This window comes from Cryptomeria japonica, chromosome 3 (assembly GCF_030272615.1).
Source record: "Cryptomeria japonica chromosome 3, Sugi_1.0, whole genome shotgun sequence".
NCBI classification, from domain to species: domain Eukaryota; kingdom Viridiplantae; phylum Streptophyta; class Pinopsida; order Cupressales; family Cupressaceae; genus Cryptomeria; species Cryptomeria japonica.
This window is the reverse complement of record NC_081407.1, coordinates 284,847,012-284,991,190: the sequence shown is the minus strand read 5'-3', so window position 1 is coordinate 284,991,190 and position 144,179 is coordinate 284,847,012. Positions and strand designations below refer to the sequence as shown.

Here is a 144,179-nt window from a genome sequence, read left to right as displayed (position 1 = left end):
TTTGTCTCTATCTTATAATCGTTATTCCCAGTGTCCCTTTTGATGTTGCGAAAAAGGTTTGTATAACAGTAATTCTGAAAAACAAAAAATTATCCATTTCTCCGAGCCACGTGTCAGAATGGACAGAAACCTTGGAAATACTTTGACAATACTTGATTTTTTCATGGATTCCATTTGTTGTTGCCTTTTCTTTTGGATTGTATATCCACAATTTTATTGTGTCAATCAATGATATTGCTTCCATATAAAGTGACATGTCTTGATATGCATCTATGAATGAGACTATGTGTTTTTTATTATTATTTTCATCATCTTCTACTACGTGCTTGAAAAATTTAGTTGAGACATTCAAATTGATAAATTTTCTGCTACTTTCTACCAACGGTAGTTCCAATAGCATGTGACATGTTTCTTATGCTCCAATGTCTCTCTCAATTATTGTTTCAGTTAATAGCTTCCTATAAGCTTTTGTAGCTGAATCATTTGGATTTTCAATATTTTCTAGTCATAATAACATTTGTTGGTATGTTTCAGAACTTTTCTTTGATTTGGCTACATACCGTGCGATGTATTTAATTACTGCATGTTTAGAGAGAACAGTTTGCCAATCAATGTTTGCTCTCCAAAGTTGTAATATGTACCTGTTGTGTGTGTTTACTCTATCATCATTTCATGTCGGTTCAAATTTTCTTTCTCCCGTCTCTGGATCATCGTACATTTTTTACCCATGCAAATTAATTGGCCATGGAGCATTATACCCATATATGAAAAATGTAAGATGATTTTATAATTTATAAAATTATTGGATTATCAAAATTGTTTTAAAATAGTTTTGATTTCTTTTGGAAATCATTACCTTCAAACCATTTTCCCTTTCTTCTTGCGTAGACATGCTCCTTCTTTGCACATTGTATGTCTTTCCACTATCTTTAATAATTCTTCATAGTCATTGTCAAAATCACTTTCTGCAATCCATCTTGTCCTTTTAAGACATGGATGTAAAGAGAAATTGTGAAATGGTTGTAAACGATATTTCAATCGATTAATTTACAATTTTATAGATATGTTGGTAATAAATATTTTTCCAATGTTCAATGGATAATTAAAAACATACCTGCACATTTCTTTGATGTCTATCTTCTCTAGGGTTCCATTCATGAAAAATGTTGTTGAAATATTTTTCTGCACTTTTTCGTTGTTCATCATTTGACCAATCAATGTTATCCATGTCCAACGATCCATGTATCCACAAAAATCCATATACATGTGTAGATCCTCTGTGTTGTCATTCATATCAACACCAATAATCAGTAACTTGCAATCCTTTCTTAAGTACCTCTTTTCTAAAATTTAAGTTTCGTAGATGCATGTATTGGGCAACAATATGTGGATAATCGATGAGATTTTGTTCTTACCACATTTCATCTTCACGTGGATTCAATGGTGGTGTACCTAACATCAGTGCATGCAAGTCTAGCCAAATACAAATCAGCTTCACTTAAAGTGAAAAATATAGTTGGTGTTCCAATCTGATGTAGCATGTCTGTTAGTTTGGCTCGACGTTTTGTCCAGTAAGTTCTTGTACCTCTTAGACTTGTTCCAAATCGCATCAATTTGTCAGCCAAATGTGAACTCGGAACATTCTCCATATATTCATGTAGTTCCATTATAGTGATAGGCATTTCCCCTAAGCTTCTTTTGATGAAAACCATAGTGACGTTTGTGCACGATGCCTCATAATCATATTTGTCATGTAATATCGGAACCTGAGATGCTTTTTGAAGTGGTTATCTCTGTATTGTAATAGATGCTTACCATATTCATGAAGATTTACTTGTTTGATCTGAGGTTCCAACCAGTCACATTACCGTCAGGAAACAATGTCGGAAATGCCATGTCAAGTAGTCCCACTGTAGTATATTCGTTGACTAGAGATCCACCAATTGTTGGCCAATCAATCAATGCTAATGGATTTGTGTTGTTGTTGTTTTTATCTATGCACGAATCAACTCCATCTCTCTTTGTGTGTTTGGTGGTCTTAATGCCATCAATGTGGTCTGATCAATGATATTATCTTCTTTAGTTTGTATGACTGGTCCCACGAACACTATTTCATTTCTATTAAATTCAAATTCCATGTTCACAGTTCTCAACTGTTCAAAGATATTTTGATCAGAATTTAGTGATAAATTGTCAAAGAGTAGATGTATCAATCGTAACATCTGCTTAAAACTTGTCATGTGTGATTTTGTACTGTAGTGCTTTGTACACACACTCCCTATTTACTGTAAAATCGTAACTCGTGCCATGCTGATCTTTCCTTCATACTATAATTATTGGCAAGTTTGTAATGGAATGTGGCATTTTTTTTGCAATTTGTTCGATTTGTTATGAAAAGTTGATTGTGTGTTCTTTATACTTATACTGTCCACCTGTCGCATGTGCAACTTGCAATATTGGATTTACACGTGCGATAAACATTTCTTCTACTTGTGTCAAACATGCTAGTTCTGTTGGTTGAATTCCTGGATCCATATTATTCATAAATCTGAAAATATGTTCATTCCTCTCTCTTGCTTCTATCTATTACAAACAAGTTCTTCTAGATTTCGAAAAACATTCATTCCACTATAAGATTCTTGGCAAATATGATACATTGATAGGGACTTGTACACATCTAAATGATTATGAAATGTCATTTGCACTTGTTTAATTTTTTTGGCAAGTAATCCATTTGGATTTACCATCTTATGTGTATTCAAATGTATTTGAGCTTCGTATTCCTGTTCTCATAAATTTGCAAAATTTTGTGTGTTATTTTCAATCTGCGTTGTTTGGAGAGGTTCCTCTTGAAAACCAATTTGTTGTGTATCTATATTTCTGTTTATGAAATGCGATTAAGGTTTTGTTGTGTTTTCAACTATATAGTGAACCTCATCTTCAAGTGCTTGTTGACATTTGTTCAATTCTGAATTTTTCAAATTCTCTGTGTTGTGGTTGTAACTGTTCTATTGAAAGTTGTAATCTTCTTCGTGCATATCTTGTTCAATCTGTTTCATTCCTTCGCTTCTTTTGCTCCTCCTTTTATGTGTTTGTCATATGTTCATTTCTTTGTTTCCTATATTGTCTCTGGTATTGTCTTTGATATTCTTTCCTATGTTTATCATAATCAAAAAAATTCTTCGATCGACCCATTCCTAATTTTTTTTTAAAAGGTAACAAATCAATTAGTTCTATGCATTGATATAATTAAAATAATAAAATAATTTAAATTTAATAAATTTATCGAATTATTAATAATATTGTTTACCTTTTTTAAATTTAGTATTTCATTAGTTTGTTAATCTTTGAAATATTCGTTTTAATTGTAATTTTTTAAATTATTAAATAAAATATTATAGTTCAGTGATTCCTTAATTAATTAATTATTTAAATATTAATGGCTTATTAAATTTAGTTTAATTTATTAATTTATTTGCGTTCAATATATATATATGTGTGTGTGTGTGTGTAGATTTATATACATATACATATACATATATATATATATATATATATATATACATATATATATATATATATATGTAGATACATATACATATATATATATATATATATGTATATACATATATATATGTAGATACATATACATATATGTAGATACATATACATATATGTAGATACATATACATATATCTATACATATATATAGATACATATACATATATATATATACATATACATATATATATATATATATATATACATATATATATATATATATATACATATATATATATATATATATATATATATATATATATGTAGACACACACACACACACGTCTATATGTATATGTATATGTATGTGTGTGTGTGTGTGTGCGCGCGTGTGTGTTTGTGTGTGTGCGCACGCATATACATACAGACACACACACATATATATACACATTTATATCTATATATCTATATACATGCATATACATATACATATATCTATATATGTATATGCATATGTACTGGGTTAGATTTACATTGCAAAGTGAGTTCCGTTAAAAAAGGTGAAATAGTAGATAGCCCAAAAGGTTGGGATTTGCTTAATTTGGGTGGATTCATTTGAGGTTGTGGAAGAAATTGACACATGTGTGTGTTGGATTTGCAACGACTCAATCTTCAGGCGAAAGAAACGAAAAATCAAAGATAACATACAATCTAAACATGTTTTGCATAATTTTAGCTTGATAATGATGGATAAGAGGCATAATTAGAAATAGGAAATAAGATAGGCTATCAACTACTACCATTCATATTTTAACTGTTAGACATCACATCAGAAAGCTAAATGTTCATATTTAGCTCTCTGATGTGATGTCTAATAGTTAAAATATGAATGGCAGTTGTTGATAGCTTATATATATATTCATATTATGTATAAAATACGTCGAGAGATATCCTTCTCGAGGCGCCTATTTTTAATCAATTTTATATCCTAAAGTCATATAGGATATAAAATTATACTTATTTTTTTTATTAATACTACTATTTTATTTAATTTTCTATTATATTATATAGTTTGTATTATAAAAAAAAAAATTGATATAAAATATTATATAAATAATACATAATATTGTGTAATTTTATATATAGCAAACTAAAAAATGATTTTATTATTAATAAGATAATATTATATTGAAATTATTTTTATATTATTTTTAATATGTTATTTAGCTTTTTATTATTTTATTGTAACATATTATATTATATAGTTTCGATTGTACAAATTTTGAAAATTCATTATATATGTTCATGTAAGCAAAATAATTATATTATTTTAAATTATTATTATATATAATGTTAACATTTATATTAATATTAAATTATCATTTTGTTTAATATAGTGAAGTTATTATGAATGTATTGACTACATTATGAATGAATTTAGACTTGTTAACATTAGTTAATTAAAATTAATTAATGTATTGAAATATTAATTTAATGGATAAATAATATATAATTTTAAAATTATAATTTGTTATATAAATTTGCTTACTTTAATATAAAATATTATATATAATATTATATTATCAAATTTAATAATATAATATTGCATACTTTTATATTTACTACAATAAATAATGTTTTATAAATAATATTTATATTAAAACAATTATTTATTTTGTTTATAAAAATTGATTTTATTATTAATAAAATAATTTTATAGTGTAGTTATTTTTCAATTATTTTTAATATTTTATTATAATATATTATATTATATAGTTTGTATTATACAAGTTTATTTAATTTAATACAAAATATTAAATTACAAAACATAATGTGAATAATAAGATAATATTATAGTGTACTTCTTTTTCAAAAAAAATTAATATGTTATTCAAATTATTATTATTTTACTGTAATATATTATATCATATAGTTTGTATTAAAATATTATATTATAAAATATTAAATGAATAATGCTTAACATTTTATAATTTCATATATAGCACAATGAATAATGTTTATATTATATCGACTATTTATTGGATTTATAATAATCAGTTTTATTATTATTATTATCATCATTATTGCTCGATAAAGGGCTTATAGCCGAAATTATATCAGTTTTATTATTATTATTATTATTATCATCATTATTGCTCGATAAAGGGCTTATAGCCGAAATTATATTAATATGAAATTGAATTTTTACATCTTGCAAAATGATCCATAGCCAGATCTCAAAAAGAGACTAAAGGAGGAGACTAAAACATATACCCTCCCAGATTTGAAGCATGAACTAAGAGAAACCCCATATATCAAAATAGGGTTGCAATACATTACATAATATTTCGACTATCTCCAATACTAACAAAACCAAAGAGAAGATACTACCCCAACCCAACCATACATCAAATACATTTACTAGGGGAAAGGACCCACTAGTTGAGCATGTACCAATTGTTGTGAGGGTGGTTGATACCTTTTGTTCCAAAAATTAAACAAATAAAACTTATTGTTTGAAACAAAAAATATCAATTTTTTTTAGGAAATGTACCAACATTTGTTAGGAAATGTACCAATAGTTAAAAAATGTACTAATATTGTAAAAAGTAACCAATCAGGTGATGCCATGTCAGCTATGTCAGCTGCACAACTATTGGGGTCTCTTTTGCATGCCTATCGGTATCACTTTTTTGGGGGGCTGTTTTGGACACCTTCGCAAAAAGCATGCTGATGTGACATCATATTTGATGATGTGGCCCTGAAACCTTAGTTATAAGCAGGGGACTTGCCAAGTACGCAGCTGTAAAAAAATCGGAGTGATTTGAAATTTCCAAGTAAGATTTTGAGAAGCGCGAAGTTAGGGTGCACAACTACTGAGTCCTTTCCCCTAATTGATAGATAAACCATTACAAAAACTATGAAAGTTGACCATGGAGCTTCACTGGAATTAACCTCGATTCTTCGGGAAGGAAACATCAATGCCTGCTGCCGAACCTACATCATTCAATTCGCTGTTGTTTGTACTATCGCTGAAGGAGAATGGATCATCGCCATCCCTCCTTCCCGTTAAATGATTGAACTCCCGAACCCATGGAAGATTAACATCGATTTCATCTACCATTGGGGAACAAGAACACCATCATCTGAAAAGCCCATAACCTTTTTCAGAAATTCCACACATTCTTCGGGAAGGAAACATCAATGCCTGCTGCCGAACCTACATCATTCAATTCGCTGTTGTTTGTACTATCGCTCAAGGAGAATGGATCATCGCCATCCCTCCTTCCCGTTAAATGATTGAACTCCCGAACCCATGGAAGATTAACATCGATTTCATCTACCATTGGGGAACAAGAACACCATCATCTGAAAAGCCCATAACCTTTTTCAGAAATTCCACACATTGTTGCTTAACTGGTTTGCCTAGCTCCCACCTCACATGATCCCATATAAATATTATTGGGAACCTCGACACAGGAATCCCATTCCTACTCACAATTCCAAAATGAGAAGATGGAGGAACGGTGAGATTTTGGTCTATCTCACGAAGGACTCTGTCGATATCTCCCAAAAAGTCTGGCTTGAAAACCCTCTCGTAGCATAATTCCTGCACAACCACCTTAGTTTCCCACAGATTCAGAAGCGTACCCAAAAAATATGTTGGGATATCAAAATTTACTCTGTATTTGTGGTCGGCAATAAGAAACTGGACCCCCAAGATATCGCATGTGATATCCAGTAGAAGAGGATGTGATATTTTGATCAATTGTTGTAACCACTTCTTTGAAATTGGGCCCAGGAAGGCCATTTGCCTCTTAGCCGCAACCAATCTAATATTTGAATCCATAAAAGCTCTCTGCTCTATTCCGCTAAACACAAGGAAGAAATGAAGAATAATAAAGCAGTTAGTTTAAGCCATTTGCCTCTTAGCCGCAACCAATCTAATATTTGATTCCATAAAAGCTCTCTGCTCTATTCCAGTAAACAGAAGGAAGAAATGAAGAATAATAAAGCAGTTTGTTTAAATTCCAATTTAATAGGGAAAAATGAAACTTCTCGAACAAGCTTTTTCTTCACAGTAAATGATTGTCTGGAAAAAACCAAAACATATCCTTAGCGATTTTCGCATGCTGGTCCGCTCGTGTGGCCAACGCAAAATACTCGGTGAGTGTGGTGGCAAGGAGGTACTTTTGTTGGCTTAACTACCAATCGACTCATTTCGCGTGAAGGATATCTGCCTCTTGATGATGCTAAAGCCGTAGATTGACCAGAACATAATTACCCTTCCTTACAAGGATGACTCGACCCCGCCACATCAAAAAGTTTTCAAGGAAATCGCCATGCTCTTGCTATTGCTAACATGTCCTGCCACCTCAACTAAACTTGGGCCCACCTCTTAGAGTTTAAAATTTCAAAGCCAAACTCCCACCAAGAAAAGACTCGGGCCCTGCAAAACCTTAAAGATAATGCAATTTCTACACAACAAACATGAAACACGTTATAATTTACAATTTTTTTGTTATTCTATATTCACAAAATCTATCTGAATTCCATTTGTCGCCTTATTAGCAAGTTCATCTGCAAGTAGATTACCTTGCCTGTAAATGTGGTTGAATAACACTGCTTCAAATGAACTAATGATACTCAATGCCCTTTATAATATTGCATTCAATCTCTGATAAGGAGTAGCCTCTTTCCTCAAGGCATTAATCACTATTGCGGAATCCCCCCGAATCTCTAGTTTTTGGATACCCAGATATTTACTTTTTTGAAGACCGATCACGAAGGCTTGAAATTTTGCTTGATTCTTAGTTCCCTGTTCCAATGGTTCAGCAATTCTTGGTATGATCCTGCCATCCCACTTGGAAATTCCACATATAGCTCATGAAATGCCTAAAATTTCCTCTAGTTACTCCGTCAAAATTTAATTTATGCCACCCCTCTCTTGGAAGTTCCCATTTGCAGTCCAATCTGGGTTGTTGCTTTCCTCCCCTTCCTTCCCGCAAAATTGGGGAAGTCTAAGACCACTCCATCTCCCCCAAGAATCTTCATCCCAATGAGTGAATGAAGAATGCTTGTGAGATCTCTTCTCCTTCTACTGTTAACTACTCTACAATGGCCATTTCAATTTTAGTGGTTAATATTTCTATCTTCATCTTTGATTCCTTAAAAATTCTCCTGGTCCTTTCCTTCCAAATTTCCCAAACCAAAATTGACGAGCTAGCAATCCACAGACCACTAAATAAACCAAATATGTTTAACTTTGGCCAACTTCTAAATAGAATTAAGATATCTTGTGGTAGAGCTAAGGACCACCCAAGTTTAGCACACAACCAATGCTAGCATTGGCGAGAGAAAGGACATTAGAGCAACCGATGGTTAATGGTTTCTTCCTCCTGTTCACATAGGACACATCTTGAGGGGCCACTAAATCCAAATCTTCAAAAGCACTTTGTTGTGAGAACTCTCCCTTTAAGCATTGCCCATGAAAAGATACCATCTTTGGGAAGACATCCTTTATTCTAGCATAAATGCAAGGGGAGCTCTGTTTTATTCTAGTTTTGTTGTTTGGTGAGATCCCTATAAATCTCCTTAACCGAATAGGATCTAGAATTAGTTCCATCCCATATCAATCTATCTCTTGCATCTCTAAAAACCATTCACCTACTTTGAAGTATCTCTTGAAGATGAAGAAGATCTTCCTCTTGAACATTTAGATTATCAAATAATTTCCACTCCCACTCTCCGACTTTATCCTTGTTTTTAAAGCTTATAAATTCCTGCAAGAGAGAGCCCCAAACCTCCCCTGTCCTAGTTTTTAATCTTTTTGTATTCATTAGTGAACTGATAGATGGGTATCCCCCCATGAGTCATCCCAAAATAATGGCTTTGAGCTATCCACTACATCCCAAGTCAATCTTTTCATAATCAAATCTCTGCAAGAAAGAATGAAGTTCCACACTCTGGGGCCTCTAGGGGGGTTGCTAGTTCTAAAAATTGACTCTACTTCTTCACAAACAAATATTTGCTCTGTAATATTTTAAACCATTTAAGATGTGGTTGTTCATAAATTTTCCACTCTAATTTGTCCCCTAGTGCTCGATTTTGCCACCCTTGTTTCCTCAGACCAACTCCTCCATATTCTTTAGGTTTGCAGATTGAATCCCAAGCTATTAAACCCATTTTTTCTTCTCTGCCAACCCTTGCCAAAAAAATTCTCATCTTCTTATTAATCTTCTTAGAAACTCCTACAGGGAGGGTCAGGCAAGACATGAGATAGATATGTAATGCATGTAGTACTGCTCTGAGCATCACAACCCTACCAGCCCATGTTAACCATGTGCCTTTCCAAGAGGTTAATTTATTTTCAATGTTCTCCTTTAATGGATCCCAAAGTTTCGAAGATACAATCTCACTTTCTAGAGGAAGCCCTAAATATTTACAAGGTAGGTTGCCCTTGTTGAACCCCAAGATTCTCAAGATTTCTCTTTCGGTCCATGGTCGAATATAAAAGAAAAATACTTCTGATTTTTCCATATTGATCTGTTGTCATGAAACCTTTCTATATTTCTTTAGAATGGTCTTATAATTTGTGGCCTCTTATATTGATCCCATACCAAAAATCATAGCATCATCCACAAAATGTTGGTGAGTCGCATTCGGGATCACACTAATGATACTTATACCTTCAATAATCCCCATGGATTGAGCCTTTTATAAATTTCTACCCAATGCCTCTTCCGTTATTATAAATAGGAAGGGAGAGATCGGGTCCCCTTGTCTTAGACCTCTGGAAGCTTCAAAGTAGCCATCTGGGGTCCCGTTGATTATCACTAAGTATTTTGGGGTGGCGATGCAGTAATAGATCAAATCTATCCACTATTTACAAAATCTGAAAGCTTCTAGACATTTGCATGTGAATCTCCAGTTTGCTTTATCATAGAATTTCTTGATATCAAGTTTGATTAACATGATGAGGAGTTTTTTTGACTGGATGGAATGTTTTGCTTCTTGGGCTATGATATTGCCATCTAAGATTGATCTTCTAAGCACAAAGCCTGATTTCTCTTCTGATATAATTTGAGGTAAAACTAACTTTAGTCTATTGGCCAAGGATTTTACCATTACCTTATACAAGGTATTGCATAACGATATTGGCCTATTAGCCTCAAAGCTTCTTACATTCTCCTTGCCAAGTATATGCCAACATTTCTAATAAAAACTTGTCGAAAATCCATCTAGGTCAAGAGCTTTGTCCAGATGAAGTTGAGACAAAGTTGTATGAATCTCTATTTTAGAGAATTTATCTGTCAAATTGATGTTATGTCTCTCTGTTATTTTATTTGGTATGCAAGATAATATTTCCTCTTGATCACTTAAGTTCGAGCCATCCCAGTTATTAAAAATTTCTATGAAGTAGTTAACACTGTTTTTTGCTACCTCTTCTGGTTTATTCACTATCGAACCATCCTCTTTGATAACCCTCAAGATCCTATTGGCTCCTCTTCTGATTTTGGTGCTAGCATAAAAGAATTTATGCTTTGTATCCCCTACATCCAACCAAGTTTCTCTAGATTATTGCCTCCAAAACACCCTTTCTTTGGCTAGCACTTCATGATATTCTACTAGCAACATTTTTTCTTGTTCATAAAGTTGGGTGTCCACCCCCATACTAATGACTTCTTCTGAGACTGATTTCATCTCATCTTCCAATTTCTTTTTCCTTGTAAAAATATTTTGAAATTTATCTCTGTTCCACTTTAATATTTTTTTCTTTATTGATTTCATTTTAGAGACAAAGCAAAACAATTTTGATCCCACAAAGATTTCCTCCTACCACCACCATTCAATGAGATCATAAAATTCCTCATGCTTCATCCATGTATTTTCAAATTTGAATGGGCTTTGTCTAGGTCTTTGTTCCTCCCAAATATCCAGTGTTACTAGATAGTGATATGATCCTACTTGAGCTACCATATTCGTAGACATCTCTCCTTTGAATGATATCATGTCCCCTTTGAAGAAAAATTTATCTATCTTTTCTGCTATATTGTTGAAGCCTTGGCGTCTGTTATTCCTGGTGAATATTCCATTTCCACACTTAATGTCTAAAAGATTATTCCAATAGACCCAATCACTAAAGTCTATTTATGCTTGTAACTCTCTTTGAATGCCCCTTTTATTTTTTGATAAGTGCAATATCACATTAAAGTCTCCCCCTATAATAGTGTGTGGGAAGTCATTATTGCTAAAGAATGCATCAATGTCCCTCCAAAGCTCTCTTTTTTTGTTGGTCTGTACTGGACCATAAACATTAATCATTCCAAATCTTATATCATTGTTTATTCTTTTCACAAGTCTTGCCATCCAATTTTCCCTCTCTACTACTGATTCCACTTCTACTATGTTAGGATTCCACAATATAGCTAGTCCACCAACAACCCCTACCACTTGAACTGCGCAGTATTCCTAGACCCCCAAAGACCTATCGAATTCTTCCATCTCCTCCTTGTTCAATTTTGTATCTTGAATAAAAACTACCTCTAGCTGAAGCTTTTTAATCCCACACTTAATTAAGCGCCTCTTGTTAGGGGCATTTAGACCCCTAACATTCCACGTTAGAAGCTTCATGTTTCCTTTGGAAGGATCTTCCCCTTCCTTGCATTTAACATAGTTGTTATCTTATTTTGATCTATAACATATCCATCTATCAACCTGAGTTCAACTAATGATTTTCTTCCTCTTCTTTTCCCTCCTTCTTTGCCACAATCTGGTTTGTCTTTTTGGGGGCAACACAAGCATAATGCCAGGCACTTCTCCTCTCCAAGATCATCTTCCATGTTATCTAGATTTACTTCCTCACACAAATCATCTTATTCATCTCTTCTATACCCTCGTTTTTCAAAACACTCTGAATCATTTTGAAATTGGCTTCTCTAAGAGCCTTTGAATTTGTGTTTGTTGACGAAGAAAGACCTATAAATTCACATACTGCCTCTAGCCTAGAAGGTACAAGTTCCTCCTCCATAAACCCATTATTGTTTCAAAAACCCTTTCCACATCTATAGTATGCAATAGCTTAGGGATTCCTTTCCCACTTAGAAGATTCATATGGTTAGAAATCTCTTTATTGAGGGTCTCACTATCCTTTTTTAGGCTCTTCAACTCTTTTAAAGACATTTCTGCAAACTCTAAGATTCTAACCCATGAGATTCTGTTGCATCATTTTTCACACTCCTATTTGTGTTTCCCTCTCCATTTACTGCAATCTTATCGGAGTTCTCTGTCGAAGCATTTCCAATTCTTGTATCTCCAGTTGCTTCTATTTGGGACTCTTTATTGAGATTTGAAGCTGAAACTGTCTGACCACCTAGGTTAAACTGTCTGACCACCTAGGTTTTCCTCCTTGAGCTTTTTCTTTGAATGTTCCCTATCTTGATTACTAGATACTAGGTTTGGGAGCATATCCCCTTCCACTAAACTTCCTTCCTTATTTGGCTCTGGGTTATCCTCTGAATTACTCACCTCTTCACTACTAATTTGTAAATTGTTAAGCCCTGTAGGAGGGAGATAGTTTCCTATTGTCATGTCCTCTCTCAATAAGCATTTCCCTGGGATTTTGTTCTTCAACATCTCTATTCTTTGTTTCCATCTACCAAATTCTGAGAGAATTTCTAATTCTTTGTAGATTCTAGAGTTAGAATCTACTTCTACAAGCAGGCTAGCAACATCTCCTACTTGCCCCTTCGGGAAATCCTTCTCTATGCCTAAACAGGTGCGTATAACATCTCCTATTCTAATCAACACTTCTATCGGCCTTTTTTTTTATGGCAACCCTACCAAACTAATCCACATTTATTTCCTAACTATGATATGTTTAAGAGGGTCAAACCCGAAGTTCTAGTTCTACCTATAGAAGTTAAATCTTTAGAAAAAAAAAATGGAAATACCATGCAATAAATCCATTTTCAAATTAGTATCAGTGCATTCTATTAAAAAAAAACATTTTTTAGGGGTATAATACTTAACTTGCATGAGAAATATTCTCTCCACCATGTCATAATCTCCTCCTGCAAACCCTCGAGTCCATTCCATTTGAAAAAAAGCGTTGCCTTCTCCTTCAGAATCTCTAATGATGCTTTAAGGAGATTTGGGGGAAGAACAATCATTTTTCTTCCATATCTCTTGATGAATGTTTGATCCATCCCTTGTTTGCCTGCCCCCAAATCCTTCATGAGCCATCAACTGCCTCTACCCCACTGTCTTGGATTCCAGGATGCATTTATGTTCTTATCCTTAAATTTGATTTTTTCCAGCGTTCATCCCTTACCCTTGGCCCGAATCTAAATGCTTCATGTAATCTTTGCTGACCAGAGCCGTTCCAACCTACCTCTTGGTTTTTAGGGTTTTCATTTTGGTTGAATATCAAGGTACTATCTTTCCTTACTCCAAGTGGAATGCAGTTTGAACCCATTGCCAATTTATTATATTTAGCTTTGGGCCAATCTATCACATTCCCCCTTTACCATTGATTGTACCACATGAACTGTGATGGTTCATGCCCGGTCCATGGGAGTCATTGTAGAGGTGCTCGAAACCTCATAGCGATTTTTACCTTAAATTAAATTGTGCGAACTTTCAATGTTGATGGCACTATAATCAATTTTATTATTAATAAGATATTATTATATTGTATTTATTTTTATTTTATTTTTAATATATATAATTTTTGGCAAAAGTGGTAAACCACTAGTATATATTAATATAATATTAGAGTTTACAACTTTTGGTTCAAAGAGCATACTAGAGGAAAGAACCAGAGAAAGAAAACCTCTGGTTATAGATCGATAGAAATTACAAACTTCTTCAAATTACAAATATCATCATATAAACCTAGAACAATACTATCACCAATCTTAACTACTATTGACGGTGACTTATCGGAAAGCCAAAATTGGCAGTTAATATCAATACAAATTTTGCATAGTTGCAAAAAAATAGTTTGACCACCTTTTAGAGATTGAGAACAAAATTGGGGATAGATCTTTCATTCCTCCATTACATCTAGGTTCGTACAGTTCTCATCTTGCAGATCATGTGTCGGATCCCAAGTACCAACATTTTAGTCTTGAGAAGTGGAGGCAACCTCTACATTGCCCTATGATGCTACATAGCCTACTAGAACATTGAGGTCTAGCACCATTGCCCGATTATCCTGAGAAAGTGGAGGTTGATGGAGAGGGTTCTTGATATCCTCACGGGGAACGTGAAGAAGAATAAGTAGTGCATTAACTTTCTTTTTCACCATTTCAGTCATCTCTTGCCCAATTGCTCTGTGGTGTCTGTCCAACGCCCTTTGAATATATATGTCACTAATACATTTAGCCTAAAATTTCGATGGAGGTTTCTGACGGAGAAGGTATATTGTGATAAAACTTGTTTTTTTATTTGAAAAAATGCCCGATTTCGTCGGAATTCCGACGATAATGCAATGACATTTAGGGTTTTTTAGAAAAAGTGTCTGCGTTCATCGAAATTCCGACGACAGTGTGCATTACTTTAAAAAAAAAAAAGACCAAGTCATTTCATAAATCCCGCCTCTTTACAAAATCCCGCCTCTCATTCGTCCCGCCTTTGTAGCGAACCTGTGGGTTTAATTGTGGCGGGGAAGATCAATATTGGTGTGACAAGCTTGCCGCCCGATGACAAATGCACCAACATTCCAAATCTATTGCAAGCATTAGATAACAGCATGGCACCTTCCGTAATTAAGAGTCTTATTGAGGAGATCAACGAGAGGGAAGAAGAGCACAAGATCACCAGTATAATAGTAGACGCAATGACATGTTTCGGGTTAAAGGCGGTAGTTGATTTCTATAAGATTCCTCTCTTTGCTTTCCACGCATCGCTCGTCGCCAACTGTGCCATCTGCTACTTCATTCCGAGGCTCGTCTCTCTTGGGACCCTTGCTCAGGATGGTAAGACAGAGTCACGCTTCTTCGTAATTTTTTTCTTTTCCTTCTTGCGTTTTGGTTAGACTGGTTGTTTTTGGTGTTATTGAAGGAGCTCCCAAAGAAGAGAAGAAAGTAAGGTATATTCCCTCCATGCCTCTGGAATCGAATAAGGATGGAATAATAGAGAAGGGGGAGATTATTAGAGTCGTTGACAGGTTGCTGGTGGGAGAAGATGGCGTAGAGATTAGGAAGCACGTCACCAAATTGATGAGAAGCAGTAGAGATGTGGTGAATGAAGGAGGATCCCCATTCAACAACTACAGTAAGTTTCTTCACCAGATGAAGAAATAGCTTCTTGACTGAAATATTAGGCCGTCACTTCTTTAGTTTATCAAATTTTTTGTGGTGCAGAGGAGAAACTGGGAGGATATGTGGTGATTCAGATTCATTTGGTTTATTGATTCTGTAATGGTGAAATTTCTATAAATGATTTCTTTTTCATTTGCTTTTTTCATCCTTTTAAGGGAATGTCTTAATGTGTATATATATAAATCACATAATTTTGTATGAGATTGGGCTCATCATATTTGTCTTGTTTTAACCTTTTATATTTATCTTTAATCATGGTTAGAAGGTGGCTTGGTTAAGACATAAAATTAACATTGAATATCCACCAAGAAACCCAACCTTTTGGCTTCTCATCGTGAACTACCTCTTTCATCTCCTTGATGAAGGCATTTGCCAGCTACACAATGCTTTTTTATGAGAACAAGAATGAAAGTTATAAGAAATTCTTCATACACTATACCTCCATGTAAATGTTTACCTTGGAAACATTAAAGATTAGTGACCTATCGTATGGCCTTTACAACACCATCCATTACAACAATCACTTGGTTTAAGTTTTTACATCATCGTCCATACTTTGAAACTTAGCAGGAGTAAAAGAAAGGCCATGGACACTTATGATAGCCACATGAATGTGAAAAGATAATTAACCGAAACCTACCTTGGGATCTCCTTGGCCAATCCAAGGGAATACAATATGAATGAAATCCAAACTATAGATTCTCCCAATGCTTTTTGTCATTCAAAATGACCTCCAAAATGTATTGTTCATAGGTATAGTTGGCAGTCGCTCGTACATCGTGTAAGCTATCTAGAAAATTTCAAATGGAGCATGTAATATTTTGAACTTTCTAATTTACAAATTTATGTGTGCTAATTGCATTTATTTAAATTCGAGAATCCACTTCACATCTATATTAGCAAGATTCTTCTCTTTGCAGAGATTCAAACTATTTAAGAAGGCTTAAAACTTAGCCTCATATTCTGGACCAATAGATAAAAAAAAATTGAAATAGCTCACAAAATCTCTTCATTATAAAAAATCTTAGGTTTATACCTAGCCACCCCATCAAAGTTCAATTTTAAAGCCAATAAAGGGAGGATTCCATTTTATCATTTCTTTTTTATATCTTTTGGATATTTAAGGGCCACTAACATAGGATGTCAAAGTGGATCTGAAAATGTATCATTTTTTTGTTAGTTTATCGTCCCACTAAGGGAAGTTTAAGAATCATATTATCTGATTTTTATTGACTAGTAGCATTTTGTAAATATCAATTATTATTATTTTTAGATTGAATAAAACAATTAAATATTACAAAATTGAAGCTACAGAAATAACTAATAAATATAACTGAATCACTAGCAGTCCAATAACTCGGAAAAAAAACAAATGATAATGATTATGTTCAATCAAAGATTCTTTTCTTTAATACCTGCTCAATCAAAGATTATTTTCCCTTGACTCAACCTAAATTCCACACACAATTATAGGAGGTCTCGTTATCCATGTCACTTCCCATAAGGAGTTTCCCACTCGAAGCATATCATATCATTTTAATGCACCTCCCCACTCGAAGCATATCATTTTAATGTCCCTCCCCATGATAATTATAATTTTTATCTATGGAATTGGCTTCTTCTTCGTTCATTCTCTAAACGTTCTAACCCTTTATCTCCTCCCTTCAAACTTCTCAAAAAATAGCAAGAATTAGAAAAATTATCCAATAATCTTTAATATAGATAACATGTTAAAAAAATTAACTGTCACCAGAGTTAAGATCCCGGAAATATTTTATTCTTTTTGCGTTGAGTGGAACATAACACGCGTCACCTTGGTATCATTAATTTTTTTGCTTCCAGACAAACTAAAAGTGATAAGATTGTTTCGGTGTAAGCCATTAAGAAAAGTGGTCACTGATTTGATGGCTGATCAACTTCCCTCCAGGTGTGGGAGACTCTACCGGTAGCTTACACATCAATATGGTAATCATATCTTCATATGCCACAGCCGCAGCAGGGAACGGGGGCCGACATTGATCAATCAGTCATTGGTAATGGGAGACATTATTTTAAATGGTATGAAAAATTTCCAACTATGGCTAGATAGATCATGCTTTGGTTTTCAGGAAGCCATTGGAGTGAAGTTGATTGCATCTTCTGGTGTTAGATAATTTGTATTTTCCTCATTGTAGGGAAGATAGGTTGTGTACTTCATATTTTAATGCTTATCTTGAAGGAGATTGGATGTGTGGTGGACATTTATTTCAAATTATTATTGTCCTACATGACCTATATAATCAAGGGGTTCTATTTATAATCTCATTCATTCATATTGTAAACTTGAATTCATTGATAGGAATATAGTTTATTCATGTCATATTGATCTTCTCATTTTGTTGTGCTTTCCATTAGACCTCTAGATCTTGGGTGGCCATCTCCATAGTCAAATCTTAAAATATTTACCTTTCTAGATTCTATAAAAGAAATGGTTTTATCAATAATATCATATGGAATAGCTTCTAAATATTTGCATTTGATAACAATATTGTTAGACCATTTTGCTTTATAGGAAAATAATCTAAACTAGACTTTTTTTTTCAAGCTAAGACAAAACAAAGTAAGGTAGTACAATAATCACTTTGTAAAAATAATTAGCTAACACATCTTCTTTTGGGAATTTTTGTATTTAGTTCTTCCTTTGCAAATCAACATACCCTATTTTGGTTTCCCAAATATTTACTAAATAACTTTGAAGATAAATTGGGAAGAGAATCCATCATATAGATATTTCTTTTCAACAGCCTTACAGGACATTGTTTTGTCTATCATTTATTATAATAGCTAATACCCAATTTTTTTATAAGATAACAAGCAAAACCTCCTCTTCACAAACTATGTTTTCCTTAATAATCCAATAATGAAAAAAGTAACCCACATAAAAATTACTTACTCCCTACCATGAAGGCAAAAGAACATCCAATTTAAAGATTGATGTACCAAAAGGAAAGAAATATCACCTCAATATCTATCTTGAACTTATACATTGAATCTATACACACGAGAATCCCCTTAATAACTCTCTCACAACTTTCAATGCTAGAAGAATGAGTGTTTTCACAAGACTTTCATACTATGATATTTATATCAAAATTCACTTGCATAGTTTTAGAGTCAAGCTGACCCATTCTCATGAGTAGTTTACATGAACCCCTCATAAGAATGGATCACTTAGTACTCATTTCATCAAAGTGATGCTCATAGCGGTGAAGCATTAGGGATTCCTAGGAGGTCACCCATACTAATACTACTCTAAATCAAGCACGTTTAACCATGTAGATTGTCCCAAGATCAAACCCATTCAACTTGCCACCCCATTTGCAAAACCTTCATCAAGTGGTGTGCCTTATAAACCATTCATTATAGAGCAACTTTAGCTTATCCATTAACAAGTGGGAGGTGTTGATGTGTTTTTTATGCACGTGCGAACGTAGAATAAAATACCCAAAAGTATCTTATCCTCTCTTGAACAAAGTTACTCAAATGTTGGAGTTTTGCTTAAGGATCACTTGAGACAACTCGAAGGTTCTGGTATGTCGGGTCACGACGTGTGGATAAACATAGTTGGTTGATGTGATTGCTGGTATCACAAGGGGACTTACGTTGAATTGTCGAATGCTTGAATAGGTGGAACTTGATCATCTGATATTTCAATCTCGCGATGCTTTTTGTCCTAAACTAACTTGAATTGAAAAAAGGGCAAAAGGTGAAGTGTTAATAAAATCTATTCTAAGGCCTAGACTGTAAGAAGATGGATCCTAGTTTATCCCTTTAACCCTAATTAATTTATTTAGAGTGTTTAGTTCCATTTTAATCCTTTCTTTTACAATTAAATATTATTGAAAAATTGTATTATTGTTCCAAATTTTGTGGATATTTAGGAGACACAAATAAAATATAAATGTAATCATTCCATATTTTTGTAGGAGATATTGGAATGAGACTAATAGGAAGAGTAGTAAACATGAGTCACAATGAACACTTTAGAATAAATCTAAACACTATGAGGAAGAGAAGCTTGGAAAAATAGAAGCATAATTTATTTTCCAATATGCAAGATTATTACTTGGGAAAGAATCTTGAGGAAGGATTCATTAATGAAATGGTCATTAACAAGATGGAGAGAATAATAATTAGGAAGAGATAGATTTCACATGCTACTAGGTGACTAGATTGGAGAGAAACTAGAGGCAAATAATTTAGCTTGGCCATGACACAAAGTCTTAGAATAGATGCCAACCTTGGTGAATGGAATGAAAATCCCAAACAATTAATGAGTGGTGAGACAAGTAGAGGCATGGATCTATAAATTCTGTTTTGAATATATATAAAATAAAGAAAAAATGGGACTAAAACCAAGGGAAATTCACATGGAAAGGATATGATGAAAATCAAAATAAATAGTTTGAAGATAATATTAGTTACCTAAAGGATATTCCACTTGATTATTTGGTATATCATAACTATTTTGACAAATTTTGAAACCATTAGAGGTACCTTTTACTTATGTAGATGAGGCATTCATTCATGTTGAAGTTGTGATAGCTTATTTGCCTCTTTATAGACAACAAATTATCCATACGAATTATCATATATACTTGTAACCTCCATCCCAAACCACCTATTTCACTCTTCTTCCTTTGTGTACCTCTTTTATTCTTCCATTACCTCTTCGCTTACCTAAATTCAATCCAAAACATAGTGTATATAGCATCAAAAAAATTCCATATTTGATTAATATTATCCACGACATATCGAAAAGACAAATACCACACTTACTGTGTCATCAACCAAAAATAATTTACTTACATATTCAAAGAGTTCAATAATGGAGAAACATCCATGCGGTGCTCTACACATGTCCTTGAAGGTTCAAGAAATACTTATCCTCTATTGGTCCAAACTTTAAATCACTTTCCATGCATGAAAATAATTGCAACCATACACAATTTCCCACCCAATGGATTCTCTCAAACTAGTTTACTATCTTAACACAGGGTCAAGGAAAAGCGAGCCAAAATAGGAATCCAAGTGTCTTAAAAGCCTTCAAGACCATAGTGGTGAGGATTGAATTTCTTTCTTTAGTGGTATCTTTCTGTAGATTAATTAGTTGGGGATTGTATTAGGACCTTTTCCTAATTAAAAAATATATATAAAGATTACATCCCTAAATATTGCATTCATAATAGAATAAATTTCTACAATATTGACACTATATTCATAATAGATTTATAGTGATGAATAAAGAAATATTTAAGATTATGAAAAAATTGATGTTTTCTTTCTCCCAACCATCATTGGATATTGGGTGATCTTTGAGGCATTATGTCAAATAGTTCATGTGCCTTATCTAAGCTTACATATTTTGCATGCATGTGTACCTGGGCAGTTGCACTACAACATCTATACTCACTAATCACATTTGGTTGGAAGTTTCTAAATCCATTTCAAACACATCTTGTGCATATCCTGCAATCTATGCTAACAGTGATTGTCTTTAATGGCTTCATTGTGTGCATAATTGATTGGCTCTTCACTCCTAAGACCTTCAAAAGTCTTTACTGGCTTCATTGAGTCCTTTTGTCTTTCAAATTCACCTGCACCAACTTGAATTCTCCTTCAATGCTTGATTGCCTATTCACTTGGAATTGAATTGATTTTATAACTAAGAGATCACTTGATTTTATATGTCTTGAAAGCATTTTATCCCGATGGCTTTAAATTAAAGTACTTTCTCTTCTATCTGGTATTGGTGGAGCAGATCCTTTTATGATATGTAAGTTGAGAATATTTTATGAAAGGTCCCCAAATGAATACACTTTAAACTGATTTTAATATACCTTGAAGTGTGCAATATGGAAGGTTTGTATTCTTAATCCCCTGCCCATTTCTTAATTTAAAAGATGATATCTTTATTAAATATCTTTATTAACTTGATTTCTCCTTCAATTCTTGATGAATGCTTGATTGCACGTTCACTTGGAATTGAATTGATTTTATAATTAAGAGATCACTTGAATTGTAGGTAAACCCCTTTAAATGACAGGGTAGGCTTCCTTTTATACCTAATATATGTCTTGAAAGCATTTTATTGTGATGGATTTAAATTAAAGTACTTTCTCTTCTATCTGGTATTGGTGGAGTAGAGGTTGCATTGCATCGTCCTAGGATACATATTTCCACAGATACAACACAAGTTAAATGTATCCCAGGTCAATGCAAAGCAACCTCTGCTCTAGAGATCACCAAAAAATAGAGAAAGAACTTTAATTTAATGTCATTAGGATAAAAGTCTTTAATCAAGACAAATAAAATTTGAGTTTGATTGTCATCATTTACTTTGTCAAATTCTTCACATGTAACTCCTGAATCAATTTCCTACTCACAAGAATTTTATTATGTCTCAAATATAGCGAAACAAAAGGCTTCAAATAGTAAACTTGAACATGCAACTAAATCCATTGACTAACTAGAAGAACAAAATTAAGAAATAGTTTGATCATCTGAGAGATGTTGTAGACTTGCAACTCACCAGCTAAGTTTTTGCGGGTAAGAATTTTTTTTGTTTTGGTTATGGTTGTGGTGTTTATAGGGAGACATTTACAAATTTATATCTATTTTCACTATTTAATAGTTTATGGGTTTGTAATGGTAATTTAATGTTCTTTCATATTTTTGTATATATTCTTTATAATAGCCTATTATATTGATTTGTTCTATTATGCATAATGGTGTGGGTCAGACGGCTTTGTCGTCAGTGCATGAAAGCATTGAACGAGTTCTACTTTTAAAAATTACATGAAACATTTTTAATTTATTTGATTCAGTGTTATTTGCAAAAAATGATTATCAATGATGTTTCCTTTCACCAAGAATTGTCTATGACCTTTCTGTCAGATAATATGTAACATCGAATGACTAAATCTTTTCATTACAAATGCTTATTTTATTTAATTATTATCTCAACGTGAATTAAAATTTATATCTGTACGGAAGCAGAACATACAAGTCCAAGAGTCATGTGCAAGCAAATTTCCTAAAAGAAAGCAAGAAGGCATTATCTTGAATGACATGGAAACAAGCTCATCAGCTGCCTAGAAGAGAGCAATTGGAGAATGGTAGAGGAAAGTGTTTAAGGGTGATAAATAGATAGATAGTATGCAATACAAACAAACAATGTCTGGAGTGTCTGATGTGACGTCTCTAATTTATGTCCGGAGGGTCTAACTGGTTTTGGAGTTCCTACGAAACCTATTGGGCCACGCTTGGAGGAAATCAATGTGTTCATGCAAGGAGCACCTTTTTTCTATTATGAGAATGATACTTTTGCACCTAGGGATATTTGGAAGTCAATATCCAAAAATTTCTATAGTGTGGAACAAGAGTTGGCGGACTCGAAGTATAATTGTCAACTTTCAGAAGACCAAGAGGTTATGTACACAATCTCCCAATAGAAGAGCGATTTCAAGAATTACCTCTCCCCCGAATGACTATTCAAGAAGCACTTCCTCAAACAGAGGACTATTGGCCTCCATGGGATCAAAGAAAAAAATTAAAGCATAGACTCTAGACGATGTGGTGGTGTCCTCCGTGAAGAAATCTACACTATAATTGAAAATTCACGAGGGAAACTGCAAGATAGTGAAGAGAAATACAATCTTGAAAAGTGGGAAGAATGGATCTTGGTTTGGGTGGGGCCAAGTCAGGTGGCTCCTCTAGAGGTTGACGAGATAGAAATCATATTAGGATTTGAAAAAGATCGCACTCGTGGAACTTCGTGTGCGAGTGATCGATTGCGGTGTTTGGGTAATGCATTCCAAATAGATACAGTTGCATTCCAAATAGATACAGTCTTGATGGCATGCAACTGTATCTATTTGGAATGCATTACCCAAACATCGCAATCGATCACTCGCACATGAAGTTCCACGAGTGTGATCTTTTTCAAATCCTAATATGATTTCTATCTCATCAACCTCTAGAGGAGCCACCTGACTTGGCCCCACCCAAACCAAGATCCATTCTTCCCACTTTTCAAGATTGTATTTCTCTTCACTATCTTGCAGTTTCCCTCGTGAATTTTCAATTATAGTGTAGAGTTCTTCACGGAGGACACCACCACATCGTCTAGAGTCTATGCTTTAATTTTTTTCTTTGATCCCATGGAGGCCAATAGTCCTCTGTTTGAGGAAGTGCTTCCTGAATAGTCATGGGGGGGAGAGGTAATTCTTGAAATCGCTCTTCTATTGGGAGATTGTGTACATAACCTCTTGGTCTTCTGAAAGCTGACAATTATACTTCGAGTCCGCCAACTCTTGTTCCACACTATAGAAATTTTTGGATATTGACTTCCAAATATCCCTAGGTGCAAAAGTATCATTCTCATAATAGAAAAAAGGTGCTCCTTGCACGAACACATTGATTTCCTCCAAGCGTGGCCCAATAGGTTTCGTAGGAACTCCAAAACCAGTTAGACCCTCCGGACATAAATTAGAGACATCACATCAGACGCTCCATACATTGTTTGTTTGTATTGCATACTATCTATCTTTTTATCACCCTTAAACACTTTCCTCTGCCATTCTCCAATTGCTCTCTTCTAGGCAGCAGATGAGCTTGTTTCCATGTCATTCAAGATAATGTCTGCTTGCTTTCTTTTAGGAAATTTGCATGCAAGAGACTCTTCAACTTGTATGTTCTGCTTCTGTACAGATATAAATTTTAATTCACGCTGAGATAATACTTAAATTAAATAAGCAATTGTAAAGAAAAATTTTAGTCATTCGATGTTACATATTATTTGATGGAAAGGTCATAGACAATTCTTGGAGAAAGGAAACATCATTGATAATCATTTTTTGCAAATAACACTGAATCAAATAAATTAAAAATGTTTCATGTAATTTTTAAAAGTAGAACTCGTTCAATGCTTTCATGCACCAACGGCAAAGCCATTCAACCCACATCATCTCTCGTCGTCGGAATTCCGACGGCCACTACTGAAACGCCCGACAAGGATGCTATGCATCCCACGACACTCCTTTGTCAAAATTTTATACTTTGGTGTCGAAATTCCGACGATAGCCCGAGATGGTGACGGTATTCATTCGCGGACTGAGCATGCATGGTGGCTGTCATAAAGGTTGTGGTAATGTTGAAATTGCGACGACCACGAGGATAGTCAGAACTTCCGATGCAAAGTTTTTGACGGCCATTTTTGTCGGCAGTGCGATGAAATGTGGTCAGAAATCCGACGATTGGTCGTTGAAATCTTGACCCAAATGTACTAGTGTGTAATTTTGCATTTCAAGAGTGTTTTTTATGTTGTCGTAGATTGAGAGGAACACGTCTATGAAGAAGAAACTATCATGGGAAGATGCCTCCAACATGTGCTTGCCCTTCCCAAAGGTCATAAATCTGAACTACTAGTAAGAGTTTGTTATCCAGCAAGTAAGCTTCTCTGACAACTTTTTGAGCAATAATTTCCGACATTGAAAGAGATTGAAGCAGGTCTAAAGCATTTGAGAGAAAAATCGAAACCAATTGTGATGGGAATATAAGCCTAGATTGGGGGAACAAGATTTCATCCCCAATTATCTGTTTGATGCTCTTTCTCACTTGGTAGTTTTGAGAGAAGAAAACTTGCCCAAGGTGATCATCTGTGATATGGTCTATAAAAGGACATTCTCATTCTGCCATGGAAATGAAGACCCCATTATTTCACGACAAATAATCCATTTGCTCTCCAAGACAAGTATAGCACCCGCTATTGCTCTGCATTTCCCCTGATATTGTTAATTCTGCTCACTGCTACAAAAAAAACCCTTCCTGAAATCTACACTAGATTGAGAAACTTACACAGAAGCTGAATCTTGAAGAATGCGTATGGAAAAATGATGAGAACTGAAGGTTTTAAAAAGCCAAGCAATTCACCTATGCTTTGAATTGCGGGTATAATAAATGTCTGCACAAAAAAATAATGTTAATAATAACCTATGCATGTCAGTGATTTGTGAGGGATGCAAAGGCTGAGTTCGTACTTTCGCTTGAACCAACAGAGAAGCTTGTGCTAGAATTTTCATTATTATAGTTGCTAGGTAATCCAATGTTACATATTCGTTCATGCCATCGTAAGATATGCACATGGATAGTAGGATTCACATGCTTTCCAATTTGTGAGGCTTAATTAAAACTGAGTGAGGTGCGATGATATGAATTGATTTTTAATGATTGTTATCTCTGTAACACATGGTTAGCTCAGCTTTGGTGATGTCATCTAAGAGGGGAAGAATATGATGTAAAGCATTATCGACCTTAGTTGAGTCAATTTCTATGCCATCACACCCCAGATTTGCTAGTTTGTCTACTAATCTGTTTCCTTCTCTATATGTATGTGACAAATGGGCTTCTTCAAAAGAATCCAGTAGATCCCGAGCTTGGGTTAATACATAGTGAATATACCAATTGAAGGATTGTCTAAGTTTGCAAGCATTGACAATAATAGAAGAATCCCCTTCAATATGGACTTTTGAGTAGCCCATCTTCTTAGAAAGTATCAAATCGAGCAATAATGCTAGGGCTTCTGCCATGTTATTGGTTCCTGCTGGCAGAACAGAGGAGGTTTCCAAGAGACACATGAAGATTTGCAAGTGGGAATGCAAATCCATTTCCATTTCTTAACAATATTTGCATCGTATGAAGTGAATAATGAACTACCATTGTTGCGCCTCTGCACATATGCATTTACTGATTCTGAAATAGATTTTTCTAAAACCTCAAGGAATATTAGGATAGGAGAAACAACTTTTCTTAAAAAAAATTCTTCCTCTCCCACCAAATTGACCACAAGACAGTTTCTAGGATAATCAACTAGATGCAAGAGAAAATAGAGGGTTTGTAGAGAGTTGGCCATGATTTGAACAAGTTCCAGAGTGAAATTGGTAAAGGCATTGAGTAGTCCAGTTTATTCATAATGAAAAGCCAACATTGGCAGGCAAATGGACATTGAAGGAACAAGTGGTCAACATTTTTAATTTCTTTATCTCGCAAAACACAAGAGAAAGGTTGAGCTATTTGCAAATTAACAAGTTATCACTTGTTAAGATCTTTTTTTGGAGAGATAACCATGAAAAACATCCTGCCTTTGGCATGACTATGTTATTCCAACAAAATAAAAATGCTCTTTGATTTTGTTTTAAAAATGTGTTGTAGAGCTTTATATCCATTTTTGACTGAGTAGTTGTCATCTTTGGATGGGGCCCAAATGGCTCTGTCCTCTTTGTTTGATAAGAAAACTACCCTCTAAGATAATACTTGTTGCACATTTGTGATAAGATTGCCATCCTTAATAACATCTGAGAAGTCTTTCCAAATCACTTTCCTTGAATATAATTCAACTCCATTCACATATTCAATTAGCTTATCCCCCCATTCAATAGTGAGAGTTCTAATAACTGTTTGCAGGTGTTGCAGCTGAACTAGAGGTGTATACCCATTCCAAGAGTCATTCTAGAAGTGTATTGACTCACCATTATGAACTTACCAAGAAGTATATGATGTTATCACTTCCCTATATGACATCATGAAGTTCCACATAACAAAACCTTCCCGAGGGTTAGAGATTGTTAGTATTCTAAGAAGGTTTGAAATGTCCAGATGTTTGGCTTGCATGATTTGGCACCATTTAGTATTGAGATTAGAGTATATTTTCTATACCAATTTTTTCCCCCAAAAGCTTTATTTCGCTTAGCCAAATCATGCAAACCTACCCCTCCTGACTTCTTGTCATTAGCCATGTTGGTAAGGGAGACAAAGAGGATCTTCTTGTCTTGTGAAAGATTTACTTTCCAAAGAAATTTCCTAATAATTTTCTCAATTTGTTGCATGACTGAATTAGGAGCTTTAAGCATAGATATCTAGTAATTGGGAATGGGATTTAAAACAATTTTTATGAGAAGAATGTGCCCTGAAAGGGATAGTTACCTAAATTTCCAAGCTGAAACTCTAGATTTTATCCTCTCAATAACATTTTTCCAATAGGATGCTTTGTTTGGGCCCATGAAGAAAGGAATGCCTAAGTATGTACAAGGTAATTTTTCCATTTTGAATCCCAGAACTTGTGCACGATCTTTATCCTAATTGCAGTTCTTGTATTGAAGATATATCTTTGATTTTGGGCATTTATCTTTTGCCCTGAAATTGATGTAAATGATTCTAATACCTTCTTGATTTGAATCGCCTCTGAGATACTTGTCTTACTATATAAGAGAGTGTCATCTACAAATAGTGTGTGAGTTATTGAAATATTTGTTGTTGGGATATGGATGCCTTGCCAAAAACCATTATCATTGTTAGCTTTGATTAGCCTGCCAAATGCTTCCACCATGATAATAAAGAGGAAGGGAGATAGAGGATCTCCTTGATGAACTCCTGGAGTAGCTGAAAAGAACCCTGTTGGTTGCCCATTGATAATGATGGAAAATGAAGCTCCCAAAACACATGATTTAATCCATTTACACCACTTCTCTGAGAATCCAAACTCCTGCAATACTTTCACAAGAAAACTCCAATCAATCTTATCATAAGCTTTCATCATGTCAAGCTTAACAATAAAAAAAGATAAATGAAAAACATGAATTGAATGAATAACTTCATGAGCTACTAGTACCCTTTCCCCCATCTCTCTTCCTGGAATGAACCCTCCTTGTTGCGGTGAGAGAATTTTTGGAATTAGATATTGAAGCCTCAGGTAAATAGCCTTGGTAAGGATTTTATAAATTGTGTTACATAATGAAATAGGTCTGAAATTTGCAAATATCTTGGGCTCCTTAATCTTAGGAATTATTGTTATGTTTGTAACATTAAATGCTTTTAGAACTGAGGTACTTCAAGTCTTGATTCTTCAAGTGCAGCCCATAAATCAAAACCTATCACATCCCAACACTTTTGAAAACTTTTGAAAAAAGAGGGCAGTGAAACCATTAGGCCTAGGTGCCTTATCTGGGGCTAAAGAGAAAAATACTTTGTGAACTTCATCTAAAGTGAATAGCTTCATGAGATTATTATTGTCGAGTAATAGTATTCGGGATGGCATCAAGAAGTTCAACTTCAATAGAATTTGTTGGAGGATTTGTAGGAGGAGGAGCCAAAATGTTATTGAAAATTTTGACACCTTCATCTTGGATATCCTTAGCCCATATATATTTATCAATATAAAGGACGAATTAAAACTCTGTATATTCATTAACTGCCAAATTTTTCCCTCAATAACTAATTATGCAAGTAGTTTCTTAGGATTCCATAGTCTTAGAAGGCCTCTAGAGGCTCCTGAAGTTGTTACATGTGATGCTTTCCATTTTGACCATTTAGAGACTATTGTTTGAAATGTGTCTAGAGACATTTTTGTTTCTTGGAGCATGATGATGTTAGCTCCTAATGAATCAATTTGTTGCTTGACTCGATTTCTCTTGTCAGAGGCATTGATGCCTCTGACATTCTATGAAATAATCTTCATTGCACTTGAGGAGAGCAACATGCCCTCCTCAACCTTTTAGTGACTGAGAATTTACCATCTAGCGTGGTTTGAATACCTGCCTCTATTTCTTCTTTAATCTTCACTCATTTGAGCTTCCTACCTCTTGGTTTTGGAGAATTTAAAACCTGCTCCTAACTAGCCAGAGATTGAGAGATGGAGAGGGACTGGAAAAAATCAGAAGTTTCATCATAGTGTTGTTGACCATTTAGAGCGTTGTTGTTAATATCAACTTCCTCAACAAAAAAAGAAGGAGAATTTTCATATTCTTGAATCATAGGAGGCAGAGTAGATAGGTGTTGCGACTCTAATTCATCATCTTCATTTAAGATTTCTTTTGCAATCCCACAAAAAACTTGAGTGCCTAATTATTTGAGTAGGTCATCAGCTACTTGTTCTAGATTATCTGGTGGAGTTTGTACCTATGATTGATCATGCCATTGGAGTCTAGATGGTTGTTTGGGGGTGTCCATCATTAATGTAGATGAAATGTCAATTGTTTGTAGTACCAAATTCTGACTTAGAGCTTCCAACTTTATATGATGCAGTGGAGAGAGAACAAATTTCCTCTGTGAAAAGCTCTCTAGTAATTTCCAGAAGGAATCACTACGCTCTTGTACCTGAGGGTTGATATAGAGTACCTCATTGTTGGTATTATCCTCAAGGATCTGAAATGAAGTTTGAGGGAGGATCAGTTTTTGCTGCTCCTGATGTAAAAATTAGAACGCAAATTTTAAAAAGTTCATATTGGATATTGGAATCCAGATCCTCAGATTTAGTGCAAAAATATAACAGAGTTGCTTTCCTAGATCAACCAACATAGCCTGTTTGCTAATAATTGTGTTTAAACTTTTATCCTCCTCTTGAATATCTAGAATTGGGTCATTTCTTTCATATAAAGGATTGATAAGAGCATATCTTGAGGGATCATAGGAGTGATCATCACAGACCTTAAGAGTTGAACAATGTGCACCTTGACATTGAGAATTGAAATGACCTAGAAACTTTGAGCAACAGTCAACTGAATCAAATTTTTCAACCATAATGGTTTGTTTCCAAATTCCAAATTTGGAAATGATTGACATACTATCTGGGAGTGGTTTTGAAAGGTATAATAGCAAACACACTCAAATTAGGAGATGAGTCAATTTGAAGGGAATGAGATCCTGTTTGACGAAAATACCTAACCGATTTGAAAAGAGCTCTATGATTTCCAGGTCTCTATATTCCAAGGGCAAAGAAGGAAATGTAATCCAAAATGAGGCAAATATATAAATCTCCTTATCTGGCTTAAAACTAGGGATCTAAGGGATTGTGAAGAGACCAAATCCCTTCCAAAACCACCCTTTATATCTATTGACCACATCTCTATAATCTTTAGTCTCAAAAATTGCAATAAAAAACTCAGAACCATTATCAATGTAAAAAATATCTTTGATCCCTTTCTAGTTAGTTTTAGCCCATGCGAGTAAATCAAAAGGAGAAGGTGAGGACTTCCAAAACTTACCAATGAGGTCTCTATCTCGTAGGTGCGTAATTTTTGGTTTGAGGAATTGATCAGGCAGGGTAACCGAACAACTTGATTCTCTTCAGCTAGGGCCATCATTAATGGAAGCACCCTTGTCTTGAGACCCTTCATTTGGTGTTTGATTCCTTCGCCAGACTTTATAAATTTGACCAGGGGGTTGATTGTATTCCCCATCTACTTTCCACTCTGTTTGCGAATAAGATATTGGGTTGAAGGATGCTCTGTTACTAGAAAAATGATAGCGCCCACTTTCATTGAGGGGTACATTGTTTTGGCATGACAAAAAAGAAGGTTTATGAAGGGGAATAGAGTTCGGCCAAGAGGGAAAGGGTTTATGCAGAGGAATCGTGTTAGGCCAAGATGAAAAGAATGGGAAGTGCCCCTTCAATGCAGCCCCATGTACATCATTATTGTCAATATTTGCCTCTGAATCCTTCTGCAAACCGTACACATCATTGCTTTTGAGATCTACCTCCGAGTCCTTCCGCAAGTTTTCTAGAAACCCTCTATCATCTTCTGATTTGTGGGAATGCGCCAACCAAGAGCCCTCACAAATATCAAACACTGGTTGTTTTTGTTTGGATATCTTTTTGGAAAGTTGATTTTGAGGCCACAATTTTTTTTTGCGGGCATCTTGATAAAACGTGTCCTATTGACCTCTGTAGCCGTCCCTATTGTCTTGTTAGCCTCTGTACCCATCACTAATACTCTTGTGAACACTATTCAACCTCTTGTCACTGCTTTGAGAACTGCCATGGGACCTACTGTGATACAAAGATTTGAATTTTCTTCGCGCTCACATCCATCCGCCATTCCCGCTCCTTCTCGCCATCTCGTCGTAGGAGATTGTCAATTTTTATTATTTTTAATATGTTATGAAACTTGTTATTATTATTTTTCTCTTGTTTTTATGATTTTATTTATTAAGTTAATTTAATTTAATTTATATATGTATTTTTAATTAATAACTATTACATGCAAATTTATGTTAATTTCATTATATTGAAATTTATTATGATTCAAATTCAATAGTTTAATTTTACTTTGAATTTAATCAAATTCAAAAATTTAATTAATCCAAATCAACTTTATAGGAAATTTTCAACTCTCATGTATATTAAAAAAACAACATGTGAATATTTCAATTAACAACACATTTCATGTATATTTACAATAACAAGACTAAAGAGTTTAGAATAACAACAATGTTTACATGGATGTTTTTAGATGGATATTTACAATACAAAAACAAAAACAAATTACATGTACATTTATACTAACACCACATTGAAGTTTACGTCAATATGTACTATAAATATTTACAACATGACAAGTATACTATTGTTTGGCCTATTAGCCTAGAAAATCAATAAATCCTTCACGGATTATGTGTGAATATTGGCCCTTGTTGAGGCGCTCATCGCCTTCTAGTTCACGGAGGAATTGTTGAAACACTTTCAATATTGTAAAGCCATACTGGTAGATGTCATTCATTTCACGTGCTTGTAAAATTTCAAGCTCTTCAACGTTTACTATTTTGAGTGCCACATTCTCAATATCATTAATGATTGACAGATCACACGATTTTTCAAAGCTTTGGTTGCTCTTTCCAAACGGGTTTCAACAAACCCATTCGAACCAGTTGACTCAGATGGGCTTGATGGCCCGTTTATAGAATTTGTGGTTTGTGTTTTGTGTTTGGCCTTGTTGATCGCAAAATTCTTCTTCATAACAGTACAAATCCATAATCTATAACAAAAAATCAGAATTACTATTAAACAAATAATAAATTTCAATATTAAAAGAATTCATATTTAAACATAATAAAAAATTATAAGAAATATTGACATGAAAATATTTAATTTAAACTAATAAAGTAGGCACACGTGATGTCCCCATCCAATCCGTAAAGACCAAACAAACAAATGGTATGTTCAGGAATATTGAGTAGATGTTAATACAACGATTGATCAATGCAAAAGATACGGTTCATTTATGAGGATAATGCAAAGTCCATACTAACAATGATATCAATGCAAGAGGAAGATCAATAAGGATGAAATACGGTGTTGACCAAAGAGGAATGAGATATCACAATTTTGTTCTTATATCGTATAAACAACAATTGTGATTTTAGACATGTTGAATGGAAGATGGTTTTGGTCGAGCATTCTAAGAGGACTCACGGAGTAGCCCATGGATTTGATCTTAACATTACTTTCTTGGACGGGTCAAAGAGTAAGAGAAGTGATTACATAAAAGGAGGCATCGATAAACATCTGACATGTAAGGATAAGATGATATACAAATTAGATATAAAGAACATAGACGATGATTGGTGACAACAGTTAAGAGTAATTTGTATCGATAATAACCCGTCATCAGTGTAAGAGAAGAATACCAATTTTGAATTGTTCGCATCTACTATGCGGTATGGTTGGCCATTGAGGAGATCTGTTAAGGTAGTACAGGTGGCAATACAAAGATATGAGCTCAGGCATTGGGAGATTATGGAGTATGATGTGGATGATTCGAGCAATATTCATACTCTAAAGAATACTATTAAAGACCAGCAATTATAACTAGAAAATATCGATATGTTTGATGGCCACAATTAGTAAAGTCTAACCAACCTTCATAATGATTGGGTGCTAACACCAATCTAGGTGCCAAGATGAAAGGATGTGATTAATGTACAGTCTAATTGGTAAATAGAAAATTAATGATATGATTAGGCAGTGTTATGAAGGAGGACAATTACCAAGAGGTATGAGACATGTCTCATCCCCGTAACCTCTCATCCCAAGCACGTGGTATAAAAGAATAGTCACAATCTCTCATTTTGGCATGGAGGGAGCTTATATCAGATATTTCTGATCCATATGGGAATCGTTCTGCAAGAGTGGTTGTCGTGTGGAATAGAGAATAGTGGCAGACTTCTACAGACATATTAGTAACAGTATCATTATTTATTGTTGTAGAATATAGTTTCAGATCAGGGGCAGCAACATATCACTGTCAATACTATATATCATATCATCATATACCTCTACATATCCATAAAGATTTATATGGAACAACAAACTCTCATATCATACTAAAACGATATTCAGAATCATAATTGCAAGTTCCTATCAACATATCAGGCAAAGATTTACACCAGTAAATTAAGTGACACAATAAAGATTTCTTTGCATATCTATCAATCTTTCATACTTGAGGTAGTGCGATAATCTTATCATTATGTATTAGGTAAACCGAAGTATCTTGCATCTGTTTTAGAACCATATCAGAGATAACAACTATTTAGCTCTCATATATCTTATAATAACAACATCCAAGTAATATCAATTGTATTTCGTAATAAGTATTAATTTTTGAAGTAGATCAACTTCTATTGTGTCATTTCAAGAACTATTTGAGATTATTAAGGAAATAAGTCTCTTGTAATTGATATTTACAAGTTAAATGTCCCTATTTCATCAGTTCTGAAATAAGGGGACATTACATGTTGGCAAGAGACATCGTTCTGGTGGAGATTGATGCATGAGAGATGTTTAGGAGTTGCCATTGATGGTAACCCAGTTTAGAAATCATATCCGGTGTACATAGATTTGATTTATCGGAAGTCATATTATTCATGAGACATAAGTCTGGAAGGCGGAATACAGTAAACAGTAGAGCATGAGATCATTGTGCACATCTTGATTTTGGTGATGTAATTTTGGTTGTGGTGATAAAGATAGATGATTCAAGGTTTGAGGTAGCTTATCTTGTGATCCTGATATCCGGTGATTGATTCATAAGCAAGATTGAAGGTCCACTATTTGATAATTCAATTAGAGCATAGCTATTTTGGTGTAATGTGTGATGTGGAATTCTTGGGATGATTTTTGTGATCGGTTTCGTGTTCGAGGTGATTGGGCCGACATGTATGAAGTTTTTTATCATTCTGTTTGGGTCCGCATATGGATTTGTGGACGAATTGAGCCCACCTAAGGCTACACATTTCATGTTACGCGTTATGCAATTTTTGGAAGCCGACATGGTAAATGATTCATTTTATTGGTGCAGATATATAAGACCGATTCATTTGAGCATTTTGGAGAGAGAGATTAGTGTGACAAGTCTATATGAGCGAATTTGCAAAGGTTTGTGAATGTGATTGAAGATTTGGTGCTTTGGTATATGACAGAGCAGAGCTAGATAAGCAAAATAGTTGCAAAAGTCAATCTGAGCCTAACCGAAACTTCTTTTTGGCATATGTAGATGTTATTCTTCACTTTACTCATTATTGTAATCAATTTTAATCGCCTGTAAGGCAGTGAGCCTTCCTCTAGGTTGTAGCCCTATTTTGTATTTGAGCAGTGAGCTCTAGGCAGTGTGCCTGAATGCAAGTGCATTCCCCTTATGTAATATTATCATACTCCTAGCCATAGTATAATAATATCGTGGGTTCAAATCCCATCGTGTTTTTTCCCTTTCTGGGTTTCAAAGTAAAAATTCTTGTGTTATGGTTGTGTGGTCGATTGCTTTATGTTTTTGCACTTTGCTTTCATTCTTATGCATCTGGTGGTTCAAGAATCAACTTAATAAGTTTGTAAATTGTAAAACACCGATTCAGCCCCCTCTCAGTGTTCATTGATTCCAAAAATTGGTATCAGAGCTTAGTTCCTCAGAATAAACCTAACAAATTGAGGAAGATCCATAATATTGAATCATTGGACTCTGGTTTGTCAAAGCAACTTAATGTGGCACTTGAAGATCTTGATGCAACTATGAAAGAGAAGAGTAGCCTGAGGAGAAGTCTGGAAGCAACTGAAAATTTCATTGAATCTTTGAAGGAACAAGTCAACACATCAAGAGAGAAGAGAAAGGAACTGATGGATAAACTCAAGGAGAAAGAAGAACAAAGCATTGACAATCAAGCCCTACAAGACAAGACAGATGAATGTGAAAAGCTTGCTAAAGAGAATGCAGTTTTGAAGAATGAGATGTAATCCATTGCGATGAAGCTGACAAAGAAGATTGAAGATCGGAAGAAGATTGAAGAAAATCTGACTCAGTCATTGAAGGATAGATCTAATGAATGTTGCAATTTGAACTATGAAAATGAACAGATGAAACTTGAATTGGTACAATGCAAGAATGATGGACAAGAACTTGAAAAGCAGATCATAATTATGAGAAATGAAATTTTTACTACTAATGAGTACAAAGAAAAATTCAAAGCTAGCTCAGCCAGGCTAGATGAGATGCTGGAAATTCTAAGACATGAGAAAGACATGTGAGGACTTGGATTTGAGAAAGGAGAATCCTCTGGTTCTGGACAAAGCAATCATCAAAAGAACAAGAAACCTCTGGTAAGATAGCCTAATGCCTATGAGTTAAATGGTAAATATTTTATCTATGAAAAATTCAGTCATATGGCAAGTCAAAGTAGTAATAAGATGAATAATAGGATGGTGAATAATGTGATGAATAATGGTCCTACCTTTATCAGTCAATGTTTCATATGCAACATCTTTGGTCATAAGTCAAAATGTTTAGAACAATGATGAATAATTTCCAAAATAAGAGATGATATGCTTGTGAAATGTTTGGACTCATTTCTAATCAATGCAGGATGAGACCAAATCAAATGAACTTCAGGCCCATGCAAGGAAATGTTATTTGCTATGAATGCAACAAATTTGATCATAGTGCAAAATATTACAGGAGCAAGAATGCTCTGGTAGACAAGAATAGATCAAGGATGGCTGCAGATGAAGGAGATTAGATGTGCAGTTGATATTCGAAAGATTTCATGCCTATCAGAGTATCTGATGATGAATTCTTGAAGATACAGGGTATCTAGAAAGCCTTTAGGGTTATGAATTTATTGCAACTTAAAGTTAGGTTTTCGGTGGATAAAAAGGCATTTCTATCAATCATTCTTCACATTCCAAATGAACAGAAAGAGCAAAAGAGTTAGGCAAATGAGATTAAGCAGTCATAACAGATCTTGAAGCGATCTGAAAGTGACTCCTAGAATCCGGTTGAATCTAAAAAGGTATTTATCTGTGTTCGAGTTGTTTTTCTTACCCTAATTTCAAAATAGCATCTACATCTAGTGTTGCAACCCCATTGGTAGTTGAGATTATTGAGAGGGCAAGACCAGTATTTAAGAGACATCCATTCAAATTTGTTGAAGATGATCTGAAAGGTGCTTTTTCCTCTGTCTCGTATGGTGTGCTGCATAATGAAGGTATTAGAACATACATTCACTGTAACATCGAGGAGCTTGGAAATGCGGACATGCTATCACTATACACCAAACATATGATGGATGAAATGGGAAATATGAATCCCGAGTTCAAATCATTGCAAGATAAGGGTTTTATCTAGTTTGTTCATTTTTTGGTGTTCGATGAACCCAAATGGGTCAGATATATCCTAAGTCAAATCCATGATGAGTTTATATGGTTGGACAAACCTCACAAGATCACAAAGCAATCCATTTAATGTGTAGCCTATTTGAATGCAACCGATGAGATCCCCGGTCTAAGGAAAGTTCAGAACACAATAGTGACAGTGGTTACCGAATCTTAGTATGGCAACCAGTCAATGACAATCAATGATATCATAGAGCATGATGTGAGATTTGTCTCATTGGTGACGAGATACAAGGTGTAGCAATCTAGTAAACAAAACTCAGTATCTGGTACTGCTATATTTGCAACCTATCAGATGCTTAAGGAAGACTAAAGATATGATCTATATGGAGTTCTTCTTAGTGAGCTAATGAGCAACCTGAAGAAAATGAAGCAAGATAAGAAACATGTTTTTAAATCCGATTCTTTGATTGTTTGTTTGGTACTTCACTTCTTGAATGAAATCCCCAGTATTGGAAAAATTCAATGGGCTTATGATAAATCGGTGGCAATCCAAATCAAAGAAGGTTTGCAGGGATTGGGTGATACTGTAGCACAAAAATCTGCTTTGTGGGGATACTTCAAATCATTTCAAGCAATGATGCAAAGCAAAGAGAGCATTCCAAAAGATATTATTGAAAAATATGAGAACACAATCTACTTTATGGTGGACAAAGATCAATGTCACATGGAGGCAATTGAACCTAGAACCATTTGGATCATGCCCATGGGGTACAAGGTAGATGGAAATATACTTGATACATATGCTCAACATCTATTGAGTAAACTAGTAGATGAGAAGGAGGAAAGGCTCGATACCTTCAAAGAGAAAGATCTTGATTTGCATAAGAAATTTATTGAGCCGACAAGGAAGAGGAAAGTCAGAAAAGAGGTTGAGGAGCTTGTAGAGCAAATGGGTATTACAAAAGAAGTTGTTCTAAGGGATAGGGAGAAAAATATACTTAAGGAGGAGGAAACGACAAAGCCTAAAAAGTCAAAACTAGTCTCCACTCCTCCCAAGCAGTCAAAGCCAAGGTAGTCCCAATCTGCACCTACCTTCGGTGCTCAAAAGCCTATCCCTCCACCCAAGTCACAAGCTAAGTCAACCAGTGGAGTTGAGAAGAGGAAGAAGAAGAAGCCACAAAGAGAGTATGTTGCAGTCACTGTCGAGGATACAGAGATAGAAACTGATGAAGCGGTGAAAGAGGTGAAGAAGACAGCTACTTATGCCAGAGTAGTAAGGAAGCCTCAATCCGGTGGAGCGCAGTCATCCAAGAAGCCAAGAGCTGAAGCTGAGCCATCTGGTAGAGCTAAAGCGAGCAAGAAACAGAAGTTTGAATTGGATGAAGCTCTGAAGTCCGACAAAGTTGAAGGTGCTTATAATGTTGTGCCCCTAATGACTTTGAAAGAAATAATTGATGAAATACTTAAGGATGGTAATTTGAAGAATGTGCCTGTATATTATGAGAATTTTGATAATAAAGATCAAAGAGCTATAGAGGAATCAATTGTACAATATATGGATGTTTATAGTAAAGCATTAATAGAATTGTCATGCATGATACCCAAGAAACTATATGGCATCTTGGATGCAAGGAGGCATACAACAAGTTTAGAGGATAAAAGAATAAAAGAGTATATATATTAGTAACTTTATCCTTTGTCATTTCTAAAGCTGAGGTTTTTAGATTGTTAAAGACTACTAAGGATAGATTCAGAAGCGAGAAGAGAGTAAATAAAATCATGCTTGGCAAAATAGATGAAGTGACTAAAGAGATTGAAATAATTTTGAGACATTTTTTGATAGATCAGAGGTATGATGTGAATCTGACACTCAATCGGGAGAGCAATCACGTGACACATTTATTTTGGAAGTTCATGAAACCATTCTTGATGCACAAAAATATTAATCTTCTGAGAAGGCCATTCTGACATAACAAACCAGTGTGCATACCACAATTGATGATGTTAATGCTAATGTTGATACCTCTAGTGAAGCTGAACAAGATCCTCCGGTAATAGAAGTTGTTTCAGAAAAAGGCAGTTGAGGAGACATTTGGTGGTGAAAAGGGAGAAGATGATGGCGAGAAGGGTGAAAAATATGCGAGTGCAGAGGTGGCAGGAGAGGAGAAGGGTGATCAGGCTCCGATGACTGTGACAAGAGACACTATTACTGACAAAGGAAAACATGTTGTTACTGATTCAGATGATTTTGCTCAAGGGCCTATTGATCTGATTCTTTATCTCCGATTCAAGAATTAAAGCTAGCAACTCTTGCAAAAGCTAAAGTCTGTGAGGACTTACTCAAGTCCCCTGCTGCAGATAAAGAGTTGATAACTTTGGCAACAAAGGTATTTGAGAAAAATTTATCGTCATTTAAACTAGACATAGCCAATAATCCCTCTAGTAAGATTAAAAATATGTTGAACATTGTAGAATCTCATTTTGAGTCTTTGAAGAAGGCATGGGATAATCACTTGTTGTTCCTAAGGATAATTTTTGCAGATATTTTCAAGTTTTTGTAAGCAACTGTACATATCCATGTATATAGATTTTGGTGGATTCCTATCTTTAATATTGTTGTCAAAGGGGGAAAGAACAGAGTGAAAAATGGCAAAAATTATCAGGGGGAGCTTATTGATCTGATTGAGTCTTGTAGAGTTTTGGGATAGTTTGAAGTTTTGCAGTCTTGAGTGTACAATTCATTTTTCACAATGTTGCCATCAATGCCAAAGGGGGGGATTGTTGGCAAGAGACACTATTCCAGTGAAGATTGATGCATGAGAGATGCTTAGGAGTTGTCATTGATTGTAACCCAGTTCATAAATCATATTGAGTGTACACATAGATTTGATTTACTAGAAGTCATATTGTTCATGAGACATAAGTCTAAAAGGTGGAATATAGTAACTGGTAGAGCATGAGATCATTGTGCACATCTTGATTTTAGTGATGTAATTTTGGTTGTGGTGATAAAGGTAGATTATTCGAGGTTCAAGGAAACTTATCTTGTGATCTTGATATCCGTTGATTGATTCATAAGCAAGATTGAAGGTCCGATATCCGGTAATTCAGTTAGAGGAGAGCTATTTCGATGTAACGTGTGATGTGAAATTCTTGGGATGATTTTGGTGATTGGTTTCGTGTTCGAGGTGATTGGGCCAACATGTATGAAGTTTTTTATCATTCTGTTTGGGTCTGCATATAGATTTGTGAATTAGGAAAGAGAAACCACATAAAGTGAATTGGAATCTTAATGCAAGTGGGTGAGGTTTAAACGTTTCATTCATTCCATTCCTTTAAGAAACATAATGGAATTCATTTCCAAAAAATTGAGAAATAGCTATAAAGCTTAAAATGTGCATTCAATGAAAATAAAATTGATTGAATGGTTCAATTATATGACCATTTATGTGGTACAACACATTACCTGAAGGATTGCATACAGTCTGCATGAATTACTGTAATGGTAAATGCGCTGAGTAGCATTGTTGTTTTTGAAAGCCAAAAGATGAAGCATCTGTAAACCACAATTAAAATGATATATATGTTAAGAAAAGAAAAACAAAGACTCAAAGTGATAAATGACAGAGTTATATCTCTGTTGTATTGTATTGAAGTTTTTTGCACCTTGTATAAGCATGACAATAGTCTTCGAATGCAAATTACAGAAAGCTTTGAAAGCAATATCATGCATGCAACTTCGAACCTTCTACGCTTATTATAACTGTTTGTCATGCTATCTTTTCCGTTTGCAAATAAACACATATACACTCATATAGAAATGGCATCATTGTTGGCAGACTAATAAGGTAATATTCCCATTGAGCAATTGTGATTAAAATCTTTGCCTACATTTAAGGAGAGGAAGAAAAAAACTTTACACGGAATGACTGCGATTGTAGGTGTTACGCCTCTCGGCGTAATTATTATTAACATTATCATTATTAAATAATGTTTTTTTATCACCTAGAGAGAAAAATATCTTCCCAAGAAATTTAAAGTTTGAGGCATGCACAATTCAAGGTGGTGTTAGACACATTTAAATAAATTTAGCATAAATAAAGTTACGAGTATTGATATCTGATCATATCATATGGCAAAGTTTTTTAACTTATGATAGAATTTGAAGGTTCTTAAACATTAATTTTTACAAATCAAATGACATCGAAATGTTCTTAAAATACTAAAATAAAACAAGATACCATCAAGAGTAGTTTTTTTTAGTTATTTATTCTATTCTTGAAATTGTCTTTACCTCAATTTACAATATCATTTGACTTGAAATGATTTTCTTAAATAAAAATAATATTCAAAATATCACCCTTAAAAATTAAATTTCTACTAATAAATATTATCATATGTGATAAGATTTCATACATTTTTTAATGACATGAGTCAACGGGCATGGAGTGGCACAACGAAATTTTAAAAAATGAGTTAAACTTCTCATCAATCAGATTGGCAATAATTTTTTTGATATTTTGATTAATTTTTTATATCTTAAATTTAAAAAAAGATAACTATTGCACTTACCTAAAAATTCTAACATTTTATTTGTTAACATATGTTTTTTTGTCGAAAGATACTATTTGCAATGCAATAGTATTTGCTGACGAGAGCTATGAATGAGCAGAATCCACACATAACAATACATTGAAATATGTAGAGAGCATGTAATAATTAAATACGTATTGTGGAAGATTTAATAGTATGTCAGAATCAATTTATAATCTTGGCTTGTTCAATGAGCGAATTATAATTCAGTTCCTAGTACCGATTAAGTCTATTGCTACTGTTTTGGCAGCAATGTTTTCGTTGGCTGTACAAAATCTGGTGATGTTGATATCAGTTGTGCACTTTAATAAATGAAAGAACATGTTTGTTTTTTTTTGTTTTTTTTGGAAAAATTGAATTACACACCCACGGAAACCAATGAAAATAAAGAAAATTAGTATTTTTTATAATTACGTAAAATTAAAATTAAATTAGATTATAGATTTTTTGTTGAATTTTTTTAATTCAATGCATTCATTGGTTAAACTAATTGAAAAATAAATTTCATTGAATGCCATAGTATCTTTCCTTTGGCAAGAACTAATAATATTATATTGGATCAAATAAAATTATACATTTCCTTTAAGAAATCGCTTAGGAATGTTGCCTCCATTTGTAGGCTAAGGGTTCACCAAATTTTTAATCTTATGGCATTTTTAACAAAATCCATTAAACGATCTCAACACGAATTATAAACTTAATTCATGTCTAATCACAAAAGTGATACAAATTCAAACATGTCACATTATTTACTTCTTTGGTTTTTAGTTATAAGATTTGGATTTTACTAATTATAAAGAAAATCCTTTGCTCAAGACATTCTCTTTTGTTTATCATTTTATTGTAATCTAGTGTTGTAAAATTTGACTAAAGAAGTTAATTATTAGGACACCATTAATATTAAAATTAAATTATCTTCATGCATTTATAATTTATAATGCAATGCACAAGGAAAGTCATCTATCTAAAATAAAATTTTCCTCGCATTTGGGTTTGTAAAATATAGAAATCAAAAGGACAAACATTAATTTTTATATCCAAGAAGATAAGATAATATGGAACATTGACTATGTTAGATTCTCAACCAATAGTGGTTGCGAGTTTTCTATAATTCCATACCAAAAGGATATAAAAGGTCTACTAGATTATCAATTTTCTTGATTTAGAAGGACTATGCAATTGCAATAGTGCTAATGTGACTTAACAAATTATGATCTAACTCTCCTAGGTCACATGTACACCTATATCTAATTGAACCAATATCATGCGTTGTTTTAAAGGTTCTTGCAGATTTGACTATATATAGTGTGGGACAATAATCTCCTAGATCATTTATGATTAGAAGGTGCTACAAAAGGTGGAAAGTAGGGAGGGAGTGGTAGCTACAAATCTAGGAGATAAATGATGGGGTTAGACATTAATGGCCCTTCTTTTTAGACGTGTGGATGTCATTTATTCAAAGTGAGTCGATAAACCTAATGGTTATATTACTCATGCCCATTACTCGACTAAGTGAAATGTTTGTGAGGATGCCACATGGCTAGGATATGCTAAGAAAACCTCAAAGTATCATGAAAAACATACCCCTTTCATGATTTACTCATTCCTTCCAACATGTCAAATATCATAAACACATCAAAGCATAAAATATAATGGCCTAAATTATCCTAAACCTACTTTTTTATAATCATTTGATAATTGTTATGGTGCCACATAGCATAATTAGTGGTGTGAGCGCTTTGTCCCTTACTAGTCACCAAAAGCAAGTAATAAACTATGTAGGCCAATGAACACCATCAAAATCCAAGAAATATTAAAATATAATGCAAAGGGATATCACCACAATAAAAAACTTTAGCCAAACTATGCCACCATGAAAACATGACAAAGAAATTAAAGTACATAGTTAAAATGGAAAACAATATATAAATTGACATAAGTACCTCTTGGTGCCATTATTAAAATTCTCAAATTGGTTATCAACAAGGGAAATCATAATATTTAGGTCAAGGGAAAATTCAAAAAGGGGTCCCTGGAATTTTCAAGCAAATTGGGGCATGTTGTGCAATCAACAAAGAATGTGAGAGGCAAAAAAAACAAAAACACTTAAGATAAAGGAGACCAATAAACAATAGAAAATTAGAGCATGCAAACTTTGATCATAAGGTCAAATAGTCACATATTCATCTAAGAGACAACATTTAATATTATCCAAACTAAAATGTGCGCTTGTGAGTTCCTTTTCCTTTTTAGAACCCAATATAATTCCTCATTATAATAGTAAGAGTCAAGCTATATGCTTGAAAATTTACTCCTAAAGAAAATAAAGGTCTACCGAGTATATGATTCATGTCAACATACATGTCAACTTAAAAGCAAGTCAGTAGCATAAGCACTTCCTACACTAAACAATGAGGAGATAAATATATGTGAAGTATGATCTAATAATTTTAAAACTAATTATTTACATAAAATATATCATAATGACATAATGCTTATGCTAGAAAAATATTTTGAGAAAAAAGCCTCTAAATCTCAGACCAATATACTCATAGTACCAATTTGGTTATAGGACAAGAACAAACTCAAGCCTTTACAGGAGAACAACCAACACAAGTTGGGAGAATTTTTGGCAACATAACATCTACAAAATTTACATCACATGACATCTCCATTCTTCGCACCAATATATAGGATATACAAGTAGGAAACCATAAGGCATTGGAGAATACTACCCCAAAATATGGTGCACAAATTCCCACAAGGAAATTCATTTCCAAACTCTTATGATGTTACAATATCCTCTTATGTTGTCATAATTTTTCATAAATAACTCACCAAGTTTTGTGTTCCATCTAACCAAATCATAGAACAATTAGCACAATATAAGATTTAATATATAGATGGGTATGATGCTACAATGATGTTTTTAGAAACACGGTTGTCATTGCACCAAAAGATCAGTTGTTAATGCCAAATACAACCATGAGACTTAATGAATCCACAAGAGGTGGTTAAGCCATGTCGCAAACCCAAGTGTCACATTGCACAATACAAGGAGACTAAGGGCACACACCATACAACAATCCCCCCTGACGCAAGCGAGGGGTTTGAACCTGTGACCTAGGCTCTAATACCATTTGTTGAAAACACGACATGATTGAGGGGGGGGTTAATCAATCTGAAACTTCAAAATATATTAATTATAAACAACATCAAATAACACAACAAATTGTTGTTGAAGGACTCATTGTCAATCAATAACAAAGGAAATAGTAGAATTGAAAATAAGAAGAATCTCCTAAACATTAAAATGTCCTCAAACAATTGGATCAAGCAACCAATATCATGGCAAACATCTTGGATAACCACCACTATCAAAACACCGCATTGAATATATTATGACTTTTGCCCTTCTACAATCTCAAATCTGCTTGCACATCATTCACATACTCTTCTCATCAATTCGCACACAATCCATAATTTAGCTTATCTAACCACACTCCTTAGATATGAAATAGATCATTGAAAACTTAATTTAGGGTCGACCAATAATAGAATAAACATTATTACATAAAATAAGCCACTAGACCAAAAATACTTAAAGTGGTCCACTCTAGGAGAAAGAGGGAACCCAAATACATCACAATACATCCTTCCAAGATGAATCCAATGATCCACACATGCTAACACATCCCCCATATAGTATACCAAACATAATGTGTATACATAGCAATCAATTGGCCAAAGAACATCTTTCAATGCAAAATATCTCACACAAATCTCCACATGCCATGGCGAGACCCATAATAACTTCTTAATACATCCTCTAATGCATATCTAGACCAAAGGAATATGATCCAATCAATATAATACAAATGGACACACCGAACCATAACACAATTGAATATTTCAAACAGAACTCCTTCGTGGAACAAGAACATCGCCAAAGAAACAAACTAATAACATTACACAACCCACATAATCACGTCCACTAAGTTGCAATGCATTGCTCAACATATCTAGAGGTCACCAAAGACTTTCCAGACCAGAAATTGCAAAACAAATAGAAACATATCTGAACCAGAATCCATTCGGACAACCAAGTTTGACATCAATGACAATCGTACAATCTCATATCAAACTCGTATTTCCAATAGATGCATATAGTCCCACATGCCTATTGATATACTTGTTGATTTGATTCCTTGACTATGGTGATTATTTTATTAATGAAACTGCACTTCTTTTATCACTAGTGATATAGGTATATCATGACACACCTTGCTCGCCTTCACATGAATTCATCACCCCATACATAGCTCGTTATATTCCTTATTTATCTCGAGGATCATGCTTTATTGATGATATTCTTAGTGTTATTCACAGTTTTATCTTCTCGTGATAAGGTTGATGATGCTTCATTTGCACATTCTTCTAAAACACTTGTAATAAAGTCATTTATTGGCAATGAAGATACAAACTTACATGTTGAATCCTTCCTGTCCTCATTTTTTATTATATACATGATAATTATACTTTGATGCATTATTTGGTTATATCATGGTTGATACCACTAAATAATGGTTTGATTCATGCTATACTTTTTCTTTTTTTTTAAAGGGGTAAAAATTTATTCAATCAAAGCAAAGGTGCAAAGACAAGGCCTCGGGCCTACCAAAAGAAGAGCACACTAGAGCAATCAAAAGAAAATACCAACAAAGTTGCTACGTATCTTTGTCCTCCAATACTAGCCTATCTAAAACCTCCAGATGATCAAGGTGTAGACCATCCCTTCCACCAATATCCTATCCCCCAACATTCTCAGAGGTTCGCTTCGCCAAACACTCAGCCACTCTATTCCACTATTTGGGAATGTGACAAAAGGAAACAAAATCCAAATAACCACACAAATGTAAAATATGTCTAACCATAGTAGCTAATTGCCTACTAACATCCTCCAAACTCTATTTGTTCAACATATCCACAACCATATGAGAATCCGACTCACAAATAATCCTTCTCCAACCTAAAGAGAAGCCTCTCTTGACAACAATCTTAATAGCAAGGGCCTCCATCAAATTGTTAGAGTGTTGACCTTTATAAATAGAGAAGAAAAAATAGTACATCCATCATCCCCTCTACCAATGCCTCTAATACCTGCATGTCCTGGATTCCCATGAGAAGAGCCATCAGTGTTAATTTTTAAGACCCCCATAGGAGGAGGTAACCACTTTCCTTCTTTGTTGATCTACCGCTTAGGCATATCGAGATCTTGTGCCAGCAACACCACCCGCTTTACTATTCCCCATTTGCATATTCCTTGCAATAGCATAATCACTAAAATCAACATTTTTAGACATATCACACTTTGCAAAGATAGTCTCCTGGAGCTTGCTGACTATCCTCTGCCACAATTGAGAGCTCCCAAGTTGTGAGTCACAAAAGATTCTACGATTCCTTTTTAGCCACAGGTTCCAGATAATAAGGACAGGTCCAATAGCCCAAGCCGCTTGAAGAAAATAAGTCTTTGTTGGAGATCTTCCCAAACTCTCAAAAAAAACAATTAAGGAGGTAGCATGAATACAAGCATGCTGCCAAGCCTCCCATCACTTGTGCCAAATCTCTCTAGAGAAAGGACAAAGAAAAAACAACTAGGAATAACACTCCTCACTGTGCATACAAAGAAAACAGATAGAGGGTCCCTATAAACCTTTGTTACGAAGATTCTCTCATGTGAGACATTTTTTTTGAGCAACCAACCATAAGAAAAAATTACATTTAGGCCAAGAAGAGTTGTTCCATACCTTCTTCCACCATGGTGCATTTGTCAGACCATGCACTTGCCTGTCTAACTTGGCATAACCTTCAACTACAATAAATTTTCCTTTTGGGTTGGGACCCCAAGCCAAAATATCTCTCTTTGGGAGAATTGCATAACCTGCCCTCCAAGATTTTAGCCAACATAGTACGGTCCTCATCAAAACCACCCGAGGGCCACTCCTGGGGATCCTTCCAACAAGTCACCTCCACCTGACCTGTACACCCAACCACTTAACAATTATCCACCTTAATCCATCCAACATCAGTGAAAATATTACAAAGAGACTAAAGCTGCATATAACTAGAAAGAATATAAGGATGACCATCCCAAGAGTCTTGCCAAAAAAGAGCTTCAAAACTTCTATTACAAATCCAGAAAAGGTCGTCTTTAATAAGCCGAGCCCCCTTTTTAAGATTGTCCAAGATACAAGATCCCCTACCCAGCAAGCCAAGGCGTGACACCTCCTAGCCAACAACACCCGAGAGATACTTGTGTGTTAAAATCTTGGCCCAGTCCTAATCTTGACTTTTACACCACCACCAATACAACTTAGCTGCCAAATCGCATCTAACTAGAGCCATAGATCAAAGACCAAGGACCCCAACATGCTTTAGTCTACAAACAACTCACATTTAACTAAACTCCACTTAGAAGAAAGAAAACTGCCAGACCAAAGAAATTGTCGAGAAAGAGCATCAAACTCCCTCACAAAGTTGGAGGGGCGAGTATGCACAAAACACCGATACATGGGAAGAGCCCGCACCACCGACTTCAAAAGAGTCACTCTCCCAACAGAGGATAACCACCTGTAAGTCTAATGACTAACCTTGCTACAAAATTTGTCCAAAATTCCTTGCTGAAAATCTCTTCTGAATCCCCAAGTCCAAAGGAATCCCAAGATACATCAAAGGAAGAGACCCAATTTGAAATCTGAGGATCCCAGCAATCCTCTTCTGAATAAGCTGAGGAGTATTAAAAAAATATATGGAAGATTTATCCTCGTTGATTTTTTGACCTGAGGCTTTCAAGTTGATGTCCAAGGCTCTCCTAGAATTCACTGCCTCGATGAATTTGGCTCTACCCCTCAAACTTGTGTCTTCCACAAACTGGAGATGAGAATAAGGAGATAGAGCATCGCTCCAACTCCATCCTTGAATAAGACCCTGTCTTAGCTGGGAAGTAATCAGTTTGCCAAGACCCTTTGCCATGATAATGAATATATAGGGGGATAAAGGGTCCCCTTGCCGAAGTCCCTGAGAAGTACAAAACAACTCCGAAGGCTCCGCATTAATAAGATCTGAGAAGGAGGTAGAAGTCACACAACTAAGAACCTAATTCACCCACTCTTCTCCAAAACCAAAGGCCAAAAGGATTTTCTTTAAGAAATCTCAGCTCACCCTATCATAGGTTTTGGCCATGTCCAGTTTAATGAACATCGCTTTCTCCTTTGAGTTTTCCATTGAATGAATAGCCTCCATTGTTATCACAACACCGTCCAGAATCTGTCTTCCATCAATGAAACCACCTCGTTCCTTAGAAATCAGAGTACCGAGGAAAGGTTTGAGTCTATCACCAATAAATTTAGTGATTATCTTATAGACCACATTACATAGTGCTATAGGTCTGAAATGATCCAAACTATTAGGCCCCTCCTTATGAATGAGAACCAAAAAGGTAGAATTCATAGACTTCAGCATTTGCTTATTCCTAAGAGATTCCTAAACAACATCTAGAAGATCATACTTTATAATCTCCCAAAATTCCTGGAAAAACTCAATAGGAAACCCATCAGAGCCAGGAGCCTTACCTTTTTTCATATGAAACACAACTTCCTCTAGTTCAGGTAACAAAATAGGGCACAAAAGGGCATCATTCATTTTAGCAGAGACTAGAGGGAGAATACAACTCAAGATGGCCCTCTCTTCTACCATAGCCTCAAAATCCTCTTTGGTGAACAATTTTGAAAAATACCTGACAACTTCCATCGATATTTCATCATAAGAGGAGAGGTGGGACCCTTCTAAATAAATGAGAGAAGAAATAGAATTACCAGACCTCCAAACCTTAATAGAGTTTTGAAAAAATGTTATGTTTCTATCACCTCCCTGGAGCCAATCAACCTGAGACTTATGCTTCTAGAAAATCTCCTCACGCAACTCCCACTCCTCCAAGTCCTTAAGAGCTAGAGACTCAGCTTTACTAATATTAGTGGTCAACCCTTGATCCCTAATATGACATGTGACATCATCCAGCTTGGACTAAGCTACCATCTTCTGCACGTGAAGATTCCCAAAACATTGTTTATTCTACCTCTTCAACCTGTATTTCACATTCTGTAATCTCTTTACAAAAGTATACATAGCCCGCCCATGGGCAGGCAACCCTTCATACCACCAGCCAACCATAAGCTCCTTTAAAGATTGATCACACAACCACATCAACTGGAATTTGAAGGAAGAATTTTTGGAAATTCTAAAAGAGGTGGCAGAAAACTTGATAGGCTAGTGATCAAAGCCCCTCCAATCAAGAACTTTTGAACTGGTGGACCACTCGTGATTCACCCAATAGCAGCATACCAAAAACTCATCAAGCCTTTATGAAATAGCCTCAACACCACTTCTCCTATTATTCCCCATAAAGACACCATTAGTTGGTTTCACATCAATGAGATTCAAGAAAGCAATATTATCCCTGAGCAAACTTGAAGAAGGATCAAGCCCAAGTAATCCCCCTCACTATTCATCCAAACTAGCCATCGCATTAAAATCTCCAGCCAAAATACAAGGGAGAAAAGGATCTAGGGACCGAACAAATTTGATATGGGCCAAAGATGTGTCTTACCCAAAAAATCAGTAGGAGCATAAATATTAGATTAAAGGTACCTTTCTCCTGACTCAAAGCTAAAAGTGACCAAAGAAATGGAAGACCTACTAGAAATCCACCACAGGGGGGAGACCTTCCTCAAGTTCCAGAAGCAAGCAACCCCCCTTGAGCTGCCATGAGCACCCACTCTCCGCCAATGGCCATGGGGCCAAACATACAAAGCACAATTGCCCAAACCATCGACTAAAAGCCTGGTATCACCATTGAGATTAACCTTTTCTTGGTCAGTTTTCCACCCACTCCGTAAAGGTTTGTCTAAAGAATCTTTTTTAAGGGTCTTTTTTTGTAGGCCTAAAGTAGGCGAGGCTTTGTTACTCTTCACAAAATCTGAGGTCACCTTAGTGGGAGTGGGGGTAGAAGTCATGTCAACTGCACCCTCTGGAACCTGTGACCCACTGAGATCCCTACTAACCTGAACCTGCAAAGGTAGGCCCAAAGCCATCTATCCATCTTGTTGGTTCCCCAATGATAAAGCTCGATCCACTTTCATAGAGTCTGCATCTTGTACCTCAAGCTGAACTGGGGAACCCAAAGTCATTTCAACTAGAATTCCTTCCTCTTGGACCAAATCATCTAGAATATCAAACTTGTTTAGAGTGACTTCATTCTGCCTGTCCATCCAGGTTCTCTTCTTTCCTTTACCTTTATTCTGAAGTTTAATAGGAATGGAACCTTCCTTATCTGTATGACCTTTGGACATGGGGGTCTTCCCCTTATCCTCCCCAAGAAGAGAGTGAGGAGGATTGGAGGCTACAAAGGAAGAAGATTTATTTATGGGGCATCTCTGTTGTAAATGACCATATTCATGATAGATTTTGCACCTAAATGACAGGGTCTCATAGTCCAACTGTTGGATCCGAGAAGATGTTCCCAAACAAAATTTGATAGAGTTTGGTAAAGGGTTATTCGAATCAACTTCTACACAAATGTGAGCATAAGAAAATACCTTATGATCCTGGGTTTGTGTAGCCGAACCCACAAGTTTTTCAAGAATCAACGAGATTGAGCGAAGAATGTCTTCACTCCAGAATTCCAGTGGAAGCTTCGACAGTCGAACCCACACAGGCACTCAAGAGGAGAGCTCCTCAACAGAGTTGAAGCAGATATGCTAGGGTTTGATAAAGAGTCCCACTTGATCAAAGAAACAAGGGCCACCCTCAAAAGCCCCATTCCTAACTGCCAAGTTGGAAAAAATTACCAGAAAATAATTATTGGCTGTCGGAAGCAACTCCAAATCTCCTTCGGGATTCCAGACTCGACGCACCCAAGATTCTAAAATAGGTAAAGAGATGCAATGACCCATGAATCTACATATGAGAGCATGATTAATTCAATATTCAACATCCTTTGAAACTTGCTCCGGTTGAATAACCAAAACTAGGCAACCTAGAGACCTCTGCAAACAACCATTCACCTTTTTCATTCGAAAAGGCTCTTTCGAAGAATAACCTCCTTCACCCGATTGGAGTTTATCTATGTGCTCCTTCACACATGCATGCAACGAATGAGACAGATCAGCCATTTCCAAATCATTGGAGGTCACCTGAGAAGAGGGTAATCCTCTATTCTTCATGGAGTCAGGGAAAAAGCACAAGACAAGAAAAAGTGAAGAGGGGCAAGATTCCCTCAAACCCCAAATCACCTCACACTGCCCACAACACGTCACGTGGCATGCAATACAGAAAGAGGCAGCGACAAAACCCCACGACAACCAAGATAGCTTGTCCACGGGCTAGAGAAAACACACACCCCTGCAAACCAAATAAATCCCCCGCCGAACGTAGCAATAGTTGCAGACAAAAAAGAGAACGAGCTAGGGCATGTCGACCCTAGCTTGAAGCAGCTGAGAACGCATCGCCATCATTCAATCTCCAATTCATGCTATACTTATTACATACATCCTTCCATGATTTGTCATGTGATTTCATATATGAATTTAGTATTAAAACTAGATAACATTTTATTCATGTTTCTCATTATTCTCCTTCTAGTGCCCCTTCCTCAGAAGATCCCATGGATTTTTCTATGAATCACAATGATCGCGTTTGGATCCTTTCAAATTTTCTTATGATGTACCTTGGAGTGACTACTGACTACCTTATTACACATCTTATATTCAACAAACACATAACTTAAATATGAACAAGGATGAAGAACATCATGGGAATCTCTTACAAGTTTTACTTGGTATATGTAAGGATAACATGCTATTAATCGATCATACATCTTTTGCATCCTCCACCACTACACATGAGATGATGCGTTCACAAACAAATATGGGGCATGTTGAGCATTCTATTTCACCTTTCTAAACTAGTTCATCGGTAGTATTGATTATATAAAGAAATGTGATGATATTTATGCCCAAATATTTGAACCATGTGATGATACTAGTTAATTTTTTCGTAACTATCTAGCATATGAAATTTTGAATTATCCTTAACCAAGTGGATTGGTGACCTATACTATTTTACATATGGTGATGGTAAAGGTGTTCTACTACTCCATTAAAGGAAGTTTCACTAGTGTATGATTTTCTTGTTTTTGTTACGATCAATTTCTCTCACATTAATTCCAATAAACATTTTTTTTTTGTGTAGTTTAATTGCATTATACTTAAGTGGTCATGCTTTTACATGGTTTTCTTCCCCACTTCATGCTTAAATATCACATATTTTGGAGAGTTGGCTACATCTATATCACAAGTCATAAAATACATACAACAAGAACATGAATTGATCCAAATTAAATCACAATATTTCAAAAACTAATTACTAATTTGATATCTGCATTATGAGATCATGTTAAGCTTTAATGTATGTATTGATGAATTATTTTCCATCATTAAGGGACAAGTTTTAATAAGGTTTATCATTTATTTCAAATTTATGTGTTAGAATATGTAAATGTGAGCATGTCTTATTAGATCCTCTTTTATATCAACATATTTCTAGCACTCCTCCCCTTTGGCCACGAGTTAACATCATTGTTGGATTCAAAATATGGGGCAAAGAGGATGTATGCTACTTTTATCAATACCACTATCATATGTATTTTTACGTCTCTTCCAATCTCTTACATAATTTGTATGCAACCACATGGAGGGGGCATATTATCACTCACACTTTTTATGGTCAATATTATAGATAGTGAAATATACCATAACTATAAACTGATCACCATGTCTAAATAGATCTTGACCACACTACATGTTTATATTATGTAGACATGTATCACATTACAAAATTACATGGAGTTGTATCACACTAATTAGATGTATCATATGGATCTTTATCACATGCAACATCACATGCATCACATTATGTATAGCCATATCAAATAAATTTTTGATCTAATTGCCACATTATGTGTAATGCCACATTGACATATTACAAAGATCCATATTGTATTGTTGTATCACATGAAGTTTTATGATATCACTTTTGTATAGGAATTTTTTCTAACCCTTTACTTTCTCCACTTCTTCTTTTTTTATAGACATCTGAAACTACTTGTAGTTTATGCTTATTTTAATTATGACACAAGAGCTACTCACTACATAGTTTTTTGTAATTTTGTAAGTTTTCTTGGAGCATTCATACCAAGAAGCATACAAAAAGAATTCAAGAATGACCAATTATTCTAAAAGGATTTTATATTATTTTAACTATTTACTTTTAATGTTGATTGAGGATATCCACAAAATTTGAAATGGATGCTCCTAATTGAATCACAAAGCAAGACAAAGTATAGTGGTGAAAATAACATACTTATACCATTCCTCATTTAGTTTAATGTTGATGTTGGTCAATGTCCTGATGTAATAATGCATTTACAAGTGACACACTTTTGTGCTTAGTTTGGCTCATTGATCAATCCTTATTTATCTTTGTTTGACCTGATTGGCACCAATTCCCATACATTGAAAATTTACTCACCATTATTGCACTGCCATTCATCCTTACTTTCGTGCATTCACTCCTTGTCCCAAAATTGCCATTTTAGCTCTTAGGTTCATTTTTGCACCACTTAGGATTGACTTGGTGCAATCTCAAGGTACATGGGAATGACACCAAAATTCAAATGTTCAAATTCAATTTCTAACTTTCTTGCCCCTCTCTATTAGCTATTATGAGTTGACTCGTTACATTTTGTGTATCATGTTAGTAAGTTTTGGTATTTAAAGATGTTGAATTATTTTTCACTAATTCATATGTTAGGTTTGGACAACAAAAATGAAAAATCTAGAGCACACTTTTTCCTAAAAAGATTAAAGAATTGCATTTATATATGTTGTTTGCATTATGGTGAATGTTGTCTCCCTTATCACCCATCACTATAAATTCGTCTCACTAAGGGGGTCGAAATAGAAGAATCCCAAACATCACTTGAACACACCTTATTATAATAATCAATCAATCAAATTTTATTATTTTAATTGATTTGTGTATGTTATATAATTCACATAGTCACATTATTTTTATCATTTTATTAGTTATAAAATAATTTTTATAATAAACTCTTATAATCATTTAGCTATTCTATATGAAAACACAAACCTTAAAAAATAAATCTCTTAGTAAAAAATCAAAAGATAACATTCTACTAAAAAAATAACCTCATACCTCATCCCTTGCTTAGACAACCTTACATTAAACAATACTTAATCCTCTACACTCATTTAGAACCATAATAAGAAAAACAAAAACTAAGTGGTTAAAAACGCTTGAGTTGGAGTAGCCGGGAAGATCCGATGCTTCATTCTTGTGAGCATCACCTAGATGCAATGAGTGCTAAGTGGACCATTCATTCTCATGAGAAATAGGTTCTTATGAACCACTACCTACTCATGAAACATGGATCAATGAGTTTGACTAAAAAACTACGCATTTGAACTCTCATAGCAATATCATTGTTTGACTTGTGGAAAATGCCTCCTACCTATGAGAAGCAAAAACTATTTTCCCATTTCAATTTCATAATTTCGCCAAAAAAAAAACAAAACAAAAACTATTTTCCCGGGAGAACAGTTCAACACTCCTTTGCGGTTATGAAAAACTCTCTATTGCAAACGTAAATTTCCCTCAGTGTAACGGCAAAGAGCAAACAGAAGAGAAGCCATGGGAGTGCAGGGTTTATGGGAATTATTATCTCCCGTTGGCAGGCGCGTATCCGTCGAAACCCTAGCCGGAAGAAAACTGGCAGTAGGTAAAAAACCTAAGAATTCCTTAAGAAACCACCTAATAAATTGCCTGCAACCTGAATTAATATGCATCGTTTCTGCCTTGTTTTTTCAAGATGCGAGCATTTGGATGGTGCAATTTATGAAGGCAATGCGAGACGACAAGGGAGAAATGATAAGAAATGCTCATCTTATCGGATTCTTTAGACGAATTTGCAAGCTTTTGTTTTTGCGCGTTAAGCCCGTGTTTGTGTTTGATGGCGGAACGCCCGCTTTGAAGCGGAGAACTGTCATTGCGCGCCGCCGGCAGCGCGAGAGAGCACAGGCGAAAATTCGAAAGACTGCCGAAAAATTGCTCTTAAATCACGTAAGAATTTGACTCTTATTTTTTTTTTGGGCCTTTTTAAGTTTAATAAATTGAAATAATCCTTGGGGTTTAGGGAACAATTGTTATTATTATTTTTTTTGGCAGGTAATAAGAGTTGATTTTTATTGCTCATAAAAGAAAGATAGATACATCATAATATCATAATAGTCTGTAAAACCATTAAACCACCCAGCAAACGACCCAGACTTTAAAAAACAGCCTTTTACTGCCATCCAAGGAAAGAATCCCTCTAAAAAACCGCTTAACCCGTCACCTTGAGCTCAAAAAACTGCTAAAAAAACAAAATGAACAGAGTAGTCTTAACAGAGTTCTATATTCCTACCCTGAATCGAACCAGTTAAAACCTAGACATTTACAGGGTTAAGCCCCACCGAGAACTTCTACAAGATACATTTGCATCCAAATTTTTTTCAACAAAAAACAACTACGGGGGACCAAACTCAAGCTTGTAAATCCACCACCTTCCTCTTTCTCAACCGAGAAGCTTTGCGTTCCACGAGTCCCGCCTCCAGCCTTGCCTGGTTCAGCTCTGCCTCCACCTCCATCAGTTGCACAAACACCTTCAGCGCTTCCCACCCTTGACGAGCTTCCTCTCTGTAGCGAGCTTTGAATCTCCCTTCCAGCCACCGTACAAAGGCAATACTCTTCTGAAAGACTTCATGATTAGTATTTTCAATGCCTACCTCACATCAAACCCGACTCCAGGGACTGCCCATTCCAGTATTGATTCCATCCCTTCCAGGGAATCTTGAGGCACAATTGCTTCCATAACTCCCTTAATAGTGTCCACCAAATCCTCCAAAACCAAGCCCCACGCCATTATTAAGGAGTAAACATCCATGTTTGTCCAGTATCTGTGCCTTAAATCACCAAAACCTCGCCTAAAATCAATTGAACACACTTCACCAATCTATCATCCTTGTAACGAAACATTCCTTTAAGCCTCCTTTCTGACATGGCCGAGAAACGGGCATAGTTGCTTTCTTGTCCTCAGCGTAAAGTTTGCTTCCATTTTCCCGTGTCTGCAATGAAACTGCCTTTCACTTCTCTGTTTCAAGATTTTTCCTCCACAAAAAACTCAACTGAAGTATCGAGGAGAAAAACAAATTAATTTCGCATTAGACCAACCTTCACGAACTCCTAAATTTGCCATTAATGTCAAGTACGAAAACTGCGCCGCCACCCTTCCAAAAAGCTGCATTTATTTCGGTTAAGTATTTTCTGCAGTTTCATTAATGTTAGGTACCTGCAAACATTCCTTTCTAAACTTACATTCCTAAAGTCTTCAATCTGCAATTCACCAACCTTATCAAAGATTAATGCCCATTTTGAGAGTTTGTCTACTTCCACATTCTCAGATCACCTTACGTGGCTAATACAAAAATCTTCAAAGGCTGTCAACTCCTCCACAATATTTACAGTGGTATTCTAAAGATGCCAGGCATCAATTCTCCCCTTCATAATCGCCTAAATAATAATAAGAGAGTCCCCTTCTAAATGAATTCTCGGAAACCCAACCTCTTACCAAGTCTGATAGCTGCTAAAACCGCTAATGCCTCAACCACATTGTTTGTCCCTTCCTCCAACTTTTTCGCCCCCAGGGCCATAATATTACCTTCCCAATCTCGAACAATGAAGCCAACTCCTGATGGCCCTGGGTTTCCTTTGGAAGTCCCATCAAAATTAATTTTCCACCACCCTTCTGTCAGTTTTTCCCAAACAACATCGGCAGGCTCCTTCAAAGCTGTATTAACCCAGCCAAGTCCCTTAACTGGCCGGGAACAATTGTTATTATTTGTAGTAAATTGCCCTACGTAAATTATTGTTATTTTCAGTAGTAAATTACAAACTAGTATGCATTTTAGTATATTTTTTCAACTATCTTTGGGGTCTAACAGTACAATTCACAGCATAATGTTTGGAATTTTTCCTGAAGTATGGTTGTAAGCTTATTTATAAGTTATTTTTAATTGCCCATCTGCCCTCTTAATCACTAAGATGCCGGAACCAAGAGGATCTATCTTGTCATTGCTGTGATTAAAAAACTTTAAATGGAATAATCATTAAGCTATAATAGTAAATTTATATATTTAGATTGGTAAATTGCCCCCATTTTTAATGTGTACGTTTATTTTGTGAAATTCACACTAGACGTGGATTTGGTTTCATGATTCATCCATTGAGGTACACCACACCTAGAATTGTACCTGATATGTTACTCAATATTGCACATTATTATTATGAATTGACACATCTTTTGTTTAGTTTTTCAGTTACCCTTGGAGTTTATGTTGTAACTCATTGCATTATAGAAAAAATGATCTTGAATAACATGTGAGCTATTTCTGTAATTTTGAAGTATAAAAGAAAATTACCCTCTTTTTAGTTAAGATGCCATGATCAACAACTTATTCTATCTAATGCACCCCAAGATTTGTAGGCCTGTCAATCTCACCTAGGTGGTGGTGTTTTTTTGAGTTACTTAACTCGAGATGTGCACCTAGTAATAGTACTTCCCTTTGAGGTATGCCACACCAAGAATTGGATGATATCACTGAATTTTACTTGTTGGTATTACAAACTAATAAGGATCTAGTATTATAAATTCAATCACCCTTGGTGTTTCAGGTGAAGCTTGCTATGTTTTTTTTATTTGATAGTTAAGTGGGTGGTTTTATTAAGGACCCTTTTTTGAGATGAAAAGAGGATACAAATGTGTCCTTATGCATTGTAGCTTTGATACATGGCTAGAGAAGCTGCAGAAAAAAATAGATATACATAGTTTATCGCCTGAGAATATCTTCAAATGGTCATGCAATAGGGGCATATTGTTGCCACACAACCATCAGCAAGAAACAAAGAGCATTTATATATTCAAATAAAAAAAGCCCATTTAGGTGCATGCTTGATAATTAGAACATTTGAAAATAACAAACGAATTAGAGGGGTAGCTTTTGTTAGGAGAGCAAAACCCAACACCATGCACTGACTTTGGAGCCACCTTAGGTTGCTTGTACTTACAATTTTCCCTATCGCCTAATAGACCTATTTGAACCACACAAATGACCTTGTTTGCAGCAGCCTCTATTTCCTTAGTGGCTTGATCTAACTGCTTCCATTATGCTTGTGTCCCCTACCACACCCACTTCGACCTCTTCCAAGATCACTAGCAACTGTGACAGCCATCTAGATCGGAGGGAGTGCCTTAATTGCAAAAGCCTCTAGGAAGCATATGTCCATTCCTTCCATTTGATGAGGTCACATCTCACCTCCAATACATGGAAAACCTAACCTGCTAGTGCTTTGATAATACCCATCTCCATGAGTTGCTTTATTGTGTTTGTTGGAACATTTAGAAGCTCTAACATGTTAGCAGGCCCCCCAAGTTTCTTTAGTAGTGGCATTAGGAAGAGACTAGGAAGCTAAAGTATTTTAAAATTGTCACATCTATTGTTAAGGAATTGCTTGAAGAAGTGGTGAGCTAATTAGGCGGTGGATGACCTTATTGTCCACAACTAACTTGTGTCCCAAATTAAATTGCATAAAATTGTTGTAGAGGGAATGGAAGGATACAAGGTTGTTGTAACACCCCGTCTGAAGGACCAAGGCTAAACCTGACAAACAATTTTTTTTCTTGTTGAAAAACTAACATCAACACACCCCCACAAAGTAGCTAAGAATGTAACATGTCTCACTTGCATTGCAACTTGCACAACCCCGTCGCATAAAATACAATGCCATGAAAATAAAGATAGGAGAGAAGTCCTCACCAATGCATAAGCATGGTGGCACTAGTCGAAGACTAATCATTGCTGGGCAAGCTCAATCACAAAGGAACATCAAGGTAGTGAATAATGATGCCTTTGAATATTTGGGATCATCCTATGAAAGGCTGCTCAATAGGGAGATGGAAATTGATGGTCTAACTTTTTAGGTACTTTTTGTCTCAAAAAATTGCATTTTCGATCACTGGGCTAGAAGTCCAACAAACTTGGGAACTTCAAAGTCCTCAAGGGTGCTAATCAGGGATTTGGTGTTGGGGTTATGACTTACCCTTTTCGCCAATTTGGTTGAAGCTGAAAGGGTGTAAGCCCAATGCTTGATGTTTGATAAGTATCAGTGAAGAAAGCCTTAAGGTTACACTTTGGGAGTCAGGGATCAGCAATAAACCTTTCCTCTTACCACAAGTAAAGCATAAGCATTAGGGTGAAAGCTCGACATTGGACAACTATAGAAAATTTGGAAATTTAGAAGAGACCTCAGTGATTGGGGTTTGGGGTTAAGCCTCAGCCTGTTACAACTTAACAAAAACCAAAAAAGAAAAGGCCTGATTAACGAAGCCTGCAAAACTTAGAACTTTTTGTTGTTGCAATTTTGACTATGATTACAAGGTTCATGTAACGTCCCCTCTTTGAAATAGGATTTATCAATAAATAATAATAATAAATTAAAATATAAAAGAATAAAAATAAAAATTAATATAATTAAAAGTTAAGTTTAATTAATGGTCAAAAGGCATGAAATGAAAAGTTGTGACTCCCTCAAACATGAGATATAAAAGGGAGAGAAGAGAACTTCATTTGAGGAGAAAAGGAAAAAAGAAAGAAAGAAGGGAGCAAAGGAATTAAGGAAGCATTAATGGGAAGAAGATAAGGAAGTGACTCTTTCAAAGGGGCAGCACTTATTAAAGGTTGTGACCCTTTCAAAGGGCGTAATTGTGAAAGGTTGTGACCTTTAAGAAGAGGTGTGACTCTCCCTCACATTGGAGGATATAAAGTGGAGAAGTTCTCATTTGAGAAGGAAGGATCCATGGAATAGATCAAAATATCTGAAGCATTAAAAGCAGATTAGGAGCAGACCTAAATCAGAATTATAAGAAAATCTGGAAGAATGATATGAACATTTATCAAAGAGATTAGAACACAATACAAATTTGCAAACATTAATAAAGCAGGTTTTGAAGGGAAAAAAGAGGAAACATTAAATAAATAACCAGAGAATCAGACCTGATGGAATAGAAAGGACTCTCATTCACACATATATACATCTGAGTATAGGCAACAGATCAGATTGATATGTAGCAGACGTGCATTTAAAGAGGGAAACAACATTGAATTGAATCTGTCCAAATTACCACAGCAGACTGGAAATACATAACTTGCAATAATTCTATAAGTATATTGGGCAAGATTTAGTGTCCTCCCAAAAGGGGACATTACAGTTCAGGGAAGATTTACTGCTGCAGCAAAGAGATTCATTTTAAACCCAAAATAGAGGTTCCTAAGTTCATTTTAACCATTTGCAACATTCAAGATTGAATGAAAATATGCAAGATCTTCATGTTTGGTGCCAACATTGAGACACGCAACTAAATTAATCCATTTTCATTTATATTCAAATTATAATTCCCTCTTCAGGAGAGGTCCACACAACTTTATTACAATTTACATTTGCATAGGACTCAAATGTCCTTGAATTACACATTTTCTTGAAATGAACTAACTAGAATGCATAAAGAAATGATTAGCAAAGAGGATCCAATGACGCCTTCGATCCATAGCCTTTGGTCCCCAACGGTGGTTACAATCCACCCGACCATGTGGAACCCATAGGTCCACCCCACCGTGCTAGGAGATAATCACATGACCCAAACACACACTCACATAATACACAAGGGAGGAAGGCTTCCACTCACATTATTTAGGGAGAACACACGACATCCAATAAAGTGAAGTAAACACTAACATAGGAAAAGTATGCTACATCTCTCAGGTGGTATTCAAGCTACACTAGGTCTAGATGCTAGAGGACCAATTAGGGAGTGTCATCACAGAGCTCAAAGGGATGGCTACACGTGGAACCAAATATCCTCTCATACAGATGAGGATGCTGGATCATACAAGTTCCACGCTCCTAGAGTAGGCATGTCTTCCTAAGTCATCATCCCTAGCCTTTACAAGCGCTCAAGGTATGCAAGGGGCATAAAAAATCTTGTTTAATTTTTTTACGCATGTTTTTATTAGTTTTCACTTGGTTACATGACTCCTCTAACCTGATTGCCTCTCTCTTACCACTTAGAGTTGGGGACACGTTGGGAACCACTCCATAACCCTCTCTAGTACCTAAGTCCTAAGCTCATCACATTCCCCAACATATGTGGAATAAAGCTCAAACAATGCGAATTCCAATTTTCACAAGTTTCCACATTACAATGCATTTTTCTTAATTCTTGACAATTGCTTACAACATTATCCAAGTGGATCCAATTTCATGTTTAAAAAACTATACTTTTACTTCCACATTATAATCCATCATAATATGCCACAATTTGACATTTTTCTCATTTTTACAAATTCACAAAACCAGCAAAATTCCAAGAACTCCATTAAAATATCTTCGAAATTCATCAAAATTCAAATTTTTCAAAATCAAAATTTTAAAGGATACCTTTTTGAAGTGAATGTGTTCAACATCTCTCTTATAACATAAAACACACATTTTGATCATTCTATGGAGAATTGGGCATTATAATGACATTTTTGAGAAACATAAAATTTCTCAAAACAAATAAATTAACTACCAAATTCAATTCCATAAACAATGGAAATGCTTTTCCTACTCCATATGAACTATTTTTGATTGTATCTTGGAGGACTTGAGAAATGACTTCAAGGATTGCTTTTGTCGTATGATGTAGAAAGAGGAAGGTTATACAATCAATAAGTTCCCATGCTACCACACTATACGAAGATGCTGTACAAAGAAAGGTTTTGTTTTTGGTGCATTCAACTGAATGGAATTAATTCGCCCAAGGAAGATATAAAGTGGCCTCCCTTTTGCAAAATTAATTAATTTTTTCAGCTTCACTTTATAATGAGGTTATGGCCAATTTATTTTATATTTGATTTTGGCCACACAATACTTATTTTGCCTTCACAATATTTTGGCAACATTTTAATATCGTCTACTTCAAATATTTCAATATTCCCTATTTTTATTTTTTTGGCCTTAAATGTTTTTATATTCATCAACTTAATAATTTTCTCTTTGAATATTTTAATATTTTCCAACTCCATCACTTGAATTTTTTTTTACTTTTCCCTCATCTCTTCTTGATTTTTCCCTTTTAAATTTATATTTTCGGCCATGGTATTTTAGTACCTTTCCTTTCTAAAATTTCAATCTTGGCCAGCTTCATATTCCCCAAATTAATTTTTTTATTATTTTCCCACTTCGCCACTTTGTGATTTTTCTTTTCATTTTCCATCCCACCTTCATATTTTCTCTTCTAAGCTTGTATATTTATATTCTTGATTTTCTTATCGTGCCTCCAATGTCAGGAATATGGTCGTTTATAACATTTGTTTTCATAGCATGTGCCCATATACTCTAAATTAAAATTTTTGTGAATTATTTTTTGTGATGTCATTACCTTTTTCTAGCTTTTGATGAACATTTAGAAATCTTCCTCCGTGTTGCTGGTACCGGGTAACATTGTCTATGTGTATTGTCAAGACTGGGTTACTGGCCGGGTTGTGCACTGCTTGCCAAAGTCTGCTTGTATAGGGTAATGTGGTGGTGCTATTCCCTTTTGTTTTGCATATTTGACTACATTCTCATTATATCTCGACCTCTCTACAACCATAAAACATTCCGCCATTAGTACAGGTCGTGACTTTGGGCCTTCTCCCTCCTCTTTTGCAGACTTGGGCCATACTGCTTAGTCCATTTCATAGCTTCCTCCTTTTGTAATGTCTTCATCCATCTCATAGCTTACATACCTGGTTCTCTTGCTGGAATAAGGAGCATGCATTATTCAAGAGTTTTCATAGAATCTTATTTTTGTAGCTGGTGGCCCAACCATGCAATTGATTAAATGTGGCTTTGTTTTTGGTATCGTAGTTCCTTCAATTTTTTGTGCAACAGGTTCTTCCATTACTCTAGTTTGGTCAATAGTGTTGATGTGTTTTTCATGAACATGCGAACACAAAATAAAATACCCAAAAGTATCTTATCCTCTCTTGAACAAAGCTATTCAAATGCTGAAGATTGGCTTAAGGATCACTTGAGATAACTCCAAGGTTTTGGTATGTCGGGTCGCGACGTGTGGATAAGCTCAATGGTTTGATGTGATTATGTTGGAATCACAAAGGGGACATACGTTGAATTGTTGAATGCTTGAATCGCTGGAACTTAATCATCTGATGTTGCAATCTTGTGATGCTTTTTATCCTAAACTAACTTGAATTGAAAAAAGGACAAAAGGAAAGGGTTTAGGAAGCCTATTCTAATCCTAAGAATGCAAGAGAACGAGTGAATGGCTCAATGGAACCCTATTGGGCAAGGTCTCACCATCAAATTGAACGATTTGACACAAGCTCAGTGCAATCTTCTAAGGGATAGTTCAAAGATATTCAAATCATTACCATCAAACATTGATTACCATTCAAGTCAATGCATAAAAAATGGATATATAACTATTTGAAGTTAAGCTCATATCATTCCAATTGACCATGCAAGGCACACTTACAATCAGCAAGAGGCTAGTGATATGGATTAAATGGATTTCACGCAAATGTATTTAACAATTTCCTCCATCCAATTTAATCAGCATGAAAGACAATGAGAAGAAGAAACCATGAGACTTGTTGAAATAATACATTTCACCATAACTTTAATGAAAAGAGTATCTCATTTACAAGTCTTAATAACAATTCCTCCTTCTCTTAATCTATTCTAGCTTCTAATTGCTATCTGTTATTGAACTATTTTCTATTCTATTCTTCTAAAACTATCTATTCACTATCTCTTTATTAACTTTTACAAATGAAGAGCTTGAGCCTTTTATAATGCTCTTAATACAATTCAATGGCTCAAATCAATTTGAGATCAATGGCCGAGATTTTACAATGAAAACCCTAGTTAGGGTTTGTTACAACAAACTCAATTTTGGCCAATGAAACGATTACAACACTTTGACACATGTCATCTCTGGAATATTTGATCAATGGATAACGGGGGTAGGTGCCTCGAAGTTTGCACCATCATGGATGAGTCAGGTATGTTGCATCTAGACATGCTGTTGTGGAACTCCTTTGATTGGTTAGTGGTGACTGGGACACCATCTTCAACTTGGTCTTGTACTTGGTAGATTATCATGAGGGAATGTTGAGAGATATCTCTTGATACTCAACATTAATCACTTGCTCAATATGATGATGATGGCAAGCATTGATGTAGTCAAGTCATTCCTCCATCCTCGTTTGCTTGCCTTGGGGTGATTGTATGTCTTCTCCTTCACACTCCTTTGATCTTTTCATGTCTCCATGGTGCGGTGAGGGTTGAGATTCCTCTTAGGCATTCTCGTGCTTGTAAATGAAGTTTCCCTTTTGTATGGTGGTGTAGATCTTGCTCTCCTTCTTTTGCTTTGCAATCACCATCCTTGATTTTTTTTTGTATGTGCTGATGAAGTTTTCCTCTTGACCTTGACATTGAAATTTTCTCCTTACCACACTTGTTTTGATCCTCCTCCAACGTGATCCCCTTGATTTTCTTTCTTCATCTCCTGCAAAACAAACAAATGAGCATCAAACACATGATATATAACCTCTATAATCTCTTAATTTGACATAATTTCTGATTTTATGTGATTTGCAGGTTTGATAAGAGGGGGTTGCTCCTAATAGTGGGCAGTAGAAGTTTTCTCAAACCTAGTCCAATTCTGCCCTTCATCACTTCAAGTTTGAATATTTTGTCATTCATGCAAGTGGAGGCATCAAATTTACTTGGAAGAGGGCTCTACAAGCAATTTCGCTCCTAAAGTGGAGCACTTGAAGTTCGCTCCAGGAATGATGCACATGAAGTTCTCTCCAACTTGGATCCACATGAAGTTCGCTCCAATCCTAATGCACTTCAAGTGATCTTCAAACTTGTCATTGAACTTGCTTTCACCCTTCATTCTATGGGTTCTAACATTGAGTCTTTCAACCATTTATTAATGAAAACATGACAAACTAACCTTAGGGAAGGCCTCTATAGGAATTTCGCTTTGAGAGTGGAGCACATGAAGTTCGCTCCAAGATGGGTGCACCCTCTAACTTCCCCTTCTTCATCTCAAATTCAAAATTGTTCTTTTCTAAGCATACGAAGACATCAAATCGGCTCAAGACAAATGATTTGTAAGCAATTTCTCATCTTATCTTGGGCAAATGAGGCAAATTCGCTCAAAGGTTCATGCACATGAAGTTCGCTCTTAAACCCATGCACTTGAAGTTCGCTCCTAATGCTATGCACTTGAAGTTCGCTCCTAATCAAAAAATAAACTTGCTCTCAATCACTTTACCTTGCTCCATTGACTCAAACCTTGGGTTTTTTAAACATTCATTCATGAAAATATGTCAAACTTACCTCATGGAAGGCCTAAAAGGAAAACTCGCTCCTATCAAAGGGCACATGAAGTGGAATTCGCTCCTCAAGAGGAGCACTTGAAGTTACTCTCAAATCAATACTTCAACTCTCCTTTGCTCACTTACACTTATTTTTTCAAATCCAAATACGTCATAGCATGCTCAACATGAGTTCTTAGGAGGAGTTTCGCTCTAAGTCTTGAGCACATGAAGTTCGCTCCACAAGGGGTGCACATGAAGTGAAGTTCGCTCCAAGGTGGATGCACATGAAGTGAAGTTCGCTCCAAAGTGGATGCACGTGAAGTGAAGTTCGCTCCAAAGTTCATGCACCTAAAGTGGAATGAAACTTGACACTTAGTGTTTTCTTGCTCATTCTCCTTCATTCCATTCATTCAAGCTTGTTGAAACTAGGCTCATGGTGCGTTCTAGGAACAACTTCGCTCTCAACTAAGGGCACTTGAAGTAGCTTGAAAATGCACTTTTGAGTTGAACCTTATCACTTTATGCTTTAGTTTATGCTCCTATGCACTAAAAGACCTCAAAACTCACCTTGATATGATCTCACCTTCAACCTGAGGCAATAAGAGTGAAATTTTCTTTGAGAGAGGGGCACTTGAAGTTGCCTATGTACTTGACCCAATTGATGTTTCCTTGCATTGCTTGATTGGGCTTGATCTTGAAGAGTTCCTCCATCAAACCTCTTTCTCTTTATGCTCATTTTGACCTCATTTCACCCCCAAAAGAAGAGCTATCCTCCTGACTCCCGGCCCCTTGACCAACTATGCCCCTTCAACGTAAAAGCTAATAGCAAAGGACTCTAACACTATCCTAGAAAGCATAAAAGAGTGGGGTCCCCATTTGCAATGGGGCGATGTGTGAATACCTCACAACAAATAGGGTCTTCCGCATAGTCTACCACATTGATTGCAAATAAAATCTCCATTCTCTCTTTATCCTGTTTTAGTTTTGAGCTGTTAACACTATTTCTCAACAAGGCGCAGCCCAAGTTCTCCAATTTGATTGCTCCATTCTCACAAACTTCTTGAATTTTAAAGGGACCAAGCCATCTTACCTTGAACCTCCTTGGTTTGATTTTGCTACGACTATTATACTTCAAATCTAATTAGTGGCCCACTGAGAAAGCACCCTTCGTTCGTTGAGCTTATTCAATGTAAAGAGTTGTTCCCTTAAACTCTTCGTAGTGCCAAGCTAGTTCTCCACAACAATTCTCAAACTCAGAACCATATACTTGGCGGGGACCATTGCCTCTTGGCCATACATTAGTTGGAATGGTGTGTGTTTGTTACATTGTATGTTTATGGTATGACCATAGTACGACTGGTAGCTTCTCCTCCCAATTTGCTTCTTCAATGTTGCATGACTTATGAATGGCCAAGAGAAGTATTTTGTTCGTTGACTCCCCTTGGGCATTTCTCTTGGATGGTATGGGCTTGAAAGATTGCAAAAATTCTGAAATCCATCATCATTAGGCGGATGATGTGGTTCACAAAATGCCCTCCCTGATCTCTAGTAATTTGGATGAGAATGTTGTACCAGGTGACAATTTGTTTGTAAATGAACCTTGCTGTACTGATCGCAATGTTATCTGGAAGTGCTGTGGCCTCTGCCCATTTTTTCAGAAATATATGGCTTTATTCTCATTCCACAGATATGCAATGTGTACAATAATAAAAATTAATTGCAAACATATTCAGAAAGATATAGCTTTATTCTCGTTTCACATATATGCAATGTGTACATGATATCATATGAGCAGTCTCCAACTACATGTACAATGTGAAAGATATAGGCAGGTCGACGATGGTTGACAACCCCAACCGTCAGTAACTGCTGATTAACCAACAACTGTCGGGAACAAAAACTTAATTACATTCATTTTATTATATTTTATTACGTGCCAACTTTCTCTTGCATTCAGAGGCTCTATATAGCCTATTGTAGCTAGAATAGAGATGATGGAGAGACTTTGAAGAGATTTAGATTAGTATTTCTAAGTTTTTCAAATTTCTAAGTAACTTCCTAAGTAACCATGTAAGAGCAAGTAGTAGGGCAAAGGGTTGTGTGAGATTTTACAGGTCACTAGGGATAACCAGGGTTGATTTATGCTGTTATTACAAGCCTAAGAGGCCTAGACCATTGTATTTGCCATTTTGGAAACAATTTAAATGAGAAATGCTCACAATTTGCTGGAGTTTTCATCCACAGTTGGGTTTCTTTAAGGTTTTTTTGTATTCAACATTTATGGTGATACTTTTTTCTCTCTTTTGTTGCTAATTCTTGCTTACTTGAAATCAATCTTTGTTGTTCTCTAATAGGTCTGTTTGTTGATGATTGGTCTGTTTTGTTGATGATTGGAAAATGCATCCTAGTTTATGGATCACTATCACATTTATTGTTTGTGGCCTTCCTTGCATAGGTGAATGGGGGAGAATTTTTCAAAAAGAATCATCAAATGCTTTGTAGATATTCTTTGTTGCTACTTAAAGAGCTCAACATTAGTTGATCACACACATATTTACCAACATGAAATTTGTATCGAGGAGGCAAAAAATATTGGTAAAAGAGGATCACTTCATGAAAAGGAAACTAATAGAAGCTATGGAATTGGTAATCAATAGACTGTTGTATTTTGATGCTGGATATTGATAGACCATAGTTTTTTGATGTTTGAGACTGCTGTTATAATGCTTTATCGAAATTTATCATGCTGTTGTACTACTTCCCTCAAGATTTATTTACAAATTATATTGTTGTTATCAGTTATATATATATATATATATATATATATATATATATATATATATATATATATATATATATATATGACCCTCTAGGGGATGTCCTAGAATCACGTCCCATGCCGTCCTCCCATCCCCATCCCCGAAACGCTGTGGAACATAGTAAAAAACTTGAAAATGATAAAGGACCTTAATTAACCTTGAAGACATTAAATTATGAAGTCACTTGAAAGGCTTGGACATGAAAACAACAATTCTGTAGGAATAGGGGTGTGTTGTGGAGGCCACAAGTACTTGTGAGATTTTTTCATAACTAAGAAATTTGCCCATTTACTAGTGGCTAAGTTTTGGCAAGTTTTACAAAGAAACTCACGAAAAATACCTGGCGAGTGTTGATGTGTTTTTTATGCACATGCGAACACAAAATAAAATACCAAAAAGTATCTTATCATCTCTTGAATAAAATCTCTCAAATGCTGAAGATTAGCTTAAGGATCACTTGAGAAGATTCCAAGGTTCATGAATGTAGGGTCACTACGTGTGGATAAGATCATTGGTTTGATGTGATTATGCTGGAATCACAAGGGGACTTATGTTTGAATGCCTGAATGCTTGATTTGCTGGAACTTAGATCATCTAATGTTGCAATATAGTGATGCTTTGTTTCCTAAACTAACTTGAATTGAAAAAAGGGCAAAAGGAAAGGGTTGAGAGAGTCTATTCTAATCCTAAGAATGTGAGAAGATGGATGAATGATTAGGTGGAATCCTACCGGGCAAGGTCTCACTATCAATTTGAACAATTTGACACAAGCTCAGTGCAATCTTCTAAGGACATTTCAAAGATGTTCAAATCATTACCATCAAGCATTGATCACCATTCAAGTTAATGCATAAACAATGGATGTATAATGATTTGAGGTTAAGCTCATATCATTCCAGTTGACCATGCAAGGCACACTTACAATCAGCAAGAGGCTAGTGGTATGGACTAAACGAATTCCACGCAAATGCATTCAACAAATTCTTCCATTCAATCTAATTATTTATCATCTAACATGAAGATCCAACAAGAAACCATGCACATTGTAAAGAAACAACACACTTCACCATAACTTCAATGAAAATGGATTTCATTTACAACTTGGGCAACAATTTCTGTCTCCTCCTCCTACTCTACTCTAATTGCTATTCTATTCTTCTATTCTATTCTGTTACCACCTATTGACCATTGACTATTCGCTATTTACCTTTACAAATGAAGAGTTTGAGCTTTATATAGAGAGCTCATTTACAATGAACGTCTAAGATTGATTTTCCATCAATGGCCAAGATCTTACAATGAAACCCTAATTAGGGTTTGTTACAACAAACTCTCCTTAGCCAATGAAAAAATTACATTCAATGAGCATGGACCAATAGATATCAAGGTTAGGTACATCGGAGTTTGTGCATCCATGGGTGAGCTTGGTTCATTGAATCAAGACGCGCTGATGTGGATCTCTCTGATTTGTGGAGTAGCGACTGGGATGCCACCTCAATCTTGCACTTTGTAGACTTGATTTGATTCATCACCATGAAGGGATGTTGAGAGATATCTCTTGATACTCAACATTATTCAGTTGCCCAATGTGATGATTTATGAGAAGCGGACTTTGATTAACGCTTCTGAAACTATCTGCTTCTTTGATCATGTTTGATATTGTGTGATGACCTTGGTTGACTTTCTCTTGCTCCTGATGTACTTTGAGTGGATGATGCACTTGGTTGAATGTAGCTCTTCAATGTACTGAATTTGATTCTTGGATTCTCGAGGGGAATTCAAGATTGTAAAACATTCCTCCATCATGTAGGTTATCTTTCCTTTATGTACCACAGCCTCGAGGTAGTTGAATGGATTCTTTCTTGCATTCCTTTTATCTCCTCATGCTTCCATGATGTGGTGAGAGCCTTCAAACACTTTGAGATCTTCTCTTCCTTGATGTTCTTGTGTTTGCTGATGAAGTCTCCTCTTGATCCTGCATAGTGGTGATAGGAAGTACTTATCATGGTCAAGTCATTCCTTCATCTTTTGATTGCTCATCTTACCTCGAAGTAGTATCATCTTCCTTACATATCTGCAAAACAAAACAAGTATAGTATCAAATACATAACATATGATCTTTCACACACATCTTGTTCTAAATTGACCTCTCACTCTGATTTTATGTGGTTTTCACTAAATCTGATCAAGAGGAGGCTAATAATAATCAATGAATTCACTGTGTGGAAGACAGATTTAATGTCTAAGGGTAAATCTGGGCTGTCTAATGATGAAGTCCACTAGTTGATATGTCTCCCAGCTGGGTACATTCACTCCCTCTCGCTGTATGATGAATTCACCTTCCTAAAACATCAGATCTATATCTTTAATGTCTTATTTCACCCTTGTGCTGCAGCAGCTCAGCTATGTTTGGATGAAATTCGCTGCCTTGCTGAAGAAATTTGCTAAGTCTGCTCTCAAATTCACACTTGGAGAGAAGAATATGCTTGAATTGGTGGCTAAAATGAATGTTTTGACCGTTCCTTTATAGGTGCTTTAGGGTAAAAGAGGTGTCTCGTCCCATAAGGCCGACTTGATTTAAAATAACAAATCACCTTTCCCATGCCGGCCGACTTCACCTCTTGCCAAAATGCTTGAATTTGAGGAATTCGCTCAAAACAGGGGGCAAGGTACATGATTTCAAAAATTCGCTCCATGTCCTTAGCAAGGTACATGCCTTCATGAAATAGTTCGCTCCATGTCCTTAGCAAGGTACAAGGTCAAGGTGAGAAATTCGCTCCATGTCCTCTCCAAGGTACATCAATTCATAATTCGCTCTAGGACCTTTGGGAGGTACACGACCTTGGTGAAAGAATTTCGCTCTATGTCCTTTGGAAGGACATGACCTTGTGAAGAAATTTTCGCTTTGTCCTTTGGAAGGACATGACCTTGTGAAGAAATTTCGCTCTGTCCTTTGGAAGGACATGACCTTGGTGAGATTTTCGCTCTAGGACCTTAGCAAGGACATGAATCTTGATAAAAATTTCGCTCTAGGACCTCTCCAAGGACATGAATCTTGATAAAAATTTCGTTCTAGGACCTCTCCAAGGACATAACTCAAAATTCGCTCTAGGACCTTAGCGAGGACATGACTTGGAAATTCGCTCTAGGACCTTAGCAAGGACATGACTCAAAATTCGCTCTAGGACCTTAGCAAGGACGTGACTCAAAATTTGCCCACTTGGTTGGTTTTGACCTTGAGTTTTCCAATCTTTCCACATGAAAGCATCATCAATTTGATCCTTAAGAACACCCATGGAGGAAATTCGTGTTAAAATAATATTAATATCTTCTATAATAGTCATCATTTATTTTTAGCAGTCATCTTAGTTGTCGACTTATTTAGCTATTTAGCTTTTTAGTCAACTTATTTAGCTTGTTAAGTTAGCTTTTTATTATTTAGCCTTTAAAGCTATATTTAGCTTTTTAAGCTTTTTGGCTTATTTGATTTCACTTTAATGACTAGTTCTATTTATAGAAAATCGTCTTGTAACCTCTATATATACGTGTGTATATCGTTCAATGTAATTATCCGATTATTGAATCATTCATTCAATTTATTTTTCAATTTGCTCTATGACCTTTGGAAGGTACATCACTTGGTGAAAAGAATTTTCGCCCTTGATCCTTTGGAAGGTACATGCCCTTGGTGGAATTTTCGCTCTAAGGTTTGGACAAGTTACATGCCTTCATGAAAAAGTTCGCTCTCAATCCTTAGCAAGGTACAGGGTCAAGGTGAGAAATTCGCTCCATGTCCTTAGCAAAGTACGCTGCCTTAAGGTATTTTGCTTCAAAGTTGGAGCAAGGTACATGGTTCTTAATGAATTTCGCTCCAAATCAAGAGTAATGTACATGCCTCTTGATGAAAATTTCGCTCCAAATGTGTGGTAAGGGACGGGCATTTACCAATTTTACTCAAATTAAGGAGCAGGGTACATTGTCTTGGTGGAAGAATTTACTCCAAACATGATGCAAGGGACAGATTCAAGACAGACTTGCTGTAATCTTGAGGCAAGGTACACGATCTAACCAAATTCGCTCTGATTGAAGCGCAAGGTACAGGATCTCGAAATTCGTGCAAGGTACAGGATCTCGAAATTCGCTCTAGGGCCTTTGGAAGGTACAGGGTCAAGGTGCTTAGGCAAATTTTGCTCCAGCAAGGGAGCAAGGTACTCATCCTTAGGAAAGACTCTTGACTTAGTCCTTTCACCTGACTTTGCTCAGTTTGTTCAATCCTCAAGTCTTTCACCCATGAATCATTCTTGCAACATGCTTTATGACTTACTTCACTCCACTCAAGAGACCAACCTGACATGATGACCCCCTAGCTAGTTGAGAAACTGCATCCCTTTAATGCAAAGATTAATAGCAAAGACCCTAACACAACCCAGAAAGCAAAAAGTGGGAGTCCCCATTTGCAATGGGGCAATATGTGAATACCTCACAACAATGAGTATGCAGGAGAAACTTGTGTATGCTGATTTTTGAATGTAAGCTTTTTTGTAATTTGCTAAGTTTTGCTGAGGTACTGGGTCTAAGTCAAAATTGGGTTTGCCAACTTTTGCCAACTCACAAGTTTTCAAATTGTGCTCATAAGTAATTAAATTTGTGAATCTTCATTGTCAATTGGAGAATGTAAGCGACCCAAACTTTAGTTTTTTAAGTTTAGGAAAAAAATCTTACTTTTCTGAGAATTTCCAAAATTTGCAGTTTTCTCAAGATTTTATTGTTTATAGAACTCTCTACAGAATGGCGGAAAGGATCCAAATAGTCCGACCCCGACCTATTCCCCCGTAGGGCCATCCCGATGAACCCCCCCACTATTCTAACCCTTTAGTTCCCACCCACCCCCCTACCATGGCCTTTAAAATAGTAGGGGGACATACAGAATCTGAAGGGGGTGGGGCATTCATGTTACGTATATAATCGCCATCCCCAGAACCAAGTAACCAACCAACCAACCAACTGACTGACTACAATGGGACTAAAATTTGAAACTTTTAGTAAAACTTGTTGAATTCTCAGAGGTATATTATTAGTGAATATTCTTTGTCAATATTGTTTTGGAATGTTAGGCTCTTGGTGAACTATAGCCTCTTAAGTTATCATTCTTATGGGTTTCTTTTGGAGACATTATAACGACATATTTTAGGTTTGTGTCTAATTCTTCTGGATTTGACAAATCATTATGGACTCTGGAAATTTCATGAATTTCATATTTTAGGTTTTCAGAAATTCATGTTAACTTAATATTCTATATAAAATTTTGCAGATCCTTGGAAGTAAATATAAGCAACTAATCATTTTCAAATGATAAATACTTTGGGGGTTTTCCATTACAGAATAAAAATTGATAAATATTTCTCTAACTGTTTTTGCAGTTGAGGACTCGCAAACTGGAAGAACTTGCACAGGAAATTCAGAATGCTAAGGAGGTTAGAAAACCATCAACTAATAAAAATGAAGTCCATGGTGATATTGACCTGAAACTGGAGGCAGCTTGCAGTTCACAGACTCTGAATGACAGTGGCAGTTATGAAGCTACAGATGCTTTGTATGTCATGGAATTGCTATGATTTAACAATATTTGAAATGATTCCAAGGTGGTTTTATCAAAAGGTTTATGAAGTTTACTTATGTACAGTTATATGCTGATAATTTAAAGTAATGTGGATGGACATTTTTTGATGCTGCATGGAATCAATCTAAATATCATAACTTACTGTAGACTGATAAGATAAAGTAAATGCGGATGAATATCTTTGATCTGGCTGAGTTAGGGTTTTTTAAATGATAAGATTAGAGCTAGAGAGTCTTTCAGGAAATATTGCAGAGTAGCAATTGCTTAAAGTTGCTTTTGCCAGATTCAAAAATTCTATTTTTTTCCTATATATATATAAATATAATTCAAGCTAGTGTTCTCTTTTGGGTTCACTCAACCTATTAAGCTGAAAAGACAAGCTTTACGTTACTGCAGGGATATCCAAAGTTTTCTTTACATGTTGATTTCGAAACTCTAAAACTGGAAAGGAGAACCTAAAACCATAAAACAGCTGTCTGTAAATTTGAACTTTCAAATATTGGTGACATTCAGGGCTGAATTTGATAAGAATTTGACAAATCCAGTGTCAGACTGAGTGCCTTAAAAACATCAGCTGACAATTGAAACAACTAAGAATGTGATAAATGTTTGGTTAAAATCATTAGTGTTTTTTTCATTTTCTGAGAGTATTCAGTGCATATTTGGGGCTCTAGTTCTGCCTCAAAAAGACTAATCAATAAAATTCAATGAGGATCAGGCATCCTGTTACTGACCAGACAGGAATAAGGAAAGCATGAATCTTACTACTGTTAAGACCAACAAATGTTAACATAACAGGACCAAGACATGAACATATAAATCATTAAGCCAAAAGAAAGAGCAGATGCTCAATATACCCCTAAGCAATGCACTGTGCATGAGCAGTATCACATCCTTGGTTTGCATCAATATTAGTAGGCATAATGGGAGCTTGAAGCTAATCTAGTAATGCAATTTCAGTTTTCTCCACAATTATCTGAACAATTTTGTCATAGACAGCTGGATTCTTTCAAGCCCTTCCTGGCAATCATTGATGGTTAATTAGTAAGTGGTATTGAATAGCCTGAAATTTTTGACAGTGACATGGATAAGTGAGGTAGAACCACTAACGAAAACTATTATTTTTTTCACTAGAGTCTTAATCAAAGTCTGCACAGTGTGCTTAGTGCCAGTTACCGAAGTCAAAAGAAGCTCATTAACTCTGCTGGCCTTCTAGGAGTCATAATGCTCAGCCAGATTTAAAGTTAAATGTTAACTGTCTCTATAACCCATCCCTCATTGCTAGGTACCAGATTCTTTTGGCTAATGTCTTCAGATAATCTTCCAAATCATTGGCAAACTAAATTGTGGGCATTCTTCTTATGGCCTTCTTAAGATGCCTAAACATCAGCTGAGTGTCATTCAAGTTCAGATCCAGTTGCCTTTGAAGAAAAACTAGCTTCAGGGCATCCCTTCCAGGATGTAATAGCTACTCATGGATCCTTACCTCTGCAACCCTGCTTACCTCCCTCCTGCTAGGATAATTACCTGTGGTTTTCCTTGGATTCACATTATGTCATTTCCTTCCTATGACATTAATAAATTTTGGTATATTTTACTTCCAGGGAATACTTGTGATTCCTTCTGGAGGCCATGGAAAATCAATGAACAATTCCGAAATTGAATCAGCATGAAATAAAATTGCCAATCTACACAGAGAAACAACCACAGTGCCCACTTCAAAACTCAAAGTCAAAACTGGATCCTGTTGGCACTAGGCTGACTGAATTCTCTCACAATTTAAAAGATAAACAGAGAAAACTGATAGTAGACCTCTAGCCACTCCATGTGCTATCTTTAGGATTCATCAGCAGCCTACCTTTGAAATGCTGCTGAAGTTTCCCACATTCCTTCATAATTTTACACCAAGAAGTCCTGAAATCTCTCGACTTCATGAGTCCCATTGTCACAGCTCTTATATATGTGAATTTGCACTCCATAGCATCCTAGATACAAAGTGTAAAACTATATGTACTATACCTTGTGACTCTAAGTTGCTTTAATTCCATAAAATCAAAATCATTTTACAACAAAGGTTCAAGTGGCTCTAATACCAATAATATTCTAATCAGTGTTCGGTATGGACTGGACAATACAATAGCAACAAATTGCAGAGTAATTTTATGGATTTGAGCTCTATATGTCCATGGCCATGCAGGTGTGCCATGGACAGTTCCCTTAAGGATTTGTGAGAGGGAACTGTCAGTGGATTTCTGCAGGTGTGATGTCCTTGCTTCAGTGATTGAAATTATCTGGACTTGTGGGAGGTTGTGGGATGATATGCCCTAAGTGCTTTAGTGATTGGAGTGTTGATCTGCACTTGTGTGATGTCCCCTTTCTGGACTGTCCTATCTTTTGCCCAAAATTCACAAACAAAATGAAATAAAGCATACCATATAATTAGGAATATAATTTTTACTCAAGAATAAGATGTGCTAAGTTGTGTCTTGTAAACCTGCAATGAAGTTAGGTAACATTATTGACATGATTTATATAACAGTTTTATTATTAGAACAAGGAAATCATATATTCATTAATAGACAGCAAGTATGATGGGTATGTGAGATCTCATCTATGAAAGATATGGAATGATGAGGTATGATAGGGTGCCCTAAGACAGCTGTTCTCCCTTCAAGCAATCCTCATCCATTATTCCCTGGCTGGAGATCTTGAGTTCAATAATTCATTTATGTAGGAGTCTTCAAGAGAGATTGCAGTAGGGTGCCCTTAGCGGTTCTCCCTCAAGCACAGTACCATAGGGTGTTTTAGTAGTGGTTCTCCCTCAATGCAACTGTGGTAGGGTGTCCTATAGCGGTTCTCCCTAATGCAGTCCTTCCTCCTCATAATCTGATTGATTATTGAAGGCAGATTTATACGTATATTACAGTGCATGGGTATATGATTACTACATGCAACAATTCATGCCTTAATTAATAAATTTTACTTTATCCATACAATTTATGTAACATAAGGATTTAATTAGTAACGGTTTCTGTATACAACATGAGCTGTATATATTAATTTGTAGTCAGTTTGGTGTGAATGTATCTCTGCTTGCTGTTGATCGATTTTTGATGCCTCTCTGTATAATGTCTTTCAGAATCACTGATTACTATTACTTCTTTGCTGATGACTGCTTCTGCTGATGGTTCGATCTGCAGATCTGCTCAGAATATATTCAAGTTGGTGGTAATGATTCATGTCTTCTGTAGTTATATATTTATAGCTTCTGTAATTGATATGTTTGTCTGCTTATTGAACCCATTTCCTTTCTTAATATTGAATGCTTATTCCATTCATATTCCAGTCAGGTCTGAGTATGATAATAGATTTAACGTTTATTCTTCTTCTTTTCTATTATCTTTCTGAATGCTTTCTTGGATGAATTGTCCTATTTTTATATCTTCCATTTGGAGGGAGTCACGCCTCTTCACAAGAGTCACAACTTTTCAACAAGACTCAGCCGGCCTTCTTAGAGACATCACCATAAACTAATTATTTATTTATAATTTTTCCCTGGTCGGCCGATGGTGGCTATACAAATATCCAAATCAGGTTTGCCCCCCTTCAATATTTACTTCTATTTAATTCTTTAAGTCTTGGTTGGTGTGTGTGTATATATATACTAAGTCACAAGATACGGCAATTTTCATGGATGAGGTTCGAATTTAATCGAATTTCAAACTTCTATAAAAAAAATCGAATTTAATTGAATTTCCTCTATAAAGCACTGCTATCCGCCTCTAAACACAACTCAGCAGTCGTGGGTATTCTTTGTATATGCTTTGTATCTATTGGGTCATGGGTGTCTGCAACTGCTGGGTCGCTATTCTGATAATTTATTAGAAGTATACATATATTTAAAAATAAACAAAATTATAGAAGGCGAATTTTATCCGAATTTTTTTTCTAATTTTTCCCTTGTCGAATTTCATCCGAATTTCATGGCTGTCGAATTCGAATTCTAATTCGAACCTTGTGACTTAGTATATATATATACATTTTTTCTTAATTTCATGATCCAGGGTTTGTGCCAGGTCAGCCCAACCCCTTGAGTTTTTTAGTAATTTATTTTCTGAATTTTATTTTTTAATGCTGTGAATTTACTTACAGGGCAGGGGCATGACAACTTGTCATAGGCTACCAATCTGAGTTATTTCCAGCTGTTCTGATTGTTTTAGTGTGTTCTAGGAGCTGTAGGTATGACTAGTCTTGGTCTTAGAAAGTGTGACTGTCTAGAGGGTGTTTCCAACTTTACACCTTGGAAGTGTAGATTGCAAATGCTCTAGGAAGAGTTTGATCTTTGGAGTATCATGGAGATAAAGGTTGTAGCCCTCATTGATCCTATTCAATTGATAAGGAGGTATTTTCCACAGCAAGTCAAACTATGATATTGCTATCAGGGTTCAACTATGTAGTTTTTGAGTCAAACTCATTGACCCATGTTTCATGAGTAGTGGTTCACAAGAATCCATCTCTCATGAGAATGAATGATCCACTTAGCACTCATTGCATCTAGGTGATGCTCACAGGGGTGAAGCACTGGGACTTCCCGGGAGGTCATCTATCCCAGTACTTCAATTGGTTGAACATAACGAAAAGTTGGCGTAGACAAAGTGAATCATCCTAGATTTGGGGAAGGACCATTTACAATGAGGGTAATGTTTGATACCTTGATCACTCTGTACTAGAGTCTGAACATCTCTTGCAAGATATTGCTAAAGAACAAGCTTTATGCCAAACAAATGAGTGATATAGTTAAAGTTGCTAGTTACCTTATGAAGATCATTGAGCTTCAAGATCAGCTTGCTGCTATTGGGGTGAGGGTAGTGGATGATGCATTGGTACCCATAGCTATAAATGGGCTCTCTTGGACCCATTTGTTTGAGGTGTTTGTACTCATGAGAATCTTTGGGATGTTTTCATTTAGGAGACTGGATTGGAGACTATTTTAGCTAGAGCAGAAAACAGTTAGAACCTAGCCCTCATTAGGAAGATGAAAAATAGTAAGAAAGGAAGACCTGTGAAGGGTTAGAATGGCAAGGAGAAAGAATCAAATTATTTAGACTAGAGGAAGAAAGACTTGAGTCATGTGAAGTGTTTTGAATGCCACAAAATGGGTCACTATGCATCTTAACATCTTGAGAGGAAGAAAGACAAGTAGCAGTAGCAGTAGCAGGAGTTTGCAGGGAATGCAACAACTTTAGCAAGAGCATGAGTTAGCATCTAGACTTGAGATAGCTTTCTCCATGATGCTATGCCTATCCGTTAACACAATTTTTGGTTTAGGGTGATATTTGGACGTAATGTAACTAGATGCATGACCTTCAACAAGAAGGTGTTCAACAAACTTCAAGGATGAGAGGAAGCCATATAGGTTTTGGGCAATGGTGCCACTTGTCTAGTAACTAAATTGGGCACTGTCTCTTCCACATACCTTTAGGTGATGTTCTCGAGCTAGATGATGTATTGTATGTTCTTGGTTTAACAAAGCATCTTATTTCAATCTCTTTTATGACATATCTACAGAAAATGTATTGCATAGTTTGAAAGTCAGCAAGTGATCATTAGAAAATGCAATCTTGAACTTGATTATCTTTTCGTCAGAGAAGTTTAATAATGTGGCCTTTTCTAGGCTACTTTCTAATCTAGTTGAACTATGGCGTAGAAGTTTGACATTGTTTTTAACCTACCATGGAAATGTTGACATGTAGTTGATGGTAGTATTGAAGAACAAGACAGATTTATTGCCAAATGATTCTCTTTGAAATAGAGAGTTGACTTGGATGACTCTTAGTCCATTTTTCAAAGGATTTTCTTAGAAAGAGGGAGTTGATGTTGTTGAGGTTTTTGCTCTAGTTTTCCAAGGTTTTGAGCTGCATGGGCTAGATACCCACAAAATCTCAATTGAAGAAGGTTTGATGGGTTGATGCATGCACCACAAGTTTAGTATTTTAGGATTGATGAGTTTTTATTTAAGTTGGGCTTTTCCAAATTTAGTGCTGCCTGTAATTCTTTACGTGATAGGTTTGATCACTTTGTCTTGGACATGTATACATATGAGTTTATTATTAGTCATGAACAACTCATGATGTGGTGTGAGGAGAATCAAACCCATAAAGTCAACATGAAGGATTAAGGAGGTTGGCAAATTGTTGAAGTTTTCTTTGTATGAGGGATCTAGTCCTTTAAGATTTTGAAGAGAATTAATGGTACAAAAGGGAGCAAATGTCCACGGTTATATTTCTTTACCATCATTTATGGTTAACATGATGATGTTCCCTCTAGCAGAGGGGATGTTTGAGATGCTATGATATTATCTGAACTTGGTGAGAAACACCTCCCTCACAAAGAGGGAGTCTTTAATAGTTTTTCCTTGGTTTCTTTGAAGGTGTTCTTCCTTAAGAAATGTAGTAGTTCACTGCAATTTCCCCTTAGCACAGAAGTGTACCCAGGAACAACTTTGGTTTGTGTGTAGGTTTCTTGAAGGTGTAGTCAAGAGAAACATCGACATTAGCATGGTGTAGTAGTGATGCCATAGTTCATCTTGGTTTCTATGTAGTTGAGAGATCAACATGAATAGGATGTGGTATACAGCAGAATGAGACACTACTGTGTAGGGAGTCTTCTTTGAGATTAGCACCTTATCAACTAGTTGAGACTTGAGTGATTTGTGGATGTAACTTAGTCTCAATTACTTTGATTGGGAGTTGTTTGTTGCTAGACTAGATTGATCGATTAGTCAAACTAGTTGATTGTTAATCCAAATTGAGTTTCACTCTAGTGAGTTGTATGTAACTGGAGCTTTACTTGACACCTTATCTAGTTTCTCTTAGTTGGATTCATAGTGCAATTGTCTATTTAAAGGGTAGATATTCTAATTTTAATAATGATACATTAAGAAAGTCTATTCTAAACTATTCTAAACTTTAATTCTAGTGTGTAGATAAATAAATTACATATTAGTTACTTTTGTTATGTTGTACGTTCTATGAGAATAGTTGACGGTTGGAAAGTCCTTAGCAACCATTGGCAAGTTTAAAATTTTCCTTGTAATCGGGAGAAGGGACTGCATTGTGGAAAGAGTTCCAGATCTCAAAATTTGTATGAAGTGCATTGATGATTAAAAACATTTGTTTACTCTCTCAATTCATATGTTGTTCAGTATGGTCTTATCTTCTTTAATTCTTCATGAATAACTCTGTTTACTGTATATTGTTAATTGCTTAGCCGTAATATAAGTAAACATAGTGTAGTGCATTTATTTTCAGTTTTAATAGAATATTGTTGGAAACTATATGAAAATTTGCCTTTGGTCAGGGTTATAGTCAGTAATCTTGTCATTCTTGTCAAGTTATCAATGTCAACCAGTTTATCCTACCTGTCAAATTGCTAGGTCATCAAGGGTTGGTCTAGTCTTAGCTACTAACAGTGGTTGTAGATTACACATGAATGAGGAGTGCTGAAGGAGCATGATCAAGTTCTTAAAGATTGATAGCTCCGCCATGAAATGGAAGAGGATGCAATGATAAAGACATGGATCTTAAAAGAAAAACAGGAAGGGCAAATGATTTAGATATCCTCTTCGACACACTTCTGGCTTGACATTGCGAGCATAATTCTATGCCCATAAATGATGATGGCAACAAGTATCAGTGCTATTCTAAGTTGGCGATGCCAACTCAAAATCACAACTAAATTTCAAGGTAAAATTTCAACAATGTTAAGTGGGTGGCAAATGCATTAGAAAACTGTGCCATAAAGGAAAACTGGCTTAAGTGACAAATCAAAGTGCATAATAGGGTGGTGAAGCTAGTTCAAAATGGTGTTTAGGGTGGCAAAATGATGAAGAAACTGTGCCAAGCATAAAAACATTGAAGTCAGTTTAGAAAATAAAAGAATGTTGCACTTTGTAAGTGACTATGCCAATCTAAAACTCTGCCCCAAAGCTAAGACTTGGCAAAGAGATTATGAAATCTCACTTGGCAGTACCAGTATAATCGTAGAGGAAAAGACAAACAAGATTAAGAAAAGAGGAGGGATACATTATTGCTGAAACCACATTCCCTCCCACAAATAAAAACATCTAAGAGGTAAAGGTTGCTGATTTTAAATTTTTAGAGGCCAACCTAGGACTATAAGCAGGTGAGGGAATATTGATTTGGTCTGCTTTGCTACAGAAAATGCTAAATAAATTTTAGAAAAGGATGGCTGTGGATTTATGATACATATATCATCGATTAATGCTAGCGATTTACAATGCTAAGCATTAATACATCGTTCTCCCTGGTGTCGCGAGGTCCAAGCTATTCTATTCCTGTCAATTTTAGTTGTATTTCCTATGCACTCCTGAGCAATAATAAATACATATATATTGCAGTTCACAGAATTTTCTGAGTCTTTTATTTAGTTGCATGTTTGAAATTGAAACTCTGGTCTTTGAAATTAATGATTTCCAGTTTGTAAGCACCATTATTAAGATTGTTTGAGGAAGGTATTGTTACTGTCATATCATCCCTATTTGGGGGTATTTCAAGCAAGAGGGAGTATTTAATGTCTCCAATCTGCCAAAGAATTTTACCAATCTACCCTCTATTAATCTTTTGAATGCGTGATCAGAATTAATCATTGAATCCAATGAAGCCCAAATATAATCCCTGAATGAGATTATCCAGATAAGTGTTCTTGGGTGATCTTCCACACTTGCAAACACTGTCCTCTTTGAGGGCTTTCATCCTCCAAAAGCTATGGCTTTCACAAAACCAGCAAACCCCTCGCTACAGCTTTCATCAAATTGTGCAAACATGAATGAATGACAAAAAGCACAAAGTAGCTTTTATATTTCTCCCAAAAAGCCATGCCCAAGTGTGCTTTTAATATTTTAAATTAATATTTTTTGATGTTTTAATAATTTCAATGGTTGGCGTCCACTTTATGACTTATTAAAAAGTCACTTTATGAAAATGACTTAGAAATCACTTTAACCCCCTTTATGTCGTCATACCATAAAGTCTTTTAATATAATTACTATTATTAAAGTTAAACTTGATTCAAGTTTAATAATTTAACTTAAATCATTAAACCCCTTATAAATGCCAATATCAAATCATGGGAATAATCCATCCACTTTCCAGGTATAGTTATGATGCCAACTAACCACTTAGGTGACTTACTATAAATAGTAAGTATGAGCAAAACATCCAAGTGACTTGCCAAAAATAGCAAGTGTGAATCAAATTGTCCTGAATATTGTCCTGAATGATCTCTGGAAGGCACAACACAAATAAACTGGGACACTGAACTGAAGAATACTGGAATAAGCACCAAAAGGTCAGCTGAAGAGCCATAGAACACCCTCAGAAGGGTCCCTAATCACCATGTTAGTCTACGGGGACCAAAGTCATAGGCTAACCTCTAGAAATAGCTAATGCTAAGGAAGGGGACATTACAGCCTTTTCAAAATCAGGGAGAAGCATACCAATATGCTGGTCTGAAGATCTGATCCATTCCATGGCTTCCTAGCTAGTTTAGAGATTCTCTAAAATATATTTGCCTTTTATGAATCCAGTTTGTGCACTACTAATAAAGGAGGGTAGAATGTCCACAAGTCTCAAAGCTAGTATTTTTGCTAGAATCTTATAAGAAACATTGAGCAATGTAACGGGCCTCCAATTTTTAACTAATGTCTTGTCTCCATCCTTAGGCAGCAACCTAATTTTGTCTTTATGGATGTTGCTACCTAAGGAACCTTTGCAAATAGCCTCTATGTACAAGTGATAGATATCCTCACTGATCTAATCAATATTCTGCTTATACAATTCCATAGGCAGTCCATCAGCCCCAGGGGATTTGTCATTGTTAAGAGCTTGAAAAGCAGAGATAATCTCATCTTTTGAATCATCTTTAGCTAATTTAGCAGAGTCATCGTTAGATATCTTCTTAGGTATAATGTTTCTATAGAATCTCCTTGCATCATTGCATTCTTGACCATTCCCTTCTACAGTGAACAAGTTCTTATAACAAGAATAAAATCGCTCATTAATATCTTCCTGATCACACAGCAAGGAGTCTCCATCCCTAACACAACTAACATTTTCCTTGATATTCTTCTCTTAATATATCTGAAGAAATTTTTTGAATCTTTATTTCCACCAGACAACTAGTTCATTTTGCCCTGACCTTTAGGGGTTGGATTTTCCTTGTCTGGAAGGTCCTAAGACAGTGTTTGCCATTACTTAATTCCTCGTTTATCATCTCATTATGAGGGTCATCTTGTAGAGTAGACTCAAGGGTGCAAAGATTTTCTTGAAGCTCATTTTCAACCCTCCTATTATCCATAGCCCTTTTCTTACCAACAGTTTGGAAGATAATAGACCAGCTCTTAACATTGATATTCCATCTATCAATAACAGAAGAGTCTTTCTGTAGAATTCTATTAATTTCTCTCGGTGTAAATATAGCCTCATTACAACCCTCATCCTTAAGCAAGGTGGTGTTAAGTATGAATTTGTTATCTTTCCTAACAACCCATAGTATATTCTTTGTTAAGCTTGATCTTAACAGAAATAGGGTGATGACCAGACAATGAACTAGGTTGAACCTGAACTCTGCTGCCACAATCATTAATGTCAAAACTGAAATATTCTCTGTTAGCATAGAACCTATCAAGCCTACAATAGATTCTCCTATTTCCTTTTTGGGAGTTGCATCAGGAACCAAATGCTCTTATTATCATGCTTTAATCGTTCAATTAGGTTATCAGGTATATATTTTTAAAAGTAGCATTTAATTATTCTAAATTCCTCAGAGGGTCCAAGATAATACATCAATAGAAAAATTACATATAAAATAAAATTAAGGTACATCAATAGAAAAATTACATATAAAATAAAATTAAGGAATGTTTGTATTAAAATTACGCTGACTGTGTAAGGTATATAAAATTAAGGTAGAAAATATATGATAGATAAACTTGGACTTGTTTCACTTTATGTTCCATATTTTATATGGGAGGATTCTTTTAATGCATTCTTTGCATACATTCTTTTCATTTATTTTGGAAGCTGGTATATTTAAATTTTAAAGCCACAGATAAATATGTGTTACATTTGCTTCTGCTTGATAGGCTAGCAGCATCGCTTGCAGCAGAAGATGATGGACAACTAGAGACGCTTGTATCTGAATCACATGAAGCGATTCACAATGATGAAAGCGAAGATACAGATGGCAACGAAGAGATGATTCTTGTAAGGCTCTTACATTATAGTATCAAATTGAATCAAAATTAAATGATTTTGAAATCCATGCATGATGGTTTCACCTTCCCAATAGCTGGCAATAATTGTTAACTAGAATTCAGTAGTTAGATTCTCATGAAATCATTTGGTTAGTTTTGCTTGCAACACAGGTCTACACTGTATGAGTAGATATGACCAAAAACAGGGTACAGCGTGAGTGAAGTTTGGAAGTATTTGTCATGAGAGAAAGTCGTGCTAATCACCTTTAAAATCTACAACTAAAATATTTTCTCCTTGTCGAGTTGCTTATAGGGTTACTCTACAGTCCTCAGCGTAATAATTACTTTGGCATCTGCTGCGAAATATCCTTTTCTTTTGCTTTTACTAGAAAAAATGCCCCGAGACTCATTTTGCCTTGCCAGAAGAATACTTCTTGGAATTTTCATCTTCAGAGTGTTTCCCTCTTTGTATCATTTTTTCTGTCTCTTGGATATCCACCTCTAAAGTTTTTTTTTCTGCTTGAATGAGTTATTAGTGCACGGTTTTTAGAAGTGACAATTTTCTTCTTCTTATCGAAGGGGTGGTCATGCTCTTTGAAATGGTCCATCAAAACACTAGTGGCCATCTGGCTCAATTTGTTTGCAATATGTATCATCTACAAAAAATCTGGTTAGGCAGAGATAATTCATTGATTATAATTTATAACTCATACTAAATGTTAATTATCGAAATCTATCATTCCAAAAGCCCTTAGCTCCATTTTTACTATTGATAATTTCAAATGGGGACATACTTTCATGGTAGTTGACACTCTCAGCAACAGGTCTTTTCTAATTTTCTCAGGCATCAGAAGAATTGGCTCAATTGTAGGTATGCATCTTGACACCAGTTGTGCAACAAACTTTGATTAATGATAAGGCCTTGGCAGCATACACATTCTATTCTGTGTGGTTGGAACTAAGGATTTAGTTTTTGATTTTTCATCTCTCTCAAAGGTTGTTGAACAGTACATGTCCTACGATAATGTTTTCCATGGCAAAGAATGAGTAGATGTCAACTTATAAAGATTCACAGTTAATCATAAAAGATTTCACTCATGCCACATTGTGAACCTCTTCAAAGCTCCAATTTAGCAATAAGTAGATGCAAATGGCATCATATATACCTTCAAAAGATCGATGCAAAATTGCAAATGGAGTTCAAAATGCAAAAGACAAACTTCAGCAAGGACACTGGTCTAAATTATAAGGACCTTGAAAGCCAACTCACCACTATACACGAATGATATTTTATATTTTTGAGCCTACTATAACAGTTGACAATAACCTTCTAGTTAGGTAGGTTTTACAATTGGTTTCATTTTTTCCAAACAGCAAGAGTTGCAAAAAGTGTGATGTATCCTCCGAATGAAATCAAGACACCAAAGAGTCATAGACACACCCTTTCAGTCATTTAATCATTGTTTCATTTTTAACTAAATAGAGACCTCCTTCAAAAAAACAAATTCTAGATAAAGTTTTCAATACTTAAATGTGGCTTAGCTTCTAGCAACCTTCCTTTGTTTCTTTAAACTTGCATCGCCTGGGGTATACAATCTACAAATTATGATACCTGATATTATCTGCTACCTTGAGGCATGCATAAATTTAGATCTTAATCCAACAACAAAATACACATCTATTAGAACTGATTCAATGCCATTCAACTCTTAACACACTACAACATAAGATGAAATTGATCCTGCAATCGTCATTTACTAGTTTGTTTTTCAATCATTATTTTGTAGTCTCTATGATGAACTTGCCCTGAATGCTTAATGATTTACAGCTTACTCCAATTGGATCCTATATCTGTCATGTTCAACCATTGTTTAAAACTTCAATGGATAAATAAAAACCTTTCCCGTTTATAACTTTTTTTCAGGTGTTATCAATTCCAAGCATCTGTAAAACGAAATAGTATTTATACTTCTTTTCTGCAATGTCTACACTTATTTACTTTGACCCTTCTCATATGTGTGAAAATGCCTTTGCCCTACAGCTTTAATAGTTGCAAACAAAGGTGGTTGACTCGGTTTTTGCCCTTTATTGCTAGTCTGGAGTTTTTGATGGAAAACACCTTTGACTATTCATTATATTGGATTAAAGAATTCATTTACACGAGTTTGTTTCTTAGTTGGTGGAAAGAATGAGTTATGGAACTTTGTGGATAATTGTGCTCTGTGGATACATATGCGTGTTGTGTTCAAGGCCTTTCAAGAAGCTTCTGTGGACTTATTAAGTCAACCTGGGTTTTCAATGTGAATTGTTCAGGTGCTAAAGAAGGCTAGTAATTCTTTGAGCCCTGTCATAATTCTGGTAGTCTGTGGTGGTTAGGTAGTCATATTGTATTCAGAAGTATTGAACTTATTAAATGCATGTATTTTGTCATTGTATATAATTAATGGATAGATTAATATTCTGCTTTTATCTTCAAAGTTTTGTTGAAAATATTTAGTTTTTCCTTGAAAGGACTGTTGGAAATACTTTAGATGCCATTTTGTAGATAGAAATTGAGTTTCAGAGAGGTTAGATGCATCCAATTCTCGAGTAATAGTTTACTTTATCCTCTTGTGGGAACTTATATTTAATAATAAAGCTGACTTCTAAAATGATATTTACAGCCAGTAAATCAAGGGAAAATAGACCCAGCTGTGTTGGCAGTACTGCCTCCATCCATGCAGCTTGATCTTCTTGTTCAGGTCCATTTCTTCACTGGCATTTGGGACATATGCTATCTCTTTAGCTTTATATATTTTTAGGATGTGTATGCCCAAAATTTATGTGGTGTAACTTCTATATGGCATGTTGTGCTCCTGCTCGCAGATGAGAGAACAGATAATGGCAGATAACAGGAAGAAGTTTCAGAAAGTTAAGAAGGTAAAAGCTAGCTTTTAGTCAATGTGATTTTCTGTTGGGTTGTTGATTTTGTATTTATAATCTATCAGTATTTGATGATCAGATTCATTATAAAATTCTCTATTGATCTTTTTGTCTCCATGAGTAACAATATAGCTCTTACTTGTGAGCTTTTTGTTGAATTTGTAACCAAAACCTCAATTAACAGATTAATCTTGTTTAATTACTGTGTCCTGAAGTTTCCTTTTTATTTGTTGAAGATTAAATCATATCCTTAATTGACTAACACTCCAAGAAAATAGCTTCTGCAAGGCATCTACGTGTACTCCATTCATGTCATATCCCCGCCTTACAATAAAACCCTAATTAAGAAAATTGTCTTTTCAAAAAGACTTAACAATTTTCTGAATCAATTATTACCCAAGATGAATTATTTAAAGGCAGCAATAAGCAAGTTTACTAAACAGCATTTGAAATGAATTAAGTCTGTAGTGGATGGCTGACCTTTTAGGGCTACGTGGGATGAAAGTCTAAAAGTAGTAGATGGTTGACTTCTTCATAAGGCTGACTTCATGGGAAAGATTAAGAGAAGTTGAGATAAATTAAAATGGAACTTAGAAATTATTAAAGAGGTCGACCCTAGGAAGAGATGCCTCTCTTCATAGAGACGCCTCTCTTGGGAAACTAACAAGATATAATAGGGTGCATATACAATTCCAGCCAAAGGACACAAACAGGAGAATATAGTTACAGACCTGTAGGTCATTGTTTAGTACAGTAAAATGAATGTTCAATCCTTTCCATGTGCATTCGTGTATGTGCTGAAGCTGATGTATAATATGCTGGTCCAGTTTGAGATCATCTGGGTGTGTCCTAATTGACAAATCAATGCTAAGGAGGGGCATCCAGGAAAAGCACTGGAATTTAAGAAAGCAAATAGATTTGAGATTGGACATCAGAAGACAGAATCAATTGTCAGCAGCATTGAATGCAACAACAAGAATTACATCTGTAAATATAAGAGGGCAGCATTCAAGAAGAAAAAAGCCATTCATCCAGAGAGAAAGAGAACAAAAAGAAGGATTACATCTTTAAGATAGAAAGGCAACAGACAATTCCAGCTTGATCATCAAATCACACAAACCATCCTCAGATTGAACAGCAACAAGAAGTCACAAGATAGAGAGCAGTAGTCACGAAGGAGACAATTCCAGTTCATTGCAGCAGATTTCTAGTTATCTCAGATTATTATATATTTGGTGGTATACATGATATTTCTACCAATCATTGCGTACTATATGTATACATGTTGCTTGTGCATAATAGAGAATGCTTAAGTATATGTTCATACGATAGAATACAAGGTGTTCTTGATTTTCTGAAACCCACCTTGTAGGAAGGGCCTGGGGTGTAAGCAAAAGGGGTATAAGAGGGCTAAGTAAGTAGGCTGTCCTAGAGTTGGCCATAATGGCTTGTAGGAATAGAGGGCACTTACATAGAATAGCCAAGGAACCCCCTTATGACCTCCGCCCAACTCCACAAGATGGCACTTGTGTTTAGAACGATGAGACATTGATGGGGAAAGCAGGTACAAGCCGCTAAGCAAGCAAAGAGGGCTCTGGTAGACATCCACTCTTGGGCTTAGTGTAGAAATGGCTTTGGGCAGACCCATCCTCTCTTCCTCCAAATCCTAATTTGCTTGCATAATATCATTGATAATATATGAATATGAAGTGATCATGTCTAACCCTAATAATTGGAAGTTTGTATATATATATATAGGGTCACACACACATATTTTCTTATGTTATTATTGCAGGATTCAAATCTAGGGTCACATTATTAAAGATATATTTTACTTGGCAAGATGTAACCCTAACCCTAATTTGTTGCAATTGTGGTTCTAGGGCAAATTAGGAAGGGGATGTTACAATTCATCAGGCATGCTTCTATCAAGATGCCATTTTGTGAATGGTGTGCCATATGGAGGTGAATAAGGTGTAATGAATCTTATTGCTACCTAGCTTTTTTAAAGCTCATTCTAAAGTTCAATACAAATGAAAAAAAGTTGTCAAGTCTATAAAAAGGATAAAAGAATGAAAGAGATTAAACAACAAAAGAGAATGTTTTCAAAATAAATTGTTACTAAACAAATGCATGAACGGCACCTCAATTATTTTATTGAGATCACCCAGCTGAGGAGACTCATTCTAATCTAGAGCCCCTAATCAGAAATCAGGTCAATAATGTGCTAAAAGACTGGACTATGTTATTATCAACAGGCTGAACAAGGTTCTCTGAAGTCTGGTTGCTCATAACCAAACTGATTCCTCTGACTAGTAAATCATTCCCCTTGCAATAATTCAAGTCAAAATCAAGGATACAAGTGACATACACGAAGCTTGAGTCAATGTTAAGTATATATAAAGAGTCAAATGAAAATCATATTGCCTACAATTACAAAATGAAAGTCATGATAGATGCCCCTGAAGGAAATGGTGATGACCTTAGGCTATTGCCTAGGTTAACAAGAGGAAGTGTTGTTATGTTCTGAATCCTTCCAGGTCAGATAAAAAGTCAATTGCTACAGTTGTGCTAAGCCTCAGACTAAAATAAGAGAGATTCGGGGTCACCCAGAACAGCTGTCTTTGGCAATTTAAAAAAAAAAGGGTTAATCTTCTAGGGTGTGATTATTCCAATGGGTTGGCGTGACTTCAAATCAAACCAATCAGTGAATATTCTTCGAGTTGTATATCCTAGCAGCATTTATTAAGAATGAACTCATATAATCATTATTGGTCCATTAGAGGCGTATATTGGATACTTCAAAGTTCAATCAGATGGCGGATGAATATTGTATCTTTGTAATTTAGGTCGCCACCAAGCAAGACACCAATTTGGTGCATTGATCCCCTTTCTGGAGACCCTAAAGGGTTTTTTTTTTCTACTGACCTTATATATTGCCCATTGAAGTGTACACACTTATATTTCCTTTCGATTCAAACCTGTGAACTCCTCTATGGAGCACTCAACCCTTGGCCATTGATCATCAGGCTCACTTAGGTTATCCATGATGCAAAATATGAAGTTCTTGTTGTATTTCCAAGCAAAGCTAATTTTGTGAGATATGACAACAGAAAAGACAAAAGAATCTTAACCAACAAAATGTTGTAGGAAATTATATTTTCTTAAGGCTGAGCACGAGGAGGGAAGTGATGATGATTCTAAAAGCAGTGATAATATGAGTTCAAACAGTTATGATTCTGATATGTTTAATCTTTCTTGGAAGCACTCCTAATTCTTTTTGACACATTATTTGCCAGAATGCTTGGTTTTTTGGTTCATCCTGTGATTTCAAAGTTATGGTCACTGCTTATAGAAGATTCTATATCTTGCCTCTGGATGGAGTTTGTATAATTCTCAGAATGAAATAGATGCCTAATGAGTCTTTGAACTCATTTCATTAGTTTGAGTTGGAAAAATTGGCAGCAGAGGTAGAGAATTAAAACCTCTGCCTAGATGAAGTTGATGTATTTTTGTGGTATACACTTGAGAATTAAGACGTCCACTAAGTTGGTTTCATCTCACAGAATGCAGAAAGTGATCCTGCACGGGGCTCCAAAATATGCTGTCAGATATTATACCATTCAAGAAGTTGCATAATGACAGATTATATAATATCTAATATGTGGTTGAAATGTAAAAAGCCAACAGGTCAATTTCCCACCATTTCCACATGCCAATTATTGTTTATTTAGGCAACAAAGGGAATTAAATGTGTTGGGAAAACCAAATTTTAATTGATATGCATCCATTTATCACCATGCTTGATATGCTTCCATTTATCACCATGCTTGTTATGAATCCATTTATCACCATGCTTTGAGCTAAAAGTGTCTCAAGCAGAGAGGACTTGTAAACCTAATTATATATTTAAATTCTTACTAAGTGGGATCCTGAATTGGTGATCCTCAATCAATGTAAAGCATGAAGGATGTTGGAGGATATTAGTTCATTCAAAGAGGTCCTCCTCTTCAGGTAGATTTTCCTAGTTTTCTATCTCCGCTAGCCACTATGCATTTGGGTATTCCAATCTCTTTTCCTTTCTTGTACAGGGTACCAAATTTTGGTGAAACTGTCAAATTTTGATCAATTGCCCCTATTTGAAACATGGAGGGTGTTATGTCACTTGGCTCTAGAATGCAACTGTTTAAATATTGGGCCTAGGCAACCTGTCTAACTTGCCAAAGAGAAATGTAGTTATCATAATACCTAGGAAATAATTTTTCTGGTTCTGACTTCATCTGTCTCATGCCCTAGTAAGGCTATCTCTTAGAACATGTAAGATCTACTAACCCTCTGCGAATGAAGTCTCACTCTACTGGTACTTCGGAGTCCTGAATTCCATCAAATATATGAAGAAAACTATTACTCAATCCTCACTCAATCCTCGATCCAGTATATTGAGTTAGCATGACTCAGTTGTACCTTTTGTTACTTAATTCCATTGAAATTTAGATGCAATGTTTCTTTTTCTCATACAGTTTAAGTTAAGTGATCAAAAATTTGTTCATATATCAATGTGAAATGCTTTTTAATATTATCACCATGCCTCTGTAGTTGGTGAACAAACACAACTTTTGAATTATATGACGATGCCCACCAATTGTCTTTTTGCAGCTTTACGTTTTTTGCTTTTTCATTTGGAGTTTCCAGTGGTCCATTTATAATACATTCATTCTTAATTAATGCCACCATAGAAACAAGACTTGGACTTGGGACTAGGACTCGGCAAGTGAAAAACCTAAGAAATTTAGAGATTTTAAGGATTTAAAACTTGTTTCATGCACCTTTTATTAAATAAACCTTAAAGACATACTAACACCATCAAGTGGAAGCTAATTTGATCACATACAAGTATACATCGATCACATAATTATAAATGCAAATTATAGTTGAAGGAAATAGCACACTTAGATATATAAATTTTGTCAATTGTATACAAAAGTCATGGAATATGAAATTCATGGCATCAAATGTTACAAAAAAATATCAAAACAATAACTAGAAGTCTATGGCTCAAAGGAGCCTACATCCCTCCTATGAAGGCATCTAAGGTAGGTCCCATTAACTAGTGGGGGTTTGGGAATGGAGACACTAATGGGTTTGAGGGGTAGCAATGATAAGCTGCACAAGGTGTTAGATGTGAGAAAAACCCAATGATAGAGTCCGGGCAATCGGGACTTGCCAGGTCCGAGCCAAGTTTGCTAGTCCCTGTTCTTGGTGAGTCTCGGCGAGTCTTGCTCTGGACTTGGATGAGCCCGAGTCTGGGCCGGACTTGCCCAGGGTCACTTGACTTTGGACTCGCTGAGTCTTGGCAAGTCTCAGAACTATGAATGCCACACTGAGCTTCATAAAGTTATGATTTCTGTAACCATGGGGATGCTGCAAAACTGTTTTCTTTTACCAAGGACTGAGGAATTTAAGTTGATGGTGCACATTCTACATTCTACCGTGTTTTAGGCTTTTACATCAAAATGCACTAGGGGATGCTAAAATTTGTTGAAGGGAATTTAAAAAAAAAATAGTACTGTATTTGTCGTTATGCAAATTCAACATTCTGTTCTATTTGTTTTGGCAACAGGTTCCAGCTTCATTTTCTGAGATGCAGATACAAGCTTATCTCAAGACTGTTGCTTTTCGTCGCGAAATTGAAGAAGTTCAGAAATCTGCTTCTGGAAGGGGTATCGGTGGCATGCCAACTTCACGGATAGCCTCTGAATCTGGCAGGGAATTCATCTTTTCGTCATCATTCACTGGTGATAAACAGTGAGTATACTTTGAGACATGATTTCTTTTTCAGAATTGAATTGGGCAAATACAATTTTTGTATGAATTCCTTCTATCCCCACACTTTTCCAATTGCAGTTATTCAACCAGTTGGGCTTTTTAAAAAGACTCTTTCATGGTTGGAAAAGAAACTAACAACAGTTTGAGATCATTTTAGTCAATATAAATTGCATTTGTAAGATTGTTCAAATATTAATGTTCTATGTGAATATGCACATAGTAGGAGTATCTGGTGTTTATAAATGGCTTTGCATCTCAATATTATACTGCCAAACCAATTTGAACTCATGGTACTATCGTTTGACATTCATTGCGATAGCCTCGTTGGGAATTTAGGTTACTTATTCACGGCTCTAATAGAATCATTCCATTCCTAATGCACTGTCAGCCAGGTTAATTCCTAATCTTGTTAAGATTCAAGTTAAAATGTTGAACAATTTTTCTCACTATACCAATTCAATAACATGTGCTTAGATTTTGGTTATTCTTGTGCTTCATTTATTTAGTTTCTTTTTATATTTGGATGTTTGTGCTAAGATCATCTATTTTTCTAAATGCAAGCTGATCATGATGTACAGGGCATTGCACTTTCCTGGAAGTAATACGAATGAAATGGAAGAAAGGCCTACTGAACAAGAGAAACCTTCGGATGTTTCTAGAGTTTCATCATCTAATCTGACTTCATCAATGCTTTCATGTAAATCTGTTTTGCAAGATGAGGTTTCTAATGAAGACTCAGATGCGCCTGTTCAAACATATGTTGACGAGAAGGGTAACATCCGTGTCAGCAGACTAAGGGCTATGGGAGTTCGTATGACACGTGATTTACAATGGAACCTGTATCTTATGAAAGAATCTGAGGAACAGGCCTTGAAAAACGCAGCAAATAGTGATAAGAATATGGATGGCAACAGAACATTACAGGAACAAGAAACTTTTTTTGTGGATGATTGTAAAAAAAATGATAAGGTTGAGAATGTGGATATTGTACATGCCAGGTCTGGAAATGATAGCTTTTCTAGTGCATGCACAAGTGGAAAGACATCTGATGGTTTGCATCAGTGTTCAGAAGTTGGGAGTCCAAAGGCCTTGCAGATATCTTTTACAGAGGATGATATTAGTGAACTAGGAAATGAAGATGATATTTTTGCAGCTTTAGTAGCTGGGGAATCTGTGCATGATATACATGGACAGAATGATGCATGTAAACATTCAGAAGATGATACATCAGAATGTGAATGGGAGGAAGGAGAAATACGAGCAAATACGGATGGGAAAGTTCAGTTCCAGGCTGCTGATTCTAATATTAACCAGGTTTTGGAATCTGTTCCAGTTGACTACCCTGTTATAGATGGCAACAATGAGGTAGAATGGGACATTGGAAATAATAGCGTTGGACTCGAAACCAATTCACCTGGTAATAGAACCAAATCAAGAAAATTTCTAAGTGAGGAGGAAGAGGTCCAAGAGGCAATAAGAAGAAGTTTGGCAGACTTTGGTGCTCAAAAAAGTAAACCAACATGTTCTCAGCTGGTAATTAGAGACATTTCTCAAGAGAGCTGTGACAAAGCAGCACAAGCTAAAGATTATCTGCTTGGTGCGATTACCTACAAAGAGGAAGTTAAAGATTACTCTGAAGTTGAGAGAGAAAGAAAGGGTAAAACATTGTTTACTACAGAAGTGGACCAATATTTTGAGAATTGCAACTCAAAATTAAAAGGATATATTGAAAAAAATTCCCAAATACCAACTGAAAAATATGAAACAGACACAAATCTTATAATGAAAGGGAAAATTTCAAGTGAAATTTGTAGCAGGGTTAACAGTGTCTCAACCCCGGCACATGAATTTTTATCCAAGGATCCACATGTTTTTACTCTTAATAATTGTCAACCATCAGATAGGGTTGAGAAAAGTTCAAGTCCATCTGAGCTAAATGTATTGAATGAAATACATGAAAATGAACAACTATGTCAGACTGGTAATAGAGAAATGAAAAATGACAATAGAATGAATGAACTGGAGAGTTCTGAACCTGTGCAAAATGGAGAAACAAAAGCTGCTCAGAACATGACCTCTATGCCAGAACCTTTAAATGATTTTAGTGATAAGATAATTTCAGTTAATGATGCCCATGATTTATATCAGGACAAGGTACCAAGTGAACCTCCTGGAGCTTTTTCAGTTGATGACTTGATAAGAGAAGCAGAAGAAACTAACAGTTCAAGAGACAGGGAAGCAGCCTTAAAGAAAGAAGCTCAGTTGCATGAAATGAAAGAAGAAAATTTAAGAAGAAAGAAAGAAATTGAAGCTGAATTGGAGGTTGAGAAGGAAGCTCTCCAGGCCAGTGTAGATGAAGAAATGGTGTTTCTGAGGCAAGAGGAACTAGATCTACAGTCTGCACAGAAGAAACATGAGCGCAATGCTGAGTCTGTGACTGGTGAAATGTTTGCAGAGTGCCAGGTACTGAATTTATTTTTCCTGCTTTGAGTAGTTGAATAGGTCTGTACTTTTTGAATGTATCAATGAAAAAGCTTATACATCCAAAGCGTCTTGTTATGATAAAATTTCTTGCAACTCCTTGTAATGTCCCCTTTTGTAATATGCCCTAGTTTGCCCTAGATTACAATTCTCAGCCAATAAGGGAGGGTTAAAGGGGGAGTGCCTTTATCTCCTTAAAGGGGAAAACCTGCAAACAAGTTAGAAAATAACCTACAAATTATATTATATAAGTGAATAATAATTACAAACAACTAACTATGATGAATCATGATACATAAAATAAAGAATGACTGATTATGATGAAACATAAGGCAATTTACTAAGGGTTACTTAACTAACTAAAGGAACCCCAATCATAGCAAGCTAGGATGGGTAACTTGATAGGGTATCTTTACAACCGTTCCCCCTCAATCAAGCCACGGATAGGTAACTTGATAGGGTGTCTTTACAACCGTTCCCCCTCAATCAAGCCATGGATGGGTAACTTGATAGGGCGTCTTTACAACCGTCCCCCCTCATTGAAGCTACCTTCTCCGACTCATATGATTCCATCCATCACCATGGTAGAGAGGATAAGGATTTACCCCAATAGGGTGCCCTAAGTCTAACCCTCCTAAGCTCAAAGGCAGAGCACCTTCGCCCCCCTTTGGCCTCATGTGAACCCTGCCATACATATGAGGTGGCTTGCTTAGGGGTGACCTTAACACCGTTCCACCTATTGGTAATCTCCTCATCCTCTATCATAGCTGGGAAGCACTCAGATTATAAGAAGATATACACAAGTCTCAGGTAAAGCCAGTTAACTACAGAATATCCATAATCAGGTCTACATTCAGAATATATATAGACAATCTTATCAGCAGCATATAATTTGTCATAAACATGCAGGAGTAGATATATATAGTACCACTATGCTATGCTGGAGAATTGTAAACAGCAGTGTATATAAATCTGAAGAATGCAGATATAAACATAGTCACTATGTATGTAGATCATACCACAAACAGAATGTATAATCGCACAGCTGTGTGTCAATCGCAGAAGTATTCCAGTCTCTATATTCCGATGGATGGCGGTTTGATGAATAATTGATTGATTGAATGAATTCCTTTGATTGTTTGATTTGAGGTATTGGTGAGTGATAATGTAATGAAGGCTGGTTTGATATATTGGTGAATGATGATTGAATGTATGCTGATTGGATAGAGTGATTTGCTACTTGATTGTTGCTTGATTTGAATGATTGGAATGATGATTGATAAGTGATCATTGAATAATTGGAATGATCTCTTTTATACTTCATTGGCAAAGGATCACCACCTTTCATAAGACTTGGGTCACCACCCTTCATTAGAATTGGCTCACCACCCTTCATTGCTACCTTTTAAAATTATATATTCTTTCCCAGTTGTTCTCTCTTCCTCCCCTCAAATGAGACCTCCTTCCCTTTTTATTTTCCATTGTGAAGGAGAAGTCACACCCCTTCACAATCACCACCCTTCCAAATAGTCACAACCTTTCGCAATCACCACCCTTCGAAAGAGTCACAACCTTTCACAATCACCACCCTTTGGAAGAGTCACAACCTTTCATAATTTCTGCCCTCTTTTGTAAGAGTCTCTTCCTTATTTACTTCCCATTCCTTCCTTCTTCCATTGACTCTTCCTTGATTTACATGCTTCCTTCTTTCTTTCCTCCTACCTATCCCCTCTCAAATGAGGTTCTCTTCTCCCTTTTATATCTCATGTTTGAGGGAGTCACAACTTTTCATTTTATGCCTTTTGACCATTCATTAACTTAGTTAAATTTTAATTATATTTAATTTTATATTTTAATTTAAATGCTACTTTTGTTTTTTTGTATTTTAATTTTATTATTATTATATATAATTAAATCCTGTTTCAAAGTGGGGACATTACACTCCTGGAAATTGACATAGTATCATAATGAACTGAAGGATCTATACATCTACAATGGTTGGAAGGAATCTCAAACATGAGTTTGTCAATTATCATGCAATTATATCAGATATTTCTTGTTATCTTGTTTTCCTAGTTGATCAGTACATTTTATCTTTCTTTGCTTTGTTAAAAAAATAATTTACCATTAATTTCAGTAAAAGTCAGGATGTAGGTTTTTGATGGTACTGATTGTACTAGTTAAATAGATACCATTCGTATCTTCTATTGAATTCTGAAGCTACTCGATTTTATCTAAGTTACAGTTTGTCCCATAATCGGATTTGGATTTGAATCAACTATGAAATCGAGCAAGGTTCAATTTTTGAGGTCAGAATTGTGTGGAGTCATTGATATTCTAGGTTGGACTTGTTTCCAAAATGCTTTTACAACGATCCCAGTGATGGGCAAATTTCAGGCATGCTTCTTTTGATTTTTTAACCATCTGAAACCCTAATCAACTGTCTGAAATGCATTTCGTCTTCCAATATTTTTCACATATAATCATATGCCATTTAGAAAAAGTATATTATTTATCATGCTGTGTATGCTTGTTACCTGGAGCTATGTTCTCTATGACATTTTATCTGGCAAAGAAAATAAAATTGTTGAATATACTTAACTACGGGGCATATATTAAATGTAGATGAATTCAATAAGGGTGAATGGAATAAAAATTTCTGCAATCTAAACTTTTAATATATTTTCTATGAATAATGTAAATTAAACATTTACTACTTACCAAACGTAAAAGGTTCAAATGTTTTTATTGGACAATTGTTTAGATGAGGTTGCACATAGAGGGATACAATTTCACTCTTTGTTCTAAAGCAAGGATATTTGATTGAAGATCCTATTATATTTTAGTTTGCAGGTAACAATCAATAACTCTTTATTAGAATACAGGGATAGTTGGTACTATTCTAAAGTACAAACTATTCGTTCATGTCGAACATTTTTAGAGATTGTGAATGGCACCATTATTCCACCTACCTTCAGCGTCATTTGTCACAAGGCCTAATGCTTCATCACATGAGCATGTGCTTCCACCCATTATGAGTTGAGACAACCTAGCATATCTTACATAGTGTGCGTTAGGAGATTGAGAATGAGGAGCACTTCACCTTTATCTGTTTTGTCTACTTTGAGATCTAGAGGAGGTAGTAGTAGTACTATTTGAATATAGCTTTTTGTCCTCTATTTCTTTAAGTGGTTATCACTTTCAGGTTTAGGTCCTTATAGGGTACCCCCCTAAATTTGCCAAGTTGATTACCCTTTTTATCCTGTGACAATATTTGGCCACCAAGCCTCATTTAGATGCCATTGGTTCACATCCATAGGCAACCAAAACAATGCAGTTGTGTTCATGCATGCATATTGCTAGTGGGGCACAACAACATTCTCATGCTCTTAAATGTTAGGAAAGGTTTTAGGGGAAGTGCCTTGCTTCCCCCATGATTAACTACTTTGGCCCTATTTGCTGAATACATTTTGGCATTTTGCAATAGCATTCTCATGTATTGCATGGGACCTTTTGTGATGGGCAACAATGATGCTTTTGGTCCTTTTAGTTTGCTACTAAAATGTGAAAGCATTGTCCTTCTTATGGCGTCCTAGATTGATTTATTAACTTCCAAATTTTTTAGCTTGACTTATTAATTTCATAGTGGAGAAATTAGAGTACTCAAGATATAATATCTGTCAAATTTTCAAAGTCATTATAACTATCAATCATAAAATAATGGCAAAGTGCCAAATCAGCAATCATATCCCTATGTGAAGCACCAACAATTGGCTGCTGATCTCCACCATTTGTATCAGTTTCACATACTGAACTATGTGGCTTGTCTGAGAGAACTCCAAGCAATCCCACCTGTTTGTTCTCCTATCAATCTATGAAGATAGCTTAGGCTCAACATCCCATTGTGTTGAATGAGTCTTTGTGTACTTGGTCATTATGCAATCTAGGAGACACAAGGCACTATGTACAGCTACTAGCTTGTTTGCTCTACATGAGGTAAGCTTGTCCTTTTAGTAGATTTGATGAAGCTATAAGTTGATCAGTCCCTCTCAACAGTAGAGGAACTGGCTACTTTTGATGGGTGGGTGGCAAGTCTATGCCAGGCTCGAGTAGGGCTGCCATTTAGTTGTCAGTTGTGACCATCAAATAGAGTCCATTTTGGCAAGTGTATTCCTATAGTCTCTAGCTGACCTTGATAAGCCTCTAAGATCTTTGAAAGCTGACCTTGATAAGCCTCTAAGATCTTTGAACTTGATTCACACTTGCCTTAATTTTCATGTTTCCTCTTTAGCATATAGATTTTATGCCTTGATGAACCCATTCTTTACCTCTTCTTCATCAACAAGAGCAACTCTCTTAGGCTAAGGAACATACCACTTGGAGTTATTTGTGTATATTGCCATACGCGTATAAGGGTTCATCTTCTACCACTTATGTTCAATGAGAAATGACAGTCCTTATAGATTGCTAAATTTGAGTTCTTAACACAAGCATCACCTAGGGATTACAATGTACTAGGTATGGGGGATGATGTCCAAATCCCATCGGAGATAGCTAGGGGATGATCCTAGCCATTCCCATCTAGTGGCAACTTGGAAATTAGAGATGACATTCCTCTAGGATAGGGGATGCATATTTGATCTACCTCTTGTTATATTATTTTTAACTCTTTTGTTTAGTTACTACTTTATATAATCTAGGGCTGTTGTAGTATCTGAATATTGTAACTAATAAATATACTCTCAAGTTTCATGTATCTACTTTTGTGAACATTCATAGAATTTCTTTTTCCATTTCTTGATATTTAATTTTGCATTTATTGACAATTTTTTTATCAAAGATGATTAGCATAGATTTAGTTACAAATTGATATATGTTGGTACAACTTAGGAGGCATAACATGCACCTTCAAATCATGTTTTTGTAGGTACATTGTCACTAACAATGAGATGATACTGCACTTCTTTTTCACAACTCTTAATACTTGTTTGTCATTTTTAAATACAGGAACTACTTCAAATGTTTGGTATACCATACATCATTGCACCAATGGAAGCAGAAGCCCAATGTGCATATCTTGAATGCACACACTTAGTTGATGGTGTTGTAACTGATGATTGTGATGTATTCCTATTTGGTGCTGGTAGTGTATACAAGAATATTTTTGATGAGCGGAAGTATGTTGAAACTTACTTTATGAAGGTTAGGAATATTTTTCTGTTTTGTTCAGTCCTGTCTCCTCAGGTTTGCAATAGAGCCTACTGCTTAGCTTTTTGTGCTATATTTATTCAGTCCATGAAATAAAAAACGAGGAGCATAGAAGTGACTATTGTTTGTTTGTTCGTAGGACATTGAGGAGGAGCTTGGTTTGAATAGGGAAAAGCTAATCTGCATGGCTTTGCTTCTTGGAAGTGATTATACAGAGGGAATCAGGTAAGAAATTCAATTTTCTTTGTGTTTTGAGTTAGACTAAAGATTTTGTTAGTGCTTAATTTGTCTCTTGTGACTTTGTGAGACAACACAAAACAAAATAGTCTGTACGGTATAACTGTTCTTCAAAGTATGAGGGGAAGCTCCTGAAGATCTAAATAAATCTAAAACTAAGTGTAGACTATAACTAAAAATATAATATATGGATATGCATGCTATGAAATTTCACTAAGGGGTTTTGCATATATTTAAATTCTTAGTGGCTAATTTTGGCTCCAGCTACATGCACTAGACTATTAGCAATCTTGCCTTTCAATGAGATTGTCAGATATTGAATGGAAAGAAACTACTAAGCATGAACACGACTTCCTACTAGCTAAAACAGAGACTAGTATTCCATTGCAAACATGATTTGAAGGATTATCAATTTGAACAGCCCATGATTCCAATAATTGAAAGGCTATGTTGCATGCAAAGCTACAACCTAGATAGATGAATACCAATAATACAAAGCTTGACTAAATAGGATATACTTTTGATTCAATTCATGAAATTTCACACACAGTAACAAAGATAGAGAGAACGCATGGAATGGTATTTCAGCAGTGTGAGCATAGCGCCAACTATCATTATCATTGTTTTGTGCCCAAGGCACTTATTTATAGGTTAAGATGAATGGATCTTAAGGATTTGAGAATAATCATTGAATATTCTAGCAAGAGTTTTTCTAAAGTAAACGTATCCACAAGTTGCAAGAAAAGCTGAAATGAAGTAACTTTAAAGCAAACTTATTTTGGAAAAATTAATAGAATACAACTAACTGCAGCAGCCTAAAAATAAACTCTCATGACTCATCCACTGCTTGGAATAGAATATTGGGAATAGCGACTGCTGGATATGGCCAATGCTAAAAACAGCGAGATGCATGAGTGTTCTTTTGGGAGTCTGAAGCAATTTCAGCATTGAAACTGGTGAAACCTTTGAAGTACACTGGAACTCCAGTATGATGATATGTAAAACACTTGAATCTGAAACCCTAGATTTTTCAGTAATCTCCATCACAATTTCTGAAGCACCTGGCAGCTGGATCAATTGGAGGGTACAGTTTTAGACAATGAGAACCCTAGCACAAAAAGCCTTCACAAGACTCTTAAATAAATCTGAACTGGGCTTTTAAAACCTTTAAATTTTAACGCTGCACATTTGAAACTCAACACGGCCTTGATTTTTATATCAAAGGATAATGATGTTGCAAGGACAAAAAAACCTGTCTTTCAGACTCTTCCACCATAAATACATGCTTGGAATCAGGGAAATGATGCAGTTGATTAAGCTACCTTTGTATATACTTGAAAAACTACTGTAACATGTGACAAAAAAAAATGTCCTTGTTTGAAGATGCTGAAACACTGTGTGCCTGAAACAGGTATTTTTGTGATCTGGGTGGAGTTTTGGTCTGTTGGCTGACTTAAGAGGACTGGAAGAAAAAAATCATAGAAAAACCCATCTGGTATTGTGCCTTGGGAGTTTTTGCCATGGCTAAAGTAGACAGGGTGTGTCCTATGATTTGTTAACCAACTTTCTGACCTTTGGCAGAAATTACTAATGATCGAACCCTTCTTGCTGGGCGAAGTTTACTTATGCAGCTACAGTTTTGATGATGGAAACATGTCTATATCAGCCACTTACTACCCCTTTTAGATGTTTTGGTGGAAATCAACTGAGGTTCAACCATCAAATATGTGAGCCCACTTATAGTTGTTTTGAATGTTCAAAAAATGGATTCAAACTTCAAATTACTAAGGTTTTTTCATTTTTAACTGACCAGGACTATTGTACTCAAAAGTATGCCATATTTAATGACTGCTTGGTGGGATTTACCAATGGTAAAACCATCTTAAATGTGTGCCCGAGTGAATGGCAGTCCTTTTTCACTTTGTCAAAGTGGAGGATCGAGTGGAGAATTCCCTTGATGTTGCCACTTTTTGAAAAATAAATTGAATGGATGATTCAATAATCGGATGATTACATCGAACGATATACACACGTATATATAGAGGTTACAAGACGATGTTCTATAATTAGAACATAATGTTAAAGTAAAGGATTAAAGAGCTAAAAGCTAAATTAAGCTTAAAAGCTAATTAACTAAAAAGAAAAAGCTAAAAGCTAAATGCTAAATAAAGCTTAAAATCTAATTAACTAAAAAGCTAAATGACCATTAAACAAGGAACTAAATATAGGTGACTAAAATATAATTAAATATTCTAATACCCTCCCTTAATGGTCATTCTATCTACTAACTACCCTACAGAAGACACTATAGGTCTTTTGATCACAAATGAAAAGAACACTTTGTTGTGGTGGAGACCCTCCCTGGATCTGAAAAGTGTTAATGACCAAGAATACCAAAAGCCATCCAAGATAATGTAGCCTTCACACGCGAATTAGAGATTTGGCACACGTGAATTACTGAAGCCTGAAACAATGATTTTGAGGAAAAAATCAGCAAACCCTTTTGCAGAAGAGTACCAACTCCAAAACTGACTGCAAGATACCACGGTTGCAGATGTTCGCCCTGGCAGGTGCGACCCAAACTGACTGCAACAAAGCACGATTTTGAGGAAAAAACCGTCAAACCCTGAAATAGGAACCTCGAAAAGAGAATTTACGATTTTGAGGAGAAAATCGAAAAACCAAGAAATCTTAGGTTACAAATCATCGTTTTTGTGGAAAAAAAGGGTAAAACCCAGATAACTAAAATCTTACGCGAATATCGCGGATTATAGATGAGATAATTTTCAAGGAAAAATTATAAACCCCGTGAACAATTTTTGAGGAAAACATCGTGAAAACCCTCCCATAATTTTTTGTGGAAAAAATCAGAAAATCGACAGACAATTTTTCAGGAAAAAATCGTGAAAACCCTAGGACTTGTAAGACAAGGTCTGGCCTAAATCAATCTGATCAAGGCAACGATATTCAGATATCGTGAACGTGCACTGTTTTCAGGTGTTGTGGCAGCTGTTGAACTTCTGTCTGTGTTCCAACATATGATGTTGGTCAAAGATGCCATCACGAAAATGGAGGTTGAACGAGGTCAACCTAGTGAAAGCATGAGATAGAAGAATCTGATTCAAAAATCAGAATAGAAGCAGCTGCTCAAAAAATTTGAAACCCTAGAGGAGAATTCTGACACGAATTCTAAGGTGCGAATTTCGAGGTTTGGAAGAAACCCAGAAATTAAAATTTTTTTGCAAACTTAAAATAGCATAAATGGTGCCCAAAAAAAAGCAAAAATCCCAACGTCTATAGAAATAGCAAAAATTGTGAACTGTTTTTAAATTCCAAGGCAAATTTGCTGGCACAAAATTCGAGGCACGGAAAACGAGGCACCCATAAAAATTTGAGATCAACCCAAAAAAGCTCTCGAAAAACCCATTAAGAATCTGAAAATAGATTGCAGATCCGACGGCTCAAAAATCGAGGCACGGAAAAGGATGCACCCAAAAAAAATCTAATGACGACCCAATTGAGGTCTCAAAAAACCCACCAAGAATCTGCAAGAAAAATAAAATTTCGACTTGAACTGAAGGGTCAAAACCCTAGTCGAAAATTGCAGAAACTCTAGGAAAATTTTCAATCTGCAAAAAAAACTCCAGGTTGTAGGCCCTAAAATCTCCAGAATGCTAAAAAAAAACATGAACTGCTGCCCAGCACAAAGAAATTCGCCCACGAACTAGAAACCCTCAAAAAGCCTTCTAAAAAGCAAAATCGTTAGTTTATAAAAAAACAATAAAAAAAAATCTGGAAAATATTCCAGAAAGAAAGGCATGAATTTTTATCAAAAAATTCGCCAAACTTTAAAGAATCCCATTGATCCGCCTTGATACCATGAAAAATAAATTGAATGAATGATTCAATAATCGGATGATTACATTGAATGATATACACATGTATATATAGAGGTTACAAGACGATGTTCTATAATTAGAACATAATGTTAAAGTAAAGGATTAAAGAGCTAAAAGCTAAATTAAGCTTAAAAGCTAATTAACTAAAAAGAAAAAGCTAAAAGCTAAATGCTAAATAAAGCTTAAAAGCTAATTAACTAAAAAGCTAAATGACCATTAAACAAGGAACTAAATATAGGTGACTAAAATATAATTAAATATTCTAATACTTTTCTCACCTTGATGGAAAAGTCGGATGGTTTAACCCTCACAAAAATGTGCTCAAGTCTTCTATTTTGCATTATTTTTCTTTGGTGCAGATCACTAATTCGTTTGCCAGAAAAGAGTAATGGTTAAGCCACACAATCCTTGCAAACTTGGTGCACTTTACTGTGTTTGCCATTTTTTTTAGCAGAGATATCTTTGGAGCAAAACATTGGCTTAACTATCCTAAATGTGCACCAATAGAAATAACTTATGGCTTTGCCATTAAAAGTGCACACAAACTCCACTTAGGCCATATTTCATGATTTGGGAGGAATTACCAAGTTGTTAGGCCACTAGAAAAGTGTGCCAATTTCTCGTGTTAACAGTTGGGTGAAATTCCAACCCAATTTGCCATATTTCCTTGCCGATTTATTCTTTCTGATCTATCATTTCTTGTTCTTCCACTTCCCCTACTATTTCATCATTGCTTATTGCTTATTCCTAGTCTTGTGGCAATCATCTTCATCCTGCAAAAGTTGTTAGAAGAAAAGGCCATGATAGAATGACCTTGTAAACTGATTGGGAAGACTACAATCGACTTGGATTGATACAAACCCGAGGATCAAATAACAATAATACTGACCAAAAGGAAAATGAAAGCTGAGTTTTATATGGGTACCAACAAATACCGATAGTCTGTTCTGTTGACCATGCTTGATTGATTATCCATTACTTTAATGAGTGTAATGTATAAGGCCAATTGGCAAAAAATTTCTTGGACAACTTACAGAAACAATATCTTTTTTTTCTCCAATCGTTGTTTAATGTAGTTTTAAGAAAATGAAAATGTACAGTTATGTTTCTGATATCCTTGGATATTGTCTGTAACCTAATTATTATGATGGTCATCCCCATTGACTTTGTTTATCCTTATTGTAAATGGGAATATATAGAAGATTGAATGAGGTTTTATGGTTCATTAACATTTTTTTAAATAGATCTTTGCTCTGCAAGGGAGTACTGGTGTTTGCACAAATTGTGTGTTAGATGCTTGTTTTTTTAATTTTCATGAATTTCCCAAATGAAAACATTACAGTTTGCATTTCATTGATACCACGGAGTGAAAGCAAGCTCTCTAATATTGGCTTTTTTTATAGACATTGAATACATTATTAATTTAGTATTGTTTTTGATGGCAGTGGTATTGGAATTGTTAATGCTATTGAAGTTGTCAGAACGTTTCATGAGGAAGATGGTCTGAAGAAGTTCAAAGAGTGGGTTGATTCACCGGATCCATCTCTTCTAGATAAGGTTCATGCTCACTCAGGAAAAGGCTCCAGAAAGAAAGCATCAAAAACTAATAAGAAAAATGAGAATGAAGTTGAAGAAAAAGAGGAAAGTTATAAACAAGATGATGGTGCTCAATCTGTGAAAGAAGATGAGCTCTCCGAAGAAAAAGACCTTGCTCTTAAGAAGATCTTCATGGCAAAACATGTGATGTGTTTTCTATGACACTGCTCTGTTTAATAGTCTACTGGGATATAAAGATTGTTATGTGAAATTCTGAATCTGAAATGGATTGGCTACTTAATTTCATACTTTTTTAACATATTGCAACTCTGCTTGTCAATTTCAGCAAGCAGTGAGTAAAAATTGGCAAATCCCAGATTCTTTCCCAAACGATTCTGTCATTTCTGCTTACAGAGTTCCACAGGTTGACAAATCAACCGAACCCTTTTCATGGGGGAGACCAGATTTGATGTCACTCCGCAAGTAAGTTGTTAATTGCTCAAAACCATTTGGATTGAAGATGATATCTTGTATACATTTATAGCAGCAAGCTAAAAATGCAAAGGAGTTTTATTTGGGTGACAAATCACAAATATACTATAAAGAGAACAGGTTCTGAATGTTACTGTAGATGTCACATTTCACTAATTATAATATTTTATATTTGTGAACCAAGTTTAAAGTTTTCTAATTACTAAACAATAGCTCAGATCTGGAATATATTGGGCTCGCTCAATATTATTTATTAAGAGTTTCTGCTCCGTTTCTTCTTTTCATTTTCCTGCCGAAATTTCTGGTCTGTTTTTTGAAGAATTACAAAACTCCAGTAGTGTTCAGTTATTGCAATTATTTTAGGTTAAGCAAGTAATTGTAAAGAGATTCAAGTGTTACGACAAGTAAACAAATGGTTTAAGTTGAGGCATCCAATGACCGTGAATTATGTTATGGATATACTTGACAACTATAAAAGATGCTGCATGTATGGATGTACAAGCTCATATTTCAACTGTTGGTTTGACTATAGTTTCTTCAACTATTTTTTTAAGGTTTTCATCTGTTATAATATTGCTTGCAGTTAGGAACTTAGGAGAACCATTTGCTTGGTTTTGCAAAAGCATATTTATATTAATTCTGGTTACAGTTAATCGTACTATCCTGTGGTAACAAATCAAAAGGTTTCACCATTTAGATGTTTCAACTTTTAACTCGTAAATTACTGAGGATCATAATTTTTGATTTTTCCTCTTCAATTGGTAGCTTTTTTATTTCCTCAAGTCTTTCTATGGTTTCAAGCTTCAAGATTGTATTATTTGTATTAATGGATTCTGTTCCATAGGTTATGCTGGGAACGATTTGGATGGAATAAAGAAAAAGCAGATGAGTTGCTTCTACCTGTTCTAAAGGAGTATGATCGACGTGAGGTTAGTGTACTGTGTTACAGATGAGAATAAAGCAAACATACTATTATAGGAAGGGAGGATCTTGTGCACAGTTTAACTTTAAAGTTTCAAAACTAATTTTCTGGGCTTGCAGGATTCCTTAGTTGTACACAAATTTAGGGTATTAATTCCATTGTTTCAAAATTTTCCATGATATTTGTGCTTGGACAGATTTTGCTTCAATTTTACCTTCAAAATTTAAGTAGTTTAGGTTGCTTGTTACTAAATATTTATTTATGCTTATTGCTGAATTTTATTTATCATCCTTAATTGTTAGTCAATATTGATATTGGCAAGAAATTCTAATATCAAGCTTGTGCAACATATATAATTCTAACATATTGCAGAAGTATAACTGATGAAAATATATCTTTATTTGTTCTTTCCCTTCTAGTTTTATGATTTTTTGTCGAAATGAAAGATGCAGCTCTATTGTATTTGTTAGCTATATTCTATTAGTTTTGTGATTTTAGTTTTTTTAGTTTGGAGCTTCTTTTCACCACCTCATGTTAGTTACATTGACCTATTTTAGTCATCAATAGACATCAATTGAACTTTTTCTTTTTTGTAGACTCAACTTCGTTTGGAGGCATTCTACAGCTTCAATGAAAGGTTTGCCAAAATTCGCAGTCGAAGAATTCAGAAGGCTGTTACTGGAATCACAGGGCGTCGCTCAGCAGATTTGATGGATCTTCCTCCACATCTGGAGAGTACTCCACAGAAAAGGCCTAGAAAAAAGAAGGTAAATGATATAAGAACTGATCACAATATAGCTGAAGAAAATATGGTTGATGTCACAAACAACACAATAAGAAGTGATGTACAAAATTCTGGAAGTGCTGGAAATGGTAATGAAGTGAGCAAAAAGGCAGCAGATAGCACTGTGAAACTCTCAACTCCTGGGAGAGGAAGAGGTAAAGGCAAGGGAAGGGGAGGAAAAAGAGGTGCAGGCAAAGGACATGGTAGGGGAAGGAAGGTGAGAAATTCAACAGATGATAGTGATAATGAAAATGAAAAAGAGATTTCTGAAAATGGACAATTAAAACGGAAGTTTTGTGCTGATAAAGTTGGACTTCGTAAGGTGAGCTGTTTCATTCTTTCTTTACACAGGCAAATATAGTTGGACTTGTTATGCTTTGGTTGTTTTATAGATCTAGTCTACTGTTTAGTCAAGATTTCAGTCCCTCGGTTTTTTATATCCTTGTACTATACTAGTATAAATGGATATTCTTCCAGTCGCATTGCCGTTTTTTTGTTGCTAGTGAACAGTAATATAATTCATTTCTTTTGTTGTTCCTCATTTATAAGGTCTATTCAGAAGAGATTATTCCTATCTAGTATTTTCATTTTTGTTGGCAGTTCTTTTGTTTATTCTGACTTGAATACAACTTACAGTCCACAAGGCCTCGCAAAGCTGTCAAATATGCATTGGATGAGCAAGAGAGCAATTGTACAGGTCATAGCAACAATGATAGTGACAGTGATTGTGAGATTTCATGTGAAGCATCCGAACCAAAAGTATTGCAAAAGCCATCTCAGGATTCACCATCTTCATTTATGAGGAAGGGTGAACAGACTAGTCTTGAAAATAATTTGAAGCAAACAGGATTTGAAATTCCAGATGTTGGTTCTAGAAATGAAAAGCAATACTCAGATCATCCTGCCAGTGGAGGTGTCTTTTGTGTTGAAGATTTAGATACCAACAATGACAAGGCTGATGATAATGCCAATTGCACTGAAGATTATATTGCCGTTGGTGGTGGATTTTGTGTTGAAAAGGATAATCAGGAGGATGATTTGCATACCAATAATGATAGCGTAGGTGACAATGCGAATTCTGCTGGAGATTGTCTCGCCACAGGTGGTGGATTTTGTGTTGAAGAGGATAATTTGGAAGATGATATATATACCATTAATGATGATGCAAATGGCAATGTTAATCTGACCCGAGTTGGTACTCAATTCAATACTCCTGATTGTCCTCTGATAGGTTTGAGAAATGATTTGCCAAGTAAGCATGCAATTCTTGATTGTCAGACTTCTGAAGCTAGAAATCATTCAATAACTCATACCACAACATCCGACTTCAACAAGGGTATAAATGTTAACAGTCACACAGAAGCAAGCCCAAATGAAACAGATGGAGTTACTGAAAAGAAACAGGAAACTCACAGCTCTGCAGCTGTTACAGGGCTTCGGGCAATGCCCTTCTTGAGGAGGAGAAAACGAACTTGAACTTGACTAGAGTTTTTATGTAAACATATTTATGTAATTTTATCAAATCATCCTTGGTTATCATTTTTGTGATATTAAGATACATAAAATGGAACACAGATATTGTTCAGGGCACAACATAAAATGATTGTAAATATCAGAATTATTTATGCATTGTAGTTTGTAAGTTATTTTAGAGGAAATTAGAATTACCTTACATTTTAATACAGTTAAAACTGTGAAGTCTGCTGGGCGTTAGCAGCCCAATCCAATCTTAGGTGCTCTGTCCAAACCCATAATTTTTGGCAACACAGTTTTTTCCACTTGCGAGTGAGATTGCAAGCATTTGTTTAATTGACCCCTTTATTCCATGAGCTTAATATATTACTTTGGCCCCACTGATCTTTCTGCATTAAGCATCCTTATGGAATATGATTTGTTGATGCCCACTTTTAGGATTTATGTGTTAAATAAAAAAGCGCACGGGAGATTGAAAGCAAGGGTCAGCTGTGCAATGGTTTATGTTTTAGGTCTTTGCATAAGTTTTGGGCACAATGGTTTCTTTCATGTGTTGGTGATATTGCAAGCACTTTTATAATTGACCATTTTTTTTCATGCACCTATATAGATTACTTTTGCTCCTGTATGTATGCATTCTATAACTCTAGAAATTTATTACTGATCTCTCAGCATCAAGCATCCTTGTGGAATATGATTTGTTGATGTCCATTCTTGGCATCTATGTATTAAATAAAAAAACACAAATGGGAGATTGCAATCAAGGGTCAGCTCTGCTACACTTCATGTTTTAGGTCATTCCATACATTTTGGACACAGCTGTTACTTTCACGTGCTAGAGAGATTGCAAGCATATTTTTAATCGACCATTTTTTCTGTTTACTCTGGCCCATAGATGTATGCATTCTATAACTTAAATTTTATTACTGATCTTTCTGGCATCAGGTATCTTTGTGGAATATGATTTATTGATGCCCATAAAGATACTTGATGCCCATTTATAGCATCTATCTATTAAATAAAAAAACATATGGTAGATTGGAGGCAAAGGTCAGCTTTGCTAGGGTATTAGGTTTAAGGTCTATAGTGTATCCATGCGTAGCATATTGTGAATCCTTAATTTATGTGGGATTGATTACATTTCTTTCATTAACTATCTATTTGTTGTGCGGAGAGTGGCCATTCCACCCTTTGGGTTTAAGTGTCCATCCTAATAATCATTTTGACATGACAGATGTCCATATCTATTGATATGGTTGTGAATGCTGGAGCCAGGTTTGACTATGGCTCCTACAAAGGCTCACAAGTCTCCCTGTATATTTTTTCTCATAAAGTTTGTCTCTATGTTTTTTTTTGACAAGATAGTGATCGCCGACATGAAGAATCCTTCCTTGACATTGTACAACTGCTTAAATTTGATAATGCATGTAATCTGTTTTGAAAATTACACTTTAACAGGTTGTTTTGTTTGCCAAATCCCAATAGAAGGCATGTTAAATAATTGGATTCAATCTGAATGGCAACCTCATGGTTGAAACTTGAGCTGATTTGAAATGTGACCAAAGATTTCATCACATCTAGGTTTTTAAACCCTAAGGTTGTGCTACATTGTGAAACATGACGGTGGTCTATTAGGAACATCATTGTGTTCTTACCTTCGGACGAAGATATTTTTTGGTATTTGATAGTGCCAAACTGAAAATTCTTGTGTGGATTGAGTTTTTAGTTTTGCAATTGCCACAATGGGCTTTGTTGACCGGCTATTAAGTGTTTTGGTTCTTTTATTTGTTATAGATGCGAGATCTTTATTCTTCCTACCCCTAGTAATGTGCTTGTGTTGAAGTTTATCTTTCTTAGAGCTTTAATGAAACTATAGATATCTAGGTGAGGGATGCACATCTCTTGCATGTTAAAGTATATTAAGCTGCCCAACATTTGGTTTTGATCAATCTAATGGGCATTAGATTCATGATTGCTAGCTCTTTGCCTCTTTTAGGCTTGCACCAATGTCCAAGCCTTTGATGGACATTGCTAAAGACAACACTGCCAACTTTGATGGGCGGATTACATACATTAACAAGGAGGTCAACCAAAAAAAATAAGGTTTTTTAATTTGATACTCATGCCCAAAGGAATGCCCCTTGATTGGATATTTAAGTCCACAAGAACTATTGCCATGGCTAAGGTGTTGTTTGGTCTTTGAGTTTACAAGTATCGATACAACCCTTACCATGTAGCATGCCACAAGTAACTAATATTGCCATTTATGCTTAATTGATAATGGTGGCCTCATAATCTTTGTTTAAGGTGCCTAGGGTAAGGTTTTATCAACATTTGCTCATTACTTTTTTCATTTCTAGAGAGATTTACACTTGTTTTCGTAGCTTGTCACCATCTAACAAGGAAGGAGAGTTTGCACAAGCAAGTTGTTGCTATACAATGGGGGACTATTTACATAATAACAAATAAACCTTGGGTATAGTTATGTACCCTTGATAGGTTAGAGGAGGAGAACACACACCTCTACAACATAACCTTATGATTACGTGCTCATAGCATGTGTGGCCTAATTTGACCTTTTTGACAAATTATATGGTTTGGGCCAATTATTAAGATTTTCAAGGAATATACACTGCCTCCAAGAAATTACAATTACCAACTTCTTACTTTAGAGGGCAACTAGTACCATTTGGTAGGGTGCTTATACCACGTCCAATCCAAAAGCCATATGAGGTGGAGTTGTTATATTACTATCTGTATAATTGGCCTAGATGGAGTTTTGACTTCATTAATCAAGCTTTGAATTCTTGTTGATTTTGGCAAGCCGTTCTCTAGGTATCATCAATATTTAGGCTTCTAATAATGCCATTAAGTGTGTTAGGACCTATAAATTTTGATGAATTTGGGAGGCCCATTTCTAATTTTTGCATTTGCTATCAAAGGACTACCTGATGGGTTAGATCAATAAGGATCGATAAGGATTCATTTCAAGGAAGGACAAAACAAAACCCAGTTTGCATCTTCCCCACGCCTGAAAATTCCAAGTAATTGCAATTGGTTGGTGTATTGCCAGTGCCCCCGCGTGGTTCTTGAAGAGGCTCAGAAACCTTTAGGCAAAAGCAAATGGTAGGAGTCGCATGATAGAGGAAAGGACCTAGAGGGTTTTCAAGCAAAGGGCCAGATGTAAACCATTTATCCCACATTGGTGGTGGGGAGGAGCGTTTTAGCATTTAAATGTAAAGCCGCACACATTCATAGTGTCAAAGCTTAAGGGATTTTGACAAGGAGCTAGCTCAGCGACCCGGTGGACCATGCACGCAAGCATTTTGAGGCAACCAAAATTTGCAAGCGGAAAGGAAAAATAACCAGCGGGCAAGTCAAGGAAGATTAACAGAGATCGAGATGATCCAACAATGGTCGCTACGTTGCGATGGGAAGCTACTCATTAGAGTATCCATCGTGACTAGGCGAGCCTAGGTCCAATGAAGGGTCCGACCTAAAGTGATGTGGTGGTTAAGGTGGCGCCTAGTTGGATCCAAAGGTGAACCAGTGGCTGACATGTGGCGGGCTCGACAGAAGGGGTGAGTGGCAAAGACCAGTTCGAGACCTCGCGACTTTAACCAAGTCTCCAGCTCGCTAGCATAAAATGCTAACACCCAAAAGACTAGAGACCTCGCGAGCGAGCAGATTTGTAGAAGATCCAATAGTGGTCGCTAGGTCGCGATGAGAAACTGCTAGCTGACATATCCCTCGCGACCCCGCGACAAAGAAGAGCTCCATTCTAGCTGTGAACCATGACCGACAGTTAATGCAAGCGGTTAAGGTAGGCGGTTCATTCCAGCGGTTAGCGGGGGCCATGCTAAGGTGTCAGATTGTAAATCTCAGAATGAACACCCTCGCAATAGGTGGCACCCAATTGTGAAATCCAGAGCCAATCAAAGGGTGCCACGTGGTGACAACATGGCATAAGAGAGAGCCACTTAGAAAGAGATAAGGATCGAGCAGGTTGAGAAAGATCCAACGGTCGACTGAGTTGATCGAACGGTGGTCGCTATATCACGATCGGGAGATGTGCAATGTTTATTTGCCGCGACTTGGCGACCGAGTGCTGGGGCCCGCTAAGAGAAGCAGATCAAGGTTGATCAGACAACCGTGGTTTCATTTCGACCATGAGTGCAGGCCGTGCTGAGGTGGCAGGATTGGGACCCTAGAGCCAATCAGGGGATGCCACGTGTCAGGCCCGTCAAAAGAGAAAGTGATAGAGGTGAGGTAAAGGCCGGACATGTCAAGGCAGATCAATGATGATCTGAGGCAGATCAATAGGTGTTGCCAAGTTGCAACGGAAAGTTGCTCGATGGCTAAAAGCCGCGACTCGACGACCAAGCGGTGGGGCCCAATAGAAAGGAATAGCGGTTTGGAGGAAGTAAAGAACAAGCAAGTTCAAAGAAGATCTATGGCTGTCGCTATATCGCGATGGAAACTACATCTGAACTTTAAAGGCTGTGACTTGGCGACTGAAGGAAAAGTGCTCAGAGAGGAGGCCTCCTGATCCGTTGGCGCCAAAGAAATTTAAATATTCAAAAGAAACGATGGCAGAGATGTGCAACTCCCATTAGATATTGCTTCAAGATGAAAGTGGGTTGGTGAGAGGTACTCAAGGCAATGTACAAAAAACAAAATGGTGCGCGACTGAGTGTTTTCTTAAGATAAGAATTCATCAATGCTCTCGTACGAGATGATCCACCGACATTATGAAGCTGCCGCTTGTTGCAACCATTTTTGGGTAATAGGAGCCTGCCCTTTTGGTCATTTTCCAAGTGAATGCCCAGTGAATTAATGAGAAACGCATCCCAAAAGGAATGTTAGCTCTCTCCCTCAACTGCAATGGAACTTTTGCATTAAATGACTGTTAGGGTAAGATTTTTCTTCTAGGTGGTCCGAAGCTTGTTGCATCCTGATTTTCTATAAAAGGATACCAAGGCTACCTAGAGAAGGGGACACAATTTTGTAGCTAAACTCTGGAAAAATTAATGCAGGCCTTTGTCTTAGCAATTTTGAGTCAAATATGAAGTACCTGTAACCTTTTGACAGAGGAATGAAATATACAGTCCAAAGAATTTAAACTCAGACTTATATTGTCTCTATGTCATTGTACTGGTGCTTATTCCATTTAAGTAATCAAGGATCACTTATTTTGAATGATTTGCTAGGCATCTAATGATGTTGTTTTTAGTCTTTCTCTCAAGGAGGAAAATATAAATATACTTGAAACAAAATCATTGATATCAATACTTTTGGTGTGGATTGGATGATGAAGTCTAGTGCAGATTGGGACTCTGTATATGTCAGGCATATTCAGGGTTGATAGATCAAGAATTTGTGATGTGTGTATTAGTTTCTCTTTTCAGGTTGCAGTCTGTTATAGATGACTCTGTTGCCCAGATAAGGTACTGGTTTATCTGTTGAGTCTTTGGATGCATTTTGTGATCCTATTCAAAAGACAAAATCAACTTTCCTTTTAGGTTTAGTTGTACTGGTCAGTAAGGAAAGTTTGCAAGAATTTACACCGGTTTTCTGCAAACCATTTAATATTTTTGTGAGAAAAGTCTTAAAGGGTTCACCTGCCCAAGCTTTTATAAGCTTAAAGTGTAGGAGGTTTCCTAAGTTTGGAACCTTATATTGTTGTCTTTATTTCAAACTTTTGTTGTTCTCTTCCATTGCAGCACAAAGGCAGTAGTTTTCACTTTTCAAGAGAAGGAAGAAAAGTTTTTTCAAAATGGAGAACAACAAAAATGGCGACTCTACTGGGGAGAGTCAAATAAGATAAGTCTTATATTGCAGATCTGTGTCTTTATTGCATGAAAATGTTGAGATCAGGTTCCTTTTGGTTCCAGTCTGAAAAATTATTGAGCTTATCAACAGTTTCATTCTTAAACTGTCTTGTAAGTGATTCACTGTGTTAAACTATATATTTTATTCCCAAGATATTGGGTGACAACTCTAAAGTAAAAAAAACTAGTGTTCTTTTAGAAAAAACTCACAGTCACTTCACAAGATTAGCGAAATGAACAGGAGAAGGAATACTAGGTCTTATATGAAGAAAAACCCTCAAGAAAAGTTGCATGAAGGGTTACCTAAAACAGTCAAGAAGGGCTGGAGAGGGACTGTTATTCCTGACCAGTCAAATAAGTCATGGAAACAAAAGAGTAATCAAATAGGCAAGTCCTCTGAGCATCCTGTATACGCAAGATCCAATGCCTCTTCTCATGACTCTGACCAGGATATTATGGGTTTTCATGCTGGCCTATTTGGCATTAATGATGATATCCAAACCTTTCGCTCAAGATTGTCTAATGCCGCGTTTCTGGGAGAGATAGGCATAGTACAAGTAATAGAGCCAGTTCCACTCCCAAAACTATGGAAGGAAATATTAGCCTGATTGATATGGACCAGTTAAATGTGTTTGATTCAGAGGAAACTTTGCCAGACCAGGATGAAGTGTCTCAGGAGATTGAGGTACTAAATCAGAGAGTACATCAATTGATTGCCCTAAGAAAAAAGAAAGATAAGGAAAAGGAGAATGAAACCAAAGCCAAACTCATTGAAAGAGATAGGCTATTAAGACATATTGCAGAGCTTGAGTTGTTTGCTCAAGAAGAACCTAGGAGTAACGAGCAAGGTCCTGTTATTAGGGAAATCCTTGATCCAAAAATTGTTTCTGTACCTAAGGTTGTATCACAACCTAGTGGGGAGGTTTACATTGATCCCCAACCTGCCAGACCTGTTATTGACAAAGGAAAACAGAAAATAGTAGAGAATATGTCTGCGGGTCTGGTGTCAGGAAGTGCAGAAGGACCCCATAGAATGATGTCGCATGAGATTGAGGTAGAAAGGATAAGGAAAGAAAATGAAGACTTGCAAAGGGAGTTAGAGAAGGGTGAAATAGAAGCACTTAATGTTGAGTTCAGAAGAAAAATACGCTACTTAAAAGCTCCTGGTATAACCTTCCCACCTGAAGATCATAGTAATCCTACGTCTCAACATACTTCTGCCTCTCTTTTGAAGACCCAACCAATGATACAAACGATTGCTATCCCACTCGTTAACCAATCTCAAATTGCTGCCCCAAGTAATCCTACTATTCCCTCAAGTGCAATTCCAGCAAACCAAACTAGTCAGCGACCAACCCACAATCAAAGTCATCAAACTCTTATAGCTAGTAGTTCAGGCCCAAGGGTAAATATTGGAAACAACTTTATTGGAAATCAGTTTCAAAGGAGATCGATAAATGTTGAGCTGTATAGGCCGTTGTATTTTGATGGAATTCCCAGGTATCCAAACCATGTCCCTATTGAAATGAGGGATAAACTCCAGAAGTTTGCTGGGAATAATGCTGTCAGTGCTGAAGAGCATCTGAAATCTTTTGGTGACATGATTAATGACTATGAAATTGCACATGAAGATGTCATCATGAAGCTATTTGTGCAATCCTTGATTGAGGATGCTAGAGATTGGTACAGAGGGTTACCTGTGGACAGTGTTGGTTCTTGGGAAGAGTTCAAAATTTGCTTTCAAGTGCAATATGGAGACAAGACAAATGTGAGCTTCATGCTCAATGAATTTAACAACATCAGGAAATTTGATAATGAAGTCGTCATAGATTTTAATGCAAGGTTTCAAAAGGAAATGCATACACTTTTTCAAGTGATGAGGTTAGATGAAAATGTGTGTCTAACTACCTACTATAATGCATTTGACCCCAAAATGGCTTATGTTCTCAGAGATAAGAACCCACATAGCTTGAGAGATGCTTTCAGAATTGCCATTAATGTAGAAAGTAATAGGAAAGCATCGGGTAAAGTGGGAAGAAGGACTGATGGAAGATTGTGGTAGGAACAAAAGCCACAACAAAATAAATCCTTTAAAGAAGAGGATAAGATAGAGAAACTAATGACTACCGTCAAGGATCTTACTGCTAAAGTAAGTAAGCCTGAGAGGCCTCACTACAAATGGCAAGATAGACCTGCTAGATTGCATGATATGCCATATAACACTGCATGGAAGGATGGCAAACCTATGCAAGATAGATCAAAAGGCACACAAAACCAAAATACTCCCGATCCTTTGAAGGGAGGAAACGTACACAATGTGGAAAATACCCCTTGGTGTATGGCTTGTGATGGGCCACATTCCCCCTATCAGTGTGCGGTGGCTCAAGCTTTAATTGAATCCATGAGAAGTGAAGATGAACCTGCAGTTAATATGTTTGAGTATACCTTGGAAACTAACTCTGAGTCTTCAAAGGATGAAGCAAGTGAATATAATGTCTCAAGAAGCAATGCAAATTGCCAAGAGCAATTGACAATTGATTGGCATCCCGCTTTGAATGTAGTCACAATAGAAGACCAGGAGGTTCATCTCAGGAGGCCTAGTGAGGAGGAAGTCAAGAATCTCACTAAGGCAACAATAGCTAAAGCCAAGCATAATTACAATTTGAGGAGCAACAAAGATGATAGGAGTCAAGGTATGCCCGGTTCTCTGTTTTAAAGAAACTTCTTCTAAGAGGTCCACTGAGAACAAAAGTTCTGCCAAAGATAGTTAGGCTAAAGGTGATCAGTCAAGTAGTTTAGCGAAATCTGATATTGCCGATACAACTAGATGTAAGGCAGAAACCACTGGTGACAAGAGAACATGTCGCTAAAAGGCAGAAAAGGTTGAAGCTCATGCTGAGTCTAATGTTAACACTATTTTTGACATGACTCAAGCTTTAACGCAGATGAAGGTTTCAGTACCTTTGATAGAGCTATTGAAAATAAAAGAACACAGAGAGGCTGCCTTTTCTCTGATTTCAAGTATATCAGATGGAGATGATTTTTCTAAAAAGGGAAATGCAAAAGATGGGAAGGATCAAGAACAAGGAGTCCCAGAAGTTTATGTGGGCACCACTATCAATCATGAACCATCTCAAATAGATCCCTTTTATGTCACATTGTTAGTAAATAACAGACTGATAAAAAATTGCATGATATATTCTGGTGCAGCTGCCAATGTGATGCCTTATGGGGTTATGAAAGAGCTAGGTTTGTCAGTACACACTTCCTATGGGAGGTGTTACGCCATGGATAATAGATAAGTGCCTGTTGTGGGTACTATGAAAGATATAGAAATAAAAATAGTAGCTTTCCCTGAAACTACTTATAAAATGGATGTAATTGTTACTGACACCAAGCCACATTATGGCATGCTTCTGTCTAGACAGTGGGCTGCTGCTGTTGGAGGGCATCTTCGGCTGGATTTGTCATATGCAACTATCCCAGTGAATGAGAATTTTGTAAAATTGTATAGAGAACCACGTGCCCCAGTGGTTATTGAGAAACTTGACCCAAACATGCTTAATTGCATGATTGATGTAGATCTTGATAACTTCAGGATCGAACCCATTCAACCTCAGTTAAAGAATACTGATCCTATTGTTAATGAGCTGGAATCACAATAAGAAGGCCTGTGGCAGATGTACTTTGATGAAGCTTGCTCTAAGGAAGGGTCTGGAGCGAGAGTGCTATTTGTTTCCCCATTAGGTATTACTTTCAAGTATTCTTTTCTGTCAGCATTCCAATGTACAAACAACACAACTAATTATGAAGCTCTGTTATTGGGTTTATAAATTGCTAAAAGACATGGGATCAAATTGTTAAGGGTTTATGGAGACCCAGAACTTGTTGTGTTTCAGATAAGGTCAAGATATGCATCTAAAAATGACAAGTTAAAAAGATATAAGCATGCTGTTTGGGATGTCATTGAACACTTTGATGCATTTTGTATTGATTGGATTGAAAGGTCTAAAAACATTATGGAAGACTTTTTAGCTAATGTTGCATTAAAGAATGATGATGTAACATTTATTGTAGTTTCAATAATTGAAACACAAGCCAGACCGACCATCCCAGATAATGTATACAATTGGCAAGTTTTTGAGGATGATGAAGACATCCTTAGATTTGTACAATGCATAGATGACTATGAAGGTCAAAAGATTGATTGTAATGCATTGGTTGAAGTGGTAGATGGACAGGAAACCATTCTTGAAAGTGACATAGTGCAGCTAGAGACAAATGAGATACCCAGGGGACTAGTCGAACTTGAGGGTATGTTTAGTTATAGTGATGGTCACTTACACCAGGCATCATCTACAAAACTGGAGGAATTGGATGAGGTGAACTTAGGGACAAAATAATTTCCTAAGTTGGTGTATATTGGGAAAAACCTATCTCCCCATGTTAGGACCAACCTCATTAACTTATTAAAAGGGTATAAACATTTTTTTGCTTGGTCCTATGAGGACCTAAAGGCGTATAGACAAGATTTATTTCAACATGAAATTCCTCTGCATGCTGATGCTAAGCCTTTTCGATAGAAGCAAAGACCTATTAACCCCCTTTTGGAGACCAAAATGCAACAAGAGTTAACCAAGTTAAGGGAAGGGGGGATTATAAAACCTATAAGACATTCTTCATGGGTATCCAACTTGGTCCTTGTCAGAAAGAAGAATGGGGATATAAGGCTTTGTGTAGATTTTAGAAATCTGAATGTTGCCTCTTTAAAGGATAATTATTCTTCCCCAAATATGGAAGCCATGTTACAAAGGGTAACATTTTGTGATCTATTGTCAATGATGGATGGGTTCTCATGTTATAATCAGGTACTAGTAAAAGAATCTGAACAATTTAAGATTGCTTTTACTACCCCTTGGGGGACTCATGTGTATGTGATAATGCCATTCGATTTAAAGAATGTTGGAGCTAATTTTCAGAAAGAAATGGATGTAGCTTTTAGGGAGTTTATCAACATCATAATGGTTATTTACCAGGATGATTTGACATGTTTTTCAAAGAAGGTAGTTGATCACTGCGGTCACTTGGAAAGGGTCTTTTGCAAGGCTCTGGAGTTTGGTGTATTCTTAAACCCCCAAAATGATAAAATGTGATCTAGGAGTTTGCACCCTCTAATGGATAGCAAGAGCAATGTGACATATTATTTGGGGCGCTGCTACAAATGAGAAGAGTCAATTTTTTGGGCAGTGTAAGATGTTATTTTTGATAAGTTTGATAAGCAAGCCTTTCAAAGAATGTATATCCTATCAAGTTGAGTGGTGTTGATTTGAGAAATATTTTCATAAATGCATAAAAAAATGGTCATAGCAAGATATAAGTGTCCAAGGGTAAGGATTTTTCACATAAAATGTGAGTTATTGAGAAATAATGAGGCTACATTGCATTTTGCAGTGACTGAAGGAAAACTATTAGGGCATATTGTCTCCAAGGAAGGGGTTAGGATAGACCTTGAAAGGATCGAAGCTATAAATAATGTACCTCAGTCAAAGAATGTTAAAGGGATTCAGTCTTTCTTGGGCAAGGTGAATTTTGTTAGAAGATTTATTGCAAATTTCACTGAAATTGTCAAGTCCATTGTGAAGCTTTTGAAGAAAGATGCAAAGTTTTCTTGGGATGAAGAAGCTGCATAGGATTTTGACAAAATTAAGAAGGTTATTCAAGAAGCACTGGTGCTAAAATCACATGATTACAGTAAGCCTTTCTCATTATTTTCTATTGCTTCTTATCACACAGTAGCCGCAGTTTTACTACAAAAGGATGATGAAGGATATGAGCATCCGATTGCTTTCTATAGAAAATATTTACAAGCTACTGAGTTGAAGTATGAAATCATGGAAAAACAGGCATATGCTCTAGTCAAGGCTGTTAAAGTATTTCGTCCTTATCTGGTAAATGCGCAAATTGTAGCCTATGTACCACATGCAGCTGTCAAGGATATTCTGTCCCAGTCTGAAGTAACTGGAAAAAGATGCAGATGGATAAGCAAAATACAAGAGTTTGATCTTTAGATCAAAATCACAAAGCTGGTAAGAGGTCTAGTCTTAGCCAAGTTAATGACTGAGACAATTTAAGGATATTGACATAAATAATGTTGAGATTGAACAAGATTTTGTAACCAACATTGAGAGGCAAACATGGTATTTAGATATGGTACACTTCTTGAAGAATGCCTCATGTCCAGAAGGTATGACACAACCATAGGAGAACAATAAAGTTAAAATCACAGAAATATGTTCTTATTCAGGGAGACCTGTATTGGAGGAGTCTTGATGGGATGCTACTGGTTTGCTTGGATGATTTCCAAGCTATGAGGGTTCTGAAAGAGATGCACAGTGGAGTGTGTGGAGGCCATTATTCAGCTAAGACTACTACTGCACGTAGGATAATACGAGCAGGGTATTATTGGCCAACTCTGTTCAAGGATGCTCATAAATATGTTCAAAAATGTGATCCTTGTCAAAGGTTTTCTTCTAAACTAAGGTATGCTGGTGCTTTGCCTTTGAATTCTGTTACTGTTGAAGCCCCTTTTGTTCAATGGGGCATTGATTTTATTGGAGAGATAATAGAAAAATCAAGCAGAGGTCACAGGTGGATCCTGGTAGCTACAGACTATTTCACCAAATCCATACCTACCAAACATGCCACTAGTAAGGTAGTCATTAATTTTTTGATGGATAATATAATGACAAAATTTGGTGTGCCAGCTAAAATAGTCATGGACAATGCTATGTGTTTCAGATCTGAGGAGTTAGTTTAATTTTGTGCCAGGAATGGAATTATTATGTCATACTCTTCACCCTACCACCCACAGGGAAATGGCCAGGCATAATCGAGCAATAAAAGCCTCCTCAACATCATCAAGAAGATCCTGGAGGAAAATAAAAGGTCCTGGGATCAAAAGCTCAGATTATCTTTATGGGCTGACAGGGTGACTGTAAAAAGGGCTATTGGTACATCCCCTTTTGAGCTAGTTTATGGAGTAAAGGCTAGGTTACCTGTGAATAATTTGCTTCTAGTTTAGCAATTTTTGCAGATTGAAGAACTAGAAATGTCTTAACCCATGGAAGAAAGAATGATTAAGTTGGTAGAGATGGAGGAAATGGGGACTGCAGCCCATAAAAGGAATATGAAACTTCAATTACAGTCGAAGTACCTTTTTGATAAAAGGACTAGTGCAAGAAAGTTCCAGATTGATGACATGGTGTTGCAGTGGAATGCAAAAGACCAAGACAAAGGCAAGCATACAAAATTTGAATCACTGTGGATAGGCCCTTTAATTATTTGTGATATCAATGGAAATGATTCATACTTCTTGCGAAGAATGAATGGTAAAGTATAGGAATTTCTAGTGCATGGATAATTCCTGAAATATTACTTCTCTTGATCTATTTCAGTCCATCCACAGTAGTTGTAGGATGTATATATTTGCTTTCAATTGTAAGTTTTTCAATAAAGAGCCCTTGTTTTGAGTTTAGGAGAAGTCATTTGTTCTCGAGTGGTCCGCGTTCCAAAGTTTTGCTAAATTCTTGTGTTGGTCTTGTGTCCAACCATCCCCAGTCAGAGCCATTGTTGGGACCTATAAAATTTTGATGAATTTGGAAGGCCCATTTCTAATTTTTGCATCTGCTATCAAAAGACTACCTGATGGGTCAAATCAATAAGGATTCATTTCAAGGAAGGAAAAAACAAAACCCAATTTGCATCTTCCCCTTGTGCGAAAATTCCAAGTAATTGCAATTGGTTGGTGTATTGCCAGTGCCCTTGCGTGGTTCTTGAAGAGGCTCAGAAACCTTCAGGCAAAAGCAAATGGCAGGAGTCACGTGATAGAGGAAAGGACCTAGAGGGTTTTCAAGCAAAGGGCCAGGTGTAAACCATTTATCCCATATTGGTGGTGGGGAGGAGTGTTTTAGCATTTAAATGTAAAGCCACACACATTCATAGTGTCAAAGCTTAAGGGATTTTGACAAGGAGCTAGCTCAGCGACCCGATGGACCCTGCGCGCACACATTCTGAGGCAACCAAATTTTGCAAGTGGAAAGGCAAAATAACTAGCAAGCAAGTCAAGGAAGATCAACGAAGATCGAGATGATCCAATAGTGGTCGCTAGGTCGCAATGGAAAGCTGATCGTTAGAGTATCCATTGCGACAAGGCGGGCCCAGGTCCAGTGAAGGGTCTGACCTAAAGTGATGTGGCAGTTAAGGTGGCGCCCAGTTGGATCCAAAGGTGAACCAGTGGCTGACATGTGGTGGGCCCAACAGAAGGGGTGAACGACAAAGACCAGTTGGAGACTTCATGACTTAAACCCAATCTCCAACTCGCTAGCATAAAATGCTAACACCCAAAAGACTAGAGACCTCGCGAGTGAGCATATCTGCAGAAGATCCAATGGTGGTTGCTAGGTCGCGATGAGAAACTGCTAGTTGGAATATCCCTCGTGACCCCACGACAAAGAAGATATCCATTCCAGCGGTGAACCATGACCAACAGTTAATGCAAGAGGTTAAGGCAGGCGGTTCATTCCGGTGGTTAGCGGGGGCCATGCAAAGGTGTTAGAGTGGAAAGCTCGGAATGAATACCCTCGTGACAGGTGGCACCCAGTTGTGAACTCCGAAGCCAATCAAAAGGTGCCACGTGGTGACACCATGGCATAAGAGAGAGCCACTTAGAAAGAGATAAGGATCGATCAGGTTGAGAAAGATCCAACGGTCGGCCGAGTCGATCGAACGATAGTCGCTATATCGTGTTCGGGAGATGTGCGATGTTTATTCGTTGTGACTTGGTGACCGAGTGCTGGGGCCCGCTAAGAGAAGCAAATCAAGGTTGATCAGACGACCGTGGTTTCATTTCAGCCATGGGTCCAGGCCGTGTTGAGGCAGCAGGACTGGGACCCCAAAGTCAATAAGGGGATGCCACGTGTCAGACTCGTCAGAAGAGAAAGTGATAGAGGCGAGGTAAAGGCCAGACATGTCGAGGTAAATCAATGGTGATTCGAGGCAGATCAATGGGTGTCACCAAGTCGCAACAAAAAGTTGCTCGATGGCTAAAAGTCGCGACTCGACGGCCAAGCGGTGGGGCCTGATAGAAAGGAATAGTGGTTTGGAGGAAGTAAAGAACAAGCAAGTTCAAAGAAGATCTATGGCTGTCGCTATACTGCGATGGAAACTACATTTGAAATTTAAAGGCCATGACTTAGCGACTGAAGGAAAAGTGCTCAGAGAGGAGGCCTCCTGATCCATTGGCGCAAACGAAATTTAAATATTCAAAAGAAACGATGACAAAGATGTGCAACTCCCATCATATATTGCTTCAAGATGAAAGTGGGTTGGTGAGAGGTACTCAAGGCAATGTACATAAAACATAATGGTGCACGACTATGTGTTTTATTAAGATAAGAATTCATCAATGCTCTGGTACGAGATGATCCACCGACATTATGAAGCTGTCAGTTGTTGCAACCATTTTTGGGTAATAGGAGCCTACCCTTTCGACCATTTTCCAAGTGAATTCCCAGTGAATTAATGAGGCATGCATCCCAGAAGGAATGTTAGCTCTCTCCCTCAACTGCAATGGAAATTTTGCATTAAATGACTGTTAGGGTAATATTTTTCTTCTAGGTGGTCCGAAGCTTGTTGCATCCTGATTTTCTATAAAAGGATACCAAGGCTACCTAGAGAAGGGGACACAATTTTGTAGCTAAACTTTGGCAAAATTAATGCATGCCTTTGTCTTAGCAATTTTTGAGTCAAATATGAAGTACCTGTAACCTTCTGACAGAGGAATGAAATATACAGTCCAAATAATTTAAACTCAAACTTATATTGTCTCTGTGTCATTGTACTTGTGTTTATTCCATTTAAGTAATCAAGGATCACTTATTTTGAATGATTTGCTAGGTATCTAATGATGTTGTTTTTAGTCTTTTTCTCAAGGAGGAAAATATAAATATACTTGAAACAAAATAATTGATATCAGTACTTTTGGTGTGGATTGGATGATGAAGTCTAGTGCAGATTGGATGATGAAGTCTAATGCAGATTGGGACTCTGTATATGTCAGGCATATTCGGGGTTGATAGATCAAGAATTTGTGATGTGTGTATTAGTTTCTCTTGTCAAGTTGCAATCTGTTATAGATGACTCTGTTGCCTAGATAAGACACTGGTTTATCTGTTGAGTCTTTGGATGCATTTTGTGATCCTATTCAAAAGACAAAATCAACTTTCCTTTTAGGTTTAGTTGTATTGGTCAATAAGGAAAGTTTGCAAGAATTTACACTGGTTTTCTGCAAACCATTTAATATTTTTGTGAGAAAATAGTCTTAAAGGGTTCACCTGCCCAAGCTTTTATAAGCTTAAAGTGTAGGAGGTTTCCTAAGTCTGGAACCTCATATTGTTGTCTTTATTTCAAACTTTTGTTGTTCTCTTCCATTGCAGCACATAGGCAGTAGTTTTCACTTTTCAAGAGAAGAAACAAAAGTTTTTTCAAAATGGAGAACAACAAAGTGGATGACAGTTTGGTGTTAGTTTGTGGACTCTCTATTTGAAGTGTATTGGGTCCTCTTTGGGTATTTTGACATGGTTGGATCCATGGTCTATGACGTAGTGTTTCGATGAGCGAAGGCTTAGTTATATTTGTATAATGAACTTGGGCTTTTTGATACCAATCATCATTGGCAACCATCCTCCTCTACACCCTAATTTACTTGGTCCAATCTCCATCAATGAAATGATAAAGAGGTCACATAATTGGCAGCCATCCTCCTCTACACCCTAATTTACTTGGTTCAATCTCCATCAATGAAATGATAAAGAGGTCAGATAATTGGCAGCCATCCTCCTCTACACCCTAATTTACTTGGTCCAATCTCTATCAATGAAATGATAAAGAGGTCACACTCAGTTAATCACGATCCTTGTCTTCTTTGCATGCTTTAATTGTCCAATTATTGTGGTGCTTGAGGTTGTTCATTTTGGATACTTAGTCATGGTTTTCCTTGTTTTTTTTTATTAAACTTTATGGAACATTATTGGTCCTTGATGCCATGAAAACAAATTCCTTAGGGCGACTTAATTATTAAGGAAACACAAAGTTCATTCTTAGTATGGAGATTAAATGCTTTTTCCGATCGGTGTTTAATAACTCTTTTGGATGTCTTCTTCAAGATAATTAATTGCCAAGGTCTTTGCCCTAAACAATTTATTCATGATGACATTGTTGTGGTTTAGGAGGGGATGGAAGAGGATAGCTCCTTCTTACAAAATGCATTGTTCATCAAATTTAACTCTGGCGAATTCAATAATAGAATTGAATAGTTATTTGTTCTACTTAAACTTTAGGCCTTAGCTTTGGTCCTACGTTTGTTAAGTTCATGGAAATGCCTTTTGAAGATACATCTCCTTGCATTACCATAAACATGTCAATTTGAAAGATTTGGCCTTTTTAAGCTTATTAGATGGGGCTATTCTATTGCACATTCCTTTCATGTGCTTGATGTAGAAGGTTTTTAATCGTCTTCAAGCAAAATAAACTACTAGGGGCTTTGTTAATGTTATTCTCTTCCTTGTTAATGTACTTATGCAATTATTGAATAGTGATTTTGTTGATGATTTTTTTTTGTCAATTTGGAAGAAGAATTATTAGTGGACCCTTTTATGAAATGTTTGGATGTTTCCTTTTTGGGTTTTAACATGGTATTTAGTGTAGGCAGCAATTTTTCACTCCTATGCTTTTATGGTTATCCTAGTATAATCTAGTTGGATTTATCATTAGGATTGCTATTTAGTCTAAACTAGGAACTATGATACCAAAAGAGGTGATAAAAAATAGCCTATTGAGTAATCTAGTTTTTTATTGCAATAAAGTTTAGGTGCTCTAAAATTCTCTCGATCCCTCATTTTTACTATTCTTATTAACACTCCTTTGAATGCTATCTATATCAAGTTGGATAAATTGTTGAGCGGTGTTTTGGGGTCAGTTCTAAAAGAACCTAAGAGTTTCATAAAGGCTATTGGGATGTTTGTTCCAAACCTTAAGTTGTGTGGATTGTGATTAATTGATATTTGCTTCCAATATATTGCCATGAGTTAAATGTGTGATCAAAGTTTTGGATGGTTATTGTTAGCAAGAAATTTGGATACACAGATTGAAGTTTTGAGCCCCGATAATTTTTTGTTGTTGTAGCCTTACATACCTCGAATTGAGTCTTATTAAGAAAGGAAAAGAGTAGATCTAGATGATTGATTGTTTAGCTAACCGAATTTGTGCCTTTTCCTTGGTTGATTTCAGTTGTAATCTTTGAGATCACCCAGTGGTAGTTGTCAATGATTCCTTTGTTTCTATTGTACCAAATCCCCATTTGGCATTTCATCTCTCTTTTGTTTGCTCCATGTGCTCAAAAGTATTTTCTCCTTTCACCAACTCCATGAACTATTGAGTTATGGGGTGCTAATTTGTGTGAGGGTCCTTGGGAATGCTTAGTAAAGTGGCTGCATAGGAGTCAATTTTGGCATATAAAACTTCATACAATAGTTTGAGGATCCATAAGGTCTAGGGTTCTATGACCTCCATCATGGTAAAGTCCTTACCTTCCATGTATTTCCAAACCATATCATAAAGAATATATATATATATATATATATATATATATATATATATATATATATATATATATATATATATATATATATATATATAGTGGAGGAGGGGGCACCCTTGAAATATTGGAAATGGTCTTGTATTTGTGTTGCAATCGGCTTGGTAGTGTACCACATTTTCCCTGCATGTGCTAGTAGGGTATTCATGAAGTAGAAAACTAAGTAGATTAAAAGAGTACCATACGAGAATCAGTAGCCCATGTTTTTTGTGTGGGTTACATTCTCCAATAGTTCTTGTCATAGAACCTCACACAAATCCACCTCTTTCCTGTCCAACACCATCTAATAAAACATGTGTATGGCAACGACTATAATGAAGCTCTCCTAGTTTGTGAAGTAGACTTTGTTAGCGATCCCCACGGTTGCATACTTGATCGTCGAGTTTATAATCTTAGTAATATCCAAGCTTCTGTCCTTGAATATGGTGCGACTGAGTTTTATCACTTCTACATTCCTTATGCCTTTGTTTGCCAGAATATTTCCATGTGCCCATAGCTTGGTAATGGCTTGAGTTGACTCTTTTATAATCCAATAAGGCTTGTGTAGATAAATATACTCATCATGTAGCCAACCGAGCACTAGTTGGATCCATCTGTCTTGTACAATATAGTCTAGGATGTCCAACTTCCTTTCAGCTACCCGACTATATTGTGGGAGGTAAGTCTTTGTTCTTGGTCTTCTTGAGCTCCTCAAACTATGTATGGTCCACTTCTGAAATTGGAGCATGCATATATTTTTGGATCTCTTCTATGTAAGTGACATCTATGGGAACCTTAGAAAATGCACTCCAGTGCCTTATAGGAAAACTTATTATATTTAGGATGGGGTTTTTATAATGAAGGGACTAGAATAGGTGCTGCCATTGTGGTTGTGTGCAGAGAGAAATTGTCGGAAAGATGAAGATGAAGACGCGATAGTTATAGGGGATATTTATTGATGCAACCATAACCAGTAAAAACCTCTATGTAGCGAGAAAAGCACAATTGAAGCAACAAGAAAACATAAGAAATCCACATAAACAGATCATATTAAAGCCATAGAACTTTCGACAATCATTTGGTAATCATCAGATTATCATCAAAGAACATCCAGTAGTTAACCCGTTACATGAAGGCTTCCAGCCAGAACCGACCCAACCGGGACTCCCAAAGATCAACTAGATCACAACATGCAAATCTCAATCCTTATTCTAAGTTCTACTTCATTCGCCCCTACAAATGATTACATAACATCATATTTATACCCATCGGAACATATCTGGGTCAACCTCAAAAGATTACATTCACCAATGCAGGAAAATAAAATGTGTAATTAGTTCAGCCCTAAGGTTTCAGAAATCCTTCCGAAAAATAACAACCAAGTGATGTGGTTTAGTAGGAAGGTCGGCCACACGCCAAAGAACATCGGACAAAACCCAAGATGGATCCACACGCCAAGAATCGTGCTGACAATGAAGGAAAACCAACTGGTAAGCACAAGAACTGTCTTGGGAACCCATAAATAGCCAATCGAAAGCGATAACTGACTGGAGAAAAACCCAAATGAACTAGAAATCTGGAATCAACCACATGAAACCACTAGGGAATTGCAAACAAGATCTGCCATGAAGAGCAAGCAACTATTGGTACATACCGGTAAGAATATTGAAACTACACAAATAACTAAACAAGAAAGGAAAATGTTTTTGGTTGATGCAAGATTGCTCATCGACCGGGTATGCTCTTGCATCATTTATAGATATGTTGAGATGGGAAACATTTATTATAGTAACTTTTTTTTTGTCTCTTCCCATCATTTTTTGTTCATTATTTTGTTGACTACTTTTTCGGTGGTTTAACATTAGCTGTTTATATTACACTATAGTACAAGTATATAGTCTTTAGTTATAGTTAGGTTAGCTCATGATTAATATATTTCTTTCTTGTATACCATCAAATTTTTTTAGGGTAAGTGCGTGTAATTAGGTGTTTACTTCTTAATTATTCGATGCTTGTGGTTCAGCTATATAAGGTTTATGTGCCTTTCCCTTGGTAAGTGTGAGGGACTTTACCCCAAATTTCCTTTTTATCTTTAATTTTTGTGGTTCAATTAGGGCTATGCTTGTGATTATTTGGATCATGTGCTATTTAGGCTGTGACTAGTTATGAGGATGTTTTTGGTGGGGACTTGATGTTATTCTTCTTGACCTATGGGACTTTGTGATACTTATTTGTACTTTGTAGAGGTTTAACGGGTCTATTATGTATTAGGAAGGCTCTTCGAAATCCATAGACCTTTTGGGCTGTCAACTCTTATCCCCCCTACATCTAGGAATCAAGGACTTCAACACTATCTATGCTTTCCTGGTCACTCTCAAGTTCAATCTCTCTGAAATTGTTGGGGTTGTCTTATTCCTCCTTTGCATCCAAGATTTTAGATATAGAATAAACATTTCTCAAATCCCCTCCTTCATTATCTCGTGCTACCTCTTCCACAAGTTTTTTCCTTTGGTTTCCCAAGTGGAATGTGGACTATCCTGTTGCCATCTGCAAAAGAAATTTCTTCCTTCTAGGAGTTCACTACACTATTGGCATTAACAAACCATTGTAATACTAGTAAGTCCATAAAAGTATTGAATGGACCTTCATCTCAACCACTTAGAAGTATATAATTTATTTAATACCTTTAATGTTTACTTCAACATTTCTTGATGTACCTAGTCTCTCCATGCCAAATCCATCTGCTAGACTTATGTTCCTAGGTGTCTTGAAATTCAGGCTTTCCAAGCTTTTCACATGTAATTTTTGAAATAATATTAAGATCTACACATGGGTCTACCAAGACATATTTTACCTTGTTATCACATATAAATGTACATTGATGAGTAGGGCACCATTCTTCTAATTTTGGTCTTGAGATGGTTGATTTGTTATTGCGTCTTTGTATTCCAGTATTTTCCCAACTATTTTAATTTGATTACCAAGTCTTACGTCATGCCTAGGCGGCTTAATCCTTCAACATCTTAATCTCCTCTTCATGAAAATAGTTGGCATTGTGTTGTCATCGATGTCAACCGGTATGCAATGATGTTACCGGTATGCGAGCAGGAGTATTAAACATTGTTGGCATATTGATGTCAGCCGGTAAGCAAGCAACGAGACAAATTGAAGGACTCATATAAGAAGATGAAATGATGTGAAGTGTTTGCCACTTTGGAAAAATGGTTTGAGGATTGTCATCGGTAAATGATGAAGGTTTCTGACAATGGCTTACCCTAGGTATGTCTCGTGGTTTGGTGAGTGTGGTCTGGGATAACATGTCCTAACCGATAGAACAAAGAAGTGCATGATATGAAGGTTAATTGGTTGGTGTATACCGGCAGTATGTTTGGTTGGTGACCGAGTTTGAATCGATACAATCAAGTGAGATTGGATGCCAATAGAGATGATATTTGGACTCGAGGTGGTGAACATGTAGTGGTAGGTGAATAGTGCATTGGTGAGGTAGTTGCCGATTAGGTCAATATAAAATGAAGACTATGGAAATCACAGATCGATTGCAGAGGATTGCGGCTTGAAGCAAATCGAAAGAAAGATATTTTTTGGTGTTATGATCGAAGAAGGACATTTGATCATCCTGTTGATCTGGAGAAGGAAAAAACTAGATCATTTATTGTGTTCGACAAAATCAATGCCGATGAACAAGGTCCAGTTTTGTAAATAGAGTAAACATGCATTCGAAGAATAAAAAGGACAAAGATTTTTGTTGATCTATTGCAGGTTGTCGATTCAATAAGATGAGATCCGATTTGATATAGATTGTGGTCGGTGAAGAAAACCCTAGGCACATAAAGTTTGAATTTTTATTTTGGCGGGAATGCATGTATATAAATGTGCAAATCAAAGACTTAAGCTATTTGATGAGAAGTGTGATTATGCTAGATGAGAGTTGATCATTCTAAGTGTTGATAGCAAAATATTGAAGTGACTGAGTGTTAGAAGAAGAATCGACAAGAGGGGTTTAAGGTAACTGGTAAACAGTTACAGAGTATAATAGTCCATCAAACCGACATAGATTGAACTAGTGAGGTAGCAACAAAGAGTGAAGGAGAGCAGAGAGAGTGTAAGAGGAGATCCGGCAAGGCAAAAGGTGAGTTGAAGAGGATTCAGACAAAGAGAACTGAGATCCGGTAGAGAAGAAGTAGGGTGACAGAAAAGAGTTCAACTGACAGAGTGAATTGTTTGTAGGGGTTACAAAACTCATTTGTAACAAGGTGCTTATCATTGTATTGTTTTTATATCTCATTGTATTTCACTGAGTTTGTGATCAGTTGAGGGGTTGGTTCTCCTTGAGTTGGTGCTCATAATAGATTAGGGGTTGGTGCCCATAAATTGTTAGGGGTTGGTGCTCCTTGGGTTGGTGCTCTAAACATTTTATAATTGTTATTTCATTGTGAGGTTGGATTGGAGTAGTAGATCTCCAACAAAATTTCTCACCGAGGTTTTTCCCACATTGGTTTTTCCTTGTATATCTAGTGTTATGTGATGTGCTCTTATGTGTGATTGCTTGCTAGTGTTTTCATTATTCTACCAGTTGCACACACACTGATTGAAATTGTTTATCATCACTAATCACTTCCCTCTCAGTGATATCTTGTGTTCTATAAATGGTATCAGAGCCTTAGGTTCCCTATTGGTCAAACATTTCTCTAGCTTGGGTAGATTCTAGGTTAAGAACACAATGGCAAGGAATGAATCTTGCTCCAAAGCTCCCATGTTTGATGGTGCCAACTATGCCTTTTGGAGTAGAAGAATGGAAACCTATCTATCCTCCCTAGGTTTTGATGTTTGGATGTTTGTGAAGAATGGGTATACTATCCCTAATGTCCCCCCTACAGATCCAGATGCTAAGAAGCAGTATGAAAATAATGCCAAGGCAAAGCATGCTATTCCTAGTGGATTATCTGATAATGAGTTTGTTAAGGTTATGCACTGCTCATCCGCCAAGGAAGCATGGGATAAGTTGAAGAGATTATTTGAAGTAGATGTCAAAGTCAAGGAGGCTAAACTGCAAACACTGAGAGCTCAACTCGAAGGCTTGAAAATGAAAGATGAAGAAAAGATTGCTAATTATCTTCAAAGCGTTGATGAAATGATGAATACTATTAGAGGACTTGGAGAGGATATATTTGATGAAGTTATTGTCAAAAAGATACTTATATCACTCACATCTAAGTATGATACAAAAGTCTCTACAATAGAAGAAGCCAAGGATCTAAAAACCTTTTCAATGGATGAGTTATTTGGGTCCCTAATTGCTTATGAGATGAGAACAACCGGTGAAGAAACTTCAAGAAAAAAGGCTGCTTTCAACTCCATGAAAAAGGGCAAGGAAGAAATTCCTCATGGAGAAATTAGTGAAGACTCAGATACAGTGGTAGAAAAATTTGTAAGGAAGCTTAAAAGAGGATTCGACAAGTACAAAGGAAAATTGCCTTTCAAATGTTTTAACTATGGTAAAATAGGACACTTTGCTTCAAAATGTCCCTATGGTGAGAATGGTGGAGAGGAGCAACAAAGCACCAAAAAACCTTCGAGTAAGGATAAAAAGAAGAAAGCCTACCGACAAGAAAGAAGAAGCTACCAGAAGAAGAACAACCTGCATACTTTTGAAGATGATGCTACAAAAGAAGAAAGTACCTCAGAAGATGACTATTGTGAGGATGAAAGAAAAATTAATCTCTTTATGGCACAAGATGAAGCGGTTGATGGATCTAATGAAGATGAAGACATTGAAGCTGAAGTGGACTTGGAAGGTGAGCTCATAAGTGCTCTTGAGGAGTTGAGAGAAACAAGAAGGTAACTCAAGAAATTTAAGTATGCTGCTGCAGAAGAACAAGATCATTTAGAGCAATCTCTGGAGGAGTCCAAGAAAACAATTTCTGATTTGAAACTCTAGTTGGAAGAAGCTAAAAGGATATGTGAATTTACATGCTCCGATTTAATAAAGAAGGAGAAGGAGCATCAAAATTTGGAAGGAGAAATTGTAAGGATAAAAAAGGAACTTGAAAAGAGAAAGAATGAATTGAAGATGAGGAGAAAATATGAGAGCAACACTTTGAAGCCTTGGACAAGATGTTGAGTAATCAGAAGCACTCAAAAGATACTAGAGGTATAGGATTTGAAGAGGGAAAGAGTTCCAACAACAAAGACTCATCCTGCAAGGAGATACAATTTACTTCTTCAAGTGAAAGTAAAGAAAAACAAACCTTTACAGTCAACAAAGCTACTGAGAAGAAGACCTATGCTGAAGCTACAAGAAATCAGCTTGTGAACCGGAATGCTCAAACCTTGAACCGGAAGGCTCACTCATTGTACCGGAATTCAGATCCTAAAGGTAAGGCCAAGGTTGATAATGAAGGGTTCACTAAAGTCAATAACATGAGAAGAAGACACCCGATGAGACAAAGGTTTGCTGGTCCAAAGAGACAAGAGTGGTATGTAGCCAAATTCCATGGTTATTGTTACCGGTGTAATAAGTTTGGACATAGAATTGCTGATTGTAGTTTGATGCATAAGCCCCCTACTAGTTTTGTAAGTAGAAATCCATTTGCTGCACTCCGGGATATGAATGTTTTTTGTTATCAGTGTAGTAAGTATGGTCATAGGAATTATGAATGTAGAAGAAATATGCCGGTACCTCACAATAAATTTTCAAATTCATCATTTAATGCAAATATAAAATGCTATCATTTAAAATTTTTTGGTCACATTGTAAAACATTGGAAGCTCAACATATCGAAGCAAAAGAAGGCAGTATCGCGTTGAAAACCGGAAGCAAAACCGAAGCAGAAAGGTGCTGCAGGAAAGGAGAAGGAAGCCAAACAGTTTTGGGTAGAAAAGGATAAGAATAAGGCCGAGTCAAGTCTAATTGTCCAGACTGCCCTGCATGCAAAAAGAAGGAATTTATGGGTAGTTGACAATGGCTTTCCAATCACATGACTGGAGACAAAAAGAAATCCATCAAGTTTGAAGATTGGAATGGAGATTCGGTGAGGTTTGGAGATAACTTTTCCATCAGGATAAGAGGAAAAGGAACCCTGAACATAGATGGCAAATTAAAATCACACGATGCTTACTATGTGGAAGGCCTAAAACATAATTTGCTGTGTGAGTCAGATTTGTGACAAAGTTCACTTTTGACTCTACTGGTTGTTAGATACGAAAGGAGAGTACCAGACAGATTGTTGCATAAGGAAAAAGGATGGATGAAAATGTATACAACCTCAAAGAATGCTTCGAATCCCAATGCTTGATGGGACAAGTAGATGAGAGTTGGTTGTGGCACAAAATATTAGGCCATATAAACTTTGATAATTTGGTTAAGGTAAGAAAGAAAGGCTATGTAGTGAGACATATACCACAGATCATCAAACCGACAAACATCTTTTGTGATGAATGTCTAAGAGGTAAGCAGACTAAGCTGACCTTCAAGACCAAAGAAAATAATACCTCAAGGCCCTTTGAACTTGTGCATACTGATATGTGCGGACCAACCAGAATAAGAGCTTTAGCCAGTGAAAGATACTTCATGATGTTCATTGATGGTTTTTCAAGAATAACATGGGTCACCTTTCTACATGACAAATCACAAGCATATGAGAGGTTCAAAAACTTTCAGAAGATGGTTGAGAAGGAAAGTGAATGCAAGCTGAAGTGTCTGAGATCTGACCGGGGTGGTTAGTTCACATCAAATAAGTTTGAAGACTACTGTGAGAGACAGGGAATCAAAAGATAGTATTCAGCCCCAAGGACACCACAACAAAACAATGTTGTAGAAAGGAAAATCTGGACTGTCAAGGAGATGGCAAGAACAATGTTAAATGAGGCAAACATACTAGATATATATTGTAAGGATGGAGTTCATAATGCTGTATATACATTGAACTGGGTTCAACTGAGAGTAAATAGCAAAATGACACCTTATGAATTGTGGTTGATCGGAAGCCATCAGTCAAACACTTCAAAGTGTTTGGAAGTAAATGCTTCATCAAGAGAGATGAAGATGGTTTAGGTGATTTTTATTCTAGGAGTGATGAAGGTATTTTCTTGGGTTACTCAGCTCACAACAAGGCCTAAAAATGCTACAAAAAAAGACTAAGAAGAGTCGTTGAGAGTGTGCGGGTAAGAGTTGATGAAGAATTGCATAAAGGCACCCAAACACAAGTAAACTGGTATGATAACTCTTGTGATGAAGATGAAGTGCAATTAGAAAGTGAATGGCACCTAGCAAGACCCCTAATAGATATGTGTAGAAAAATCATCCAGAAGAGAAGATTATAGGAAATAAAAATGATGGTGTGCATACTAGAAGAATAATTGCACGAAATAATGAACAAGTGAATTTTTGCCGCATGACTGAAATGGAACCCAAAATATTTAATGAGGCCAACAAAAGTGAGAAATGGATGGATGCAATGGAAGAAGAGCTACAACGGATTGAAAAGAACAAGACTTGGGAGTTAGTTCCTAGACCAACAGATAAGAATGTCATTGGTACTAAATGGGTCTACTGGAACAAGATGCATGAAGAAGGTAAGATTGTCAGGCATAAAGCAAGATTAGTGTGCAAAGGGTATTCTCAAGTAGAAGGAATTAATTTTGAAGAAACATTTGCACCGGTTGCAAGACTTGAGGCTATTAGAATGTTCTTAGCATTCTCTGCCTACAAAGGATACAAGGTATATCAAATGGACGTTAAATTTGCCTTTTTGAATGGTAATTTGGAAAAAGAAGTCTACATAGAACAACCAGAAGGTTTTTTGCTACATGATGATGAAAATTTTGTGTGCCTATTGAAGAAGGCATTCTATGGTTTGAAGCAGGCTCCAAGAGCATGGTATTCAAGGTTAGATAAGTATCTTCGGGAGAAAGGTTTCAGAAAGGGAAGTGCAGATAGTAATCTGTACATCAAAGCAGATGGACATCACATGATTATTGTTGTTGTGTATGTAGATAATATAATATTTGGAGGCAACAAGGATACCTTGTGTAAAGAGTTTGCTAATAAGATGCAGTTAGAGTTTGAGATGTTAATGCTAGGAGCGCTGTCATATTTTCTTATTTTGCAAATTTCACAGCAAGATAAAGGAATATTTATCTCTCAAATCAAGTATGCTAGAGATATGTTGAAGAAGTTTCAGATGGAGGAAAACAAACCGATTAGTACTCCCATGGTGACCAAATGCAAGTTGAGCAAGGTTGATGAGTCACTGGAAGTGGATCAGACCCTGTATAGATCCATGATTGGTAGTCTGTTATATCTTATTGCCTCAAGACCAGATATAGTGCAAGCAGTATATATGGTGGCAACATTTCAAGCTACACCTAAATAGTCACATGTGAATGCAGTTAGAAGGATCTTCAAGTACCTACAAGGAACACTTAATTATGGCTTATGGTATCCAAAGCAAGGAGATTTCACTTTATAGGCCTACACTGATGCTGATTGGGTAGGTTGCATTAATAGCCAAAAGAGCACAAGTGGTTTAGCATTCTTTTTGGGCAACCGGTTAGTTTCATGGCACAACAAGAAGCATGATTCAATGTCCTTATCTACTGCCGAGGCAGAGTATATTATTGCTGCTACATGTTGTTTTTTAGGTGTTATAGATGAAGTAGACCCTCAAGGACATTCAAGTATAGTATAAATGTCTGACCCTATTCCTATCCGATGTGATAACTCAAGCATAATCAACATTTCAAAGAATCTGGTTGTGCACTCAAGGACAAAGCACATTGCCATCAAATACTGTTTCCTCAGGGAGAAGGTTGTAGAGAAAGAAGTAAATGTAGAACATGTCCCTACAAGTGAACAAGTTGCTGATATATTCAGAAAACCTCTACCAATAAACACATTTGAGTATCTAAGACACAAGTTAGGAGTTGTCCCACTAGCTTTCTACACTTAAATATGTATGGAGATCTATGGTTTAGGGGGAGTTCACAACTATACATATTTTGACTCTTGGAACATATGTTGTACACAGAGGGAGAGTGTGCACCACCGACAGGTTTGAGATTTGGGGAAGTTGTCTATTCAATTTGTCTATCTACAAAAGTCACAATCAACTTGACGGGGAGAGTAACTTCAAAGGGGGAGAACTCAATCACCAGTCATCATCTACAAGACAACATTGTGATTTTTATAGTTGTCTATTCAATTTTTCTATCATCAAAGGTAGAAACTAGCTTAAAAAAGGGGGAGTGTGTATTGATGTTTGGAAAGGAGAGTGAACCAGAGTGAAGTTGATGTCTCAGCCCTTTGTAATTGTTGTCAAAGGGGGTGAAAGAGTACATTTGTGAATGAAATGTGTGTTGACATCAATGCCAAAGGGGAATATTTTTGGCATTGTGTTGTCATTGATGTCAATCGATATGCAAGTTGATATTACCGGTATGCAAGTAGGAGTATTGAAGATTGTTGGCATGTTGATGTCAATCGGTAAGTATGTCAACCAGTAAGAAAACAAAGAGACAAATTGAAGGACTTGAATAAGAAGATGAAAGGATGTGAAGTGTTTGCCACTTTGGCAAAACGGTTGAGGACTATCACCGGTAAATGATGAATGTTTCTGACAGTGGCTTACCCTGGGTATGTTTCGTGGTTTGGTGAGTAAGGTCTGTGATAATATGTCCTAACTGATAGAACAAATAAGTGCATGATATGAAGGTTAACCGGTTGGTGTATACCAGAAGTATGTTTGGTCGGTGATCGAGTTTGAATCGACACAATCAAGTGAGATTGGATGCCGACAGAGATGACACGTTGACTCTAGCTGGCGAACATGCAGTGGTAGGTGAATAGTGCATCGGCGAGGTAGTTGGCGATTAGGCTGATATTAAATGAAGACTATGAAAATCATGGATCGATTGTAGAGGATTGCGGCTCGATGTAGATCAAAAGGTAGATATTTTTTGGTGTTATGATCGAAGAAAGACTGTTGGCAATTGACACTCAATTGGTTGGTTTCCATATATTGTCATTGATGGCAATATGTTCTAGCTTCATATTTTGGTTTAGTTATGTATCGACAGACACTTCATCGACATTGACATGTATCTTCACTGGTTGGAAATAGCTCTTTGGTTACTGACATTGCAAGCTGACATGGTTTATATTTAGGTTATCGGTATTGGAGGTCGACATCATTTGGGAGATCCGACATTGGCAATTGTTTTTGATATTCATGTATTTATGTTATTGAGCCGACATGTATATTCATATTGTAATTATCTTTGTAAGCTGACATAAGGCATGCTGGATTGTAAAGGGGTATATAGGTCAGTTGATTAGATTATTTTGTTATAGGAAAAGGATATGGAAATGTAATGCTATGTAATGTAATGGAGATGTAAAATATATGAGAGAGATCATGTATGTGAGGATATTTATGTAAGTGGGTATTCCAGTAAGGGTTTAGGGTTTCAGACCGAAACAAACAGAGCTTAATCAGAATTGTATTCAGGCATAGAAGATGCTATCATTACAATTCAATCATTTCTCTAGATTGTAGTCTAGATTTGTATGTAGTCAGTGAGGCTCCTTTTGTGATTGAGCAATGTTCTCTAGGCTGCAAGCCTTCCTGCAAGTGCATGCCCCTATATTTTGTAATGTCTCTTCATATGGCCAGTGGATTGATATTGTGGGTCAGAAATCCCACCATGGTTTTTCCTCTTTGAGGTTTTCCACATATAATTCTCTGTGTTATGGTATTCATTTGTGTGATTGGCTTATTGGTTGCTTTACTTCTTTCAATTCTATATGTACCGGTATACCGGTTGGTGAATGCATGTTTTAATAAGGTTAAAATTGATCATTCCGTTAGAACACTGATTCACCCCCCTCTTAGTGTTCTTGGATTCCAACAAGGACATATAATTTTCCTATTGATCTGGAGAAGGAAACAACTAGATCATTTATTGTGATCGACAAAATCAAGGCTGATGATCAGGGTCCAGTTTGCTAAATAGAGTAAACGTGCATTGGAAGAATAAAAAGGATAGAGCTTTTTGTTGATCTGTTGCAGGTTGTTGATTCAAGAAGATGAGATCTGATTTGATACGGATCGTGGTCTATGAATAAAACCCTACGCGTGTAAAGTTTGAATTTTTGTTTTGGTGGGAAATCATGTGTATAAACGTGCAGATCAAAGACTTAAGCTATTTGATGAGAACACGTGATTATCTAGATGAGAGTTGACCAGTCTGAGTGTTGATAGCAAAATATTGAAATGACTTGAGTGTTAGTAGAAGAACTGTCAAGAGGGGTTTAACTGGAAGGGTTTAAGGTAACCGATAAACAGTTACAGAGTATAACAGTCCATCAAACTGATAGAGATTGAACTGGTGAGGTAGCAACAGAGAGTGAAGGAAAGCAGAGTGAGTGTGAGAGGAGATCTAGCAAGGCAAAAGATGAGTTGAAGAGGATTCAGACAAAGAGAACTGAGATCCGATAGAGAAGAAGCATTGTGACATAAAAGAGTTCAACTGACAGAGTGAATTGTTTGCAGGGGTTACAAAACTCATTTGTAACAAGGTGCTTATCATTGTATTGTTTTTATATCTCATTGTATTTCATTGAGTGGGTGCTTAGTGTAGGGGTTGGTTCTCCTTGAGTTGGTGCTCATAATAGATTAGGGGTTGGTGCTCCTTTGGGTAGGTGCCCATAAATTGTTAGGGGTTGGTGCCCTAAACACTATAAAATTGTTATTTTATTATGAGGTTGGATTGGAGTAGTAGTTCTCTAGCAACATTTCTCAATGAGGTTTTTACCACATTGAGTTTTCCTCGTATATCCAGTGCTATGTGATGTTATCTTGTGTGTGATTGCTTGTTAGTGTTTTTATTATTCTAGTGGTTGCACACACACACTAATTGAAATTGTTTATCATCACTGATTCACCCCCCTCTCAATGATATCTTGTGTTCTACAGAAACAACCTACCTTCCTATTATTGTTGTATGATATGTTGTTTAGGTTTATCTACGATACTTGTTCCTCTTTGGGATATTCTTCATTGGATTTGTTAGAAGACCAGATATCCATATGTTGGCAGTGACATTTTCTGGATTGCCTAGGCTCCTCTTTAGAGGTCATCACTTTTGGATGATGTTCCAACATTTTGAAAAAAATTTGTAACCTATTCATATTTAATCAATTCATGATTTTCATCTCCATAGAAGGGACATTTCTTCTTCTTTTCCAATTCCCAACATTTAGCACATAGTACCCCATATTACCACATTCGAAACACATAATATCATTTCTTCTTCTGTTATTGCGTCCTCAATCTCTTCTCCCTCAATAATTAGATTATCGACTATCCTCCATGTATTCCTCTTGTGAATTTTTTTAGATAGCACAAGAATTTATATTGTATCCAAGGGGTTGCTTGTATCCCCCATCATTTATTTCATCTGCACTACAATGGCAACTATGGTATCCATGATGCTAGTGATTCCCTCCATTCTAGGTTGGAGGTGTGTATTCCAAACAATAATCGGTCAAGTGGGTATCCCACTCTCAACAAATAGCATAATA

The 144,179-nt window shown here is 36.1% G+C and overlaps 1 protein-coding gene across 3 annotated transcripts; it reads left to right on the top strand.

Moving 5' to 3' along the window:
• The first annotated feature begins 55,607 nt into the window (after positions 1–55,607).
• On the top strand, positions 55,608–112,272 carry LOC131029619 (DNA repair protein UVH3). Of its 3 annotated transcripts, none has more exons than XM_057960174.2 (15): positions 55,608–55,810; positions 55,901–56,151; positions 74,800–74,972; positions 86,164–86,284; positions 88,938–89,015; positions 89,140–89,193; positions 94,817–95,001; positions 95,601–97,485; positions 102,511–102,705; positions 102,851–102,936; positions 108,293–108,587; positions 108,730–108,866; positions 109,720–109,804; positions 110,394–110,903; positions 111,218–112,272. In XM_057960174.2, the coding sequence occupies exons 1-15, from the start codon at positions 55,723–55,725 to the stop codon at positions 112,055–112,057; spliced, it is 4,983 nt and encodes a 1,660-aa protein (XP_057816157.2). In that variant the 5' UTR covers positions 55,608–55,722; the 3' UTR covers positions 112,058–112,272. The 3 variants fall into 3 exon arrangements, with proteins under 3 accessions (XP_057816157.2, XP_057816158.2, XP_057816159.2); XM_057960175.2 differs by having other exon boundaries at positions 55,610–55,806; XM_057960176.2 differs by lacking the exons at positions 55,608–55,810; positions 55,901–56,151 and having other exon boundaries at positions 74,806–75,021.
• Positions 112,273–144,179: the final 31,907 nt, after the last annotated feature.

Bases quoted from the DNA above. Each gene is read 5' to 3' on its own strand.
- LOC131029619 (XM_057960174.2), top strand. From the start codon at position 55,723: ATGGGAGTGCAGGGTTTATGGGAATTATTATCTCCCGTTGGCAGGCGC. The intron at 102,706-102,850 runs GTTAGGAATATT...GTTTGTTCGTAG, and splicing joins TTGAAACTTACTTTATGAAG to GACATTGAGGAGGAGCTTGG. The intron at 108,588-108,729 runs GTGATGTGTTTT...TGTCAATTTCAG, and splicing joins AGATCTTCATGGCAAAACAT to CAAGCAGTGAGTAAAAATTG.